Raw genomic sequence first — 132316 nt, forward strand, 5'->3', positions numbered from 1 at the left:
GAATATTGTTTTGTAGGAGGGAGTGCTGCAGTAAGACACGCTGTGTGACAGCATGCAAGATGCGGAAAGAACGGTAACGTAATGGCAGCTGACTGCTCAGACTGATTCCAATCACAATCACTAATGTGCCGACTTGCTTGATATGTGTGGTACGAGTGATATTCAAAGTAACTGCCACCCAGACGTTAAATCCACTGTCACCATCTCTGTCACATACTCAGCTTTTGCCAGCACGCAGATAACAGTAGCACAGCTGGTGTAACAGTGTGCTAAGACTTCAGCCCTCGCAGGCCTTACATCTCTTACGGCTTTGGAAAAGAGTCACCCATAAAATATGTGAGAGCTCTAAGAACTCAGCACAAGTGAACCAATTACAACAAAACAAGAACCAAGGAAAATGTTTAAATTTCAAACGCCACTTGGAAGGCAGTATTTTATTTTTGCCCATACATCACATAATCAAATGGTTGGGGCTTAATAAATACATAAAAATTTACCAGAGGAAACAAAGTTGGTGATGAATATCCCCTACTCAAAGCTTGCACCGCTCCAGATTTTAACTTCTCCCAGATTATTCATGTACCACTCTTGTTTGCTTCTGCACCTTAATTGTTTCTGGTGCTGCAACCCCTCCAAAAAAGGCAGTTCTAACCCTACTGAAATAGATAATCCCGGAAATGCTGCTAGAGACTTTCAGTTCCTGGGATTGCCACCACTCCATAGTTGGTAGGATTTAAACCCACAGAGGAAGACCCACAGTGGGTTTCCAGTTCCATTCTTTAACCACCCTGCTTCAGCCACACATGCTTAGGGGTTGGTCTCTCTTAACAGCCAGATCCTTTTGGACACGTTCATTGTTCCTTCAATTAATCCCACTGGGATTAGAGACTAAAACTAGTTCTGACTCCATTTTTATTATTAAAGATCTGTGTAAGCCTGTGTATTCTAAACAGGATGAAAAAGGAATATAAACAAAAATATGACACGGGCCAATTCAAGCTGTAAACATTTGTTTTTTAACCATGCAAGTATGGATCATTTGGTCACTTTTTTTACTCAGTAATCTGAAGCAATTTACATGAAGTCTTTGAAATGAAGAAATAATTTAATTTTTTTTTCCTAGCAGTAACTACAACATTATATACGGCCATTACATTCCTGCAATCTTACACGCTTCTGCTCAAGTTATTGCCTCTAAAGGAGTGCTACCACTGAATTCAAAGGGACCACATATGAAAGTTAAGTTACATACACAAATATTTGTGGGAATCGAAGCTTTACCATGCCCTGCAGGGCATTAGTCTACATCAAGAACTACTGAAATACTAAACTTGGTCATGGACTTTTGAAAATAGAAAGCATTATCGGCTAATTGCTGATGCGTGGCCAGTGTGTCTGGACTGTGCAAGAGACTGTATTTTTTCCAGACAATGGCTACAATATAGTTTTCAATAAATCTCATTCAATTTATAAAAAAAAAAACCACCACCACACCAAAGCTTATGGAGGGCCACAGAATAAGGCTTCTTTTCTCACGTCCAACTGCAGTAATTTATGCATCCCTTTGGAATTAAAAGGACATAAATCAAGATGGAAAACACCCTACCAATACTTTACATGGGTCACCACACCATGAAAACGCCTGTATTTTATACTTAATCAAACCTTACAGAGCCCAATTTCTCACTGAAACGCTCAATGAAATCTTAAACCAAAGGCACTCACGCACCAACTGGGGCGAGCAGGTACTAACACCCCCTCGGCTGCTCCTCAGTTCTGGGCCCGGCCAGCGGGCACACCACGGCCACGGCCACCAGAGCCGCGCTTGGGGGTGATCCCCGGTTCCCTACGTGAGGCTTCGGGCCCCGGGCCCAGCCTCCTCCCGAGGGCTGCGGTGGGCCCTGGACTGTTACTAGCCCACCGCCCGGGAGCCGGGGGAAGCTGTAACGGCTGCTGGGGCTCCGGGGCACGGCACAACACCGCTCCGCGACCCCCGTTACCCTCTCGCCCGCCTCCAACAGTGGGCGGCGACCCCGCCTGGCCCAGCCCGGGCAGGGCAGGGGAGGGCAGGACAGGGCGAGCCTCGCCACAGCCCCATCCCTGCACCCAATAGGGACCTGCCTTACTGTTGCCATGCGAACGGCGGCGGCGCTGCCCAATCAGATGCGAGGGCCGTTGTTACTACGGCAACAGCGTCCCGGCAACAGGAGGCCCTCGAAGCGGCGCCGAACGGTGCCGGCACCGGCGGGCCCCGCGGCCCCCGCCCCGGGCCGCAGGTAACGACCCGGGGCTGGGGAACCCGGATACCGCCGCAGCTCAGTGCGGGGACGTGGCCGGGAGCAGCGGGGGCCATCCGGGACGCGACGGCTGCGTTGCACCGCCGAGCGGGGCCTGGCACAGAGGCAGGAAGGCCCCGTGTCGGGGCTCTATTCGTGAGGGGGACGAGCCTTTGGGCTCGTTTGGGGGAGTTTGGGCTCCCCTTTGGGGGAATTTCTGCCTTTGGGACACAAAATTACGCAGTCCCTGAGCTTATAATATACAAAATCCTCTTTGCAAAATAAAATGTACATCCTGTAGGTTATCTCAGTCTTTTGCATTACTCATCAGAATCAAATCTTGGAGCGGAAATTTCTATATTTGCTGAAAAGTCATCATCTGCTGTAGCAAGAAGGTTATTACCACAGATTAGAGTGGTGCCAGGTCCCTGCCTGATCTATTGGAGGTATGTTTCCGGCTGTACCACCTTGTTTGATAAACACAGGAACAAGTGAACATGCTCAGCCACTTGAATAACACTAGACCTTTTAAGGGGCAGGGCCCTTGGAGGTGGTTTGTCCACGTGAAAGACACACGTGCCGGAACCCAGAAAGCTCTGTCTTAAAGTGTCATACAGGGACAGCTTACGTGCATGAGAGGATACGGTATCTAAGTGATTGTTCATTCTTTCTAGAGAGAGATTTCATGTTCATTTCCTTCTGTTTTGCATTTCCTATAAAGCAAGTGCTACTACTGTTTTCCCTGGATTGTGTGAAGTGAGGAGAAAACTTCTTTGGTCATCCTCTGAGTAGGGCAAAACCTGGCTCCAAGTAGTTGGTATTTCTGGAAGTAGCCTTTTGCCCTCAAGCCATGGAAAGAGAATAGGGAGAAGTAGCAACTGCAGACTGAGAATATGTCAATCAAGAATTTCATAATTGGAGTTAGGGAGGTAAGAAAAGGAAGGCAATGAGAAGACACCATCTTTACAGTGGATAGTCTGTGATTTGCACACCAGAATTTTTCCTATGGCTAATAAACACTGGCGAAGATGCTGCATGCCTCAGAGACAGAGAGCTCCAGGAAGAGTTGTGAGGTGGGAGGTAACAATAACTTTCCAGGAAACCCCTGCTTCACCCATCATTTGGATTTCAGAGTGACTTGCCCTGTGTATTGGATGTAAGTGCCAAGATGTTGGCAGCGGGGGGCTGCAGGGGCAGCCTCTGTGAGGAGAGGGCAGGAGCTGCCAGATACAGCTGCTTCCAGCTGGCTCCAACAGACCCACTGCAGGGCACAGGTGAGCCCATCGGCTGTGGTGCATCTGTGAAAGCATGTTTAAGAAAGGGTAAAAAAAAAAAAAAAAAGGCGCAGCACAGCTGTGTTGAGAGAGACAGGAGTGAGGGAAAGAAAGAAAGAAGTGTGAGAAACTGTCCTGCAGATACCAAAGTCAGAGAAGAAGGAGGTGAGGAACAGGTGCTCCAAGCACCAGCGCAGAGATTCCCCTGCAGCCCCTGCAGGAGACATGATGAAGCAGGTATTTCACTGCAGCTCATGGAGAAGACCGTGCTGGAGGAGATATCCACACTGCACCCCACATAGGACCCCACATCAGAGCAGGTGAGCATGTCCTGAAGGAAGCTGCAGCCTGTGGAGAGCCTATGCTGGAGCAGGCTCCCAGCAGGAGCTGTGGCCTGTGGAGAGGAGCCCACGCAGGAGCATTTTGAGAAGGACTGTAGCCAGTGGGAAGGACCTGCACTGGAGCAGGGGAAAAGTGTGAGGAGGAAGAAGTGGCAGAGAGGAACTGTTATGGACTGCAACCCCCTTTCCCTATCCCCCTGCACTGCTCCGGGGAAGGAGTAGAAGAGTTGGGAATGAAGGAGTGAAGTTGAGCCTGGGAAGAATGGGGAGGTGGTGGGAAGGAGTTTTAGGTTTTTTGTCTTTGTTTCTCACCATCCTATTCTATTTTTAATTGGCAATAAATTAAATTAATTTTCCCCAGATCGAGTCTGTCTTGCCTGTGGTGGTAATTGGTGAGTGATTTTTCTTGTCTTTATCTCAACCCATGAGCTTTTCCATCTTATTTTCTCTCCTTTGAGAAGAGGGAGTGAGAGAGCAGCTGTGTGGGCATCTGGCAGCCAGTCCAGGTCAACCCACCACACCATGGAAGCCTCTGGTAGCCCATTTCAGATCACACAGGAGCTTATACTCTGATGTGGCTCTGCTGCCAGTTATTTGCTATAATCCCACCATAAGAACAACACATTGTGCTAGAGCCACAAACTGTTCACCCTTGAGCTGCATGGGGGAATTCATAGCCTTAATTGCTCTCTGACAATTGCAGAGACTGGCACTCTTTCAAGGGGAATAAAACAAAATAAAGGACAAGGTTACAGCGATCCTTTTACTTTAGGTTACATAAAATAAAATGTGTTAGGCTTTAAAAAAAAAAAAGGAGCTAAGAGAAAATGAAGGTGAGACTTGCTATCTGTCTTGCCAAACACAATACAAAATAGTGAAGCTTTCAGAAACAAATAGAAAAAGCATTCTATTCTAAAGCTTCATTTATTCTTCCAAAAGAAAAGGACGTGGTCCCATGGTTCTGACTGAAACACTGTAACAGATCCTCATTATTCTGTTAGTTAGAAACTGCCTTCTACATTTCTATCTAAACCAGCCAGAAATAAGTTTATACCATTTGCAAGATCCATCCGTCTTGTAACTATAGTGAAACATGCCTCAGATGCAGGAACTTGGTATATAGACACTTCGGAAACTCTTATCAATTAAATTATTGAAATGAGAAGAAGTGAGGGCCAAATCCGTAGTGGCTATAAATGCTGTAATTCTTCTGAAGATAGGAAAGCAAGCAGAGCTATTCTGATTTATGGTAAAGGAGGATCTTGCCCTCGTACTAGTAGGAGTGTACTTAAAAATATAAACAATGGATCTGATTTATGACTTTTTATGCACCAGTGGGAATTCCAAGTAACATATATATTGGGAGCTATTCAGTTGCAGGTAAGTTATTCTTGATTCATGCACTGGTATTTTGCAGGTGTAAAGGCAGTGTAAGTGAGAAGAGAACCAGGCTCAGTATCTGATGAAGCTTTAAATTTGGTTGCTCTGTACCAGTAATTTTTGACTTGTGGTATATGGACTTCTTATGGACCGTGGACTATTTCTGAAGGGTCTGTGAAAGACAGCTAAGAAAGACAAGCTAACTTTTAGTAGACCAGACAGATACATACTTCCACCAGAAAATGTCTAGAGTCCAGAAAAATACCAGTTGCACTTGTTTTTTACAAGAGTACTTTAGAGCTCCATGCTGATTTTCTGAAGTCAAAGAAAGCTTTGCTAATGACTTCAGCAGCAGCAGGATGTGCTTCTACTTACCATATTCTTGTTGTAGCCTGCTTACTGAGCCACATACCTGTTGCTGCCTTAGCTGTTTGAACGATCCTTTTGCTAACAAATTGATTTAAATATGTCTGCTGAACCTGTAAAAAGGGCAGAGTAGTATTAAAAGGTCCATGAATTTCCTTCTGGCTTGGGCATAGTACAAATAGCTGGCACAGCCTCTTTAGGATCAACCCCCCAGTACCTGAGATAGAGCTTGCTGGTGCCTGAGGAGGCAATGGCAGAATTGGCTTGTGTGTGCTTGTTTCAAATACACTTATTGTCTGCCCATATTTATGATGGGTAGATCTTGCTGCCAGAACCCGTTCATTAGAGCTCTTGGCCTCTGAGAAATGGACCCTCCCTGTTTACGGTTTCTAGGAAGCCAAACTTGCACGAGTGCCACTGCAAGTGTATCAGCCAAGTGACTGTAGTAACGATGACACTGAGCCATGTATCAGATGAAGAAGAAAAGGTTGTTTTCCACCTGAATGGTGGAGAAAGAATGCTTGGAGGCTAATTTCTTTAATGGATGGCTACAGAGCTAGGACATCTGCCAGGGGTTACTGCTGTAGATGGGCTATGCTAGTAAATTAAGTGTGCTTGTGACTGTTTCTTGGCACTGAAGCAAACTGGCATGGAATAGCCCATGTCCAGACTGTTAAACATTTCTCACCCTTTGAAACAGGATGGCTGCACACAAACTGCCTATTGGGAATGGTTCCTGACCAAGCTAACTCCTGAAATGTGCCCAAGAAGCTGCTTGACCCAAGGTTGGGTCAAAACCCAGTCAGAGATTATTCTAACAATTTGAGCGTACAGAGGATGAAGATGCAGTGCCTAGTGACAGTACCCAGCAACTGCTTAATTTGCTGCATGTTAAGCAGTGGGGATGGTCTATTCAGATCTACTTAATTGCTGTTTGATAACGTGAAGATAAGATTGCTTAAGTTGTCAAAAAGGTGGTGTTTTCTCTTCCTTTCCTATCCTTTCCTTCCCCTTCCCCCCCCCCCCCAGTAGTCCAAAGCACTAAGCTAGGTAATGAAAACTTGAAGTGTTTGAACTGTGGTGGTTTTGTTTGTTTGTTTATTTTCGATTTGGGGGGGGGGGGAGCAGGCAGAAGGGCTTTTCTACCTGTGTAAAATGCTGCATAGTGCTGCATTCTTGCCAGAGGACTAGTAAGTCTTGCTCTTGTCCCGCTGTTTTTCACTTGGCTGCGCAATGTCTGCTTTATTTTTACTTCTCATCTCCCTTTACAGAGAATTGACTGAGCCTCCTTATACGGCTTTTGTCATTTGTACATAGCATGCTGGATTTTCAGAAGGCTACAGAACTCATAGAATTCCCTGTGCTAGCATTTGCTTTCTATACAGTGGTAATTGAATGGCAGGAGCAAGGTGCAATTGATTGGTGCATATCAGAGAGAGGAGGAAATATATTATACTCCCTGACTGCTGCTCAGTTTGAGGAGAAACCAGATTTCTAATTTTGAATTATGTTTGTAATACAAGAAACAGGGCCTTTTAAAATATTTCCTTTGAAGTGTCTGATTGGGTTAACTACATAAGTATCAATAGAATTACCCTGTGATCCAGTGCATAAGACTGCCAATATTTGAAAGTATTTTTGTGACTAATGACCGTAAAACGGTATGGCAAAGATTGGGTGATAGCACCATCACCTGGCTCACCCTTATTTTATTAGCACTCAAAACGTGTTCCACATGGGCAAAGACAAATGCCTCATCGTACCTGAGTAAGCGCCAGAGCGGCATCTCCCAAAGTTTTGAGCGGTAGGGCATCGTCGGCTCTCAGCATTCCTGCCGGGAGCTCGCGTAATGGCGTTTGCAATTGCAGGCGCTGTTCAAGCCGTATGGCTGCACGGAGCAGATGCAGACCGTTTAACGTTGCCTAGCGGGTCACCAGTGAGCCACACTGACGGAACTGTTGCGTATGCCGTGCGGTACTATCTCTGTCTGATTGTTATTTTCCCAGTTAGCTCTTCTGTTTATACTTACAGTATAGTTTGCCTCAGATTCCTGGTGCGGAAAATTAATAATAGCTCTTCATAAAAGAGTAATTAGTGTAATGAGCTGGTGTCTGGTACATGCATTTTTCTCTTGCAAAAGCCTAAAAGTCTAAATAAACATCTAAGCAACTGTACTGCTTAATAAAATAGCAGGCTTTCTTAACTAAAAGGTTGTGTTTTTAAAGATTTTTAGAGTACTTTAATGTGCATAGCCTTCAAGATAATGGCCAAAAATACTTCCAGAGACAATTCTGTGTTATTTAGTAAAGGAGTTAATCTACCACTCTGATCTCCTACTCTAAACTGCATATCTGAAAGTGCTGACATAGGACATAGCATCCAGCACAACCACAGAAATGGTGAACTTCTCTCCTCTGGTCACTGCTAGTCAGCAAGAGCTATCTCAGTCAATATTTTTATCAGCAAATTAGATCTTGTATCAAGAAATCAGTTTTTGTCTTGCTTGTTGCTGTTGCCAGCCACAGTGCTTCTTTTCGTGTCCTGTATTCTGGTGTATTCTCATAATCCTGTTTTAAACCCAGGGGAGACCACGGCTAGAGTGACAACTGCAGAAGACCTCAGTGCTTTGCACCCCTCCTCTCAAGGTATCACATTTACCCCAGGACACAAAACAGAGCATCGTTGTGTGGCAGCAGGCAGCGCTCAATTAAATCAGCTGCAGATTTGTACTGAAGTCTAAGTGTTCACAGTCTTGGGACTTTAAATCAAAACCCTTCTATTGCTCAGAGGACAAGCACTGTGTAACTTGCAGGTGGCATCATCCTCTCAGTCCTTACTGTCCTGTTGTTTGCTTGGGGTTCAGTGGTGCCTTTCAATGTAGTAAGTTGCAGTGGCCAAGGAGCCCTTGTGCTATTCAGGGTTTGGGGCACATTTCCCTCACTAGGTTGAGAGAAGTCGTCTGTCACAGATACACCATGTTTGCTGGATCCTGTGGACATGAACAAAATCAATCTAGTTCCACTGATGGAGAGAGGCTGGAAGAGGGAGCCATGGCCCTTCTCACCCAACTTTTCTTCTTCCTGCTTGTATGTGAGGAAACAGGGTCTTTGTTTTCTTCCCTTCTCTGGAGTCCATTGGAACTTGAGAGAGAGGCCTTCTTTGGACCACTGTTTCACTTTTGTTCTGAAGTCACTACAAGATCACTGTTTCCAATTATAACACATTACCAGATTTGATATACATCTTATCCTTTGGGAACTCATTTGAAATGACTATACACTTACCACAGAAAGCTCATTTTCTGGAGCAGTAAGATTTATAGTTTGTTCCAATCAAGTATGAATTTGCTGTTAATCCCAATGTGGACATTCCTCTTGCAAGTAATTTTTAATTATTATCATGCAAGGCTTCCTCCATCATGGTTTGTGTCACTTCTCCTCCTCTCTCTGCCATGTAGTTTTAGATTTAGGGTCAGATTCATTGTAGGAGTAAGCTGTGACAGCTCTATTGATTTCACCGAAGCTGTATCCAGCTGTGAATTTGAATGCTTTCTTTTGTCAAAATGGCTTGGAGTTGAAATGAAATGTGCAAGGCGTCCATGATTGTATATTTTCATTGTAAGGAAGGGATGAGCGTAAGAAAAAAATTGACTCTCATAAAACTGCAGCAAAGCTGTAAATAACAAAAAGCTGTGTTTTGCCATCTTGCTTTTTGTAAACAAAGCTTCTTCTGAAGGCAGTTACACTTTGTTTAAGAGCAGATCCTAGATTAACGTTTGGAAAAAACATAAATGCCTATGAACTAGCCCTAGTGTTCAGATTTGTGTACAAAACCTCCTTTGATTCAAGTAGAAGGTAATTAAATGCTTATAGCTGTGGCTGAATTTGTCTTGTTATGAATCCAAAAGAAACATCAGGCCAAATCTTTTGGTCCTTGTTCAGTTCTTAGTCAAGTCTAATGAGAGCCAGAGGTGTCTTAAGTAATATAAGGCATCCCTGTACACTGTATTGCATTATCAGGTACTTCCACTCTCCTTTGCTGGTTGTGTTTTTAGTGGGAAAGGGGCTGGCATGCACTGAAATACTCACCAGCCATAGACTCCATATGCGGACAATGAATGTTGACCCCACTACTACGTGATCTCTCTACCCAAAGCTCAATAACTGAATAAAGTCTCTAAATTTTACAGGGCAAAGAGATCCTCTCTGTAGTTTGAAGTGGGAGGGCTGCTGTCATGGAACACATTTATGCACTGTAACATTATTTATTGTTTTTTAACTTTTAAAACTTAAGTGTATATTCCAACTCACTGTTTTGGCTGTAGTAGCAGAAAGAGAAACCCTGGAATCTTTTATTTAAATACTTACAATTGTGTTTGGTTATTTACTGCTTTCAAATCAGTGGACAAACAATGACTGATTTACTTATATATTTCTAGAAATGAACTGATTTGTATTGAAAATATGTGATTTTGCCAGACTTAGGAGTATCTGATTACTGCCTAATGTATTTTACAGCTATGCCTGTGGGCTCTGTCCCAGATCCCACATTATTCTCCTGGGACATTGGGCAGATCTTACTTCAAAAGACAGCTGAAAAAGAAGATGGACTGAAAAAAGCATTTCAGATGCTTGATGTTGGTCAGACCCTGACAGTCACAAAGGGTGAATTCAGGAGAGTGATTGAAACCTTTCTCTTCCATCTAACAGAAGCTGAATTTGATGCTGTGCTGGCAGAGGTATGCTACGTCATTGCTGTTTATCATCATTTAGAGGCTGTTCCTCTTTATGTCAAGAGCAAAATTTCAATGGGAGCACATTCCAGACCAATATTATCAAAAAGATGCTAGACATGGTCAAAACCTTCTGTTCAAGTGAAACTTGCAAAAGTAATGTAAGCTAAATTTGACAATTAGTATGTTTATATGAAGATTTTGTCTGTGTAGTGTGTCTCACCATTTGAAAGAGTTGTAATTTACTAGCAGATTTTTTGATTAAAAAAAATCTCACAGCTTAAATTCATATACATGCAGTGTTATGAATATGCATAGATTAGGTTGTGAACTCTGAGTCAGAGACCAGCTGTTTTTTGTCTGCACGGGGAGTTTCTCGGCTCAGTTTGGTATTTGCTACCTTATAAACCATTGTCAGATTGGACTTGAAGGAACACTGGGTGTTTATATGATATCATGACTGACGCTTATCAAAAATAGGAGTGGATTCTGATGCACAGCCTGCACCAGCATTATTGTACACTGAAATTTCTGTCCTGAAAGTGTAGGTGACTAAGTTTTATATATTTTTCTAAGGCACTTGACTCTTGTCTGTTTGTTTAATTTGGGTGAACTGATCTATTACATTTGCATTTTAAACTAATCAGTCTGTAACATGTTAAGCCCATTTCAGCTAAGAAGGATTTTAAATTCTTTGCTAATACTAGATTGTCAGTAGGGGGACATATACACACCTGAAGTAGAAAAGGCCTTGACTCTGTGTAAGCCCTGCTCAGCAATAAGGAGAACATTCCCTGTATTATCAACACTGTTTTTAGCACAAATCCAAAACATAGCCCCATACTAGCTACTATGAAGAAAATTAACTCTATCCCAGCCAAAACCAGCACAACACATTAAATACTCTTTTGGAACAAGAGAAGGATGCATCAGTGAGGCTGATGAGAATGAATATATTTTCATATATACATGTGAAAGATCATAGAGCTAGAGAGTTGAGAAATCTTTATCTTACATGATGGAAAGACTTGTAGGTTGTAACTTTTGGGGGAGAGATTTACCAGATATTAAATTAATGGTCTGCTTAATTCTAGACAAGTTGCTGAGAAGTAGTAATGCATAATACGCAAAACAAAAAGAGAACTGTAGGATAAATGTATTTTTGCTATTTCAGAAAAGAATGAGTAATTCAAATGAAGTATTTAAAAAATCTGATATCACTGTAGGACTTATCCATGTATATTGAAATACAGATCCCAAATATTGGCAAAGTTACTGTGCCATATCTTGACTTCCTGTCAAAGGTCACTAAAATTGCCAGAAGTACCAGCATGCTTAAAAGGCAAGTAAATGTTCCATATTATGCAATCAAATTGCTCCTAAATTGTAGTCATGAATCAATTGTGAGTTGTCTAGCTCTCAAGGCAGAATCTAGCTGCTAATGTGAGCTTCTAGTGACATAGAGATACGATACACTTTTTTCTAAAATCGCTTTTTCTCTATGTGTAATTGATGTAGTTGCTATAGAAATGTTACCTGATTGCCAAAGGGAAGGGAATGGTCTGCTAAGCCACTGAGCTGCTACTGGAAAAATATGAACCTTTAAGACTAATCAGTCTGTTCTCTAAATTAACAGTGAAAGTTGTTGTGTATGAAAGAAATGATAACTGATTCAGTTTAATAGGGATTTGAAAACATGCCACTCAGCTTGACATGTCTTTAAGTGAAACACAGAAGCTAAGCCAAAGGACCCAGTAAAGGGAAAGTTATGTTTCAGGATTCAATCCTTTAGGAGTAAATAACTCGCATTCATCTTTGTTTCCAGTGCAAGTAATTTTTCAATAATAAAGTTGAGAAGACACCAGCTGTGTGTGAACTGGGATTAAGTTTGGATTCTTACCTTCAATGAAGTAAAATGGAAAGTAGAGCCATACTCTACATTAAAAAAAAAAAAATAAAAAAAGAAAACCAAATCTGTGCTCTCACAGCAGCTTGCTTTCTTAGTGGAGCACTAAATATTTTTCACCTCCCCCCAGTGAAATATAAAGGATGAAATTCTGCAAGGGGATCTGCAGGGAAATTCCTTTTCCTTCAGTTTGTCTTGTGGGTTTGTATGATCTGGCCTTCAATAAAGAGTTGCCTCAAAAAATATTCTGTAAATTCCAGTCCAACTTTGTTCCCAGCAAGTGCAAAGCTAAGAAAACTCTCAGACAAAGAGAGAATGAGGGAGTGTAATACTGAGGATACAAAAATGGGATTAGGACTTTGAAAGGAAGCAGGAGGAAGAAGAGGAGCAGCAAAAGAAAAGAAGAAAAAGGGAGGGACCTAAGCCACTTTCTCCCAGAGAGACAGGGGAGCTTAAAAAATTCTAATTAATTAGTGAAAACTAATTAAATAACAAATGAGGGATCTTTCCTGGAATGAAAGGTTAATCTTTTCTTTATTACATGCAATATAATAAAATGGTAAAGCTTTTTGTACGCTTGGGGTTGGATTTTCTTCCAGTGTTCAAGGAGAATATATAAGATGTTACTCTTGATTTCCTTTTAAACTCAGTAAAATACGGAAAGTAAGGGACATGCTTAGACGATCTTGTCTTTTGGCCAGCTAGTTTGTTAGAGAACTGCTCTGAGACTGTCTGCAATGTATGGAAGCAAAAAATAATGGTAGGTTTGTTAGAGCTACCAGGCACAGATGGATGTAATTTCACCACCGGAGGGCAGTACAGGTGCTGTTTTCCAGGAGTTGTGCTAGGAGGCAGCATCAGAGCTTCTTTCTCTCCCTTTCTAACACTCAAGCAATTCCACTAAATTCAGAGGCTGAAATGATGGCAGAGCTTGGCTTCTAGGACTTCATCCCACAAATACGGATAAGAATAAAATTGCACAAGGCTTTTCAGAAGCAGTTAGTTAAGGCTGAAACCAGAGAAGGACGTGCAGAGAGTGGAATTTGGCACCTGCAGAGCCCATTAGTGAAAGTAAACTTGGCTGGTAGTTGACTCTGAAAATGACCTGCTCTGGTGCTTGATGCAAGTCAATAGGATGAGGAAACAAAAGCAAAAGCAAGGTGATGTATTTTTAATTTTTACAAGAATTTAAAAAGTTACTGGTGACAAATGGCTCTCAGATTTGTGCTGGGGCAGAAGAGGAGGAGGAGACATGCTCGTTGTGCTCTGAAGAACACGTGATGAGAGGAGAGGGGAGAACTGGCACTATAACTTTCTTGACCTTGGGACTCCAGAGTACTCTGTCATCCCAAGGGCCAGATCAAGATGCTAATAGCCCTTTGTGTCCCTTGTGACAGCCAAAAAAAAATCCTTCAAGAAAAAGTATTTCACACTAACAGTCATCATGCTTGGGGTAGGGGAGCAGCTGCCACATCTCTGTTCTGCTCAGAGATCCAGATTTGTGGTGATTTTCTCCAAGAGCAGTGCAGAGCTGTGAATAACAGCCACAACGAAGGCAGGATCAAGCCACTTTCTTGCATTTGTAGTTGTTCGCATGCTAAAACAAAACTCTCCCATTGATGTCCCTACAGTGGTCTTCAATGGTACTGTGATGCACTTGTGGTTTATGTTTATTGATGCACTTGTGGTTTATGTTCATCTAATCTTTTTTATTATATTTATTTCCAGGTTAAACAGCCACAGTCGCCAAACAATGACGTTAAGTCAGCTGGAATCCCTGCTCAAGGAGAAAGTATGTTGACCAGGGTAATAACACAAACCACATGCTGGGGTAGTAATTCATTTCAGATACGTAGATGTTGCTCTTGATGTACAGATATCAGTTTAGTAACATGTTTAAAAGGTTGTTGCCCTGTTGTTGTATCGTGAAGATCTGGTCATACTTATATGCTTAGGGTTTTTTTGTTGTTGTTTTGGGTTTTTTTATTATGCTAAAGTACTAAGTAGTATTTTAAAAGCCTCTCTAATCCACACTGTGAATCCCTTTTTAGCATCAAAACCCTAAGCACTCTTCTCTTTCAAGCAGTCTTGCAACAAATCTCTAGAGTAGGACTGGCATAGTCCCACTGTGATTTTATTTCTTAGTTACTAGATGCTTGTGGCTTGAGTAACAACACTTGACTTTAGGAAACTAGATTCTCCGTGGCAGTACAATTTCTGTAATTGTTTAGCCCTTTGCAAGACTGGTGTAAAACATTCTGTCACATCAGAAGAACGGTATTTTAGGCATTTTGTACTGTTTACTTAGAAGTATCCAGCCACCTGAGAGCTCAGTCTACTTAAGTCTCAACACAAATTTGAACAGCACAAAACCACTTTTTTAAATCGAGGAGGAAGTGGTGCTGTGACTATGGGAAAGCTACATTTTTATTATTTTATTTTTGAATAAACTGAGCCATGAAAATCTGTTTATCAGCATCATGATATTTTATTATATTTGGGCATTTGCAAGTTAACCTAATGTCACATATCACGCCTAATAATAGTTATTGTTTACAAGGACACAGAAGAGTATTCAATGCCTTCTAGAGCACTGTGTGACAGTCTGTTGGCTTTACCCTAAGACTGTTCATAGAAGAAGAAATACATTAAACATAACCTGATGTAAATTCCAAGGAAAATCCAACCTCCTGCTGTGCTTGGCATGGGCTTGGTCTGTAATTTGGGAGGGGGAAATAAAATCTTTCTGATTTCACAGCTGTTATTGCACCTCAGGGCTGCAGTAGTATTTGCAACCCATTTGCTTCCCTTCCACTGAGTAGGACATCTGAATATATCCTCACTCTAGTCTGAATAAAATATTAACATATCGCAAGACTGTTAGGACAGATTGTATCCAAGACAATCTTTTCTCGCTGTAGAAAAGCCTATCAATCATAACTTGGTATAGTTGTTATTAATGTCATAGCTTTTATTCATTTGGCTATATGCAGCTAAGTGAGGAGTAACATTTACGTTTTCATGTTAAGCATTTCCTATCACAAAAGAAACTGCTGAAATATCTTCTTATTATAGAATTTATGAATTGAAAATATCCTCCAAAGTCCTAATTAGAGGTATATTTAATTTACAAGGTTCTATGGGTTTTTTTAACAGCATTGTGAAATAGAGCTGCTACATATATTTTAGTACATTAACAGAAAACATCATTAACTTAAGGCAAGGTTACTGCTACGTATATATCCCAGGAACAATTCAATTAAAAAAGTACTGCAAGATATGTAAATGCATGATGTACACAGATAATTACTCAGATACACTTAAGAGTTCATATACTCTTTTAAATATTTATCTGTAACATATCACAGTGGTTATTCCCAAGCCAAACCTTATTCTGCTTCTGTTTGGATGCACATCATCAGTCAAGGATACATTTATATTCGTAACGCTGATTGGGTTTTGAATTTGTATGTGCATGTTAAAAAAAAAAAAAAAAACCAAACCCAAATGTAACCCAAAAGAAAAAGTTCCTAATGTCCTCAGAAAAATACAGAATAGTAATTTTCTCCTTGTATAGGCAGAAAGCCACATTTGGACTGCCTACCACATGTACCTGTATTTAGCATCATAACTAGCGTAATGGCCAAGGTCAAGAAAAGCAGCAGGTGGTTCAGAGCATCTTCTAGTCAGTGAAAAAACATAGGGGAACCAAGACCTGACAGGTGGCCTTGGATTTCTCATCACTGTCCTGCACTTAGAAACTCTAGCCATGCTGATAGTTCACTTAATCAAATGATCCAGGGCTGACCTTGCCTATTTTTATTACATGGAAGTTATTTGTTGTATTTGTTGGAAGCGGGCCTTACTGCCTTTGTAGTCATTCTTACTTGCTCAGTAAAGCATAGATAAGCTAGGAAAAGATTTTGAGTATTTCAAATGCCAGTGCAAAACTAAGTTTAGTTTTGACTATAGGAGTCCTTCCATCATTTCTAGTCAAATGTAACAAAATGTTACTCCTGAAGGTCACTGTCTTGGGAAAAGCAGGTTTAAAGAAAAGGGAAAAAAAACCCCAACCAAATGATCAAGAAAGAAAAGTAACAGCAAATTGTAGGAAAATAGCCACAATGCTGCCTCCTAAGAAAAGAACAGCCTGGGAAGGAGGGCCAAATGCTGAACAGATGTGTGCCTGGGAATATAAATGATGGTGCATGAAAGAACTCTTTTCTACTGACTCAGTGAGTGTTCAAGGTAGTAAGGCAGCAATGTAGTTGGGATACTTATGCACTTCTTTATGTGCTGTGTGTAACAAGAACCAGAACTTTCATACCTTACCATACCAGAAGCCCAGACTCTTCTTTTCCATACCCCTGCCCAGCTGATGCCCTGGCTGCATGGTACTGCCCTGGTGCAGTAGAGACCTGTTCAATAAAGGGCAGCTTGTCTTCTAAGCACCCAAATCTGCCTTCTTTTTCTTTATAGAGTGCAATTTCACTGACTTGGCTGCTAGGACTCCAAAAATAGGGACAGATTTGTTCCCCAGTAATACTTGCAAAAGGACATGGCACCGTAGAAAGGAGACTCGACTTCAATGACACAGTGTTCCTGAATGTTAAAAAATAAAACTTTGTTCAAGAAGAGCTTGCAACCGGAAACAGGTTTTTTTAATGACAGTAAAAGGACTCTCCTGAAGTGAGTCAGCCCCTCCAAATAATAGTCTCCTTAAGAAAGGAATCCAGCAAGTATGAAAAAGAAATAACTAAAACTCAGTTTGTCGGAGTGCAAAGATGGCTCTGTACTGCATGTGCACGTCCATTTTATATGGAAGTCTTTCACTCATAGCTGGCTGGTGGGAGTAGGAATATTACATTAGCTAAGTTCAGACCCCAACTGTTTCTCTTTAAAGATTACTGAAGTACTGGGATTGATTCGCATTTACAATAAGGCTGTTCTTGTAAAGCAGAATGTGAAGAGGACTGAAAATTGATTTATTTTGTGTACTCATTGCACAAATTTCAAGGTCTCTAAAAATTGCTAATGGGTTGTAAAGGGCTATCAATATGAACAAGCATCAGGCCCATATATTTTCCTCTCTCCCCCTACTCTTATCCCCCCTCCCCCATTAATTTTTGATTTTATGTTTATGAGGATCTGAAAATAGTCTAATTCTTTTCTATCTGGTTTGGGCCTATCTTTACCAGCTGGTAAATAGGAAATGTTCACTGTAGGAAGCCAATACTCTGCAGAGTGTAAACAGATGGAATCAATATAAAGTGACAAGTTAGACTGTGCTACTGAGAATACAGAGCCAAAACTAAGAGCATAACAGTCACGATACTTATTTTGTTCCAATTCATTTGGTACTGAATAGCACTTCATATATGCACAGCTGTGTCCTTCCGTTTTTTACTTTCTTTCTTCTGGTTTGATGATGACAATTTCAAAGAAAAACTTTAATTAAAGATTTTACACAAAATGGCCCGAAGTAGAATATAGGGAAAATGAGCACTGATGTGTTTATAGCAAGAGAAGAATATTTTTCAGGCATTTATTTTCTTTCTTTCTTTTTTAACAAAGCAAACAAAATCTGATGTGTGTATCTCTCTGCGTGTAATATGCTAGATTGATACATCTTTGCAGATTGAAATCTTCCATTTTGCAATAAGGTATATAACCGTACCTCTAAAAGCTTCCCCATCATCCCCTTTCTTCCCCTGGTGCCTGTTACAGCAGGGTGCCGTGAAGGGCAGGAAATCTAAGCGTACATCTCTGCATGGATGTGCTGGCCAAAGGGAAGAGGACAGTCAGACAGAGAGACTGCTACAGACTGCTGTCAGGCTGTCCTGAGATGGACGGGAAGCAGAGTGACTGAGGTTCTCCCTTTTCCTGCCCTGGCCAGCTTGCCTCACGTGCACCTCCTCCACTCTCGAGAAGGGTGTTTTGCAAAGTGTGGACCTGATGCACGGTCCCTTTAGGGACAGTTAGCGGGATGGTAAGCTTCCAGGCTGTCCTGTGTTGCAGGGTTTGCCTTGAAAGCACGTCTGAGCTCTAGTCCTTTTGCCAGGGAGAGTGCCAGGTGTTATAGTATGGGTTTTTCTTTACTAATTTATGCATTTTTGACACATTTTCACAAAAATGGAAGAAGGCAGCATGTTTCGCCACTCTGTCCCCAACTTATTCCTTGCAGCATATTTCTTAATGCTGCCATTAAAATTTTGCTATTTTTGCTTTCTTGGCAAATAATAGCCCCAGATTTCCCATATGTTGTTTATTAGGGTGATTGTATGGCTCTAATGAGGGGCAGCAACCACAAGTTTGAACACAGATTTTGCTTCTGATCCTCATGTCAAGGGCAAGCAGCTTTTGCTTCCTGCAGAAGAAATACTGGGTCTGTCCCAGTCTCCTCCATGCATATCCCCCTAGATAGGCAAGCCATCATAGCGCATCTGCGCAGAACTTCTCTGCCTCCCCATCCAGCCAGCTGCCCTCTCTGCAAAGCACAATTCTTCTCCTAACTATAATGCTAGGGACCTGTTTGTCTCAGGGATTCACTAGAACCTCTTTCAGACTCATTCAACATCGGAAAGAAGGTATATGTTATTGTAGGCACAATTCAGGAGTTTGGGGTAATGGGAATGCATGAAAGCCCCTTTCCACATCTCCTTCCCACCCTTACCAAATACCCTGAGCCACCAAGGAAGTTTCATAAAGGCTGGGAGAGGGAAGCAACGCATGACGCAGGTGGCACCTTACAAGCCCGGATCCATGGGACACGCAGTTGCTGAGGAAAATGCCTTGATACACAGTGATTGGCAATACTTGTGTGGGTAGCAAATTGAACTTCAGTGATTTGTGGCAGGAAATCGTCTCACAGTAAGCTGCAGTCTGTGTAAGGGAGTGTCTGGAAGTTCCTCCTGTTGTGATGCCTGTAGAGGATGTGTTTTCAATGGATATCCTTTGTGCTTCTGAAGTATAAGAAAATATTTAAAATAGCCTTTGTCTTCCTTCTTCCCGAGGGATCCCCAAGTGCTTTACATGCATAAATGCTGCTGAAATGCAGTCACTGCTGGGGTGGGGAGCAGCAGCCAGCTGGCATGTGTCAGTGACAACAGAGCGCGTTATGCCAAAGACGCTATGGCAAGGCCCTGTGGTTGTTAAAAGTGCTGTGATATCACTAATACTCTGGAGAACAAACAGGAACATTGCTTCTAGTGTCTCTGCTGAAAGATTCCGGTAGCATAAACTGGTTGGTACATAGCTTATCTAACCTGTAAGGACAAATGGTCTTATCAAGCTGGCAGAAAAATGTACCACCGGTGCCAGGCACCACAGTATCCAAACCTGTGCTTCACTCATTAAATAATACATTTCAGTTAAATCTGATTACAGGGAGAAATGAATGAAGACTGCTGCGTGTGTTTCTCCATGAAAAGCTTGGAGTTTTGGTGGAAATGTTTTGCTAGTCATGGCAAGGAAGAGAAATCCTAGCCTACTCTGGTGAAGTCTAATCCTTTCTTTGAATTTGAATTTCCTTTGTTGTTTTATATCTATCACTATAGGAAAAGACTTTTTTTTAATGAATAAAAACTGGTTTTCCATCTTCATGTCTTTAGCCAGATAAAAAGCTTTATCCTCTTCCACCCTTTTTTTGCCATGCAGAGTTGCCAAATTTGCCTGATTCGTAGCTGCTTACTTTGGGCAACCTTTGCTTACATCAGTGGCTGGTTGTAGCCACAAATAGGCCTACTCACTCTGCATAAATGCTCTGCAGTGGGAGTACTGGTCTTGGAATCTCGACTCTTTTGGTGAAAACAAACAAGATATGAAACCTTGGCTCCATTGAAGTTCTGACTTTACTATGATCAGGTTTCCCTCCAAGGGCTTTCCTCCTTACTCCTGGTAGCACTGCAGAGCATATGCAACTGAGCTGGATTTAATTCTGTCTCAGGCAGCCGCATTCGAATGAGTAAGTAAGGAGCAGTGGCAGAATCTTTATTATTGCTACTATTATGTGAGCCAGAAAGAACACAGCCTGACTCAATTCCCCAGCTGCATTTTCAGAAGTAGCAGTTAAAAAGAGTGATATTTTTAAACAAGGCTTTATTCTTGTAAGCTGAACAATTCAACACAGAATAAAGTAAGCATGGAAGCCTTCAAGACTACTTTTATTGTCAGTTTTCAGTTTGTAAGCTTACTTTAAGGTCCAGGTTGCTGAGATTTTTAACACATTTGGAGAAGACAGTTGCAATTGCTAGAATGTTAATGTATTTGTCAGTTTGTCCCATGTATACATTTCCTTTCAACCCTTAAATCTTCTTGATTTTGGCAATTTTTGCAGTGAAAAAAAAGAATACTTTTGGTATATGTAGAACAAATAATTCACTGATATTCTGGAGTTCACTGACACTTATGAAATGTATACCTGCCTTGATCTTTGATATTTGGTTTCCAGCAAATCTCTAGGTTTCGGTCATTGAAGGAAGATCATCCTCTACCTACTGTTTAATATAAATGAAACGTATCTGAAATTCATTGCTTTGCCTAAAAGAGTTTTGAAGTTTACTACTGCCATTTGAAGAGGAAATTGCCTTAGACATTGAGTAAACGCAAAATATTCATTTCTCATGGAGTGTTATTGCAACATTTTCTACTGTGCCAGGGAAGGTTGTCCTGTGTAATCGAAATAGGTATAAAATGGCGTTTTGTATTATATGTTAGCAAAGCTTTCCAGTGCTTGCATTTATGTCAGTTGTGTCAGTATTGGTTTCTTGTTCATTGAAATCACCTGTAATTTGTAGATTGCAAAGAATGTGAAAAACATTATCAGGTGCTGCAGACTTTTTGACTACAGCTGTGCAGGATGGATACAGAGGCACACACTAAGGCAAATTCTTGAGATCACCTGTTTTAGGATGAAGGACTCAGAATTTGAAAAGTAAGTAAACAAACAGCTGTGATTTTTCTGAGAGAGTAATAATAACAATAAATGATGGGGCCTTTGTGATCTTCTGAATGACAGTGGCTGGGGGCTGCTTGCAGCAGGCTAATTTGCCAGTTTATCTTCTGTATGCAAGTTGCAGCCTTCAGCCTTTCTCTGACTAAATGGATGCAATAGCATGTAAGGATAAATATGTTGGTAATTCATTCCAAAGGCTTCAGTCCTGCATCAGAATTCATCCCAATCAGCTTGATTTTCAGGATGGAGGTTAAGATACTAGAGGGACAATGTGGGACTCCCCTTGCCTGCAGTCTCAGAGTGACATTGGGGGTGGATGTTCTTGGCCTCAGACCAGGGCAGGGTTGAAGAGTCTGAATGGAGACTGGTGCCTACTCCGCTCTGAAAGCTGAATAGAAGAGATAGTGAGAACCCCAGAGGCTCTTCCAGAGGAAGAAGTAGTGAAGAGAGGAAAGGATTTTCTTACTCTGCTTATAAGAGGTGTTAGGACAGCCTTTTGCTTGACCCCTTCAGTTTCTTTGGCTGACGTATGATATACGTAAGACATTTTTGAAATACTATTTAGCAGAACCAAAGTATCAAGAGGACAAAGTGTGTGTGCAGAACTTACCTACAGGAGTCAGGAATCCCTCTCTTTCACAGCTGGTTTGAAATTGCTGGCTTCTGAATGAGAAAGCGTCTTCCCACTCCTGCTGAGATCAGTGAGTGGAGAAAGCCAAGAGCCATTGCCTCTCACTGGAAAAAAGATCCTGATAACCAGGTGACTAGCGAAATCTTGCCGTTGAAAAAGGCAACAGCTCTGATCAGCTGTTTTGTGCTTCTGCTGAATTCCTGCAGGTAGTTTGAATATGACTGTTTTTTTGACCACGGGGCAGAAGAACACTGTTGTTTGAAATAAAATGGTACCATGGCACATCTTCACATCCTGTGCAGCCTGAGGTGGTGAACAGGGAAATGCTGTATCATGGGTACTATGATCTGCTTCCTCTTCCCTTAGCATAGTTTTCTTGTGAAGTGATACAGTGAAATGGAAACTCAGAGACTGCCTCCAAGTAGGGTGAAGCCAGAAAACAGGGAGTATCTTGATTCAGTGACCCAGTTATCTAGGCCTGGCACTTGGTTCACCAGGAGCCTTGGAAGAAACAATCTTTTAGGTCTGTAGTTTGCACAGCTACATAAAGGAAAAATACTTGCTTACCTCAGAGGTATGATGTGAACCTTGATTAATGTTTGTATAGTGTTTGGAAACTAGATTGCTCTGCTCTTCAATGGCAGAGCAATGGCTAAGTATGAATACTGGGAGTCCATATGTGCTTCAGATATAATGGATGCAGTGCCCCTACTAGTTTGTACTGACAGAATCTGTAGCAGAGCCTGCTCTCTCAGAGCAGGGATGTGGGGATGGGAAGTAGCCAGAGCTTTGACTGCAGCAGGACTTGCAGGAAGAAGGATGGCCCAAGCATGATGGGGTAGGAGAGTACATATCCAAAGAGCATGTGGAATACTTCCTAAGTATCTTTGCCAATGGGTTGCTGGGAAATTGTGCTTGTAAAGCGCTATGATGGAAATGTTGAAAGAGATCAGGTGATGACAATGCCTGTGAATTGATGCCAATGACACGGAGGGAGATCAGCTACGAACTGCCTTAAACCAACACGAATCTGATGTTACATGCTCTATTTCCAAAGAATGTTTAGTGTCTTATGATTTTGAATGACTTTCTGTGGATTTTGGAGTCTACGAAATCCATCAGGAAATACCACTGGAGATACTATTTGCTGGATAGGGACCTAAAAGAAAATGAAGCAAATTAGGATGGTATTTTATTTTTTGTTTGGATTTTCTATTTGGATATTTTTTTAATTGTGAGCAACTTCCAAAATAATTTTTGTCAGTTCATATTGCCTGGCTACACTATGTCACTTTGTGTATTTTTTCTGGTTGGGATACTTTCCAGAACTAGATATCAACAAAACCAATTAAATAATTTGGTACAGGCAATTATAGAACAGAAGCAATACTCTTCTAAAGCAGGCAATCAAAAAACCAAAATGATGCTTTATTTGACAATAAACCTTGTGTTTGGCATTGCAATCTGAAAGGTAATAAATCTATAAAAATGTTACTACATCTCATAAGTGCTGAATAATAAAAAAGAACACAAATTTTCGTTTTGGGGGTTTAAAGCTCTAAAAGATGAAGTTTTATCAGAAAAGCTTCTGAAGCTTAACAAATAAAAATAATGGTACCAAGTCACCTCTGTATGAAATAACAGAATATCAGAAATAACACAGAGATAAAATGTAACATTTATTTTCTTACTAATGGAATATCACAGAAACGACTTTTGAAGAAACGTATTAAATTTGAGAATGTTTAAATATACTCAAATTATACCTGAATTTCTTACTATGGATGAACCTTAAAGCAACTGAAATTGTATTCTCTTCTCAAAGTACAAGTTGCAAGATAATTACTGTTAATAATATGTTTAAGGAAGGCTATTAATGCCCTATTCAAAGGAATAAAATGTTTTTCTTCTGAAAGTGTGGTTAAAATCATCGGTCAAATTCACTTCTGTGCTCATAATTTTGCACTGATCCAGTTAAATCTCAAGGACAACATAAAACAGATGAGTGTACTCTGCTCCTCTGTCTGCACATTTATTAATGTACAAAAGCTATACGTCCTGTAATCATCATGCTCTAAAAAACCATTGTCCAAGCGAGTGACTGAGATCATATTGACTGGGTTTATGTTGTTTGTATCATAGGTGGTTGGGGAGGCATGGGCAACCCAAGAAATTTGAATCTAAATGTCCTCCGCTATTTCAAGTGTATCCATGTCTCCCTCTGAATTCCTGACAAATTGGGCAAGCACAATATTTTTTTATGCATGTTGGGAACCTTATTGAGTCACTTGACCGCTCCAAAAATCTGCACTGCTGACAGTAGTGATAATGGCTGAGAAACTGGAAAAATCCAAAGGGAACAGCAAAAAATTTAACCAAAATGGGTCTCCGATGGAATATTTACGTTCTCCAAATCACCATCCATGAAATTCCTTGACAAAAATCAATAATCCCTAGACTTCTTAGGTGTCTTTTTAGCCTGTCAAGGTCAGATAGGCAGGCAAAGTAAATGCTAACAGTCTTTTTAGACTGTTTAGATGTATCTCTCCCCCTTTCTTTCCACTCAGCTCCCCTCCTTGGGCAAAAGATTGTTGTATTCCAAACCCAGCAGCCTAAAATGTTGGTTTCATCAGAAAGAAATATTCTTCTATTTTTTAAGTTCCCAGTGAGGTTTCTGTATATCTAAAGAGCCTCTGCTTCAAAGCTGTGGCTCCAGGGACATTCTACGGCATTGGATGCTCAGCTAGCTGCTAGGCCATGTTTCTTTGATATGACCGTCTATCACATTTCTCTGGACAGTATATCTTTCGTAGCATGGACCTGTGGCTGTGACTTTTAGAGAAAATGCAGCTTATTTGATAGGGCCTGGGCTCCTGCTGTCCTTCAGGTTTCTAGTTTTGAGTTACAGTATAATATAATCCACTTAAAATGCTTCTTTCTGCATTGATCTAGAAAAAAACCCCCACAATATTGTTCTTTGGATCAAGTTCTGCCGCCACTTTTCTTCCTGCTGTCCCTTCACAGTGTGGTCTCCTGAATTGATTTCTGCTTTTGGACTCTGCAGCTGTTTCTGATTCAAGCCAGAGCCTGCTGAATATTTGCCTTGGATTGATTAACAAATATTTTTTCCCATAATCCTGTTATGGTTGTTCTGGGACAGTGTTGAGTCTCTCAATTAACTTTAATGGACTTTGGACCAGTCCTGTAATTATTAAGAGGGCTTTTTCTGTCAAGATCCTGACAGAAGGCACTGCCCATACATATCTTTTGGGCTGGGGACACTTACTATGTAGTCAGGGGAAAATATTCATTTTCAGAGATGTGTTTTGGATCCACAAACTCTGCCAGAGAGCCCTGTTTGCGCTTACAGCATTTCTTTCAGATAGGCCAGTGCAACTCCAGAGAGACAGAGCAATTGTATTACCTCACCAAAAGGATATTAAAAATTTTCTAAAAAGACCCAGAAATCTAACAGTTCTGAAACCCAGTCTCTGCTAGGAAGAAGTAAACCCTTTTTGGATGGATCTCCCATCTAAAGATTTACTTAATTGTGTGAAATATATAACTCTCCTTAAGACCAGATGCCAGGACTTTGGCTTTTAGGCTTTCACAGTTCGGCAGTCTTGATCATCTAGTCCTAATGGTCAGGAAAGCTATTTAGGTTTCATACCAGGGCTACATTCTCCAGTTTTGTGGGAAAAACCACCCATGAAATATATATGTACCTATTTCCTTAACATCCCAATGATATCCTGAATTCATTGCAGCCAGGCAATACAAACCTTCACTGTTAGATAAATGACTGAAAACATAGAAACAAAAGCCATCTGACTTCTTCCTATATGCAATAACTGGATTTAATTTAAAAATCAGAGAAAGAAAAGGGATATGGCAGCAATTTTTAAATATTGAACTTAAAAGCTTTTTCTTAAAAGTCACATGCTCAAGACGAAGCTGTCCCTAGGCACCTTTAATGTACTCATGTGGCAGTTATAGAGCAAATAACTCAAGGTTATTTTCTTTGGCAGCAATTTCAGAGCAAATCTTTGTGTAAAGAATGATTTCTTTTCCTTGAACAATGGGCTGGATTCATAAAAAGTATAATGGGTACATTTGTTTGTTTTTCAATTTTAACAATTAGGAGGTATTCGTATGTGTGTAAAAATAGAAAGTAGGAAAATAATGAATAGTTGTACTTATAATTAGCATATTTTGATACTTAGGAAACCAGAAGCCATTTCTATGCTTATTAAATGTGCATTGTCAGCTTTTTGAAAATTACTGACTAAAAAAATAATTTCAGATGAAGTGTTGCTTAAGGAATATATACTGAAGTTAAAAGTAAACCCAGACTTTAAAATGTATAGAACAATACTTAGCTTTCTTGTGCTTAGAATTATAGAATGGTTTGGGTTGGAAGCGGCCTTTAAAGGTCATCTAGTCCAACACCCCCTGCAATGAGCAGGGACATCTTCAACTAGATCAGGTTGCTCAGAGTCCCGTCCAACCTGACCCTGAATATTTCCAGGGATGGGGCATCTACCACCTCTCTGGGCAACCTGTTCCAGTGTTTCACCAGTCTCATCATAAAAAATGTCTTCCTTATATCTAGTCTGAATCTGCACTCTTTTAGTTTAAAACCATTACTGCTTGTCCTATCGCTACAGGCCCTATTAAAAAGTCTGTCCCCATCTTATAAGCTTCTTTGTGCAACAGTCTTATCAGCACTGAGATATATGCTAGCCTTCTAGCTTTTAAGCAAAACTTGTGCAAAGATCTTCCACTGTGGATCTGGGTAGTCCAGCTATAGTCACGGCACGAATTCAAGAATATTATGGCTGCACAGGACTGGATGCTTCAGCCTATCAGAGCCAAAACTAGCAGTAAAGTTAATGTAGTTGGGATCCGTGTGCTCTGAAAGACTGTGTGTTTGCAAGAACAGGGCTTTAGAGAGGGTCTGATCCAGTGCCCCTTGAATGTTTTTGTTGTTTTCAACTGGTTTCAATCCAGTCCATCCATCTTGGGTGTAGAGAGGAAACAGTGATCAAATTTAAGCAGGTGTAGAACATAAGCAGGTACTAGAATATTTTTTTCAGATGATAATCTATGAATAGGTTTAGGTTATATTAATATGGAATTCATAGAAATAAATAGGGAAATCATTTAATGACAGGAAGGGCAAGGCAATCCAAAGGCTAACTTAAAATACCTGAGGCTTGTTGCCCTTTCCAGGGAGTCAAAAGATATTAGCATATCCAGAGAGCAAGCAGATGAGGACTGTAATTTAGGATTTCTGAATCGCCCTGTGATAGTACTCGTTTTCCTCCCTTCCTCTATAGAGAAGGGTGGAAGAGACTGCTGTCAGTGTTTAAAGCTAGTCTTTGTGAATACATTCCTTGGTCAATAAATTTATGAAAGCAAACTAATCATTGTGATGATTAGGACCAATAATTTGGTTTTTAAGGCATATTAACATAGATCAATCAAGAATGATGCTACATAATTTGTGTTCTCTTCATACGCCCAGATGAGGGCAATAGCAAGTCTCCTAATGATTTTTATCATGAAAACACGCTCTGGCCCAATTTTAATGGCTGCCACAAAGACCAACTCAATCTCCATTCGTTACATGTCCAGATTGTATCCTGCCCCTTCTGCAAGGATGTGGTTAACGGTGTGCAGAGCATGATAGTGACCCTTGCCTATTCATGGCGATCCTGTGTAAGAAACTGGAGTGTAAAGAACAGCGGGCAAAAGTGCAATTTTGAACCAGTAATTAGTTCTGTATTTCTGTTTGTTTATTAAATGAGATTGACTTTCCAGCCTTCATAGATGCAGATCCATAATAAGCCATTTTGTTCAAAACAGCAGAAATTGCCTGACAGTAACAGTAGAAAGTTCCTGGGGGAAGGAACACAACTGTTTTCATGCGACAGAAAACAGAGTACCCAATGGGTTGCTGAAAACTGTCATTAATGTAGGATAATGATGGAAGAGTGTTCCCGTTCTGTAGTAAGGTGTCCTGGTTTTGGCTAGGATAGAGTTAATTTTCTTCCTGATAGCTGGTATAGTGCAGTGTTTTGGATTTAGTATGAGAATAATGTTGATAACACACTGATGTTTTTAGTTGTTGCTAAGTAGTGTTTATACTAAGTCAAGGATTTTTCAGCTTCTCATGCCCAGCCAGCAAGAAGGCTGGAGGGGCACAAGAAACTGGGAGGGGACACAGCCAGGACAGCTGACCCAAACTGGCCAAAGGGATATTCCATACCATATGATGTCACGCCCAGTATATAAACTGGGGGCAGTTGGCCGGGAGGGGCAGATCACTGCTCGGGAACTAACTGGGCATCGGTCGGCAAGTGGTGAGCAGTTGCATTGTGCATCACTTGTTTTGTATATTCTAATTATTTTAGTATTACTATTGTATTATTATTATTATTATTGTTATTATTTTTTTCCTTCCTTTCTGTCCTATTAAACTGTCTTTATCTCAATCCACGAGGGTTTTTTTTTTTTTCAATTGTCTCCCCCATCCCACTGGGTGGGGGGAGTGAGCGAGTGGCTGCATGGTGCTTAGTTGCTGGCTGGAGTTAAACCACGACATAAGGCCATGGTAATTTGTGTATGTATCTGTTTTTTTGTTATAGGTTGGGGTTTTTTGGTAGATCAAAAACTGAGCTGTAAACAAGAGAGAATTTCAGACACTCCTAAAATGTGCCAAAGTATCGTTCCTGATGCTGAGATTTACTATTAACCTGATCTTTCTCATGGCATTTTTGTAAAATAGAACTGTCAATCCCCAAATAATCCAATCACACAAATGTTTTTGACGTATTCCTTTTATTTTGAATGTATGCATGAAAAGTTTGTTCAAAGTGGAACCGAATCTATCCATTTTATTACGTATGTTTCTACTGCACTTCACATATGTCAGAATACTGTCTGTATATTCATTCTGTATTTCCATATGTACAACTCACAGCTAACGTAATCTTAATCCCTTTAAAATTTCCTTGAAAATAAATTCACAGATAATCCTTGCCCTCTAGTAAGACACAAAGAGAAGGCTCGAGGGGAAATAGTATGTGGGAGAATTGCTGGGGAAAAGAAGTGAAGTCCTCCATGAATTATGCATATACCCATGGCTGACATGCATCAAAACCAGGTGTGTGGTTTATTGTGATAACCAGGATAGCCCCATGGGTTGGGCAGGATTATAATTCAATTTTTACAAATGGGAAACTGAGGCAAGAGGCAAGTCAATGACTTCCCAAGTTTATTAAGTAAATTTAATATTGTGATTGGGAATTGCTATTTTTCACTACACCACAAAAGTGATGGAATTATAATGATCTTAGCAGCTAATCATTCCTTCATACTTTGCCATACAATCCAAAGAATAGAGAGGAAAACAGGGTAAGTTACAGTGCATCTCTCTTTTCTTGTTCCAAATGGAATTTGCCAAATGGCTAACTAAGTTCTCTTCTCTTTATCACCTAAATGGTCCCATAAATTGCAAATGGAATTTGCCCCTCCCTCACCCCCCATGTTGATGGAAGTGATGGGTTATAAATGGGTGGTATTTGTCTTTTTTTTCATAAGAACTTGGCTTCTACTATGAGGCTCTCCGACAGGGTTAATGTCCCAAAGACGTCTGGAAAAAGTACTGAGCAGAAATAGGACTTTTATTTTCATATATTGTCAAAGTCAAAACCAGAACACAGCTTCACCTCAGGTGCTCTCATTCCCAGGATGTTGGAAAATTGTGCAAAAAAACCCAACAACCCACCATCATGATTCAAGGGATGGTGTGGATGCTTTGGAGCTTAATGTTAGCAGACAATCTGTTTAGCCTTTGAAAAAGGAGTTTAAGAGGTGACTACATTATATGGTGTAGTATCTTCACTAGATGATAGACAAATTAAAATGAAAAAATAAGGAAATCAATTCTTCTCTAATTAGTCCTTGGAACAAATTCATCAGGACTAACTAGATGCATTTTTGTCAGACATGCTTTAATCAAACACAAGTTTTGTTGTATTTAGAGACTAATTATGGGGCTAAATGCAAAGGAAGTTGAGAAAAACTTAGTTGCCTCTGATACACAAAATGTTCTAATGGTACCATTTTAGCTTTAGACTTTATGGATACTCTTTATGCAACAGAATTTTAATTTTCATTTTAAAAACTACATCTAGGTTTCATGATTAGGAAGATAAAACATGAGCATGAGTCACAGTAGTGTTTTCTGAAGGGGATTGGAGATAAATCCCACAGTAACTTGTGATAAACTGGTCCTGGATTCTCTAACAAACTGTCATTCTGAAAGGTGAAAACTGCTCATTTTTTCCAAGCATTTGCATACAATCTGAGGATGGCAAGTGTATACAGTATTAACAATTTCACTGCCGATCAGGGGAAATATCTAGAAAATAAATGCTTGCAATCAAAGATTAATTTCCAAACTGTAGAAGGTAATACCATGTGGAAATGAGTTCTAATTGCAAAGTGAGGTTCCCACTTAATCCAGATGAAGCTGCTGCAAATTTTCCAGCCTGGTATAAAATCCAGACAACTTGCTACAGAGTTTGGGTATGACTTACCATAAGTTACACTGGAATTTGTTTAAGAATATCATAATATTCTCATATTATTAGAAGAGAAATGTCCTTGTGCAGATATATTAAAATTCATGTTCATGTAGATGGCCAAGAAAATGGCACTGTATGTAGGATTTGAATGATATTATGCAGACAACTCATATACTATATACAATCTTGGGCAGAGGAAAGAGACCAGAGAAAAATGTAGTTGAAGGCAGAAATAAGTAATTCACTGCTTATTTGTTTTTCACAATCTTTTACATACTGTGTTTCTAAAGATTTCATAAATTTCCTATTTCTTCAATTCACTACAAGTATGATCTGTTCTCTAAAAAATGGCTCTCTTTCTCTAGGCTGTGGAACTGTTACTGTGTTAGAGACTTTAATGTGATGGATTATAAAGAATTTCTGAAGAATTTTGGTGTAAGTACAGACACAATTAAAGAAAAAAGCATAGAAAATGAAGTTCCAGGTATGTGCTCAGAAAAGGAGTGGAAACTTGGGTACTTTTCCTCTTTCCAATTATATCAACAGAAGTATTTCTGTTGGCCTTGATGGATCTGGTTTGCAATTTTGTGGAACATCGATAGCCTCTGATTCTCAGCAGATACAACTAGGACAGGGAAGAAAAGAAAGCCAGTTTCCTTTGGCCTGGGAAATTCTACTAACTCTGCGTGAGAACTGCCTTTGAAATCAAAAGGTGACACGTTACATGGGCCAAAAAATAAAATCACCATTACCGGCTCATAAACCCCAGATAAAGAATTTACTACAACTTGGAATCTTGTAGCACTTGGGAACATCAGTTTTCACCCAGTATTCAATCACACTGAACCTCACAGGTAATCTTTGTAACAAAGAACTTATACTCTAAGAGTGACAAAATGGTGAACTTGGACAGGCTGGGGAAGTCAAGCTGACAGTAAGACATTTTTTGGCAGCATGACAGGAGTAGTTTCAACACAGCAGCAACCTAACTTACTGGAGTGTTGGGAATGTCTTTGTAGGCATCAACTCAAAGAAGGATGTTTGAGAAGGACTGATGGTCAGTAATTAAGTCAGTTTGTGAATGTGTATGGGCAGGTCCTCTCAAATATAAGGGTCAGCATAAGAGTAGATACAAAATTTATTTGTTTGAAATTGCAAGAACCAGACAGTCCACGGTGGCACGAGGGGTCGTTCCTGAGTGAAAGGTGATTGGCATGGAGGACATGGGCCATGGAGACCCTTAAAATGAAGGCATTAGCTTACGTTTGTTGTCTAGGGAAGGAAGAGTCATTGATAAGAGCAGGATACGGTTGTTTTCCTCAAAGACAGAAAAAATGTGCTTCAGTAATTCAGTTGTTGGATGAATGGAGGCAGTGAAGAGATTTAGCCCTGTACATGGATGAAAAAGGTTGTGTTTGAGAGGTTACACAGCAAAAATCTGCCAGATTTACCTGTAATGTGAATGTGAGAATTTATGGAGATGTGAGTTTAAGAAGGTGCTCAAGTTAAGGTAGTGAGAAAGGCCCTTCCAGTACATTTTAAAATAACATAAATCTGCTTGCATATCTTGAAATCTAATTTAGTGTATTTAACAAGGTATTTTCGCCATCACACATGTACATATATGATATTTTGGCAGTAGGATTTTTCAAGAGTGTGAGGCTAACTGCTAATTATTTTTTCATTTATTTTTATTTAAAAAGAAGCATTTAAACCTACCTTTGCTGAAGAAAGCAGGTAAAGACTTACCTGTACTTTGCAGGCTAAAGAGTGTTAGCTTCAAACATTGTCTCTTTCATTTCTACTACTCAAAATTTAGCACTTCATGAAGAGAATTATAGAAGAATAAAAAAAATCTATCCTGGTCTAGAAAAGAGAAACCAGCAGTCCAGAAGTCTGAATTATGATTATCCTCTTCCTGACAAAAAGTCTTCCCTTGGGTGGTAGGAATTATTTTTGAACCAATTTTGAATAGATGGCCTGATGTTCAAAGGCCCTGGGTACCAACAGTTCACATTGGCTTCAGTAGGATCAGAAGAAGCCGAACTCTTTTGAAATCATGAAGTCAGAATATCTAGTATTTTAATAACACTTTTTCTTCTCACCATTTTACACAACCATGGTGTGTCTGTATAGAGGTTTGTAAGTTTGTGCAGTACTATCAAAGATTGTTTTGAAACCATTACTAGAAGTAAATATAACTACCAAAAAAGGAGGGTTTTTTCCCCCGTGTGGGGTACTGAAATTGTAGAGAAATAATCTTATTAATTAAGGCGCCTCCTCCTTCCTAGTACATGCTGTACCTAGCATTGTGCATGATTAACCCTCGTAATTAACCCACCTAGTTAACAGGGCCTGGGACACAGCCTCCCCACTCATTCCAACATAGGATGCCTCAGACATTTAGAGACCTTGCTTGTGGGGTGTTCCTGCAGCCCTACTGTACTGACAGTGTCTTGAATTCACCTCTTGCCCTCTGATTCCCAGTTTCATCTCTTTCACCCACCCACTTTGAGAATTGGAGCCTTGTCCATGTAAAGTAGTTATAAAAAAGATACCAATCAACATTGGTCTAAAAATAGATTTTAAAATCATCCAGATAAATTAGTGGTAACCTCTCTGGTGCATTTTTGAGGTGCAAAACTGAGTGATATTTGTTTAATAAATATTAGTACCCAACCAAAACTAAATTGAAATAGGGCAGTTCTAAATGGAATTGAGCATTCACACAAATAATTTTCAAAAGTTTAAGTAATAAAAAGTATAGCTTTATTTAAACAGGAAGGCAAATCCATGTTCAGCAGGCCACTGAGCGGGCAGAGGGAACAGTGGGGAACATGCCCTGAGCACAGAGTAGTCACACTTTGATATCCTTTTCCATACCGAACAGTATTGTGTTTCCTATGTAGCCCCACCGGAATAATCTTTGAAAGAGTTTGGTGCACATACTCTTTGTGCATAAGGTTCTCAAAATGCCTGTGTCTTGTCTGTCACAGTGGTTGCTGCTATGCTCTGAATCAAATATAACACATCCATAGCAGAATCGCTATCTCAACGAGTGTACATCTGTGGTGGGTTGACCCTGGCTGGATGCCAGGTGCCCACCAAAGCCGCTCTATCACTCCCCCTCCTCAGCTGGACAGGGGAAAGAAAATATAACAAAAGGCTCATGGGTTGAGATAAGGACAGGGAGATCACTCAGCAATTACCGTCGCGGACAAAACAGACTTGACGTGGGGAAAAAAATTAATTTAATTTATTACCAGTCAAATCAGAGTAGGATAATGAGAAATAAAACCAAACCTTAAAAACACCTTCCCCCCACCCCTCCCTTCTTCCCGGGCTTAACTTTACTCCTGAATTCTCTACCTCTTCCCCCTGAGCAGCACAGGGGGACGAGGAATGGGGGTTGCGGTCAGTTCATCACACGTCGTTTCTGCTGCTCCTTCCTCCTCAGGGCGAGGACTCCTGACACTCTTCCCCTGCTGCAGCGTGGGGTCCCTCCCAAGAGAGACAGTCCTCCATGAACTTCTCCAACGTGAGTCCTTCCCACAGGCTGCAATTCTTCACGAACTGCTCCAGTGTGGGTCCCTTCCACAGCGTCACAGGTCCTGCCAGCAAACCTGCTCCAGCACGGGCTTCCCACGCGGTCACAGCCTCCCTCAGGCATCCACCTGCTCCGAAGTGGGGTCCTCCACGGGCTGCAGGTGGATATCTGCTCCACCGTGGACCTCCATGGGCTGCAGGGGGACAGCCTGCCTCACCATGGTCTTCACCACGGGCTGTAGGGGAATCTCTGCTCTGGTGCCTGGAGCACCTCCTCCCCCTCCTTCTTCACTGACCTTGGTGTCTGCAGGGTTGTTTCTCTCACATATTCTCACTCCTCTCTCCATCTGCAATTGCTGCTGTGCAGTAACTTTTTTCTCCCTTCTTAAATATGTTATCACAGAGGCACTACCACCATTGCTGACGGGCTCGGCCTTGACCAGCGGTGGGTCTGTCTTGGAGCCGGCTGGCATTGGCTCTATCAGACACAGGGGAAGCTTCTAGCAGCTTCTCACAGAAGCCACCCCTGTAGCCCCCCCGCTACCAAAACTTTGCCACGCAAACCCAATACAACATGCCAACAGTGCGTTAAGTAGAGCAGTATACAACAAACCACCATCACAAAATGAGCTGCTCAGCCCAGCTGAAATAAATATTCCACAGAATTGGTTTGGTTTTGATGTTTGGGTTTTTTTGATGGGGAATCATTGAGGAGGGCTGTTCGACTTACAGTAACTGGAAGCTCTTCGAAGGACTGTGGGAGCTAAGATAGGACAGTGAGATGGGAGTATGTGAAGGAAATGGAAAAGAGCCTTTTCAAGGTCAATAGGCATGTTTGTTATCAAAGGCCTATAAGGACACTGTCTTCCATTTCCTGGAAAAATATTTTTGGTAGTGGATCATTCTGGAAACATATTGACAAAGAGAGGGAGTTAGTTTCTAGTAGTACCTTCTGATATTAAATGTAATAAAGTTACCTGTTAAGATTGTAAGTTATGTGAATTATGTTTTAAAAGAAATAGGAAATTAAAAACTACTACAACAAATGCACAGATTAATTAGCATAATTTTAAACTACTGATCAAGTTTGAAATGCAAGGAAATACAAGAAAGTTCTATTTCAGGTTTGGTTTAGTCTTTTTATACATAAAGATTTATCCAAACAGCCTTTAAGAGTTTTTGATGGCTTTATTTCTTTGAAGCTGACAAAGCTGTGGACTTTGCTAAATCAGTTTTTTTAACAGCGCTAATCTGCCAGAAAATAAAAGAGAAGGAACAGAAGCAGAAAAAACTTTTTCTACAGTCCTCACCAGCTGAGCGTGCTGTGACAGAATGCAGTCTGGATAGCACTGGGAGGGCATTTAGAGAAAAGGTATGGGAGTGCCATTAATACTTCAGAATACTTCGACAGGTGGAGAAGCTGAGCCAGGCATCACAGGAAAAGAAAATTGCCAAGTTTTGAGGCCAGTTAATTATACCAACCTCTTTTATGAACAAATTCCATGCACAGGGTTTCTTGTTTGCTTTTAAAGCCAGATAGCAGAAGGGGCAGTTCTGTTTTATTTTGTGTGTTCCAGTCTTGCTTATTAGATTCACAGCATTAAAAACGTATGTATCAGAACTACAAATTCCTTAGGCTAAAACAAAATGAGAGTGTATTGAAGCTTGATGGCTAAGGTGTTTCCTAATGTGAATTGCTAGATCGCTCTGTGTCGTGGTTTAACCCCAGCCGGCAGCTAAGCACCACGCAGCCGCTCGCTCACTCCCCCCCCACCCCTGGGATGGGGGAGAGAATCAGGAAAAAAACCTCGTGAGTTGAGATAAAGACAGTTTCAGAGGACAGAAAGGAATGAAAAACAATGATAATGATAATAATAATATGACAATAGTAATACTAAAAGAATTAAACTATACAAAGCAAGTGGTGCACAATGCAATTGCTCACCACTTGCCGACCGATGCCCAGTTACTTCCCGAGCCGCGATCCACCCCTCCCAGCCAGCCCCCCCCGTCATCATGGGCATGACGTCATATGGTATGGAATAGCTCTTAGGCCAGTTTGGGTCAGCTGTCCTGGCTGTGTCCCCTCCCAGCTTCTTGTGCCCCCTCCAGCCTTCTTGCTGGCTGGGCATGAGAAGCTGAAAAATCCTTGACTTAGTATAAACATTACTTAGCTACAACTAAAAACATCAGTGTGTTATCAACATTATTTTCCTACTAAATCCAAAACACAGCACTATACCAGCTACTAGGAAGACAATTAACTCTGCCCTAGCTGAAACCAGGACACTCTGTCAGATCAAAGTAAGTAATGACTTACACTGAGTAATGACTAGTTATCATTGCCTGACAATTATTTTCTGACCTGCATGAAATAAATTATTAGTGGATAGGTGCTACTGCAGAAACACTTTTTTTTTAACATGCGGTGGCAAGCTTAGACTAGAGAGTGGAGCTGGAATAGACATGGCAAATGACGTCTCCTTGTGCCCTTAGATGTGATCTTAACTGAAGAGGGTTCGGGAGTGTGATGGTGGAACGTAACTGTGTTCCACCTGCTCTATGGGAAGGTGAAAAGAACGAAAATGTTCCAACACTCACTCTTGTGCCTTCATGTCATGAAAATCCTGACTCTCTAAGAAAAGGGAGGCTGATACTGTGCATCAAAACTGCATATTCTACCACAAACTCAATTATGCAGACCTGTAACTGTGCTTTCTCAGCCTTGAAAAGACAGTGGAGGAGGGACAAACAAGGCTACAGAGACATTCAACATCTTGACCCTTTTTCATCTTGTATATCTTTGATATGGAGGTCAAGGCCTGGATTGGAAGTACAGTACATCTCACCTTACAAGCCTTCCCAGTCCTTGATGTTTATTTTGGGCTTTCTAAAGTCTCTCTATACATTATCTTTACACTGTGATTTCGGCAGTTTTGAATGAACAATAATCAGCTTAGAAGCAGATGGGGTACTTGTCAAAAAATGGTGGGGGGAGAAAAGCCTCAGGGATGCTTGCAGTATTCAACAACCCAGTGTGAGCTAACATTTCAGAAAAACAAACCAGTCTTCCTATTGTTTCATGAGCCTTATCAAAATATGCAGTAAGTCAACTTTCTGGCATTTTACAAGTCCCATAAGCAAAAACACATCCACATAGCTCCTTTGCAACAGCCCATGAATTAAAAAAATAACCAAAGAAATGTGTGATATGTTTATACAACAGCTATGTTAACTATCCCACTTATGTGGGATAGTCTTCTAACTATTTTGTTTTAGACTAACTGTCTTCTAACATTTTCCAGTATTCATTATGCTAACGACCCATTTTAATAAAGGGAACCTTGATACTAGGTTATGCAATGGATGGTTTTAAAGTTACGTTAAGACAGGTGTTATCAAGCAGGCTGATCCACCAAGTATTTTTAGCTCTGAATTTTGAGGCAGAGTTATTATTTGAGAAACTTGTCTGACTTGTCATTTGAGAGTGTGTGATTGGGAATACTGTTTTGTAGTGAGCTTATTAATTAAACATCTGAAGGTCAGAGTATGCCAGGGTAACCTATTTGATCAGTTCACAGAGAAGAACATTTGAAATGGTCCTGTAAAAAATGCATTATTGTATTAAAAGCTTCATGAACTTGATTTTTCTGAACAAAACACTATAAATTGTATTCATTACAGCTGTGTTCAGCCTATCAGGACATTGAAAAAGCCTTCAGAGCAATTGATGTCAGTCAGAGTGGATTTGTATCTTTGGATTACTTGAAGTCAGTCATAAATGGCTTTATATTTCCTTTTGCCAAATGAAACTTTTCAAGAGCTAATGAATAGGTAAGAATCATATTATTTTCTTAGGGGACATTTTTTAGCGCTGCTGCCTTATAACTTTATTATTGCTTTTTGTGACTACCATCATTAATTCATCTTACTTGTGCCTCTGTTGCAGTATGTATGGCACAGTATGTAAAAGCTGATGTAGCTGGGTATAAAACCAAGTTTTTTGCAGTAAGGTACATAAGTTTAATGGAGTAGACGCTTTAAGTTACTGCTTTCTTACTTCTATTTGCTCACAAATTTCTATTTAATTTCCTAAAGGGAGCATTACTGTCTTGCATTCAAATGACTAGTGATGTGGGATGGTGTGAATTTGCTGGAAGAGCAGCTTCACAACTGTTAGCACCATATTCGCATGGTGACAGTGTGACTCTACAAGCCTCTCTTTTTTAAATATGCTGGTGTGGCAAGGAAAAGAAAGGAAGAAGCAAAACTAAAGTCAATGAATCAACTAATGCTGAAAGCTTTCACTCTGCGCTGCTCATTGTCAGTCACTGAAAAAGATAATTGAAGGGACACTTCTGTGCTGCATAGTAAAGCAATTTCATACCTGGAAATTTGAATTTAATTTAATTTGGATTCAAATTAATGTACTATTTTACTTTGACCAGGCATCTTTGTAGTATTACGACCAAAACTCAAATCATCTTGTGGGCAGTATAGTGTACTGAACATAAATGGATAGAAAACATTTTCCAGCCCAGCTTCAATGATCTCAGCAGAGTTTAGGCCACAGGACTTTTTCCAAAATATGATTTCCTGGACATGATCATTTCAGCTTATGCTAACTAGCTTCCTAAACTCATATTTCCTTTTTAAAGCCAAAATATCATGGGAATGGATGTTTTTGTGGGTTTTGGTTAAATCTAGACCAGAATCTCTCATGATTAATCTTTTGTACTCAGAAACCAAAAACTGTGAGAAGAAAACTGCCAGAATATACTTTATACTTGTTGGCAACAGTGCCAAGGGCATATGGCCAGTCAAAGAGAAAGGAAGAACAACTTAACTCTTACACAGCATTTTTACTCCAAAATATTGCTTAAGCCTACAACAACAGGACAAGGCACCCAAATCATAGCGCGTGAGGAGGTCAGTAGCCAGATCATGCTTCACTGCTTAATGATTCTGCAATTTATCTGTTTAAATTGTTGGAAGAATAGAATCATCCATGTAAACAATCGTTGAGTTATTTTTTTCTTTATATGCACTAGTTAGCTGTAAAGAGCTCAGTGCAGATATATGTTTTACAGCAGCAGGTGCTGTATGAGAGTCATCTGCAGTAACCATATTGCTTTGTGCATTCAGCAGATAAATCTGATTTGCTTCTAGTCATTCACAGTGTGATATAACAATGATCAACTATTACTTTGTCAAAAAACTGCTATTATAGTTTTTTTTCTATTCATGTCACTTGCTAGTTTAAACCTTAAAGTAAATCTTGCTCTTAAGAGCAGTTGCATAATGGAAAGATTTCTGCATGTATTCTTCCACTGGAGCTTTCTCTAGCATTTGAAAAATATAGTGACATTTTAATGATGCTGTAAACAGAAATGTTCAAGCCTATGTATGCCATATCTCTTAGGTGATATTTCTCAGATAATGTAATTCAAAAGATCCACGAGGTGAATGGAACAACAGCAAAAGTTCCTCAGAGTCATCTAATTCTAATAATGAAGTAACTTCATTGTAGCTGATAATAAATGTAATAGTAATTGATGGGCAAGGGACATGATTTCAAGGTTTTTAAGATTCTATTTAAACAATATGACATGAGATGTGCCAGGGAGCTGTTTATAAGAAATAATACATGACAGCATTTTATGGTTGTTTGAGGTATTTACATCTCATAGGCTCCTGATATAAAATTCAGGGCCCATTGAAGTTAATGTAATTTTGCCTTAGACTTCAGCTAGGATTTAATCCTTGACTGGTTTAGGACCAGATTACCCATGCACTTATCTCTCAGTATATGTCCCCACTGCAGCAAGATCTAATACATCAGAGACAGACCATTGAGGTGTACTTCATTCAAAGGACATCACTCATCTGAGTCCTGAATTCCCTGAATTCCATCACTTCTACTCTTGAAAATTCTTTTGCTCAGAAGTAAAACATCGTGAACTTGAGATTATATAAAGAGTTGCATAAACTGAAGGAATTAATTTCACAGTATTTCAGCATTCCCATGTGAGAAATATTTTGGTTGTGTTTTGGAGCTTTGCTGTGGATTGTGTTCCTTCACAGATCAAGGGCTGTGAGTGAAGGGTATTCTTCTTGACAGCTGGGAGCAAATCATACATGACCAGTATGAAGGCTTTGCCAATGGAGAGCCTAACTTCCAAGACTCTTTTCTGGTGGCTGCCAGGATTTCTAATCGGTGACTTTTATTTGTGATATGAGGTAAATCATTGTGCTCAGTTGGTGAGGACTTTGGTAAACATAATATCAATTAAAAACACAAGGACGCTTTTCAGCAGCAGAGATAGTTTTAAACTTTTTGTGTTACCCTCATGCTTCCTTTCCTTAATTTATGATTTGTATAAACGTATCAGATGCTAAGGCACTGATGGTTAAAAATTTCTCAATGGGTAGTATTTTGTAAAGGATCACTGTGAGATGATATATCACATGGTATTACCAGGTATCCATGTTGTTACAGCTCTAATCAGTCAATTCTTCTGGAAGTATACTCTTTTGTACTTGGACGTAACCATAAGCATACTTCCAAAAAGCCATGCAGAATTTATTTTTATTACTTTAATAAGTTAACTGGCCTACTATAGTAGATAAAATGCTGGATTGCCACTCACAAAAGGCACGCGTTTTTTCTGGCCCTACAGTGGAACGATCTTCCTGTGCCTCAGTTATTCCACCTATGGCATGTAAATGCTGTACTTATCACCCTACTAGCACAGCTTGAAACCTGAGGGCCAGTATTATAACTATAAAGAGGGATTGTTTTTAAATAAAAAAAAATATGCCGAAGTCCTTCCTCAGTTTTTATTCCCACTGACTTAGCTTTGTCTAAATAGGGCTTTCTTCAACTTGATCCATGAAACTTAATGCTGGGGAGTTCCTCCTCCCCCGCTGCAAGGGCCTGATTCATCCCTTTCCATGATAAAACCTGCAAGAGAAAAGTGCTGTGTTGGCCAGCCACAGGCAGAACTGGAAGAGCTCCACAATCCATTACCCATCTGCAGAAGGGGGGAAAACCACTGCACCTTGTGGACTGATCAGTGGCACCACAAATCATAGCTAGTAGTGCCAGACCTTCACACATCCACATTAGTATTTCTTCTTAAGTTCCCTTCAGCTCCCAGGATTTTGGCAATTGTCACTGCCGAAGTCTGAGAGGCGACTGTAGGGCTTCTGAGCAAGGAGGTAGAAGTGGAGAGGTCTGTTGCACTGATTGACGCAGCTTTGGCTGGTTGCTCATTTTCAGTGCAGAATTGCTCTCTACAGCGCGATTTGAGTGATTTAGTAGTCCATAGACATTTGAGTGTGAAGGGATCTCAGTTGGGGGCTCAAAATAACAGTTATCTTGGCCTTAATTTTAAAGATCATCTGTTATTTCATACTGTTTGTTTCATATTCATTTATCCAAGACAATAATCAGATATGAAATATCTCTCCTTCCCACAGCTTTTTTTAATAACCCATCCCTCAATAGTATTGTTGGCAAAGCCCCTCTCTGCAGGGAATGAAATGGCTCCCCTGGTGAAATCCGAATGCCAGCACTGCCTCTGTCTTCACTTACCTTGAGTCTTTGGTGCTTGGTCCTTCCCAGTGCTTCTTCTGGGCTCTGGTGCAATTGTGCTGCTTGTGCAGTGGGAGATGCTCAGCCCTTGAGCCACTGAGCCGTGGTGCGTGCATGCTACTCACAGGCAGGACTACTGTAAAAATTCAGGTTCCCTCCCCTCCCATTAAATACCCCGTGCTGTCAGGTTGCAGTCGCCCAAAGCCTGAATGCTGTGATTCTTGTAACTTTTGGGTTTAGCTTTGTTGGCTGAGCTTGAGAAACTTCCAGGTAGTCCAAAAACTGGAGTTTTTTTGTGAAAGATCCAGGAAGTTTTGCATACCTCTGACTGCATTTGGTAATTTTTTAGCTTTGTCCTATGCATCCTGGATTAGCAAATGCTCTAAACACCATCTGCCACCATTTTAAGGAGCATTAGGAGTTTTACAAGCTTTTCTGAGATGACTAGAATAGCAAGTCAGCACATTTCTGATAATATGTGAGGGATGTAATTGCCTACAAAGCACCATCTGAAGTAGGAGTGCGTTTAGCCATGCTCATTGGAGCTTTCTGCAGTACCATTGAAACTGAATAGGAGATATGCCAATAATTTGGGGGGTCATGGGATCAGGTTCTTATTGATTTTAAAGTAATTATTCATGCAATATGATACTAGTTAACTTCCCAGGATTTTTAACATAGTTTTAACACTTCCAGTACTTTTGAAGTTTTCAAATTTGGATACAGTGAACATCATAACATTTTAAAAAAACAACTTACTATTCCCCTTAGTTTCTCTACTGTTACGTGTAAATAATGAGAAGGGATGCATTAAATACTATCTCACTCTAGACATCTGTAATGTGAATGTCTACGCCTGAACTGCTCCTCCTAGACTCCATTTTGTAGTCGCTGGAGAGAAACAACGGGAAGGATTCATCTAACCAGTTTTAGATGTCTGCTTTAGGATGAGATTAATCCTGTCCTGAAAGTGCCTGTTTCTCCCCAATGACTATAAAGGGAACTTAAAGTGACTTGCTCAGGTGCAGGCATGTACATTTGGTTAGATGAATTCTCACTTGGGGTCTAGTTCTTCCGCAGCTAGACATTTGCAACTGAGAAAATAAGTTGGCTCAGTTTACATATTTAGTAACAAACAAAAGCTATGCAAGCTTACTCTAATTATGAATGTTGCACACATTGATATTATAATGATGTGATTTTCTAATTCAAGATTCTTCTTGGAATGCGGAATGTTTTTATAATAAAATCTTTTAAAACTGTTTTCTTTTTTAAAAATCAGATTTGGACCGAAAGCCACAGGTAAAATTGCTTGGCAATGTTTTTTAGAAAAATTCTGGGGTCCTGGGAACACCTTTGAAAACAGGCAGAAAATTTCTATGAGAAAAAAAGATAAGTAAGTAGGAAGTTCCTTTTTTATGTGAGTAACCTGTGGTATACAGATTTATTGAAAATGAGAAGTGTATCCACTCGATGGTCATCCTTGATTAAACTCAGTTAAAAAATCTTTTGGCAATCCTTTCTCTAAGTGTACTCTTATTTTGAATCCTATCAAACCCTGAGTCTTAGTGAGGGGTTTACTTTTCCTGCTCTGAGAAGAACATAGTGAGCAAAAGAGAGTGAGACATGAGAGCATTGCAAAGACTATCTTTTTCCCTCTTGCAGAGTAAATCCAGCTAGAGGAGATGAAGCTTTCTCCAGTGACACTGTTCTTCAGAAGCTACACAGATACATCCAAGATGCTTATCCCTCTTTAAAGCAGGCATTCCTTACACTTGATGAAGTAAGAGCAATTATTTTTAGGTGTTGCCTCGGTTAATTACTCTTACAGCTAAACATTTGTGTCTCATATCTGCTTCAAAGTAATCTGGTGGTTGCCAGTCTTTGTTTTCTGTTACAGCAGCACGCAGTCTGTTTTTCAAGTTTCTTTAGCATAGATATGTGCAACTGGGGACTAAATAATCTGTAACAACCTCTCTGATAAACAAAAATTATTGACCGCCTACAATTTCACTGGAAGTCATGTTGGCCAGTTCTTTAATCATCCCTGTGGCTGCCTTTGAACCGCTGCTAGTTTTTCTGTATATTTCATGAAATGTTATGACAGAAATGAGAATTGGTGCTTTCATAGACGTTGCACTGGTACCAGAAAAATAAATAATATAACTTCTCAGATACTGCTAAGTGTTCCCCTGTTTCTATATCCGAGGATTGCCTGAGTCCCTTGTGCCTAACATCATACTGGCAATTTATTTATGCTTTGATTACATATTATGACCTGCAAATCTTTAAGAGTAACAGCTCCTTATAATTAAGATCCCTCTTCTATTCTGGCATATTTTCTCCATTTCTCATTGTAGGACTTTATTATAAAGCTTATTCTTTGCTTGTGCTTAATTCTTCCCAGTCATGCTGTGTCAGTGGTTTGTTCTCTTCATCATTTTACCATTCCATTTGTCTTTCAGTTATCTATGGTCATCTGATGTTTTAAAGTTTGGGTTTTTTTCTTCTGGTTATTTGTACACATGTGCATGTATATATATATATATAAAGAGAGAGAGAGAGAGAGAGAGAGCTGTGCTTACTCTGTTTATACACACTCATACACACAGAGACACATGTGTATGTACATGTATGCTTCAAAAGGATGTATAGCCCAGGGCTAAAAATCAGCCCCTGCAAGACCTCATTAGAAACAAACCTGGTTGAGAATGGGTTATTATCTACAATTCCATTTGAAGGTTTCTGTTATCTGGTTCTGTTATCTATCACACTTGTTTGATATCTGCCATTTGCATCCGTAGTGTTCTCATTTCTTAGTCAAAACGGCATGCCACTGGGCATAAGTAAGGTATACCATTGCCTCGGGCAGCAGACTGCCCCAGGACAGCAGTGCAGGCAGGGCCCCAACGCCTATTTTGCCTCTGCCAGAGTCCTGGGCAGCCTTTTAGCTGCTACTTCCAAGAAAGGGATCCAGATGTGTTAAGTTGCAGCTGTTGACATCTCTATGTTGACTGGTACCATTGGTTATCTCAGTGTTGGGCATTATATCCTGGTTATGCAGGGTTCATCTCCAAACCTGTCTCTGCGTTCCTTCTCCCCACTCTGCCTCTGGCTCAGGGCTGTCTCTGGGCCCAAGTGGATCGCCTCCTCTCGTTGCCACAGTCTGTTGTCAAGTGTGGTAGCTCCCAGAAAAGCTGATTTCCTTATTGATAAAATGAAACGCGATGTCTACTGGCTTTGACACTTAATGAAGAAGGAATGCTATGAAAAATGTTCAGTCTTATGTGATCAACACAAGAAAAGTCTTCTTGGATGTCATATTTCCTTTTCACACTAAGATCTGCATAGTAACATTTAGCAAATACTATTCTCCTGCTCAGCTGCTGTATGCGATGTTCAGCAGAGCAGTGATCTCACCAGTGAACTCATTATTAATGTCTAAACATGTGTGAATTTGTAACATTCCTAAATATTTATGTAACTGTGTGAGTGGGTTTTCAGCTGTTATGAAAAACCCATGTAAACCAAGTAAAGACATTTCCTCATGTCTTAGAGTTAACAAAAGTAAGTTTCTTACTCTTTTTTTTCCAGGAGATAGAAATAGATTTGAACTTGAATGTCTTCTGTTCCAGGATTTAAATACATTCATGTTCTTATCTAAAAGTTTTTAATAGGTTCATGCAGCATGCTTCTGATTCTTCCTCACATCACTGCCCAGCCCACAAGCAACTGCCTGCTCCCTTTTCTTCCAACTGATTTTTTTTCTGAATTGTTCTTGATGTGTTCGAGTCTAAAATGCTACTGGTCCCTACCTGTTAATCCATATTCTGAAAACAAAATCCCAACCTAGTAGCAGTGCTTTCTAATGTGTAAGCTAGAAATATAATATGTTCCCTGTAACTACCCTACAAATTTGACTTTAAAATGTTGAATCAAATTGATGTTTTATAAAAGGATGAGTGAAGCACCCTTTGATGTTCTTTTGTGAGTCTTGCAATATTTTGTGATTTACTTTAAAACTCAGATCCTAGAAAAAAATAGCGATACAAGTGTTTCCACACTGAAGAATTAATAATAAAACAACTTCTCTAGCCTCCTAGAATGTTTTCAGAAAGTTTCTCCATATATTCTGAAACACAGAAACAAAAAGGCATTAAAAATTATTTAAGTGGGCAATATTCAGTATAAATTACTTGAGCTTTTTCTTTTAAATTAAATTATTATTATTACTATATATCCTTAATTTTTATACATTCCATTATGTGGAGTGCATTGTTTGATAGTTCTTGTTCTTGATCACGTGTGGTGTCCCAGTCACTTAAAGCACTGGCATTTGTCATATGAAGTTGTGACATCATAGTTCTTCCAGAGTTATATTGTTGCATCTCCTGCAAATTTAGAAATTTAGAATTGCAGTATCAAGTTGTAATTTTTAACCTGCATTATTTCATTGTTTTTATTCTAGTCTCTTTTAAAAAGAGATTGTTCATCTCAGGGCAAGGAGTTCAAGTAGTATTGGAAAGTCTCCTAACTCAAGTTCTTACTTAAATACATCAGATTCATAAGAGAAACTAAAATGTTTTCTGTCCTGTGCTGAAACCTGGCTTTGGGTAAACTTCAGAGTGTTCCCAGCCTTGTAAAAGGTTTAAAAGAACATAGTTAATGGTTTTAATGTTATATCTTAATACTACAGAACATGCATACCTATTTAACGTTACATGCTGAAGGAGACTAATTGGTTGTGATTGACATTTAAGTTAAAGATAGGCATTAATATGTGCAGAATAAGGCTACACCTTAATCTGAGATACAGCATTTTGGAAAAGAAGGGAGGTGTCATAAGCGTGTACGTCCAAATACACTGCTTAGCAATGAATATAAATCCCCATGGTCCCTGTGCATACAGGAGAAATTACAGACAAGGCAAATCTCTTTTGATGAAGGGATAAAATCAGTATGATAGGTAAAGTTAATGAGAATCGAACTCTGCAGTAATTATTATAAGCTCATATTATATAATATAAACAGAGAGTGCTATCATGTATTTGTAAAAGGTTTATGTTTGCAGTTTGTCATCTGACAGGTAGGCTGTAACTTATGTGTGACACTGACAATGTTGAGCCTACTGTTGCATAGTTCACTCCAGTTTCAAAAGTAACTTAATCTGACTTTTTCTAGACTTTGGACTACCTTTTCATGTTTGGTTCTGGAATATGAGCTTTTGATAAAGAACTGTCTATCCTTACCAGCTCCGTGGCTCTCACGATGTACAGAACTATGCTAAAATGCCTTTCTGTCAGTTTTGATGGAATGTCATGATATGTATGTCCCATGCACCGGATTGCCTGATCAACCCTTTAGTGGACAAGCTGGATTTTTTTTTATTACTTTGATTTGCTACATATTACACTTAAATTGTAGACTCTGTATTTCTGAATTGAATGAGCAAATAATAGACTGAAAAAATTAAAGCTCTCAGTCTGGTTGACACAAGCAAAAGGAGCACTGGGCATATCTTCAGAAGTAGTATTGGCATTTTTTTATTAGATGGTTTTATATAGATGATATATCACAATTCCTTTCTAATATAATTACATAAAAACTGTTCCTTTTAGCTCTGCAGTATTTCATCTATATACATATATATATGACCACAAAAAGAAAGAATTCACCTAGCAATTTATAGGAAAAGAAATCAGTTTTATACATTGCAGTAGATAATAATAACGCCTGCAGCATTCAGGCCATGATTCAGTAAGGCACTTTACTACATTATTTTAATTCATTTACTGAACTGGAGCATTACTGAATGAAATTGTTAACAAAGGCAGAGGTATTCGAGATGGCGGAAAGACAGGCTGAAGAAAGAACTATTTAATCCTCAGCATCTAGAGGCTCTCACAGTGAAAGAAATACATGTAAGAATGGTTTATATTTATACATCACATCATGAATTTTTTGTTGAAATAGACCGGTACATCCCCAGTAACATCACTGATGCTGGACTGACTTAGATAATAATCTGGGCAATAAAATTAAATCCTTTTGAATAAACAAAATTAAACTTGCAAGGTGGCCAAATAAGCAAATGTGATCTGCTTAATAAATCCTGATGTAGTATATCTTAACTTTCCCATATTATCTAAGGTTTGAACAAAATGTAATTTATTTTTATCGTAACAGATATTTCATCTTCATGGGTAAGACCTAGTAATTCTGGACAATTGTTTCTTGTGAAGTACAAGCTATCTTTGTAGCTTCAGTACCAGATTCCCTAACTGATTTACTGAGGGAGGTAGGTATATTATCAGGTTTTGCTTCCATATGATTTAATGCAGTGACAACAGTCTCTAAAGAAAATTCAAATACCAGATAGTAGTTTCGCAAGACCATTATCTTTTGATTGCAAAACTTTAAAGTATTTCCCAGACCAACTGATGAAGTAAATAATTGCTCATCCTCTATATTATTACTGCCACCCTGGATCTCTGTGGGGGACTAAAGGGAAACAGAATTTTCTTAGGGTGAATTTTATGAACAGAAAGATATTTGTCTAGTGCTTAGCCAGGAAAACTGAATCACTGAAGGAACTATTTACTCCTAATTTTTCTGTTATTGTTCCAAAGCCTTTATTCCACTCTTTCTTCTTGTTTCCCCCCATTATCTTTCCTCAGGTTTCTTCAGAGAAAATAAAGAAACAATTAAAAAAAAAGTAAAAGTTCAGGAACAAATTTAAAATTATAAAATGTAATAGACAGTCATAGAAAAGAGTTGGTATAAACCCATATTTAAAACTCTCCTACATAAATTATGGATATTACTTCCCATGGGAACTGAGAGAAAAACTGTGCCTTAAGTGTAGCAAAATAAAAATATCCTGATTTTGTTGCATGAACACATCCATTGCCTATTACCTTACAGTTCAAATGAGTATCCATTGGCATGACAATGTGACAGGACATCAGGCTCCAGATAAAGATTCTCCCTGAGAGATGATTCACCCTCATTAGCCAGGTCAAGAAAGCCAACAGACCCAGCCTAGCAGCATAGCTGATTTAAAGGATGCGTACTAGGATGCAAAGGAAGCATGAGAAAAGAAAGAGGAAGTCCAAGGACAGTAGGTCTCAAATGTTTTGGATTAACACACCACTGTCAACAGGCAGACTTTCTCAAGGCTTACCATGTACTTATAATTGCATCTTTAACTGAAATCTCTGTAATGACCCAAGTGTTTGTACAGCATTTATTCTAGCCTTAGGGACCGTCATGGCCATGGACCACATCTGAAAACTGCAGCCCTAGAAAAAGCTGTGCTCAAACATAAAATGTTTAGTTGAGTTTTTGCTTGTTGTTCTGAAGCTAATCATGAAGAAAATCCTGCCACAGATGAGTGAGCACTGATAAATGTAGGCTCATGTGCTGTCTATGAATATGCTGAGAGCTGTATTAGGATCTAACAAGAGACATCACTTGATGGACTTTTGATGGACTTAAGGCAATGGTTGGGGTACATGATAACAGCAACTTAGACTCAACTTGACTCAACTGAGTCAAGTTCACTCAGATCCAGCAACTATTCAGTCAGACACAACTTTGTGTGAACATTGATTCCAGACCAGGTAAGGAATGAAATGCAGCTGATAAACTGACCTAAATGTGAGCTGGCGTGTGCAAAGCAAGCGTACATATCCATTCACTTGTGGCACAGTTTACCAGCAAACTAAATAATCTATCCCAAGGTAATGGAAAGGTCATTGTAGTTTCATTCCCATAGCTTTAGTCTTCCATCCAGTAAATATTGCAGTTGTATGTTCACTGGGAACTGGAGTAAAAGTACTAGATTTAGTGTACACTATTGACTATTGAAACAGCTACAAAGCTCTCAGTTATTGTAGGTCAGGATGATCTAGCAGTTTAGAATGGCATGTTGGAATCAGCATTGCTTTAGTAAATGTTCCTTCTTTTTTACATGTGCTTTCTTTTTTTTGTCTTAGAAACGACATGGAAAGATCACAAGAAGTGACCTTCGTCATGTTTTATGTAACTTGGTATTTCAAATGAAAGATAAAGACTTCCAGGAGTTAATTGAGATAATTGATCCAGAACAGACTGGATACCTTGACTACCACGAATTTTTAGACTTGTTTGAAGAAAAAGAATCAGTAGTAAGTGTTTACTTCTAATTCTCTAATCATAACCTCTTTTATAATGGCTGTGGCAAAATGCTGGATTGTGTTTTGGTAAAATATTATGCTCGGCATGTAGTTTTTATCTAAGTTAGTACGTTCACATTCATTCCAGCAATGGAATAATCATAATCAGCACTTCTAGACTCTTTTTTTCTGAAGCATCAATTGGAAAGCAATCTCATGGTTACTGGAGGTTTTTGAAAACTGCAGCAGAATCACTAGCTCATGCATGTGTGTACAGCAGAGGAGGAACAGTGGTAGTACTTCTTAGCTTTCGGTTGTCAGATCTGTTTTGCTGATATTTTGCTGTTTCCTGTTTTATCTGTTATTCTTTACAATATACATTGGTTCAAAATATATGCTATATACTACACAGACGTTGCATATTTTCCTGGATACAGCTTTGACACCTTCTGAATTTGCAGTCGTCTTACAGTGTTTTCCTTTAGAACCATTCACCAAAGGTACAGAGAGGTTATATGCTGAAACCCACAGTCAATACTTCTGTCCAGTATGTCCGTTTCCTTTGACAGAAATAAGTCAATACTTTTTTGCTTACCGAATTATTCTAAGAAATAATCTAAGCTGCAGTTTGCAAATCTACTTCCTAATGTTAAGAAGCTGTTTACAATTTTCAATATCAACTCTCTTTTAGGTTTGCGTTAGTATGTCAACTGACTAACTCCATATTTAGCTTTGTCTTAGGTAGTCTGGATAGTGTTTTTGAGAGATATCAAAGGAGCACAGTAGTGTCAAGAGAGATACTAGATGAACAAAAAGAAGGTCCCATTGAACAGCCCTGAATGGTGTGCATTGCTTTGAAATGCTTTGATGTTAGGAGCTGAAACAGGCTGCTTTCCACTCTGATGGCTCCAACAATAGCAACATTTGATGCAGCAGCTCAAGTCCCTTCCAGCTGGTTTTGAGTAGAATAATGGTCTGGCTGAAATTCTGGGGCAAACTTTAGTAGCTGTAAAATTAGCATGCTGGGGAAAATGCAAATGCTGACAGTGCCTACAAGCGCAACTGATGTGCACACTAAGTGGGATTTACAAATTAGGCTGGTTAGACTCAAATTAGAGGTGTACACAGATAACTAGCTATTTTCGTCATTTAAAATAAGCATCCCAAATGAAGTTAATGCTAGCATGAGGGAAGGCAGGTAAAGGAAATGTTAAACGTCACAGACCATTGTCACCTTGGGATGAAATACCACCAGGGATGACACAGTAGCCACACATGACCCTCGCGGCTGTGGTTTCACACTTTGACAGTGATTCTACCCTGAGGAGTAGGTCTGTTCTGGACTCTGTGGCTGGGTTTGTACCCAGATCTTGATGAAAAGCAGCTGCAAGGAAGCCTGAGTGTCTGGGAATCCTTTAGTTTTGTCCTGAGTGGTGATGCCAGCTCCACCAGTGTGGCTCATCCTGTAGAAAAGACAGATTACAGGTTGTACAAATGAAAAAGGACGACTTTTTCAAGAAATCTCTTCATTTTTATCATTTCTTAGAAATTATTTGGTCAGAGGAATCTTAAAAGCAGCAATGGGCAGAACCAGGACCTGGAGCCAATCTAGGCCCTCAGCCAGCTAAGACAACCCAAGGGGCATGTCCGCCTCCTTCCTTTCACCTGAAATTTTGCATAGTACAGTGCTTGGTCAGATCTGCAATTATGCTGAGATTTTCTGTCAAAATGTGATCTTGTGTTTGTTTCTTCTCAGAACCTTCTGGTTTTAATGTACTCAATTTACAAGTGAAAAACACTTCTATTCTAACTGCCAGTGCTACAAACAGATCCTAAAACAGGTTCAGTAAGCCAGATTTTGTCATTATTTTCCCCTGTGCAAGCCCATTGTCTTCAAATTATGCCCTGAGTAAGTTGAGTGCCACTTGCAATTCATTCAGTCCTAGTGGATTTTGTTTTACAAGACAGAGGGGAGAAACAACAGTAAAAGCTCTGCGTTGTTATCAGTCAGCAGACCTGCCTCTTCAGTCACTTAAAGAAGCAGATCTATAAAGTGAGGTATACATTTTCTTGCAGTCACTTTTCAGTCAGTTTTCAGAACAAATATTTTCAAGGGTAAATTTTGGGCCTAATGTTGCATCATGCTTTGAAATTAGTACAGTAAAATTGTTTTAGTTGAACATAGCTTTGTTTTAAATGGATGGTTCACGAATAGCTTAATGGAAAAAAACAAATAAAGAAGCCTGCTCTCCTTGTTCTAGCTTGTAATACTGTAAGTGATAGCATGGTTCATTTTCAGTAAGTGTTGGTCTTCCACCATTAGATTTGTCATTGTAGTACATTTTTCATGTGGTAACGCTATCATAGTTTAACCTCAGGGGTGCTTTTTTTTTCTTTCCTGCATTATTAATTCATTCAATTGTTAGGTGGAGGAGATCCTTTCAGATAAATTTACAGAAAATTGGAAAGATTTTCGTAAGGCTTTGCAGTCCTATGATCCTAAGTGTACTGGCACTGTTAACAGAAGTCATCTAAGAGAAGTCCTACAGCTATGTTGTCCCTCTTTGTCATATCAACAACTTATGAAGTAAGTTGATGATGTGTGAGTTGTAACAGATTTAATGTAATTTCTTTTCTTACCATATCTTTCTTCCTGTCTTTTAATATGACAGCTATAGCTGGAGGCACTAAGTATTTTGGTTTGCCTTAAGCATATAGAAAAGAAAAGGTTGGTGGAAGAGATGCCCCATTCCTCATGTGATGCGCTTGTAAATCCCTTGTTTATTTTCTTAACAATTCCATGTTGGAAACTTCTGTGACTTTGACATTATTTCAGCATTTCAAAGGTGACACAAGCCTTTTCTACAAAGGAGCAACCGATGTGCTGGAGATCCAAGATGTTATCAAACATTATTTAGTATTTCCAAACACAATGTAATACAAAATTAATTAAATTAATGTTATGTCTTTCCTCAGTAGACTATTGTTGCAAAGAACAAGGAATTGACATTTAATATTGTCAACAAGAAATCTCATTTTCAATACGAGCAGGATCCCCAAAGTGGGTGTCAAAAGAGCTACAAGCATGGGGAGCATGGGGTCAAAATATCTATGTCCAAAGAAGAGGGAATTGTATTAGGCATTTTATTGCAATAACATTTCAGTCAGGTTATAATCGGCTCTAATCTACTCTCTCAGGAGCTCTAGTTTTCTCTGCTTACAGCCAGTGACTTTCAGAAAGATGTGGAATTCTTTCCTACCTTTGAAAACATAATAGAAAAATCAAAGAAATCAGTTCCAGTCTGACCCTTACAACCCAGTGTCCTGCTGATCATTGTGTGTGAGGAGCAAACACAACAGCATCAATAGGAAATGGCTTTTGGAAAATAATCTTTGATCCTGAAATATGAATGAGCATGAGCATGATCAGTAAAACCAATTCTACTGTATGCATTTTCCTTTCTATAAATGTCTTATAGAAAACTTTGGGTGCTGTGCATTGGGTTCATAAAAGTCATGTTCCCAGCACAGTGTGTTATAACTATATGCTTTCTTCATCTGTCAGTTTTATAGCTCTGTGTTTTGTGGTATATAATCAGTGGTCATTGATCATGAACAAGTAATTATCCTTTGAATTACCTGGGACTCAGGAGTTATACAATTTTCTAAATAATGTTTCTACCATTATTTGTGTCAATGAGAGATCTGTACTATAAGAAAAGTCAGGAATTACAGCCACTTTGAATTGGAAAGTGGTCTTTACTTGAAATTCTAAACATTCCCTATAAGAAAATAATATAGAGTAAAGCAATGAGAGGCAAACTGTTAAAGTTTAATTCATTCATCATTGTGGTCAATGGCTGTTTTGCTTTTGTTTTAAAAGGATGCAAGATAAGCCTTGTGAGATCAGTCTAGCGAAATGCTGAATGCTGAGGTTGTGTTCTAGCAAAGCACAGGAAGAAGTGGGTATAATACTCTTAGGATTTCTCTTACGGTGAACATTGAGCACATTTGTGTATTTGCATTATTGAACTGTGGCATTGTTGAAAAGTGCAGGTATCTGTGTTTAGCAAAGCGAGATGTACAACACCACAGATGGGATGAGTTTGGAATCTTTTTATAGTAATAGCATCTAAAATATACGTCTAAAAGATAAGGTTTGGATTCCATTATCAAAGACGTTCAGGGACATATAGTCTTGCATTGGCCATGTTCAGTCCATGAAAACAGGGTCTAATTCACACCATATTATTAATTCTTCTGTAGTAAACATTTCTAAAGGCACTTGTTCTTAGCAGTATCATTCATCAGGGTCATGTTCTGGAGAGCTGATGACCACACTGGAGAAGAAATGTAATTCTTATAATAAGATGAAGAGAGAATTTATACTCAACAATGCAATAGACGGCCTCCTTGTTGGAGAAGTATTTGGTTTTAGGATAAATGAGTAACAATATAGCTAATTAAGTTAGAATGGCTTATCCACAGGTGAGGAGATATTCTGAAAAATCTCCTTTGTTGTAATCTACTTTTAGAGTTGTCATTCTATGATTTAGCCTGACTCCTTAAAAATATGTTTTGACTCGCATCTTTTTACCAATCTGTATTTCTTTGTTTCAAATGTGGCATTAATTTTTATGTTAAATCTTATTTAAGACTATCGTAGGAAAATGTTGTGGATTATGCAGAGAAACAGTGGATGGCACTGTTCATTCGCTGCTCTAAAGTGGTAAGAAATGCCAGCTTTAAAAAGGCTGTATTTTAAAATAATAAGCAAAAAAAAAAAGTAATTGACTCCTCTAAATGCAAACACACTGGGCTTAAGACTGTCACATCTGTGCTGGGAATGTCATAACCAGATTGAGGATTTAGCATGGGCGCTTTAAGGGATGCAGGGTTTTTGAGTAAAAGGTGATGAAGTGACTGAATTACATTCTGAATTCCAGTGGTTCAGCTACATCAGTCTTATTTATTTGAAATGATACTTCTGCTTTGGGGGGCTTCTACTATAATTGGACTTTTGCATTGATGTGACTCATCCTGAGGCACTTGAGGACAATACTGCTATCGCTGCAGCAGAATAGCTGGCATGCTTGTCCCAGATGGCTTCCTGTGAGATGACATTCAGACTGGGAAAAAGAGGGAACAATTTTTAAGGGCATTTGGAAGCCTTTTATGGATTACACTCACAAAGCAGATGTTGCTCTGTAGTGTTCACAGCCATTTTCTGTGTGAAGGCTACACTTGTTTTAGCTGAGCAGGGCTTCACAAATACTAGAAAATGGAGACTCTTTCCCCTCCCTCTCACCCCCCTGACACTTTCTCTCCTGCAGTGTATATGGTGTGCATTAGATTTCTCAAAAGGAATGAAAGCTTTGATTTCTTTTTTCTTTTTTTTTCAGAAGGAAGGCATTGAGGCACTTGATATGTTAAGTTACAAGTGTTTTTTACCACAGGTATTTTTTTAGTGTCATTCTAAATAGAACGGGCACTTGGGATAAGTGGAGTGCAGAGAGTGCCATGCGTCCCAGCACAAGGACAGGAGCCTTCTGCTTTCACCCAGGAATGCCCCAAAGCTTTATGAACATGAATGAAATCCTGGAAGGTTGAACAGCTCAGTGAAGCAGCAACACAGTGATGACAAGGGCTCTGATTCATGAGCTCTGCTAATTTATATGGCAGTGATTTAAGAGGGTAGTTTAACAGGCCCAGGGAACTACCAACTCGACCTCTTCACTGGAAGTTACCCTCAGAATAACAGAGGGGCTGAACAAACAGTGTGTCTGCTCCTGGGCTGCTAAGGTTCACATTCAGGAGTATTAACTTAGGCTGCCAGTGATTTCATTTTATATTCATATGCCAGGCAGCAAGTTAAGGTAAACAAGGGCTTTCCTTCATGATTTCTGACAGATTTAGTTGTGCAGTGGCTGTGATCTTAGCTCCCTCTTCCACCAATGCAGCTGAATTTGACAGGTCAGTGTCGGGTGAGCCAAGTTTCTTCCAAGTGTCCACCATATAATTCAATCGTTAAGTACGCAGGGTACTCATGAAGGGTAACTGTAGATAGGGGAGGCTTGCATCCTCAGGCTCCTTCTAGAGTCAATGGAGCTCTTCCAGGTAATGATACAGTGTTTAAGTTAGGTTCCTGCTTTCTCTGTAGGCTACAGAAGGAGCCTGGGAAGGCTAGTTTCCAGTCCCTAAGGATAGCCTTCTGAATAATGCCCTTAACTGTACATGGAAAGGAAATGTGTTACTTTGATCATCTTTGCCTTAAGACATTTGTATTATGCATTGTTCTCAACCTCCCAAATTATTTTAAATTCTTATTTTATCCAGGTTATGCTATATATACAAGGATAACTCTTCTGATGGAATCTTTTACAAGATGCTTTTGGATAACTTAAAAGTTGCTGTTCTTTCTGGTGTCTTAAATGGTATCAGCTCACATATATCAAAGGAAAAACAACAAAGAGAAGAAAAAGGCAAACAGCTTTCAAAAAGGTACTGTTATTACGGACAATTTTCTATTTAATGTAAAGAAAAAATATGTATAGAAAGGAGACTTTCAGATACACTGAGGATACATGCTGTTTTTCTAATGGTAAGTACTGTCCTGGGTTGATCTCTCATTTCGCAGAGATATATTCAAAATTGTACAACTCTCAAAGCATTGCATCAGGATAGCAAACACACATGGATCATTCATCAAAGAGTCTAGGATTCAGGTAAAAATGGTTGAGCTCACTTTACAAGGTCCACAAGGATTATATCTCACTGCATCATTCAAAAATTGGGGTTTTGCCCTCTAGATAACGTCTGAAGAGTAAGCTTGTGATCCTCTGTAGAATCAGTGTGGCTCATTATTCAGGAATTGGATTTGAACATTCTCAGAGGATCAGGAACTCTGGCACATCTGATGTCTGTGACTACTGCAGGCCATAGCTACAGCCTCCAATTGAACCAGCATCATTGATATTGGCATCCGGGTTACAAAGATGTGTGACCTATTGATTCTCCTCACTTTTAACTTTTGAATATACGTAAATGCCTGCATAACCTGGGGAAGAAACAACAAACTTTCCCTTGTAATGGGATGAGCTTCTCTTAAAAATATTTTTTTTTCTTATATTTGCATGATAATCTACGTGTATGGACAGACCCGGGACAAATGTATTTCCTTTCACTTGAACCCAGATAATGCTTTACTCTAATATGTCTATGGAGCCATGCTCACTGCCCGTCTTCTCTCATTTTTAGGCTGGTATTCCATAAAACAGAATGCCCTATGCAAAGCTCACATTTCTGTCAACAGCTCTCAAGACAGCAGTATGCCCTGTCTTGCCCCAGATTCTCCTCAGACTTCTTTGTTTCCTCTTCAACCATCTGACCTTTTCGTGTTTCTTAAGTCCCCATCTGAATCCCCTTCAGAGCAGCCCTAGGGATTGCCTTGTCTGTGCATTCCCACATCAGAACTGGCAGCTTATTCCTATGGCTCAAAAAGCCCATTTCTGTTGTTTCTGTCCTGTTGTCTCAGAGCCTTGCCACAGGATCTCCACACGCTTTTCAAAGGAGGCCAAATGTTGCAGGGACACCAAACATAGGTATAAACAATGGCCTCTGAGCTCTGACCCTGAATACCAATTTCAGCGCCACTCTTCGTGCAACCTTCAGCAATGCTCTCACAAAATGTTTTGTAGGCCCACCAGGACCTTCATGTTTCTGTCATGAACATAGAGAAATCAGCAGTGGATATTTGGCATTTGAATCGGCAATACAAGGATTCAAATGCCTGCTGAAGGACCCTGCCGAAGGACAGCTTGCACTCACCAGAATTCACTTACCACTCTTTGCCAAGCTCTGCTGTAGAAAGGCAAAGCAGAGGAGGAGCATGCTATCCGTCTTCTGAAGGCCTCTCAGGCACTGGGACATCCTTCTGTCTCTCCTAATGAGGTCTTGGGATGATACAAGCCTTCTGGGATATTTTTAAAAAGACCACAATCTCCTTTAGCTTCTTGCCAAGGTGACTGCTGGCTATGAGGCCTTTGAATTGCTTTATACAGTGCGGTCAGTCACTAGCTATTGGGCGCATGTCAACTGTTTGGAAGTGTTACCTGACTACCTGCCAGCCGCTCATGTGAGACAAGTTCTCAGGCACATGGCTTGAGTCATTTTACTATGTCAGGCCAGCACAGGAGTGAGTCAATCCCTTGCACAGAAAGCTGGGACCATGCAGCAAACATACCAAGTCTGACCTTTTATTTATGACGTTGACCAGAACTGTTGGTTTAGGCATTCTGACAAGTTTAAAACAGAACCTTTGGATGTTCAGTTCCTGAATTGGTCAGTGTCTTGGAGCTATGTCAGATGAGTTGCTCCGTCTGTAAGTATAAGCAGTCGTTTACATCTTCCCTTCAGTTCCTCTTGCCCCAGTGATGTACGGTGGTGGCCAAGTCAATTCTGGTACCAACAGCTTCTAAGACTCCTAGCCTGGAGTTCAAGGCTTCTGTCCCTCCTCCTGAAACTGCTAAAATGAAATTTCAGTATCCTTATGAATCTTAACGTTACTTCTTTCCTTGTTATATAATGGGTGCTGTGTGGCTCTCATTTGCCAAACTATGTCTGCTGCTCTCTTTAGCGGGAATTTGTGACCAGTAATGGAAAAGAAATATTACCTGAAGTCTCTAGGAACGCAAGCCTGGCCTCTTTCTTACCGAAGTGGTGATTTTGAACCAATGGTCTGCAACGGGTGGAATCTTGATATTTCCACATCTTTCTGCCTGTAAGGTCTGTAACAGGTTGGGATGGTTAAGGTGTCCCTACCTGTGAAAGATCCTGTTCCACAATGGCCTTTATCTTAATCCTCAGGACTTTTAGCAGACTGCCTCTGTCTCTGAAATTTTTTCCAAATTTGCTTTTATGAGACACTGGGAAACATCTAAGACCTTATGGTTAGCTCCTTCTATGTAATGTTTTTTGGGAACAGAGTGTTCCTACAGATGCATTCCAAGATTGTCCCCAAAGCAGAATATGAGGTGTACTTCAATCAAGATATCAACCTGTTTGTTTTCTGCAAGCTGAGTTTGTCCCTGCTGTTCTTGAGGTCAAAAGAGCTTTCTTTTTGTATTGATAAGAACAGATCTTTCAGAGATTCCCCAAGGTTATTTTTACTGAGGTCCAATGCCATTTCTACCGATAGACTGTCAAAGCAGACAGCTGGCAAGATAAAAAAAGTGCAGATGACTCACCAACATGGAATACAGTTCTGTCGATAGGACACAGTACGCTAAACTCAAGATAAATCAGTGGCCTCACTAATAAATATCTCTGTCCCTAACTTCTGCTGAGCCACCATCTGGAGCTTTATCCATACGTTCAGCAAGCATTCTGGCACCCAGAACTGACGTGTTAGAGTAGACGGTTAGGTTAGGTTTGTCACGCCTGAATGAAGAACTTTGAGACCCAGCCCCAGTGATGTGCAGGGAGTAGGGTTTGGTGTCTCACACAGTTGGTAAATGTACTTGTGGCTTATACTTGAAGGTAGAAAAAGGACATACTTCTCACTGAGTACTTCAAGCTGGCAGCTGGGCAAGAGACAGCACGTGGCTAGCCCTGAGAAGCACATATGCTGATTGCTTGGCTAGCTGCTAACAAATGAAAAAGATAATGCCCCTGCCTTCCCAACTAGGAGAATGAAGAGTCTCTCTCCTTTTCATGACTGCCAATTTCACAAAACTTGTAACCACTGTATCTGAAGACCCCTACCCCTCTCAAGTTTGACTGAAAATGGTAGATGGAGTCCAAATTTGGGGGAAAGGCTGACAGATGTGAATGAAAAGGCTGATTGCATTGTTCTTATTTCCCTAGGAAACCAAGGTAAAAGTGGTGCTGGTTGGAGGGGAGTATAATTTAAAATATAAGCTTGCCTGAAATCAGGGTAGATCTCAAGGATCCCTAGTGGCTCTTGTGTCTCTTAACAGGCTTTGAACTCTTTGTGACTCTGTAATTACTGCCTGAAAGCAGGAATAGATTTCTTAGAAATATGTCAGTAACTCTCCAGTTCTTCTCTTTCCATCTTTTTAAAGCTAGGTAGTGTGTTTGCTTTTCTGCATAAATTTGGGAGACAATTTTAGCCAGTTCTTTAAGAACCAATATGAATATATAACAATGTTCTTTCGTTATTTGTTACTAGTATTCATTGTTCAAGCAGCTTGCTTATATTTGACTCTTTATCGAAGACCGATACAAAAAGAGGCTTTAAGTGCTTCATCCACTTAATGCAATCTGTTGGTAGTTTTCTTTCGCTGTTGCATAGAAAGCCAAATATTTTCTTGATCCCTCTTATATTACTGAAGCATTTATAGAGTGACTTCTCATTACTCTTGATATTTTTGATATTGAATCTCACATTGTGTTGTGGCCTTTCAGATTTTGGTCATGTATATTCATGCTTCTCTCTGATACTGTGATGGCATGTTTCACTGATCCACTGCCAGCTCTCCTTAAGTTATTTTCCCTTTAGACCCATTTCCCCTGAGAATTTAGTTCCTTGAGAAGGTAGAAATCTACTTTTTTTCACTATTCTCCTGCCTTCCTTTTACAAGTGTCATAAACTCTGTCATTCCATCATCATTCCTGCCTAAGCTGTATTTCACCTTTTCAAGCAGTTTCTCTGTGTTAATTAGGATAAAATTTAGAAAGACTTTCCCTTCACTAGATTTTGCAGCATCAACAGGATGTCACTGACACATTCTGATGATCTGCTGGACAACCTGTGTTCCGCTGTAATCATTACCCAACCAATTGCAACCAGCTCTTTTACCCTGGATGATTTTGCCTCTTTTATTTTTCTCAGAAAAAAATCTCCAAATCTGCAAGAGCTTCAAATCCAAATTCTGTTTTCCCTGTTGGTGATGTATAGTAGGCATCCTACCATTGAAGCATTCATATTCTCATAGGTTTTTATCCGTAGAACTCTAAATTAGGTTTAATTTCCTGAACTGTAAGATTCCAGGATCTTCCAAGAACCATAAGGTTTTCCAGGTCCCCTTCTTTATACCACGCTTCTTATATTCATGTACTGACAACCAGCATGCTTGATCCATTCTATCTGGTTTTGTCTCTTCTATGACCCTGTAATGTATAACCCTATACCAAGTAGTTTTAGGTCCTCATCTAAGTGGCTGTGGTTAATACTTTCCTGTGAGCTTTTATGTCAGCTCCTTTCTTCAATCTAGTCTAAGGCTTCCCTACTAGGTTATAAAGCTAGCAGATAAAGAGAGCTTTTGGTGAATAAGCCCCTGACAGGGAAGCTGGTCTTTTAGATAACATCCTGCAAGTAACCATTCATTTATTTCCAGGACACATCCAGCCTTTGCCTCAGTCTTGAACTTCAATAAGGAGGAAGGGTATAAAGAACATTTGAGTTTACCTTCATCACCTGTCCTGTAATTACTTTTTCATTTTCTCAGGGTCATTCATGGCAAGGTCTATGTTGATAGGCAGAAGAATATAATAGTCAGTGGGATGGGGCAGGTAAAGTTGGTAATGTTTTGGCAACCTCTTGCATTCAGGCAAGATGATAGCAGATATCTCAGAAGACCAGGTGCCTTCAGCAGATGAGTCCATCTGAGATCCTCAGGGGGGAGTCACCAGTCACTGTCATCTTTTGATCCCTTTTGGGAGGCTTAGAGTTAATCTTCTGTGTGCTGCTCAGATCAAAGTAAAACTCTTTTCATTAGCATATTTTTAGAATAAGAGTTAAAATGTTAAGATTATCTTCAGGTTTAGGGAATACTATAAAACACACTTCATAAATCTATAAAATAAGACTGCTGAATATTTCTACATTTTGCTTATATGGAAATACATGCTCTAAAATTTAACAAAAATAATTGTTCTAACTTTCCTTTTCATGGGTTATAGTAAATCCATAACGAATGTAAAATAGGTACAAGTGGGACACATTACATACCCTTTAATTTCTTTTCTGTCTTTAAAAGTTATTAAATATTTAATTGTTATTTATTTTAATGGCTTATTGATGAAGGTTGTGGTATTTCAGCAAGAAGAGTATATAGTCCGTATCTATGGACTTTCTTATAAGACCCGAGAAAGAAAGGTATTCTGGCCATTCCTCCAAAGGGAAAAAGCGTGGAAGTGATTTACTTAGGATCCAGGAAGAGAGAAAATATCATAAGAGATATTTTTTCCTTTTAAAATCAATGGAAAGACTTTCATTAACTTCTTTCATATTAGCTTAGCCATCTCATGTTACTGAGGAGGTATTAAAGGATAAAGGTGGCTCCTTAGCTGATGTAGAAACTTGGGCTCATTAGAAACTAAGCCTGTGATTTGGAAGTCTAGGATCTCCATTTGCAAAAGAAATACTTCAGAGCAGTATCAGTCAATTTTTGTTTGGGTTTTGGTTTTTTTTTTCTTTTCTGTAAAGCAAGCTATACAGAAGAAATGTTTGCACAATACAGGCCTTGGAATCAACGTGTGCTCTAACTTGATCAACCTGTCATTTTGTTTTGCATCAAAGAAGCTTCTTCCATGTCTATGTCTTGTTTGTCATTAAAGCAGTCTTGTTCATTATTGCTGAATCAAATGTTTGAAACTACAAAAAAGAAGCAACTTATCTTCATGCACAATCTTTCAATTTTAGAATCAAGCAGATTGAAGATCAAGCTAACAAATAGGCCCAGAATAGAACTGTTGATGAAGTAATTAAAAGACTGAAGGACAGAGTGATACAAGAGGCAGCAACTATTAAGCTGTCTAGCTTTTTTGCCTACAACAAGCAATCACATGGGAAAATTAACACAGCTAGCTTGCGGAAGGTAGGAGAAATGTTAGCTATTTTTCTCTCTCCTGTACTTTTCCCAGAAAGTTACTTACTGTCTTAGCAGTGTGCCAGCTCACACAGCTAGAGTGAAATCCTCCAGGACTGTTTCAGTTACTGATGAGCTAAACAGGTCTCATGCAGGTTATTGTATGAGAAAGAATCTCAACTTGTCTTTAAAGACATAAAATTGTCATCCTGTAGCAGCATTACACCTTGAAAGCTTCAACTGCTCCCAGTTGTCAAAAGGAACATGTATGAATTGGGACTGGCAAGACACAGTTGGGACTCGGAGGTCTAATGTCAACCAACAACACACCTCTTATGCAAAGTGAGTGGGCATACCTTAAAGAATCACCTAAGACTTAAATCAGAGTCCTTAAGCCCTCTTTGCAACTCCACAGTGGTAGCTGGTAGGAACTGGATATAGGTAGGTGAAGAATAAGATTCTTAACAGATACAGCATGACACTTCAGGGAGAATGACCTAAGCTAATTTTATACCATCTTTCAGATTTCTGAGCCTCAGCTTCCTCTGCACCACTCTTGGACTGCAGTGTGGCTTGTAATTACGCTAGGACTAGGGGGCACCCCCTGGGGTCCCCAGCTGTCTTCCTTGCTCATGCTTGCTCTACTTTCAAAGGAGCCTGCAGTGATTGTGTCAGGGAAATCTCTGGACATCTAGTAGCATTTCAGGGCATAGACTGGTCCCCAACAGGAGACGAGAACCTTTCTGTAGCTCTTATTTGAATTCAGTGGATTTGATCATGTTGTAAATTTCCAATGGAATTATTTGATGTTGGGTGGCTTTTAATACTGGGTTAGCTGATTCGGGTACAGCATCTCAGTGCTGAGAGGATCCACAATGATACGAATGTATTGAAATTGTATAGTTTTGACTTGCCAAGACTTCCAATTGAATTTTGTAGGTGTCTTTTTTGAGGTAGGGTGTTCTGTGGTGTTCCCAGGGCCCATCACAGCCTTGATGGCTTATCTGACTGCATGTTGTGCTTTGGACAGACTTCTGAGGTCATGGATTTGGGATTGTAGTTGTGATGCTGATGGCACCCAGCTGTACATTTCTTTCTTTCCACATTTCAAAGCAAAATGCTTTGCTGAAAGTTGAGACTGGGCAGGAAAAGAGACATGATGGCAGTAATATTTCCCTAGTCTACCTAGGTTTAAGCAAGAGCTGCTGCCGAATAGTGTTATGACAGTAATGCGTGCTCTGCCCTTTGTCCGGGCACTGAAGTAAGGTAAGAGTCAGCAAGGGCCAAACCAGAACTGTACCTTTGAAAATGGCCTGCATAGTCCCTTGAGAAAGTTTGTCCCAATCTGATTTTACTCTGGTTCAGTAATAAGCATCATCTTCCCATCCGTGTACCATGGACTATACATGTTTTCACCAGCTACTGTTGCAGGGCCAAATGTACTGACTGTGAGGTGGTGACAAGCTGTTGCTTTTCTTTCTCTCCTTCTCAACACAGACTCATGAGGTATGTGCTCCACATCATATGACAGGATGAAGGCTATTACTATAGAGCCTTCCCTCGCAAACACTGTAGCTGCATTCAGCTGCACATCTTCTTACCCTCAGGTGGATATCTTTCTGCAATTGCGTGCAGGAAGTGAAATTGCTTTGAAATGAAGGGGAGGGAAAGAGGGAGGACAAAATACACAAAAAATTTTCCATTTTTCTTAATATTTTCTTGTTAATAATACACTTATTAAAAATGTGTTAAGCTGCAACCCTTCCTCCCATACAGATCTGACATCTGTGGCACATACCTTTGGGACATTGGCTTTGGTTGCTGCGATTTACACTACAATGTGATACCGAAGAGGCTTATATGTTGCCTGCAGCTAATGCAGTAACGTGCATTTTGTCAGTTTGGCAGAACAAACTCATTCTACCTGCTGCTTTTTCTTCTGCATTGGCTGTCTATGTACAACTCACATTTAAGATATTTGTATAGCACCAGAAGCTATTGAATGGTTAGTCTTTGTGATTTCATTGTTCTTTTATTACACTATGGATGATGCATTTCTCAAGTTTTGGCAATGCACAAAGGATAAAGAATCATCATATACCTGCAGTCAGGTATATGCATCACTGCACTGTGATGTTCTTGGACCCTGCAAGCTCACTGATTTGTTACTCCAGGCCAAGCCATAGAAGTGGGCAAAAGCTATCTTCCCAACTGGGAAGCGGATAAGCTCTGTTTATTTGTATAACATTATGTTACAGTGGCATTAAGGGAGTGAGCAGAATGCACCCTTACATTCCTCTGAAGGGTAATTGATCTTGGTATGCCTGAATAACCCAAAAATGCAGACATAGAATCACCAGTTAACCTTTGCAGGGTTATATCAACACTGTCAGTTCTCTGTGTTTTTCTTTACAGCTTACAGCACAAGGACATCTTTTAGCTGCTTGCCTGTGGAGTACCAAAGGCAAGGTGTGAGGTGGGTTAGTGAAGGGGGATGCCGAACTCCACCTCCTTTACCAAAGAGTAATGTAGAACCTCGGGCTTCACTGGCCTGGCTGTCCTAGGAACTGGCCAAGTAGGCACAGACCCTGCCTTTCCACCTTTGGACTTGTCTAATTTTTAATAGAGTTCAAAATCAGGAAGATGGTAACTGAAGCTCTGTCAGGGGTCCTGGGGTAACATCCACCATTTGTATGTGTGCCTTCACTTTTGTGAAGGATTACAATATCTCCTCCCTGTAAGGTTGTCATCAATCCTCTTCCTTTAAATCAGACTTAGAAACTATGCCTTTTGTGGGCCATTCAGCACAGGACAATGACCTAGTTGTACAATTTAATATGACTTAATCTTGTATGCAGTTTTGGCAGAGTTTTATCACTTTTTTTCCTCTAGATGAAAGTGCTAATAGTTGAGACTGTAGTCACCAACATTACTATTGTGACTGATTCTCTCCAGCTTTGATTGGATTTGTGCGGCCAGATTTCCTTATCGCTACTGTTAAGCATTTGATCTGATGGTAAATACTTGTTCAACTGAACATAAAATGTGGCTTCTTATCCAGAAGCTTTACATTCGTAGAAAGGAATGATAATTTGCTAATTATTCTCATTTTTTAACACTCCTTACGCTGTTCAGCTATTTAATGATTTTTTTTCTTTTATCTGTACAATTAACTAAACTATAATGACAAGAGTAATCACTGTAGGAACACTTGGAAAGTCAGGACAGAGCTGTGCAGGATAGTTACAAAGAAATACACCCAAATTGGGAGTTACAAAGCAGCTGAAGGAAATGAAAAGTTTTGGAGAAAGCCCTCAGCAGCAGCAGGGGCTGCCACTACAACTCTTCAGGGAAACAGGAGGTGGGAAAAGTAGAAGAAAACCAGGGACCCCTCCACAGTCAACTGCCAGGTAACATTAAGAGGGGCGCAATGGGAGACTGACGCCACTCCAGACTGCCACACCTCTTATATGCAGAGAGGTAGAGGGTCTGCAAAAAAAAAGAGAAGGGGACATGGGAGTGTGTTGGGTTTGTGTGGCAGGGTTTTGGTAGTGGGGGAAGGGCTACAGGGGAGGCTCCTGTGAGAAGCTGCCTGAAGCTTCCCCGGCTCCAAGTCGGACCCGCTGCTGGCCAAGGCCAAGCCAGTCAGCGACGGTGGTAGTGCCTCTGGGATAGCATATTTAAGAAGGGGAAAAAGACTGCTGAAAAACCTGTAGCGGAGAGAGGAGAGGGATGTGAGAGAAACAACCATGCAGACACCGAGGTCAGTGAAGGAGAGGGAGGAGGTGCGCCAGAGCAGAGGTGTGCCAGAGCAGAGGTTCGCCTGCAGGCTGTCCCCGTGCAGCCCATGGAGGTTAACAGTGGAGCAGAGATTCCCCTGCAGCCCGCGGAGGACCCCATGCCGGAGCAGGTGGCTGGGCCCGGAGAAGGCCGTGACTCCGTGGGAAAGCCCATGCTGGAGCAGTTCATGGAGGACTGCAGCCCGTGGAAAGGACTCACGTTGGAGAAGCTTGTGGAGGGCTGACACCAGTGGGAGGGACCCCGCACTGGAGCAGGGGAAGAGTGTGAGGAGTCCTGCCCGCGAGGAGGAAGGAGCAGCAGAAACAACGTGTTATGAACTGACCGCAACCCCCATTCCTGCCTCCCTGTGTTGCTGAAGGGGAGGAGGTAGAGGAATCAGGAGCAAAGCTGAGCCCAGGAAGAAGGGAGGGGTGGGGGGAAGGTGAGGTTTTAAGATATGGTTCTACTTCTCATTATCCTACTCTGATTTGATTGTAACAAATTAAATTGATTGCTTTTTCCCCAAGTCGAGTCTGTTTTGCCTGTGACCATAATTGGCGAGTGATGTCTCCCTGTCCTTGTCTCGACTCAGGAGCCTTTCGTTGTATTTTCCCCTCCCCGTCCTACCGGGGGGGGGAGGAGTGAGTGAGTGGCCGTGTGGTGCTGTGTTGCCGGTTGGGCCTAAACCATGACAGGGAGGAATGTAGGAAGATCAGAAAGTTCCTTGCAAAAATTGATTACCTAAAATGGATCCCCAAATCTGCTTTGAAGAGCAGCAATGCAGAAGGAATCGTGCCTTCCACCTCGCTGCAGCTGTATGTGGTTCAGGGGCCTGAATCCATTCTGCAGCATTTCTTGTCCAGGAGGTAGTTGAGGCAGGCTTGTGGGGAAAAGTGGTAGCAGCAAATTCTACAAATGACAGTTTTCCTCCAGTCTGCTAAATGAGTTAACGTCTTTTCTTCTGGCACTTTTTACTTTCCAGGTGAAGTTTAATCTTAGCCTGTCACTCGATGCTTTTGCTTAAAATGTCAGTCTCAAAAATATAGTCAAATTTTACTCTCTGTCTCTTTCTGTATAGAATTGAAGTTGTACAGAATAGATCTATATTTAAATGGCTTACTGTAAATGTAAGGAAAAGAGATCAATTTTCAGAGTAATTTCAAGTTGAGCCATAGGATAAAACACCCAGATATTTAGTATTCAAAATGGCATATTAAGCAAGAAAATAGGCCATTATATAACTTATTTTATTTCTCTTCTAACAGGTGTTGGAAGATCATGGCATGCCAATGGATGACAGTCAATTTAATCTAACAGAAAAGCTAGGGTTACCGGATGGGAGGGTTGAGTTATCTGGATTTTGTTGCAATACTGGAAGGTAAAGGAATTTTAACAGCAATAAAGAAAAACAAACCTTTCCTGGAAGATCCAGAACTTTTCTCTTTCGAGGAAAGACTATTGATGAAATTAGGAAGAGATCAGTCATATGATTTTTAGCACACCAATGATCTTCCTGTCTGTAGTTCTTTGGCGCCTGATCCAGCTAAGCTGCTGAGTATCTAACTCAGGACAAGAGGGAAGCTGGAACATGCGGGATGTGAACTAAATAAAGGTCCACAGATAGGTGCCATGGAGTTGTCACTAACAGATTGCAAAAAGTAACTGACTGATTGCTCTGCCTTGAGTAGAACCTTGTCCTCAGCATTTCTAACTCTTATTCACAGTCTTGGAATTATGTTGTATCCTAAATTACAGTGGATGATTTTATAGTAGTGATGTCCGGCAACTTTTTCTATTCAGTGTAAAAAGCCAGAAGACAGTAACTAGTCCTTTCAGGAAAGAAAGATCTATTAGTAAGCCATTAGTGATGAGTTTTAGTGGCAGTATATACAACTGGAGCTCTGTGGTGTGATCTGGTTACTTATTGGTTTAAGTCCTGCTTTTGAATGTTAAAGCTGTTAAGGGACGTTGCTACTAGAGAATGCTGAAATGTGGTTATCTATAAAGTAACTGGTAGTTTTATTAGAGTATCAAGAATCCCAATGAGAGTGCAAGGTCTACTGTTTGTGTAGATATAGAAGTTTTGTCCACCCATATAATGAGGATGTGGTCTTCATTGATTTACTGTTGCTGAGGAATGAATACCAGAGAAATGTGTTCGTAATTTGGGAGCACATTTATTCACCTCAGCTACTTGCCTTACCCCATCAGTAATTTCACTGATTTCAAGGCACTGTAAGTAAGGGTTTTGATTTTCAGCTCTTAAAAATGAAGCTGATGGAATCTGAAATGATTTCTTAGGGTGGAACACTGAGTACAGACTAAAGCTAGTAAGTAATTATTCATTTCTCATTTCTTTTATACTTATGCTTTAAGTCTACATTTTGTGGGTAAAATTCTGATGCCACTGATGTCAATGGCAGTTTTGCCATTGGCTTTAAGGCCTGTTTTAACTTCCATATTATGCCTCTGTTATTTTTTTCAGAGGTGTGCATTTACTTTTTTCACACTGTTACTATTATTTTCTGCCGTCATTATTTCTCTTTTAGAACTAAGACAAGAGGGAGAGCTGACTTGTGGCTGACATAATATTCAGGTTTTTCTTTATTCAGGCCTCGAAGTTTAGAAGTTTGTGAATATATATACAGCTAATCATCTGTCCACCAAAATATGTGTGCCTTCATCCAGTAGCCTAATAAAAGATGTTTGAAACAGGTTAACCTCGGGGAAAATGAGTGTGCCAGCTCTTTGATTTAAATCAAGAATCAACAGTGTTTTGTCTGTATTCAAAGTTTTTGCTTTTGCCAATTATGAGAATCATGGCTTTTCTTTCCATACGTTAGTATATCTCATAGTTGTAAAAGGAAGTGTGACCCACATTTAAGATAAAGTAAGTGTCAGAAACCAGAAGACAAAGAAAAAACCCTCCTAACTTTTATTTTTCAATGATTTGTGATTCACTGGGGTGGAGGGTGCTCTGTAGTTACAGAAAAAGAGACTTGATTTTCTTCTTCTAAGCTTTAGTGGGAAGATAACATGAGTACAAATTTTCTTGACTAGATTTCAATAGAAACTGGAATTGAAAAAAGGGAAGGATAGTGCATGTCTGTAGGGGGGAGTAGGATTTAAAGGGTAAAATCAGGAGAAGTTAAAATGATGCAGTGAATACTATTTAGTGATTCTTTGGAGTAGTTGTACAGGCTCTTGTGTGTTGGTGTATGTAAATCTTTTGAAAAGAAAAGAAACATTCCTTTAGAACAGACCATTAACTTAGCATTTTTCTTAACAATCAGGAGTAGGGTGTAGTGAAATGTCAGTGTGTACATTTTTCTTTGCAAGTTTTTCCCATTTTAAAATCTGACGTGAATTACTTTACTCCTCTATATGGCTCACATGTTGCAGAAAAATTCTAAAATGCTCAAGAGGCTGCAAAAGATGCTTAGTCTCTTTTTCCCCAGAAGCAAGGCAAAATAGGTTCCTAGAGTATCACTGCACAATGAGCAGAAGGAATCAGATCTGGAACGGTGACCAAAATAGGTTTTCTATGGCCTAAAAGTACTTTAGCCCTTCAGGACTGGAAGTACATGGGTGCCCTACTGGGCAGCTGGCTGTCGCCCTTTCCTGATCCTGCTGGGCTGTGGTATAATAAACTTGTGACAATATGGAGCTGCTGTTTGTGCAGGACTGAGTCTTGCGAGAACAGAACATCAGGCGAAATAGTTTCAGGGGTGATGCTGTGTTAAGTAAGTCAGGAGTGTTTTGATGGCAGATCTCCTGAAATAGCTCACATCATTGGTTCAAACCAGACGAGGGCTTAGCCACGACAGAATTGCTCCAGGGCAGATGGTCTAGCATGCAGCAGTTGTCCTACACAGTCAAAGATGTAACAAATTACTTTCTCTGACACTGTCTGCAGCTCCTGTGTTCCGTCACTGAGACAGACGGGTGGTATGACAGCAAGTCACGGCTTTCACGGTGCTCTTTTTCTCCTCCTCCAGTCTGATACCTCCCTTCCTCAAAACAACCAGGCACCAGACAAGGCTAAAGCAAAAGAAAAAGACCTTGTCTAAGCTGTGCTTTTTTCAGTTGAGATTATCTTCTTCACCTTGTGGTGGGAAAACTGTAGCAGCTGAGGCCATTACTGTAAATTGGGAGGACACCACTAATACTGCTTACAGCTATTGGACTTTGTCATGTTTAGGCTGTAAAGAATGTGGTTGCAGGGTTTCTTGTTTTGTTTATGTTATATTACTGTGCTATTTATCAGATATGTTTAATACCATCTTTTCAATGTTTGCTACACTTTGATTTCATTATTGCAGATGCCAGATTGAATGGGCCAGGAGCTACATTATGTAACAGCCCAAACCACAGAGTAAATGATGCTAAATGTCACTACATGACTGCTGAAGAATGTCTCAATCTACTTAATGATAAGCTGATGGAAGTCTATGGGGTAAATACATCGAGCCATGGTTTGCTTTTGGCAGTGAAGCTTGTTATTTTGATACAAACATTTGTTTTAAAAGTTGGTTTGGAGGAGCTGTCAGGAAAGTGACTCTAAAAATTATATTGGATTTCATGTCTTCTGTGTTCTCAGAAACTTCCAGTTCAAATACATTCAGTTTTCAAGACAAAAACTTTTTCTTTTTGCTAATTGTCTTCTCTGCAGCCTCTGCCAGGAAAATAAGATCTGAGTTATTTTTTCCCATCCTTTTGTGAGTATAGCTATTAAAGATTCTGCAATTGTAAAAGAATAACTCTGTACTACTCATTCATGGAACAGTCCATCTATTCATGAGAATGATCTTTCAAGAAGATGTTCTTGAAAACTCTTGTTTGCAACAGAGTGATCTTAATCAAGAGTTGTTTTCCAGCTTTTTTGCATTTATTGTTTTCTGTAATTACCATTAGAATGTACTCCTTGAATTCCCACCATGGATATGCACAGAGTAAGAGAGATCACATTTTACAAAGGAGAGAAGCCACAGTCGTTACGCTTTTGCTCAGTTCATCCCATCCCATCCCATCCCATCCCATCCCTGTTCCCTGGAAAAAGTGGAAAGATCAGCATTCAGGAAAGGGATCCTCTTTTCAAACCAGCTTGGACACCCCTAGCAAAGCCAATCATATCGATCAGCATTACTTCAGATTTCTGCTAGAAATGAGAGAAGGGTAGAAATGAGGTGCCTCTCAGTATAGTACTGATGGAAAGTGGAGGTTTATTTGTAAATTTACTTGGGGGTAGCTTTTTGATGCTCCCTACTTTTGCTCAGTTCTATACATGCTTGAGATGAAAGCAGCAAGACTGCAGTTTGCTGCAGACTATCCCAAGTGTTTAGTAAGGCAGTACTATAAATTCTTTGTATTCTCAAACTGCGTTAAAATATTTGCCTGTTGTCAAAACAAGTCTAGAGCAAACATTTGTTATTTATGTTTAAAAATATGTAGTTGACATGTTAAATATATTTAGTTAAATATTCCTTGTTAGGACACCTATTCTGCCTTCCGTGAAACAGACAGTAACCATGACGGTATCATCAACACGCTTGACTTTCGGCAATTCTTGGACAGCTTTCTGCTTCGCCTTGGAGATGAGGAATTCCTGCTCCTACTTGGTTTGTTGGGAATGAACCTGACCTCCACGTTAAATTACCAAGAATTGTCAACTGTTCCACACCCAAGAAACTAAAGAGGTACGTTCTCGGCTCATGCTATCTCACAACTAAGGAAGAAAAAGTTGTGTAGTACCTACAGTAATCTGATGTGTTTACAGAAATGAATATGCTGTGTGAAAATTTGTATCAGGTATAACTGAAAAAAGATAGTATTAAAATATGTCTTTATCAAGATGAAGTTGGGTAGCTTTACCAAGTTCCCGGTGATTTATGACTCCATTAAATCACATATTGAACCCACCGCTAGGTTAAAATGCCAGAACTACCCCTGGGGACTGCTTAAATCTGTAAGGTCAAACACAGATACTGGTGCCTGAGTTGGAGCCTTAGAGCTGAGGTGGCCTCCAAACTGAACAACTTTACTGCATCTTCCAAGCATGCAGAATTGGGGACATGGTTTGGGAATCAGATGTCATTTTGGATTGAGGAGCAGCCAGAGTATTACCTCTCTGGCACAGGGTCTATCGGTTCTGGGACTAATATGGTTGTCAGTGTACATTACAGTAGCCCAAAGCCTCATGCTCCAGACCTTTATGCCGCCAGGGCACTGAGTAGACAAGATCAGGTGAGGTGCACAGAAGCACTGAGGCACTGTGGAGTGGGTGGAGGATAGTGCTGCAGCTTCCCTTCCTGCAAGAAGTGATGCTGCTTGAAACATCTGGAATTCTAAAGTTTAAGCTTAACTTTAATAATAAATAGTATTTAGGCACTAAAAATTCATTCTAAAAACTCAGTGTGAAACTCTGTTTAACTATGCAAGCAGAGATATATTTATAAAAATAATGACAAGATACAGCAGGACTGAAAAAGCTCCTGATCAGCAACTCATCTCCACTGTGGCAGTGAAGATGTGATATATACACATAGGCTTATTTCCCAGTTTTTATTTGTCTCTTACAGCATTACTGTTGGCTCTGATGTTAGTAATATTTATCTGCTTGGTTTGTTTTTCTTTTTTCCTGAATTGGACAACTGAGTGAATCAAGGACATCAGTCTAAAACAAGAAAGGAAACTGATGATGATTGTGTCTTGCTAACAGTTGGAGTCTGAGACCAATTACTGTCGTGCTTTCATTTCTGTTTCAGTTTGGACTTAGCTAGAAATTGAAACGTTTTGAATTTAGCTCCAGAATTTCCTTGTTTCAAAGACTATTACTCTTTCAGAAGTCCAGCAAAGAAAATACAGTGATTGAAAGCCTTAAGAGCACTTGCATTTTCCTAGCTAAGTTTTTAGACTATTTTTGTTGGTTGATTGTTTAGGCTTATGGAATCTTCTCTCAAGCAGTGGGAGTGGGGAAAACTCAGAAGGATCCCAGGCACCTAAAATAGTTTAATGTGGCATTCATGCTTCTAAATCCAAACGGAGCCCTCAGCAAAGGCTGTCAAGGCCCAGAGCCCCAGGAGCTCAGAAGTGGCTGAGTTTGCAGTTCTCGAGGACCTAAGTTCTGGTCTGCACACGCCATGAGTGGTATCGGAAGTCAGTGGGTAGGTCAGATGTAGTTACTACATCTCGCCTGGTCTGCAGACCCAATATTCCTCTGCCTCTCGTCTGAGAATCTTGGTCCAGGGAGCGTGTTCCTGGAGCATGGCTGAACCAGGCTCTGAAGCCATATGTCTGCAGCATTTGCTTACAAAGCAATAGCTGGAGGAGAAACGGGTGCTAGGACATAGCATGAGGTGGGCAGCTGTGTGTTAAGAGAAATTACCAGCCTTTCCTCAGTTTTCTAACGAGAAGTGCTTAGAAAAGCTAAAGAGAATTGGGCACCAAAAGAAGGGCTGCTCTTCTCAGGTGAAGGAAGGTACACTATTTCAAAGAATGGTGAGATGTAAGGTCCCCTCGATTCTCAGGTAGGTGTGTCCTTGTGTAGCACATGGATTTAGTCAGCTTTCTGTGTACTGCAACAGCTATGCTGGATCCTAATCTGAGGCACCCATATTCTTCTGCATGCTTGGATTCAAGCCTTCATGCCTTCATTCAGAAGCACCAAGCCCCCAAAAGTTAGACACTTGTAATGGTGGCTGAATTTGCAGACATGGGTCTTACTCCCCAGACTTACTAGCCATGCCTTGGTGACTCACAAAGATAGTTTTGATCTATGTTATTGATGTAAATCAAGGATAATCTTCCTGGAGTCACTCCAGGATATAATTGTTTCTGAGATAATTAACATTTCCTTCTATGCGTATAAATGATCCATGCTGGCTCTTGAGTTTGAGGGAGAATAGAACAACATTGATTTGAAAATAAATAGGGAATTACAAAATTTAAAACATCTTCGCTAACCTGCAGCTAGGGAAATAAGGCAGTATTTAAAGAATTAAGTTTACACAGATGTGGAGTAACAGTCTTTAATGGGTATCTTAGAAACTAGGAAACAAAACCACAACTACCGTGATGAACAACAAAAGGGAAGGAAACTGGTGGAGATTAAAGATCCCACTAAAGTAAAACAGTTAGTTGTTATTTTATTTTTTTTCTTTTCTGAGAAAAAAACAGATGATAACGGATGCAGAGCTAGCTTGTGATCACGCTCATTACTACCTTGTTATCAAAGCAAGAACCAGATGGCATGACCTAGCAAGGGTAAGAAGAATGTTTTCTTTAAATAAGTAAGCAGCACTAATAGATTTTAGAATATTATGCAATGTTGATCTTCAGATTCTATAAATATTCAGAGACCCTTGCAAAATAGCTCATTAATGATAAAAGCTTACTATATGTGATTAAAAAAAAATCAACATCTTGAATAATATTTAATTTTTTAATGTTGATTATGTAGTAGATGCTATTACAGTTATTTCTAAAACTTTCTTCATATTTTACTATTCTTGGTTTTATTTAATGTTTCTGTGGTAAGAGTAGTAATGGGCTTCATCTGAGGCCTGTTTGACTACATGCTGTACACAAACACACACCTACTCCTATGCTGACACCCAGTGTTGCCCAGCACAGTGAAGCATTGACTGTGATGCTTACACCATCCAAAGAGACTCTCACAAAACTGTCCTATAAAAATTATTTCCACTTTTTTATCTCTTTTAACTTGTTGAATAGTTGCAATGTTTGGACAACAGAGTAGCACAAGGAAAAATGAATATAATTTTTTCATTAAATGTTTGTGTAAATCAGACAATAGTACTGGTAGTCTCAGTTTGCAAGATGGATGGTAAAAAACCCAACAAACCCAACCAACCAACCAAAACCCAAAGCAAAATCTAATTCATATTAGGTATAGAACAAGTTGGGGAGAAAATCTGCAGGTCTGCCATTTTCCAGTGCCTTCATCTTCCACTGGTATGCTCCAGCAGTGGGCATACCCACAGCTGCATGCACGCTTCTCACATCCCCTGTGTTTGCCATCAGTAAGAAACTTTCCACACAGAATACATCACCTAAACACCTGTGATGTCAATCCCGATTCAGGCTTTTGAGAGTTGCACATCCATAGCGGAAAGTAGGAAACAGTAAAAATCAAATGAAAAAACATTAAAAGATGAAATTCAGACATGCATGATTTTCTGTTTCTTTCTCAATTCCCATTATTCATTAAGCTTATAGAGAGATCAAACGTTTTGTCAAACTTGTTGGTTCTTGTTAGTGATAATTTCTTTTACATTCCAGAATTTTCAGAAATTTGACAGTGAAGGAAATGGCATTATACAGCCAAGGGACTTGAAGAAAGTCTTGTTCGGATTTGGCATTCCAATCACCCTGGAAGATTTTAAGCAGCTTTGGGCAAGGTATGACAACTCTAAATGATTAGCTCTTGCAATAATGCATCTTTTATAGGATTACGGAGCCTTTGGTAGTGCAGTGAATGACAATAGATTACACTGCACAAGAAATCTTTTATTTTGTTATGATTGTGACCTCAGATCATGACACTGTGTTACAGGAGGCTACGTCTTATCATACTAAGCTCAAGAATACAATTAGATCCATCAGTTACCAGAGAATTCAAAGATAGGACTTTCTCTTGGGTTCAGTGTTACTGATCCCTTTAATTTAACATGCATTTTCTTCTTGGACAGCACCTCAGGTCACTGGTTAAATTAACTTGTTTTTCATCAGTTTTGTTTATACACACAAACGCCTAGCTCAGTTTGTGATGGGTGAAAGTCAGTTCCAGGTGTCTCAGGTCAGGTGGGAACTGCAGACAAAGCTTCCATCGAGGAGGTCTGTGGACAGTCCACATTGCATACCTGTCTGAAGGCAGTGCTACCAGCCTCTCCTTTTCAGAGCACTAAATTTACTTACAATATTTGCTACCTAAATAAAAGTGATTCAGTCAAAAGAAAAATGCTACACACCAAATACATAACAAAAGAAAGTAAGGTAATTTCATGCTGTGTAAAGATGGCAAGTAATATCATGAAATGTTTTTGTAGACAAGTAATTTGTTGTGAAATGGGGGAAAATACTTGTCTGCCTTCAACAAAGAGGAGCTGTGCTATAAACTGTGTTTGAAATGGCATAGATGTCAGCTGTATGTGACATTATATAAAAAGCTACCTTCATTACAGGTCTATTTAAAAAAATAATCACTCTTTCTAATATATAGAACCTGAGTGTATTGCATTTTGGTTTCAAACTGCATTAACTATGTAGATTTTTCTTAGCACTGATTCATCTCTGAATTATTTTCTACTCCATTAGATTTTACTTTCCATTCTTATTCCTTATGGATGCCATGGCACATTGAAGAGTATCCTTTTCATGCAGTTATCTGCTGCACAACTTCACTCCCATCAGCCACTCCTTTTATAGAATAGCTAAAATCTCTTACGTGCCTGATATGTCTATAACTTGAATAAAGGAATTAGAGTGAAGCTGAGGCTAAATTAGGCATTACCATGCATCGGAGCACTAGCGGGGGGGAAAAAGCCTATGGAAGGGTTTATACCTAAGAAAATATGAAAAGTGTTTATGAAGCTAAACCTGTGTTTCTGAAGGATGATTACAATTCTGAGCATCTCAGACTTGTGTGACCAGTTTGAGACACTTGAGACTGGATTTTTAGGAGCCCAGTTCTCTGCATCTCAAGCCAGACACCGAAAGGCAGCAGTACGGAGAGCTGGAGAATACCCCTGACAATTTGGTCCTCAGGGTAGTATTTTCAGAATCGACTCTGTGATTACAATGCATAAGCTCTCTCTTTCGAGTCTCATATAAAGTCACTCACTCATTCTCAGTGTGGTATGGTACCTCTATAAGGAAGGGAAGTCAGTGAGATTTAAGCTGTTAAGTCACTTAAGGACATTTGTAATGCCTTTCTATGAGGACCACATGAATATTTTAAAAGAGCATTTCTTTTTCAAGGTATGATACAGATGCAAAAGGATATCTTACTCACCAAGAATTTTTACAGAAACTGGGAATGGAGTTTGCACCCACTGACACAGAGCTCAGCAGACACATCACGGAAGACAGCTATGCACGTTTACGAGCACATTATGATAATCACCAAAAAGCATTCAAAGCTGGAAGAGCAGCAGCAACAGCAAACTAAAACTCTGCATGTAAGAGAAATTAAAAAGCAGATCAAGTAAGTTATTTATGAGCGTAGCATATAACTTTCTATGTTTGTGTTTAGTTTGTTAAGATGACACTGTGTACAATACAAATGTAATTTTACAAAAAAAAGACTCTGAAAAGGAGTGTCAGAAGGTGCTGGACCAAGCTTATCCATAGTGTTATTCCCTTGATTTGCTGGAGACAAGCCTAGCTCAGTGTGCACTGTAAGACTTTTTTTTTATAGATATTCTTCATGGCTTATATTACTTATTTTACAGACTGTATGGCAGCATCTATACTGACAAATCAGAATGTCCAGAGACATTCCCAGACTCAGTCATCTATGCTGCTAAACTGCCAAAACAGTCCTCGTCATGCTTCGCCCTCTGTCAGCTAATGTTTTCCTTGATCATTCCCAGCACCGTTTGGGAGCAAGAATGCTTCAAGGACCTTCTTAATAGGCCGTCTTGCAAGCAGCTGCTCCCTTTTGGTGGCTAAGAAGGTTCACTAGCAGAGATGTGCCAGCTGGCCTCTGTGCCTTGAGCACTCCCTGGCCTGTTTATTGATATCGTCTCAGCTTGTGGTTCCAGTCCTAACACTGCTATCAGCTCAGATTGAGGGAGAAGAGCAAGTGCAGTTTTGTCACCCTGCAGGTCTCTTCTTCTCAGACTGCTTCAGGTAACGTAGACTTAGACCTACCTGATTACGCTCAACAGGGGCTTTTCTTGCAGCTGGACTGGGTGGGCATGTAGGACACTGTGGTCCCATATCCTACCTACCCTGTCCCTTGGATGAGGGCCAAGTAGCAATCACAGTTAGTTTCACATCCCTCTAGCAGCTAGTTAAATTGTTAGTAAATGGCTTTGTAGATGCAGCAAAAAACAGCCTTGACAAGGATGGACCCTGGCTTTATATGACAGAAATAAGCATCTTGTCTCCAAGCAAGAGGAGTCTCTGCCTCACACAAAATCAACACTCACAGAGTTAATAGGTCATTGCTCCTGAGAAGAGCATTTGACAAACAAATGACAAAATGATATCCTACTCAGAGTGGAGTCTAATGATCCATGCTTGCCCTAGTGAGTCAGCAGTGATTAGCCTGCTGCTGCTATAAGATTCCTGCACCTGCCAGCAGATTGAGGCAGCAGGAGAATCCTCTGCCGCAGTACAGTGCTGTTAAAACTTTATATTTCCAGGTTGTGGATAGACACCGCCTGGATGCTTATCATGTTTTCTGCTTGTGCTTTCACTATTCTCCTGAACTGTTTGGTTGTTGTTTTTTTTAAATTTATTTAGGAGTATAAACCCTCAGGAGCAAAAAAACATGTAAAAATATACCCCCAAGAGCACAGATTTGCTTTCTTTTGTGCTTGGAAAGTGTCTGGAAGTTGTAGGAACTAATAAATTATTATTGATAGGAATGGTAATTCCCCATGACATTGTTGGTAAAGGTGATACACTCACAAACAAAGAAGAGCAGCCTTGTCTTCCAGATAAAGATGCAGCTTGGGGAATCATAAGACAAAAAAAAAAACCACAAAACACAGAGAGAAGCCTGTAAGCTAAGGCTTTTGCCTTTTTACCCTGCTTTTTTAAATTCTGTTTTTCAGTATCCCAAATAGGCTGAAGGAATCAAGGGCAAAACTGTCCTTTCTTTTCAGCATCACAACTTTCCCACCTGCATTGCAGCTCTCTGGCATAAGCTGCACTTATGACACCCACAGGTATCAACAAGCGTTCCACCTGTAAAAAATTGCATAATATACAACAGAGATGGTTAGGCAGCTGCTGTGTTGTAGGCATTGCTTATGACTGTATTTGTAACTGTCTGATGTGAAACTTGGGCCCTAACTGTCTCATACTGGGCTCTTCCACTCCATTTGTCGTACCAGCCAGTTGTCTCTAGTCTTACACTTGGATGAAGAGCTCTTTTGGTCAGGAACCTTCTATGTCTTTCCTGTTAGTGCAATGCCAAGTGCAAGGCGGCTCTGCCATCAACGCTATAAATAAGAAGGAGCTCTGCAAGTAGGGAAGATGCTGTGCTGCAAGCAGAAATTATGCAGTGTGGCTCAAAGATGCAAATACTCATCCTGAAGCAGCTGGAGAGTAATTAAATCAATGGGGAAGACATGCCGGGTAAAAATAAAACAGTCATGATGTGACATGCTGGCAGGTCCACATCATTTAGAATTATTTACTTTTGAGAACCTAGCATAACAACAACTATGTGTAGAGCTATGCATATGGCAACTATACACACAAATACATACCTACGAGTGCATAGCAATTGCTTAACTGTAATTTGGAGGAAAACAGAAATTGGCAGATTGGGTCAAGTGTAACTGGATTCAGTTACCTGCTAGCAACCGGAGCCAGATGTTTCTGGTTGAGGTGGAGCAGCCTTCTAATAGATGGACGTGGAATATTCTGCCCCCTGCACTGGGGCTGTCTCATCCTGGGCAATGACAGAGTTTGGTTTAAGCATGCAGATGGGACTTTTATATCCCTTTCAAAAATTATGTCCTAATTATTTGTTAGATTCTGGCTTTTCTTGATTTATATATATAGGACATCCAGTTCTGTTCTTAATCTTTTGAAATTTCTGGCATCTGCAGCTTCATCTGGGAATGAGTTCACAGCTTAATCGTTCATGGTCTGCAAAAGTATGTCTTGTTATCGATTATTGCCACCTTTCCGTTCTGCTGAATGTTCTCTTTTTGTCTCCCCCACTTCCTCACCCACCTCCTGGCTGGTGGCAGCAGTCCTGTGGTAGCAGTTCCCATCTGGTTTTCTCTCTTGGAAAGCTGGAAGTGCAAGAGGAGCTGAATCCAGGCCTCTGAACTCCTCAGATTTCATGTGAGGCCCTGGAAAGCCACAAATGACTCTTAAGCCGTCATTGTCTGAAATCCATCCGCGTGGTGGCTGTGAAGGCAGCAATCCAGCCGAGTGTCAGCCTTCCGCTCCAGGACCGCATAAGACAGCTCAGATATGGGAAGCACAAGTGGGCACTATACCCTCCTACTGTAAAGGTCAGTGTAAGGAGATCTGCTCTTGGTCAGGAAAACAGATGCAGTGGCTGCAAAACCTAACCATGGTGATCCACGTGGGTCTCAGCCCCCGCTTCATTCTCAATCATCAGTTGGAAAACTGATTTCTTTCACCTGTCAGATTTGGACTGGGAGGAGGTATTTGCCTGAGGTGTGAATTTGCTGGTTATAGGACCCACTTCAGCAGCACTGGGAGCAGCACCCACTCCTCCTTCTGTGATCTTGCTTAAGCCCTCTCATTTCTACTTGCACAGTGGCGGCATTCAGTTTGTGTCCCTTCTTCTGGCTTTCTGAAAGGGCTGTGAACCTCACCCTAACAGCTTTGGAGCAGTTTCAGTGCCCTGTGATTACACACTGTGAAGCAGACAAAAGCTCTGGACATCTTACAATTCAAAACATACTGCTGTGCACTTTTTTTTTTCCTTTTGCTTTTGTTGTAACTCACAGGAACAAATCTCCCAAATTAGAAACAGACATGGAACAGTGACTCTCCAGCTCTTCAAGAAAAATACAAAACATTTGCAAGAAAATATTATTTTTTGCCATTGTAGCTTGATCTATGGTTTTAATCCTCATTTTCTCCACGCACATATTTACTGCTGTGAGTGGAATAATTACTGCTTGGAAATCTTTTATTAGTCCAAAAATGTTGAATGTCTTAATTTTCCAAAAATATGAATCTCAAAAACTGTTTCGATTTTACTTCAGCCTTTACTTTCATTGGGAAGATTTAAGTGGAAGATGATAGTGGTGATGAAGAGTGGCACTGAAAGTAACATACAGTTGAAAAGGGTTCCAGAATCTTTCTGCAATGAGGGTACAACATGGACCGTATCAAACCTTCAAAGCCCACCCTTGCAAGATGGAAGGAGCAGTGCTAAATAGTCTTCCGGGGCTGGAGGAGATCAATCTTTCACTGAAATCACAAACTGGTCTTAGGGTGGTCAGCTGGTTTTGCCTTTTAGGCTGCTGTATCCTGCTCCCTAGGTGTGACTCTCTTGGTCTCTTGCTAGGCCTCAGCACCCATCCTCCTCCACCATTGCACCTTTGCAATCGCTGTAAAGCCATGGGTTTTAAGCTGTGGCACATTACAGTAACTCAAAGAAAGCAAACCCTCTGTCAGGAGATTTTCGATTTGTGTCTCTGCTGGAAAGTCTGTAGGCTTCTGCACATAATAAAAGTTAAAACTCAGAGAAGTAATTAGCAGATGTTGGATCTCTAGGGTCTCATATCTAAGAGGAGGTTGAATGAGTCTAAGCTGGTTAGTCAGTAATTAGTTACATGGAGATTCAAGACAGTAAAGCCAGCTTGAGTGCAATGCAATGCACTCTGACTGATGTGCACCGTCTGCAGCATACTTCCATGCTCTTTCCAATACAAGTCTTGCTTTGAGTGTAAACCAAGTACCACATGGTAGCAGGAGCAGAATGTGAAAAAGAGGAAGGAATTAACTAGAAAAAAGAGATTTGAAAGTGAGAGAAAAGGTGATAGCTCTTTAGGGGCTTTTAGAGACTCTAAACCACACTGGCAATATTGCAGTTTCCTTGAAAAGATTCATGTGATGCTTTCAAACCTATGTACAGTGGCTAGATTAATCATAAGGAAGCTTACAACTATTTTCTGGAATATTACAGGAGTAGGAGCTATCAAAGTTTTTAATGGCATGAAACCAAGCCAGGGTGACAGTGCAATCCATGCAGCTACAGAAAGTAACTTGAAGGAATATTGCAATCCCAAGGAAACCTGAACTTTTGAAAGACACAGGTTTCATATGAGAATGCAGAAGGAGGAATCCTTTGAAGAATTTTTAGCTGATCTTAAAATAATGGATCAGTCAAGTAGCTATGACGTTTTCAGAGATTCCATTTTAAGGAATCAGATAGTGATTGGCATCAAAGATCCAAAGATACAGAAAAGATCCCAGGAAGGTAGGATCTAAAAAAAAAAAGGAAAGGTAGAAAAAGCTAGGACATTCATAAGGGACAGTATGGAAATATCTGAAGGTAAGCAGGACATGCCGTCTGTCAGGAAAGGAAGCTAGGAGAGTTTTGAAGAGACTCTTCAGAGCTATCTGCAAGAAGTAGCCAAAGTGAAATATATGAAAATTCACAGGTTCACATTATGTCCAGGAGTTTAGAAATTCTGCAGCAGCTATAAGAAATACAGTTATTTTGTGAGACCTTGCAACTGGAAAAGCAGAAGCAAAAGAGAATACCCTCCAAATCCCCAGATCTATGTGATGGTGCACAAACCAACAATACAACAAAATACCACATAGAGATTCTGTGCAAAAGCTGCACAAAGGGGCTGCAGACTAAGAGTAAACATCTCTAAATTCAAAACTGGTGCTCAGTCAATGTTACCTCCAAGCACACTGTAAAAAATCTGGCTCAGGTATCTCTACATATGAAGAAAGACTATTGAAACTGAGGGTGTCTACTGAGAATCTAATTCCTACTAAAGGATTGTATGAACTTAAATTGAAAAGTGAAGACAAACACAGTAGTTTAAGTTTATAGGCAGAAAGAGCTAATATTTGGTCTAAAATATGCCTAGCCCTGGGCTTGGTTAAAGCAGTGAGTCTGATGAAGGAACCATAAACACAGGAGATCAGTACCCAGAAATCTTTAGTGTCAGAGATAAAGTAGACACAGAATATAGAGCTGTATTTTCACAGCAATGTGTGCTGCTAGGAACATTCCTCTGCTTGTGAGAGAGAAGCTCGTAAAGGAGCTAGATTATGTAGGAGTAATGGTGGGAAGTTTAAAAATGGAAGAGCCAATTAGCAACAGCAGGATCAAAAGACAAGTCACTGCGATAGATTGTTCTTACATCCAGTGGGACTAAGTATATGTTTCAGGACAGACACTGTCCTATAAAGGATATTTTCAGGTAAAAGGACTGCATATGTTTTTACAAATATTAATAATTTTTTACAAAAATTACAAATTCAGATTCTTCTGCTGGGTCCAAGCAAACTTCCTTGCATGACGAGTTTAACACTATGCATTTTTAGACCACTGTACAGGAGATTCTGCTTTCAAAGACTTCCTTTAGGCTTGAAGTCCATTCTTGAGTTTTCACAGGAAAGTGTAGGACAAGCCATTCACTTGAAGCAACTGTGGCTGCTTAAATAGACACTGAAGATGTCAAACAGAGAAAAAACCAGTAGGGAATCTGAAAAAAATATCCAAGAGGGCCTGAGAAGTAGAATTAGACAGAAATGCAAATGTAAGGGCAGAGAAATAACATAAAAGATTAACTGTCAACAAGATAAAACAGAGTCATTACAAATATGCCATCCACAAAGATAACAATGGTATCCAGAGGCCTGTTAGCATGTGAATGTTACATGAGAGTTCATATCACATGGGCAAAAGTAGCTTTTGAGTTACTACACAAAATGGACATACTGGGCTGTAAATCTGGGAAAAGAATTCCGAAATTAAAGGCATTAATAAAGACAACTCCTGGCTTTACGTATATTGGCACTAGAAGACAGACAAAGTCTTCAAAAGATGGCTTACAGGCAGTATTATTTAAAAAATAATAAATGGAAATGTGTGGCCTGTGTTTCTAGGGCACTTGTCAACACCACGATTCAAGGCACAGACCGAGAGAGCAGAGCTCTGGCTGTGCTCTCTGATTGTAAGAAATGTCACATATTTGTTTATCGATCTGTTATGGTCAGAGCTGAGGCAAGACACTTTGCAGGCAAAAGAAAGACCAGCTTCCAGAATATAAAAATAGTTTGACTTTTAGTATTGGTTTGTTTTTTTTTTTTTTTAGGTAAAACCATTCAATCTGACAATAAAGTTTAAGTTGGAGAAATAATTACTGATCAAAGACATACTTTCTAGAGCATTCGAGGAGTCTGCTCTTAAAAACAACACAGAGAATGACGTAACACCTGGAAATACAATTAAAAAAAAGTATTATCCTATTTCAGAAGAAAGTGGGCTAGGTTTGGTGAGGCTGTACAGAAGATGCCACAATGCAGAAACTCATGAAGGTTACCACCTGTTGGGTAGCGAGGGCATTGCATACCAAGCCCATATGACCAATTAGATCAGAGTTGTCTGTGTTTAGTAGCACACACTTCAGAGGTAACAGCATAGTGGTGTCAATGTGTTATGACCTGATGTGCCTCACAGAGTACAGGACACTCACAAGGCTGCTGAAAAATGTGAAAGAAAAGACCATATGTTGATACGTCTGAACCTGTTGTAAGTATCTGACTCGGACGTTAGCCTGAAATTGCATTTGGATTGAATTTAACATCAGAACGTGTTATGGCATATATTAATACTCTATTTGTTTGAGTATGGAGTTCCAGAAATTTTGTCTAGCAATGGTGCCCTGTTCAGCAGCTCAGACCTGAAATGATTTGTAAGGAACAAAGGATATCCAGATATCCTGAATACAATGGTGAGCGGAGTTAAAACTGTTAAAAGACAGTTTGAGCAAGCTGTGAAGCTGAGAAGTGATCCATACTTTCACTGAACTTGAGAGAAATATTGAAAAATGGTTTCTTGCCAGCTGAAACCTGGTTAAGCAGAGTCCCGGTACTTCCAACGTAGTCCATATAACAGTGAAGGTACAATGGGTCTGAAGCATATAATAAATTGCTAACAACCCACCTAAGTCATATCATAATTCAGATTTTTTAAGGTAGGTGATGCTGTTCGCACACACAATGGTGTTTCCTGGACCCTGAGGGCTGTGGGGGAATTGCTCTTTGTTCATATGAAGTGCAAACTCCAAAAGGACGGATTCTTAGGAGAAGCAATTGGCAAGGAAAATGTATTGTTCATGTAAAGACTGTACTGAGCTTACAGCTTCTTGAAAACAAATGAAAAACCAAGGATTCTGCGATGCTGTGAGAGGAAAGACAGCACCAGTAACTGAAGCTGAGACCAGATGCCTCTGAGGAGATCTGTGAGAGTTTGTAGAGCTCTGAAAAGACTTACTGAGTACTGCTAAAAAGCACATGAAATTTAGCATGTCCCGTGTTAGCCTTATAATAACTGATTGCACGGTATTCATATGAAGGAGAAAATGTAAGGCTCGGGTGCTGGCTGATTGATGGTGGCTTAACAAGGAGCAGAGTGAACTGGTCTGAGCTGTTAGATCCACAGACGGGTTTGGTGAGAGGCTGAGGCAATGAATCATGCCTGATTATGTGGGTTACACTGTTGAACTCTGCTATCACTCTAATAAGCCCTTTATACTACAAATCCTGACTCTCTAAAGAACCCAGCCTCCACGCTCTGCACCCTAGGGCTGTCAGAAAGAGCAATCCCAAAGCAAATGGAGTGCAGCTGTAGGTATTATCCCAGACCCAAACTTGTTGGTTTTGCCATAAGGGTAGCATCTTGTAAGTGCTGAATGTATGTAGATAATTTATGTATACTTGGTAATCTACATCAAGACATAATTCACAACTATTTTAACTTACATTAACCTCAAGCCACTTTGCTAGTTGAAGACATGCAGTAGTGAGAGATGTTTGTGCCTGCCTTGTCCTCTTGAGCCAAAATGTGGAGAGGCTTTGGTTGAATCAAGAGGCAGAGAGGCATATTGCTTGGGTTTCCAAAGTTTGATCAAGAGGACCCTGATGTCAGTGAAATATAAGTGACAAAATAAAGTGGGAGGAAGAGTCAAGATTTTGAGGCCTGAATTCAATCGTGTGTAAGAAAAGATAAATATCTCAGAGACGTTTTAAGGTGCTGATCCAAAGTCCACATGAGTCAGCAGAAGCTCTGCACTTCTTCCCTTAGGCATGGATCAGGCCCTGCGCTACTCCAGGTTTTGGTCAGGTCTATCTGTTTTTGTTGAAATAGTTGTTCTTACTATGTCAAACTTTCAGGAGCCTTAAATTGCAGAAAGTATGCTGCCAAACTTTATCATTTTAATGGCTGTATTAAACATTTTGTAACTGATCAGGACAGACTTTAAAAGAGAGAACTACGTTTTGTATCTGCAGTTCTGAACGGGGAGAGTAGCCGGTTAATCACCCAAGTAGCATTTCTTTACAATGGGAGGCTTGAGCCATGCAATTCCATGTGCAAATTAAATGGGGGGGGATGTTGGTTTTGAGGTTTATTTGTGAAAAATTTGGCAGTCTTTGAATAAATTAAATGAACTTACCACACACAAATAAGCTCAAAAACTTTCTCTGCCCCTCCATCCCTATTTTGTATATTTGTTTGTATCCTTTTTATCTGATTTAACAAAGGAGCTAAAATAAACATCTGCTCTCTTTCAGGGATAAATTTAGGGATTACTTCCAAGATTTCAACAGGGCCTTTCATAAAGTGGATAAAAATAGAGATGGCTATGTAACAGTATGTGACCTGCACAGGATACTACAAGAATTCAACTATTACCTTGATCATGATCAGTTCAGCAGTATTCTAAACAGGTTTGTGTGATTATCTCCTAAGGACATCTTTGGTCATGCCCAGCAAAGCCTATAAGTTTCTACTTAGCGTTAGGCATATAAGAAGCTCTGTTAAAACTAACAGAGATACCCACATGCTTAAAACTGCATATGCGTGAAAAATCTTTTTAGGTAATGTATTGATTCTGCAGGTAATGAGAGTGAAATGGCCTCTTACATAAAAAAGTATGCTTTGAGTATGTGTATTTGTTTGCTAGTTTGTTTTAGTTATTTAATTTCAATTTAACGGAGCAAGTGTGTGAAACAGATCCTGTTCAAAACAGAAACAGAATTAAATCAGGTTATAAAATAGCAATTATTTTCAAATGATCCAATGCTGCTGCCATGCAAAACTATGCTTTTAATTCTCTCTGTTAATATGAGTAAGAAGAAATATCTCTTTTGTAGAGGCTGAAGAACACAAAGGACCTGCTCCGATATTAGGTACTGCGGTTCTCTGCACCAAACAGTCGCCTAAAGGTCATATGCCTGGCAGCACTGGGTTTTGTTCTCTAGAGCCTGCCAGACCAGACTCTTTTTTGAAATAAAATTAACAAAGTCTTTTCACAGTTCACCTTTAATTGGGTGATCAACTTTTTATGAATTGAAACCTTAATAGGAATCTGCTGCTTGTTTCTTTCTCAAAGACCTCTTGATGATAAACACCTCCATTCATTGTAATTTTGTGCAGATTATTCCTTTCTTGATCCAAAATAGTCTTTTCTAAATAATACAGAGTAGATTAGCATATGCATTTAGTTTTATTACTAAAATTTTAATGCCCACTTGGCAATTTATTTCTCCGCTGAAATGGTGTTGATTATTTCCTTTTCCACACACTGTCTCCAATATTGGAGCCAGCTTGACACGGGTAGTATGTGGGAGTGCTGTGCAGCTGCAAGATGCAAAATCAGGGCTCTTGAATATTTTTTTTCTTACTAGCAGATATGGGGTCTATAGTTAATTTCTTTTCCAGCCTGTTTTATAAAGCTTCCTCTTTGTTTTACTGGCTCTCCCCATTAATTAGACATTCTTGTAACTGGATATTCTGGTGATTGGTAGCTGAGGCATTGGTCCCCAGTGATTTACTGTGGAAACAGATGATAAAAGTACGTTACAGTAACTCAGTTTTAAACAAGAAAATCAGGGTTGTGTAGTGGGGCCATCTCCTCTGTCAAGTCTTGGCTCTCTAGGACTTGCCTTGACCATAATTCTGACAAAAAAGCTGAATGCAAGACTAAAAAAAGTCCAGCCTTTCCCCTGCAGCATAGGAATTGTCTGCCTAATACATATGTGTAAAGAATCTGTAGTTCTGATAATTGGCTATAAAATTATTAAAGTCTATTAAAAACCTCTCCATAGATGGTAACTCTAAGGTCAATCTGGAATAATTCCATGGGAGCCAATAGATCTGTATCAAAAACACCTAATGTATATTGTAGTCTGGAGACTCTCCGATTGTCTTTCAATGGTAGGAAATTCCACAAACTGACTACGCTGGCTTTATACTGGGAGAGCAGAGCAAGTCCCTGCTATTGTATCCCTTGTGGTGATGAACTCTACAGGCTCATTAAACAGGTTTGAAGTCCTTGTTTAAAATATACCAGGTATCTTTTCATTAAGTGGTCACAAGTCACATGACATTGGAGGAAAGTAGCTCTTCATGTAATGGTTAGTGCTATTCATCTTGTCTTAATCTTTCATGCTGTATAACTTTTATATTCACATATTTTCTGCATACGTGAAGCCTGCCTTAATTCCAGTCTTTTTATGGTAAAACATCTTTGAATAAAAATTAATTTAGTTTGGTAACAAAGTCCTCCGCAAAAAAAAATTCCCAAATCATATGCAAGAGCTCATCTTTCCCCATGCTGATATTTGATGCAAAAATATATTCACTGTTGTTACCTGGAGCTATCTGTAGTCAGCTCTGTAACCCACTGAATTTCCGATGTGACAGAACATGAAATTCCCCAGTGTCTGTGATCCAGCAGATGTTTCAGCTGACAGACAGAAATTCGGCAAGTTGTGAGTGCAGCCTGCAGAGCCCATGGGCTGGGCTCCCAGGTACATCCTGAGCACAAGCGATCAGAAGAGAAAACCCTCACTGGACACGGCGCCCCACGAGTCAACGGCAGTGGCTGCTGGGCCAAATGTACCAGCCCTCTGTGCAGCTCAGCGGACACACCAAAGGAGGGGGGGGGCAGTGCGTGAGACAGTGAGGCTGAGACCTGCCAAGAGTGTGTAAAATAATTCTCTAGTGGCCTGACACGCTGTGCGAAGCGAAGTGCAGGTTGAGAGGGAAGGTAAGCCCTTCTATCACAAACATAAGAAGCAGCATTGTATGGAACCTGGTTTGGTTTCCTCCCATATGGTAGAGAAATCATGAGTGAGTATAGACCTGTGCTGGTACATGCATGAAACGTATCACAGAGTGGTATTGGATGTCCTAGCTTGTGTCTGGTAACAGCTTACCAGGCTGTACGTGGTTCTGCTTCTTTCTCTCAGAATTGTAATGATCACGACATATTGGGAGGCTTAAGCAGCACTTCAGCATCTGTGAGTCAAAGGTATTTTTGTAAAGCAGAAAGTCAAGGGAAAGTACCAGCACTTAACACAATGAACATCTACTCCTCAACAGAGTCTATTAGACTGTGTTTACACTGTGATGTGAAAAGGAGATTCAAGGACAAGGCTGGGAGCCTACGTGTCCTCTGGCCACATTGGGGATGGTAAGCTCAGCAGTAGATTGTAATCAAAATACTGTGCTGTGTTTAAAAAGCACAAAGTTAATGCTGATGGACCAGAAGGTTGTGCACTTGGGCCCAGGCTAAAGCAGGTCTCCTCTTGAGCATCTGGAGATTGACCTGGATCTGCATCTGAGAGTGTGGTTGCATTTAAATAACAGGATTGGTGGCTTAGACCTGAGAAAGAGCTTGGGCTGGAACTAACAGGATTTATACACTGACAGCACAAGCATATCCTGAAGTGCTGCTGCAGTACAAATAATATATCATCATAATTAATCAGTACAGACAACAGTGAGATAATTATTTAAAATCATTGATATCTCATTCTGTGTTTTTCCCTTAGCTTAGGAATCAGCATTCATGACAGCAAGCTCTCTCATTTTGATTTCCTGAGAGCAATTGATGATGGCAGAGCATCTAAATACCAACAGAGACAAAAGCAGGCTGTACCACCTGCAAGCTTTGCAGCGCTCAGCTTAGAACAGACCCTAATTAAGACAAAAGAAATAGTTGCATCATCTTATGGTTTTTTGTACAAGGTAAGTTTCATGTGGTCACCGCATATTATTTAATGTCTATTTTTTTCTGCCTGGCTGGGGACTAACCCAAAGGCTTTGAAACTTTTCTGCTATTAATTGAGTGCTACCAACAACTTTGGCCTATGTAGAAATAGCACCTTCTGACAACTACAGACTTCTTCATTGATTGTATTCTTGTAACTCCACAAAACAAGCATATCAAATCAAGCCTAGAGGTTTTTGAAGGTAAGGATTGGAAAGGAAAAAGCAAATAGCAAATTATCAGGACCTTCCTCTCTTCCCAAACCCCTTTTCCTCCTCCAGTTGTCTGTAAATTGTGTCCGAAGCATGTAAATATCACGTCTTTCAAATAGCTCTGTTGAGTTTCCTAAGCTGAGACTTACTATAAGTAGATATAATGTGCTACTGCAGGCAGACATTATGGTTTTATCAGATGAAAGGATCACGTAGCAACTGAGGATAAAGACATATGATCAGATGTGAGCACATCATAGTGGCTGCAGAAGTTAGCACCTGTCAGCTGGGGCTCTGCAAGTATCTGCATTTACGCTCTTGGCCACTTCTGACTCTGACACAGACAGATAAGGTGCATTAGCTGTCGAGCAGCAAGTTTCCTGGTTTTCCCACCTGTAAAATGAGAACAATAAAAATAACCACTTCTTTCTAGAATTTTGAAAGCTGTGAATGAAAGAATGCTGTATATTAAGTAGTCTTAGACTGTTGTGTCGGAGTCTACTGAAATGCAGCAGCCTCTAGAGTAAATAATTCTTGATGCCACGGTAAGATTGTTTTCAAGCATGGGAAAGAATAATCAAAAGACCTTGAAGGAGACATTGCTTTCGCAAAGACTGTAGAGCCATCTCAGCTGTACCTGCAGTTTCAGGTACAGTTTAAGCTCATGGCTTTAGAGGCAGGCTTATGCCTGCAAAGATGGTCTCACTACCCCTGTGTCCCCAGCAATGTGGTCCTCCCGCCTGCCTTGTATCAAAACCAGTACTTGTCTTCCTGCCCAATGACCCGGATCAGGGAACTTCAACCTGACAAAAGCCTGATCAGTTGTGCGTGGCCATGGGAGAGCTGCTGCCCGCACAAGGGAGGGGAAGGGAACAGTGACTGGGAAGACGATGGGGGTAGAAAATCCCTGTCATCAATGGCTGCATTTCTGAAATTGCAATCTGTGGACGCTGTCCTGCAGTTAAAAATAACACAGGCTTCCAACAAAGTCATCACTAGTGATGTCACTGCTACAAGCAGCCAAAAAAAAGTAGTACCATGGGAGATGCTGTTTCTTTACAGAAATCTCTTTTCACGCTATTTGGAGACTCCTGTGACGTTTGTAAACTTACTGGGGCCACGTTGCCATTTTTGGCCAGATAGACTAACTATTGAACAAGATATCGAAGTATTTATATAATCACTTTACATTTTTCATTGTAAGGGAAAAAAAAATCCTTCCTGTGCTCTGCATTATTGAAATACTAAACAGATAAATTCAATAGCGCAGGTTAGTGTTCGTTAAATTTTAATAGATGACAATATCTGTCCTCTCATCCCTGGGTGTCTTGGAAATGGAGAAGGTCACAGTTTTGTCTGCTGAGGGTATGATTTGAAAATTACTTTTGGCATGAACAAATTGTCCATTTAGTCTTTTAGGATACCATTTGGTGGTTAATATAACTTCAGAGACCAAGGGATTTTCTCCATGGAGAGCCAGACTTTGTCCACCATGCTATGGAAAAGCAGAACTTTTTCTAATTTGCCTTACATGAGAAAAAAGGAAGTTCTCAATTTTCTTTTGAGCCTTTTTTTGAGTAATAGTTGCTGCCACCTATGTGATGGGGGACTCTAACGACATAAGCTTATAACAAAATATTTTGTTAGAAAGAGGCAGATCTGAAAGCACAGTTCCTAGAGTCCAGCTAGTTGAAAAAAAAAAAACCCTATCACGTCCCATCCATGACATTTCTACAACAGAATACAGACCTTTGAAGTTTCAGAACAAATAGTTTAAGAGTTCAGGTGGGTCTTCTCTGTCAGTATAATCGTTTCCCATGCATTTTCATCATACTCGGTACCATGCATACTATATACTCAATGCTTTGTTTTTACCGTAAGACTTTCAGTATTTAAGCAAAGATCAAACTTTCATATTAAGCAGTTACAGAATCCTCTTTAGTGTTCAAAGGATTCCTTTCCAATGTCCTTTGGATATGGTAGCCTTTGTTTTGCCAGTAGACATTGTTCATGTACATTAAATACACATTTTTAAGCCCATTATTTTGAACAGTTCTAATGGTAAAACAAAATTGCTGTATTACACCAATATGCTATAGTGTTAGCAGAGTAATAGGACTTTAACATGAAGTTTTGAAAGGTGTAATATTCATTTACATTTATGGAATCAGTGATTTATATGTGCAGCATCATAAATAAGGGGCAGAATAAAACAAGTGGGCATGATAAGTTAGTAGCAGCCAGGCAGAATGACAGTGGATATGACCCACAACTTTTCTAGACCTTGGTATTTCTGCCACTCATTTGAACTACTCTCTTGCATGCCTCCTGCTACAACTGTGCTAAACCTAATCTGTTTCCCTGGGAAACCTTTGGAAATTTCCCCCAAAGAATAGGCTGGGCATTTTGTGCAAGGGAGGACGAGAAGAGAGCAAGTAAGCCTTCAAGATGAGCTGAAGGACTCATGAGGATGAAGGACTATCAAGTCCTTTACAGAGTAGAAAACAAACTTGCCCTGCCAGGGACAATGATTTGGGGGCAGAACAAAAGGCAAATTCAATAAGCTCAGGTGAGTTCAATTAAAAATATTTTAATTTAAATTATTTAAGGCAGCCCTCAAATATTTTTGTTTGTTTCCTCTCTTGTCTTAACCACTACCTTTTCTGGAATGTTTGGATACTTGATATAATGCCTTTTTGCTTTTACTGCAGATTGTTGTTTATTTCCATATTTGTATTTACATGTGGCACAGAAATACAGGTTATTTTTGGCTTGTTTCAACAATTGCATCTCATTTTTAAAAGAAAGGAAAGCTTCAAACTAAGTAAGGTTCTGAGAAATGTGTTTTGTTTCTTCATGCATAAAATGCCTGCAAGTAAAAGGCATATGGGTCTCAGGTATTTCCATGTGAACTGCTAAATGGTTGCTAAAAAAGACTCCTCTTTTGGAATGTCTAGGTTTGCTTAAATAATTTGAATTCTTGCTTCTCAGGCATTTTCTCTATTTGATAAAGAAGACACTAGAGTAATTAAAGCACTGGAATTTCAGCAAGTACTTGACCATTTCTGCTTTAAATTATCAGACAAGCAGCTCAGGCACCTTCTCAAGAACCTTAACCTTTGTGAGGACTTCACAGTAGAGTGGAAAGTTTTCCTGAAAAGCTTAAACCACCTCACAGAGGTAAGAGGAGCTACCAAGCTATAATATATTTCTTTAAAAGATACGATCTGATGTGTTAGAAGTGACTAACTAAGCATGCAAAATTCACATATATTTCTGTTGATTTCTGTTGAACTCCATGAACCCCTTATCTCCTTACAAACTGCTCTAAGAAGTTAAGTGGGATTGAGTGCACCCTCAGCAAGTTTGCCCATGACACTGAGCTCTGTGGTGCGATCAACACACTGGAGGGAAGGGATGCCATCCAGAGGGACCTTGACAGGCTTGAGAGGTGGGCCCGTGTGAACCTCATGAAGTTCAACAAGGCCAAGTGCAAGGTCCTGCACATGGGTCGGGGCAATCCCAAGCACCAATACAGGCTGGGTGATGAGTGGATTGAGAGCAGCCCTGCGGTGAAGGACTTGGGGATGTTGGTTGACAAGAATCTCAACATGATCCAGCAATGTGCATTTGCAGCCCAGAAAGCCAACCGTATCCTGGGCTGCATCAAAAGAAGCATGACCAGCAGGTTGAGGGAGGTGATTCTCCCCTCTACTCTGCTCTTGTGAGACCCCACCTGGAGTACTGCGTTCAGCTCTGGGGCCCCAACATAAGAAGGACATGGACCTGTTGGAGTGAGTCCAGAGAGGGCCACAAAGATGATCAGAGGGCTGGAGCACCACTCCTATGAAGACAGGCTGAGAGAGTTGGGGTTGTTCAGCCTGGAGAGGAGAAGGCTCCGGGAAGACCTTACAGCAGCCTTCCAGTACCTAACGGGGGTCTACAAGAAAGCCAGAGAGGGACTTTTTACACGGGCATGTAGTTGATAGGACAAGGGGTAATGGCTTTAAACTGAAAGAAGGTAGATTTAGATTGGACATAAGGAAGAAGTTCTTCACTGTGAGGGTGGTGAGGCACTGGAACAGGTTGCCCGGTGAGGTTGTGGATGCCCCCTCCCTGGAAGTGTTCAAGGCCAGGCTGGATGGGGCTTTGAGCAACCTGATCTAGTGGAAGGTGTTCCTGCCCATGGCAGGGGGGTTGGAACTAGATGATCTTTAAGGTCCCTTCCAACCCAAACCATTCTATGATAAGTCTTACACTCATGTAGACTGAGGTCTGTACATGTGGCAAGCTGAAAGCATGACCACAGATGCAGCCAGATTGCCCCAACTGGGCAACGTAGGACGTGGGATATCCAAATATGCTCAGTGATCCCTGACCTGTCTAGATGGACTGGCAGGGGCTGGACAGAAAAGTGAGTGGAACAGGAAGCCCACCAGGTTCTTGGCGCCAAACAATAATAGCAATGTAGATGTAGCAGGAAGGTCAAACACAGAGATTAGTCAAGTACAGAGAAAATCTTGACTGTAGTCATGGACAGAGTCTTCTGATGCTCTGAATGCGCATGTTGCAACAACTCAAATTAAACTAGAGTTGCTCTTTCTCTGTGGCAGAAGTTTGTGTCCACAGTGCCTCATTTGGAGCCGTTCACTTGGTGCAGACTCCAGGAACAGATCCTTCAGTTCATAATCACATCCTTTTATCAGTGCAGCAATCCTTATTGTGTTTGTAAATAACAGGAGCATTATCAAAAGGTGTAAGTAAAAGAAGTCTCTGTCCTATTTTAATTTCACAGTCCCTCCTTTTCCTCTAGCTTCTCCCCTCTTGGTCTGCCTTACCCAGAGGGAAGCAGGTGTAAGTCGATCTGAGGGTGCAGGAGTCCAAATGACATTACCTTACAGCTCATTTCTGAACTTGGCTAAGGATGGGAAAGCTGGCTACTAGCTGGATAAAAAGCAGTTCTAAAAAAAAAAAAAAAAGTAAGTATTAACTTGCATCTTTATGTTCTAAGAAGTAACTATGTTTCATTTTCAAAAGTATGTGCTCGAAGCACAAATAAAGTGAGAAAAATAATAATCATCACCCAATGGAAAACCATATAAAAAGCCTACCACTTTATTGCCATGGCGATAATAGAATGTTGTGCTAAACAAATCCGTATAGAGCTATACGGTGATTAAATCTTGTGTCATAAAGCAGAAGCTGGAAAACCAGTGAGATCTGTCTCAGCCTCTTCATGCCCCGAGTCAAAGTCTGTCAGGCTTCAAATAATCGCAGGGCTTGAGTGATTCACGAGAGGAGGAGGAGGAGGCACCACAGGTTTCAAATGAAGGAGGACCCATAAACAGCTCCGAACGCTTGTAATGTGTTATAGGTTTTTGTAGCAGGTTAGAGACTTTATCTATGCATGTCAGTTACCAATAGGCATAGCTTTACCAAAGTGCTTATTATAAGTGTAGCTTTATTCAAAATTTTATAAGGTTGCTTAAATGTATTTTATTCTCTGTAAATTTAGCATTAATATTTATAGTAGTGCAACTGTTACTTTGTCCTTAGTGGCAGGACTACATTTAATTATAGTTATTTAAAAAATAGTTGGGGATTTTAAAATATTTATATTTTCAGGTTATTAAAATGCAATCTTAACAGATAGATTACATGCTTCTCAAGTATAAAACAGTGGAATACTTTGTATAGGTTAGAAAATGCCGCATTTCCCCCTTTCCTGCTTTTATGCTGATATAAATTCAGTAAGTTTCAACTGAGTCATACCAGCACAAAGACCCATTGTATGAAATATAACATATCTGTATAATTATTTTAAGAATGTATTTGTGTGCTGTAATATTGACCGCCAGCAAGCTTTCGTGTTAACTTTAGAATAGGTAGCTGCTTTTGTTAGGGAAGGTTTTGCTGTAATGTCTTCTCATCCTCAAAGTAGGTGCTAAGCCTCCTTAACAACTTGACAAGCTGCACAATTCCTGGGATCAAACTCTGCAAGTGTGTACATTTTAACATGAAGTCTCTCTTAGTCCTCCAAAACCCCAAATACTTTCCACCTCACCTTAGCAAAAAAGTAAGCTACCTCCACATCTTTCAGGAGGTACTCGGTCCATGACAGGACTGGAGCCTGTACTGCTTTTTTCAATATTGAGCGTTCACCTTGAACAGTTTTCTGTGCTTTGTTAGGAGTAGAAGGGATAAATCCATCATTAAAATCTCAAATTAATCCACAAGGGAACATTTTTCAAAAGACAAAACAAATACGAGCCAGGTTCACAGTGTTGGTTCAGAGACCATCAGCTTCCAGATGCTCTCAAATCTCATGTTTTCATTTTCAGTTCAACCCAAAATTTCCCACGCCTTTGCAATTTCATCCCACCCTGGGTTCACACGTATTCCTGGGCTCCTGTGCAGGTTCTGAGGGAAGGCTGGTTGTTAAATTATTCACTTCATCCAAACACGCTACAATTTTGGCCTGTAAAGTATGTATCTAAATTAATGAGGTATGCAACTCATTCAGGCATGTTAGGAAAACTGATCATTACGCTATACAATTTGATCACTGAAGTATATTAAAAAGTAACAAGTAAAGTATGCAGCTTGATCATTAAAGTATGGAAAATTTACTGAACTAGTAAAGTATGAGCCTGGGATGACTTTTGTCTCAAATGGCACCTCATAAATAAAACCCACAACCACAAAGGCAAACATTCACAAACCCAAAAGCCATACAGGTTTAAGTTGTATTTTTTCCTAGAAAACAGCTGAATAAGGGGAGATGAAAAAAAGTCTTGTGGAAATTATTTCTAAATGTTTTATGCATCACGTAGATCTTTGGATGGCTTTGACATATGTTGATGAGCTTTACATTCTGATTAACTCTCTAGAATACACACTACAGCATCTGTATATGAGCAGGATGCCCACTGAAATACAGCTATGTAGAGCTGTAGTGCTATACTATACAAAAATAGAATTAAGAAATGTAAAGTATTTTAAGCAATATGATTGCAGCACAATATTCAGATAAGAGCGAGCCATGGTTATGGCACTTAGCTTGGATGTTGCTAACCAACTGCAGAAGAGCTGAGGAAGGAGACAGAGAGGACATTGTCTTAGGTGGAATGCTATTAACCACCAGTGGACTCTTTGACGATACCCTGGAGCTAGGGGTATGCATCATGAACTTTTCTTGGCTGGCCTGCCAGTCTTGTGATTAATAAGGCCCGAGTGGAGCTCTTCTGCATTAAAGTAAGTGGCTAATGCAGTCTGGACTAATGAAAGCTGCAGCTGGGAATCAGACTCCCCCAAAACAAAATGTACTCACATGTCCTTCCCCACTGTGAGCTATTTCAGATGTGGAAGGGGAAAAAGTAAAGAACGTGTTAAAAGCGATAGTTCAGGGCATGCTGGTCAGGTCTAGAACAGCACAGTGTTCATCAGCACAGCTGCCTATAGGGGGGAATATACGGGGAAAGGAGGGATTATGATCATGGCCAAATAATTTGCTGTTTAGCCTTCCTGGAGCTGAGACTGCTAAGTGATTTACTGCAAGCTTAGTAAACCTTCACCTGTCAAGTCCAGCAGCGAGGAGAAAGAGGGCAGGGCAGATTGAGGAGATGACAGAGAGAAGGGACAGATCACCGTTTGTGCCCATTCAAGGGCAGGAACTGAACTAACTAGAGGTTTGCTGACACATGTGCCTTTCAGCTGACAAAGGGAATTACTGGAATGAGTAAAAACATATTCAGGAAAGCTTGTCTTTTTAAAAAGTGATTTAATCTAAAATGATGTAATTTGGAAATAAGATTGAATTCCAGGACTTCTTTGAGGAAAAATTTGCAGAACATTTCAATATCAAATCAGGCATTTGATTTAGCTTTGTCCTGAACTTTCTGTTTCCACACTAAATTCTCCATTTTTGTTTGCGTTTAGCTTCCTGTTCTGAGTTTCTCTGCAGTCTGTCTCATGCTGCAAAGTGCCTTCTTCACCAGCTGAGTGCATTTTGTTTTCAGCCAGTTCCATCTAATCAACCTGCCTGCAAAACTGTAGGCTTGTTCATCCTGGATACTCCTCCTGACAGAGAGAGCATCCTGCTTCTCCTTAGACCTGTACCCATCAGAGGATTCCCCCCAGTACAGCAAGTTCAAATCTCTTCTTGAAGCCTGGCACTGTGAGAACTGTACCTCCAGATCACAGGACTGAGGTCCAGCTAGTTTCTGCTATTAGCTAGTGAAAAGCATGGGTACATCGTCACTGTCACCATCTTTGTTGGGCATGTTGCTAGTGGAGAGTCTACAGAGCTAAAGCCACTTGCTCTTGCATCACATTGCTCTCAGCAGTGGCTGCTACAACCCCTTCCTCTAAAATGCAAACAAAACAGCTTCCTTGTGATCTTGGAAACTATTCTTAAATCGACAGAGGGGACAGCACTGACACAGCTTACCAGCTCCACAAATGGAGAGTGGCTGTGCTGTGACTCCCCTAACACCGATTAGCCTGCAAGAGATGAAATGCACAGAGTGCAACTCTACAGTGTGTCTGTTGTAACCATATAGTTTCGGAGCTCAAAAAACCCATGCAACAGAGAATTGACATCCTCAGTCTTTCCACAACCTTGCTTCCTAAATTCAGCAGTGTTACTAACCCAGCCCTTGTGCACTGTGTTCAGGTGTGGGGAGCTGAAGTTCATTTTGCTGCCATGATCTACCTGTGAAATTGCAGCAGGAATACGTAAGGACCTGCCCTACAGAGGTGGTGCTTTTCCCTGTCTTGGGGGTGGGAGTTTTACAGGTTTATTCATTACTCACTGTCCTCAGCTGTTGAACTTCTGGGCCCTCCTGTTCTGGGCCACTGATATGATCAGACAACTGACTGTCATCAGTCATGATCCATTGCACCAGCAGCAGAGATTAGCAGCCTGCTGATTATGTCCCTACCCTCAGTCAGCAGCACCACAAACTTTGTCCTCATGTAGAGCAGCTGTGCTCTAGGGAAATACTCCTTCTGGGACACCTGCATGTTTGCATCTGTTTTCCAGTATTACATCTGCTTTCCAGGCTGAGAAACGTTAAAGCTTTCCTTACGCCATGATCTAACTCCATGTTTTGCTTTATCCATAGCAAAACTGGGTTGAAAATTCCCCTTCCTTGCCCCTGCTTTCCTGTGCAGTGCCCTCCCCATGACTACAATGTGCTGTCCCTCATTGTGCCAGGATATCTGTTTTGGGATCTTTCCCCATTGACAAGTCTGCCAAAGCCATACCTCCCTTTCCTTCTCTGTTCTGAGTAATGAAGAAAAGGGTCTAACGGAATTTTAAAATGGCAAATTGTTCCTTTGGATGGAAGCCTTTCACTCTGTATTTACTAAGAGTAGAGGAAAAGGAGAAACTAGGGATAATGGAAAGTAGGGAACATAGTATTAGACCATCAGGCATACTGCTGATGGGCTAGACACTGCTGGGGAGACAGAGGAGCAGGGAAGCCTTACTGTGGCTGCTGCTTCTTTACTCGGTTCTACCTAGGCTTAGTATTTCATAGTTATTTAATACAATAGTTACTTTAATTACATTTAGAGGAATGTGGCTTTTTTTCTAGACAAGACAGAGATTGGTGTGTGGGCCACCGTTGACTCATTGTGTCAAATCATTTTGCCAAACCGTTGTATACCATTACATATTCTAAACACTACCAAGAGTATTTTATCCTGCAAATGTGACCTCAAAACTTGAATCTGTCTGTTGCAAACTGTTAGTCAAAAGGAAAATGGTACATTACAGAATGACCCTCAATGGAGTTTTCATCTTTTATTTATAATTGGGTTTATTATTGCAAGCTCCTGTTGCACACCAGCTATCAAATCCTCAGCAGGTGTAAATCTGCACTCAGGTTAATGAAGCTCTACTAAGGATACAGCTCTACTTGTAACCCAGGGATAAAGTACAAGCTTCTCTATAGTGCTGAGACTCTGAGAGCTAGAACAGGCTGGCTGGTGAATTACTGGTTATCTGAACATGAGAAGAAAATGCATTTCCACCCCAATCCGCGCTGAGGCAACTAACTCTGCTGCTTCCACACATCTTTAGGGAAGAGCATTTATGGAAAACAACTTGAAGATACGTGTTGTTAGGGTAAAGGAGGGCCCATGCGCTAAGCCTCTAAAGAAGCCTCTAAAACTGTGTAAACTGTCAAAAGGACGATTACTTCTGGCAAAGGTCATTCTCATGTACAAAGAGGAAAATGCATCCTTTTTCAGGGGAAGATACGAGGACCTTCTTGTGTAAGCTGTTTCCCAAGACCTTTGGTTTCTGAGCCTCCCCAGAAAGGGAGGGAGGTCAGACTTGTGACAGGGCAGAGAACAGGACCAGAGAAATTGTAATTTATCTTGATGTACTGATTTACTTTCTAATTAAGGATTCCTCTTAATAGAAAAATCTTCCAGAAACAGGAAGGAGCTGCAGGAATGGAGCTTCACTAAGCAGGTGTGGGTGGTGGAGCCTTCTTTTATTACTAATCAGCATAGTTATGCCATTTATAGAAAAGGACATGAGGCTGTGCAAGGAACTTTCTAAAGAAGAAAAATACAGCTCTGCTTTGAACAGCAAGCGAGCTACATAGGGTGGCCCATAAGAAAAGCCTTGTAATAATGCCCCCCCTCTCTTGGTGAAAGCAGGAGGTGAAAGTGGATTTACATGGTCCTCCCAAGGTGCTCTAAAATTCTGTTACGAAGCCTGTGGAGAGCTGAGCAGGACAGTCAGGTACTCTGGGCTTCGGAGCCTGCGGCGGCAGCTGGCATTTGGCCATGGTGTGGGGCAGGTACTGCTCAGAGGCCATGCAGTAGTCTGAGAAGCTACGAAGCAGGGGCAGGCTGCAGAGTCCTGGCTCCTGAATTCTGAAGTGATATATGTACAGAGCTTGATGGGATGAGTGGAGCACATGGCAGCAAATATCAGGAAATCACTAAAAGAGAAGTAACCCCTTTTCTATCCAACAGAAACTCTTCTATAAATGATCTGTAAGCACTGCTAGGGTATACGCTGCACAGCTCTGAGGCAGCTTCGTTCCTGTTGCTCCCTTTCACTCATGAGGTTAAAGTCAGACACAGCAATGCTAACAAACGTATCCACACTGTATATAAGGTTAGTTTCAAATGCAGAAATGGCACTTTAATGTGCAGATGCCCAGCCCAGAGTCTGAGATTTCAGGCTCCAGCTCCATTATTTCAGCTAAAGGTGATTATTTTAGCTGCGGATGATAGAGTCATAGATACACACTGAATGTACTGACTGCATGTGGTAGATGAATGTAATGCAATAACTGAATATAAAAGGTTTTCTAATTTTCAATCTGTGGTTTGCAAGAAGAAGAAGTGATTTATTTTTTTATTGGCTCTCTAACCATTTTAAGATCAAAGTGCATTAGGTCTTATGAAATAAACAAAAAGCTCTTGAAATTAAATAAATTAGGAAAGTTTGCACTTACAAGATATGTTTCTTTAAAAGGTTGCAGGGCAGCAACACTTTCCCTAAGTCTTTGGCTTCATTAGAATAATTAAAAGCAGCGGTACAGTGCTTTTTAGTTGCAGTAATGTCAGGCAGGCAGAAGGTGCGCCCTGTGCTGGACTGTGCCTGGCAATCTTCATTTCCTGACTACAGGACAGACCAGCTTCTGCGTCTGCATGCACGATTCCACTTCTCATATTTCTTCTCTTAATAATAATGCAGCCGTAATTCCTGTCCCACATGTATGTTTTATGTAAGCATGGTTAATATTGAAAAGTGTTATTTGCATCTGAAGATACTGGAGCCTTTTCTGATTAGGAGGCAGGTTTCTTGCAGTTCTGTAAGAAACATATTTTCTTTTCCATCCAGTTATAATGATCATGTGAGACGTGACAAGGAAACAGGAGCGCAGGACCAAAAGCCATCTGTTTCTTTTTTGGTATTTCATATTGCACAGAGCAAGAAGGTGGCAAAGCTTATATGCTTAAACATAGGGATATAAAATATGATAGTAACATTTAACATGCTGTAAAGAAATGTCTTGAACCAAAAACAGATTTTTTTTTTTGTTTTTACCAGGACCGCTTACCACAGCTGTAGTAAAACTGGCTGCCACTTGTGTTTGTGAAAACTTTGCTTTCAAGATATTTTACATATTTAGTTTAGTTAGTGCAGTGGGTGGAAAGTTGGCTTCCATTCCTGAAAATAAGTAGTTTTTTCTTCAAAATTCTGATACTGCTTTTTTTTATTATTCCACATTGTGCCATTCCTGAGACTAATTTTATAAGTAAAACTTGGTTTCATTTTAAAAACTGAAGTTTACTGCTAATTCTGGAGGTAGAATGTAAATGGTGAATAGATTTCATTGATATTTAACTTTATGAAATATAGCCTTTTGCATGCACAGTTAGACGTTTGGCATTCTCAGGTATGTCCATACCAAAGCCTAGCAGTGCTTTACTCTGCAGTTCATTCCAGCCAACCGTATTTTGTCCTTTTTATTTCTGCTTGCCATATGACCTTCTACTGTATTTACCCAAAGTGTGGATTTCCACCCTGCAGAATGCATAATGAGAGTTTAGTCAGTAATAAGCTCCAGTGGTAGATTTTAAAAGCCGTACACCGGTGTTAGATTTGAAAGCAACACACTGAAAAAAGGGGCTTGTGCACATCTTATGCTAGCATTAACACACTTGTATCCAACCCCTTCTCTGCTTTCCCCTCACACATTCTGTACCTTTGCAGCCTTCAACTGCATCGTTTAGCTGCAGTATCCCAACTGTGGATGACCAGATTAAAAAGTACCGCCATAAATATACCTGGAACTTAGAAAGGAAAGGGACATAATTGCCCTCTCTTTCATCTCGGGACTGAAGTGCCTTTTCAATCAAAGAGATTTCCACTGCTTGCTAAAGACTATTCAGATGAGAAGAATACGTTTGGGTTATTTGGGCTAGTTAACACTCACTTCCCTTTTTTCTGCATTAACAGAATAGGCCTCTTTGTAAGATCACCCAATTTTTCAGACCTTTGTAAAAGTTTAGGTTAGTCTTGGAATCCTGTGCTTTTGTTGGCCTGTCACCAGTTGGATCACGTTTATAGAGAGTCTATTTTTTCCCTTAACTACTTGCATAGCCCCTTCTCTCTTTTGTGGTGCAAGCCAGAATTCCTGGAAGCAGGTTTTACTGCCTGCGGGATCTCAAAGGCCGCCTTCTCCACGGACGTTTCCCTCTTCGACTGGCTGAATGCCACACTGCGATTTATAATTTATTCAGTGGATCCATTACTGATTCTCTGTGTATGTTTTTTGTCTAGACTGAGGAAGGGCAAAAAGTCATTCTGCCTAAATCTGCTTGGGAGCTGTCAGAGAGAGGCATCCTCTCACAGATACAAGAAGTAGTGGCTGCTGGCTTTAACACAATTGCACGAGAGTTTAAAGATATTGACTATTCAAAAGATAATACAGTATCAAAAGAGGAGTTCTGGGATATGTGTAACTGACATTTTCAGCAGCTGACTGAAGAACAAGTAAGAAAACTATATTATTTTGTCTTGTTAATTGAAGTGTACAACTGGGTAAACTGGCTATGGCTAGAGACGTGTTTGCATACTGCTGTGTACAGGCAAGTAGTTTAAAAATTTGGATAAAATGAAAATGTTTTAAGACTATCATTCCATGAACATTTGTTGCTACATTTGTGGGAGATGATAATTTTTTTCCTTATCTCTGAGTATGGTTATGAACTATAATAATCGCAAGCTTTCTAAAGCAAAGTCACAGAGATGCTATTGCTAATAGCGAAGGTGTGAATTTAAAGCACAGTAGTTCTCTTTCACTAGCTCTTTATCTGTATATTTGCTATTTTAAAAGTTTCTTTTTTCAATTTTAAATTAATCCACTTCCACTTGATGGGGAAAAAAGCCTTCTCAGCATGGAATAAAAAGTACTTCCATGGGGAGCTAATGCAAATCCCTTTTTCTCAGCAGCTATTTTGTCCTGCCCTGTCCTTGGACAAAGAAAGGGGCAAGCATTTGACATTTCCCGGCCACCTCTTGGCTACTTTTCTGGGTTAAAGATTCCACCAGATTAGTGTTAGCAGAGTTTATGTAACCTTGAATTTAGCTTGAGTGACTGAAGTCATGGCATGAATCTGGCAGTACAAACCATCTGATTAGCCCAGTGCTAATCTCAGGGGAACCTGAGATGCCAGTCTTTCATAAGATTCTGCTTCTGCTGAACTTAAAGTGAAAAGAGCCATTTTTTTTATCTTTGCTAATGCTGGTTCAATGTGATTTTTCCTAGTCCAAAGACTAGGTGACTAATAAAACAGAGGGAACCTTGACTAAAAGATTTCAGATTTTACGTAACAGCACTCTAACCTTCATGCTCACAATTGCATCAATGCCATTTGGCAGCAAACTGAAAGACAAGACACAGAGCCTCCAAACTCGTACGCATGTCCACACTACAGAAAATTGTTTTGGTACTTTGCTCATTACAGATGTACCCTCTGAGTTCCTGGCCCAGCATTTTTGACTATCAGTTGCAGACAGGAGCAGGGTCTGCTTGTAATTACAGCAAAGAGACTGCACAGTCTGCCATGTTATCAGGCGCTGCTACGCATGTGTAAAGTTGCAGATGAAAGCACTGAAAAAAAAAAAATCATTTTCCACTTCCCCCTCGAAAATAGCAGAAAAAAACAAGATGGCCTGTGTGCTCTATTCCTAGTAGCCACACTTCTGGTGCGGTACCAAGTGCAAGTGCCAGATCTGAACCTGGAGCCTCAACACCACGTGAAAGCAAAAGTGAAAATGTGGTGATGCTCTTTCCTCATCCCTGTGAACCACTGAGTGGAAGTGCCAGGGCGAGCTCGCGGCTGAGCCCTGGCCGAGGCAGGGGAACGCACGCCTTCCTGAGCTGTGAAAAATCTCTTGCTGTTTTTCTTTTTTGGAAGCAGTAAGGCAGGCATCTCCAGCTGAAGAGTCCTCCAGACTAGATCCTGTCTACTTTACACTCGAGAAGAAGCAAAGGGACACAGGAGCTATTTTATACTTAAAAGAACCTCAGACAAGTGAAGAAAAAAAATCTTGATAGAAACTGTCATCCATAATAGCAACGAGAAGCAGGCCTGAGGAGCCTCATTTATATAAGCAGCAGCCTCTGTGTGAGTGAGACTCAAGCCCTGTATCTCCAGAGATATTTTGATTTTGACAGGCCTCTCAAAGATATGCCTACGTATATCTATATGAAGATGCCCCAGGAGAGCCTTCCAATCTGGGTACAGGGTTTGCCACTGCTAATCCAAACTCCTGCCGTTCTGGCTGTTGTCACTGCTCAGAGTTGTTACAGCAGTGTTACTAATAGTCATAGTCTGGATGACTTCACAGAAAATGTCTTCTTTTATCCTTTTCTGGATGATGGCCACTTACTGTTTGCTATTAGCAAGGCTCAGCTGGAGTCTGTATCGTGTAGTGGATGAAGAATTTCTTCCCGAAGCTTGGCTTCTTGGTCTTCTGAATTTCAGATACTGTGACCTTTTTCATAAAAGGCTAAGGATGGTAAACACGCTGCAAGCAAGGTGTTGATTAATATCTTGCCAACTGACATCGCCTTTTTTATCACAGGCACTTTTCTCCTCTCTGCTTGAACTCCCCTGACTTGCTTGAACTATCTGCAATACCCCAAATGGCTAAACTTCATTGGGTGTTGAAATAGTTTCTAACTATAGCTAACCCAGCTCATCAGGGTATTGTTCTATTTAATTGAAGTTTGTAATACACTTTGAGATCCTCGTATGAAGTGTGAAGTATAATCACAAGTGCAAAATAGAATTGTTTATAATTCATAATGTGGTAGCAGCCAGGCCAATGGGGGAAAGTTGAAAGGAAATTCAAAATGTATCCTTTGCCCTTTGAAGTTTGACTGCAACTTGGCACATGCATCAAAGAGGTGACTAGTTTCCTTTAGGGTTTAAGTCTCTGCCGAAAAAGATCAAATCAAAAGCAATCTGAGGTTCCCAATTAGATTTATATTAAAAATCAATAATGAAGACCCTAAAAAGGCATACTGATGCCTTTTGAAACACTCACAAAATGAGTGCAGCTCATTTAAGGGCAGGCTGTGATAATCCTTGCTTTGATTAGTAGCTTATATCGTGAGTAGTCCCATTTAATTCAGTGCAGCTACTTACTTAATAAAGTGCTGTTCAGCAGGAAATCAGCCCAGCCTCATCCTTACGATTCCATATGTAGCCCAGGGGGTGGGCTACCTGCCCTGTGTCAGGCCAAGCAGCCACATGGACCTCCACAGGCAGCAGAAGCAAGGGTATCAGCAGCTTCCCCCAGGTCTTCTGGAGGCTGGCTGGACTGTAGAGGTACGGTTCCTGGCCATACGTCGTAACTATATGTGATTCTAAAGGCTATAAAGATTTCCTGCTATGTGCTTTCATGCTGATTCATTTTTGCCCTCAGGGTGAAATAATTTGTTGATGCAAATACAATAACTGAGGAACCTTAATGGCCTCCTGAGATGGTGGTATAACTTAGGTGCACCTGATGATAGCATGAGAAATTCGCCTCAATGGTACTTAGCCAGGATACAGGTGCGCCATGTATTTGATTTACATCTCATGTTAAAGTGTTATTCTTCTATACTGCAGCTCAATCACTGTGTCTAATCACAGGGTTTAGTAGTTTAAACAGCACACTAAGGGCCCAATTCAATTAAAAAATGTCCTGCAGAAATCCTTTTTTCATTGTTTTCCCAGCCTTGTGCAGGCTTCTGCAGAGAAGCTGTGATATTTTTTTTTAATAAGAAGATGGGCCCTAGGATTCCTTCTATTCCAAGGCATCCTCTCCCTCTTTTTGATATGTTTTGTCATATCCTTAGTACATAAGCGGATTCTGTTGTTGTAAAACTAGCATTTACAGAAGTCATCTTTTGCTTCTTCATTAGTTTGAAAATCTTTGGAACACAGTGGATGTCAGCACTGGTGGACGGTTGAAGTATCAGGACTTTTTGAAGAAGTTCAGCTCAGAACTTGTAACGATGCCACCAAGCACTCCTAGTGCAACTAGTTCTGCAACTTCTACCAAGCCAGCTACCCATGCCGTGCAGGACCCACGCGTGTCTTCTCAGCCTGAACGTCCAAGACATCATCTTCTCTAGCAGGGCAAAAGAGCGTAAGTGTGGTTGTTTTATGAATTTTCTGGTTTTTCATTTCTGTGCATAGGCTGAAAATAATACCTGTGGAACTCAGTGAAGGTATTCCTATTGATTGCCCATGAAATCAGGCACAACCACCTGTCAATAAGCAAATGAGGTAATTTGCAAAACTGTGTTACAGTGACAAAAATTGGGCCAGGTAGTAACTCCACTAAAGTCAAAGGATACATGTCAATTTATACCAATAGCATTCCCTGCTGTTACCGTACACATATCCATCAGAGGTGTATGGCAAATAAAATTTCTGTGTTTAAGCACAATCAGATTTCTGAGAACAAAGAAAACAGCCCAAATTACAAAGGCCCAATAGCTGCATAAGCAGCATAAAAAAATATAGACGGCTTATCTGTCATCATCTGACAAAGCTCGGCAGGATTGGCAGTTGTAGTTTTCCAATACGTGTTTGCTGGCCTGTCCTAAAACATTCTGGTGGTCTTGCCTGCTTTTTGGTGGATGCCAAATTACAGCTGTTAATGCCTGATAGTCTAACTGATAGACTTGCTGTGAAGACCAGTGATCTGAGAGAGGTAAAAGAAGTGGATTAGGAACGCAGTAGTTTTGCTTCATTTTTGCATCCATACCTATATTTCATGTCAATAATGCACTTTGGTCCTCTCCACTGCCATGCTGGCATCTTACCCTAGTGCTAGAATTCACAGAAAGGTGGGGAAATCATTACAGGCAGAAAAATAAAATATCCCCCTTGTGGAGCTGCACCTACCTATTCCATGTTCTTTAGCTACAACCAAACCTACAACAGACAAATAAAATATTTAGAATTATTCAGTGCCTGGAACATGCTTGGATTTTCTGACTACTTCTACATGGACATGTTTAGCTACTGAAAAAGAAATAACAGATTGAGCAAATTAAAGATGCAAACAACTTGTCAGGGCTGGTAAATCTAAATATTGGCCCATTGCTAGCTCAATTATTGCATTAACTATAGGTTCTTTCTTGAAAAGCCCAGACAATTAGCTACATGCATCCTTCGTGCTTTGATCCAGTTCCCAGAGAAAGCAACGGAAAATTCCTTGTCACTGTCTGTGAATGCTAGATTGGGCAGTATAAGACAATAGGAAGGGAACTTGAGTCTCCCTAAACTTACGGCTGTAGGAAAGACCCCAGTCAGCCTGAACACTGATCAGGATGAATGTTCCTGCAGCATTCATTGCATGGAAATGTGTGTGAGGCCTCAGCAAGTCTGCACCAGTGAGACTCTCAAGGGAGCCCTGGGAAGTCTCACTAAATATGAGATTATACGTTGGATCTAGAAGCATAAATACTGCTTGTGCACATATCGTACAGTAGTAGGCTGAAGCTTTGATTCCAGCTCACCCACAGTACTGCTGAGGCAGCAATCAAAAAGACACTGAGCACCGGGATCCTCTCACGTTACTCCTTCTGTGGCTCTGTGTAGGACCACTGCAGAACTGAGTCCTCCCAGTAACAAATCAATACAATGTTATTTCGTAATTCAGTGACTTTGCACGAGTTTGTGTTTGGTCTAAGATGGTACTACATAGCTTTTTTTGAACACAGTATCTATTGTTTAATAAGAAACAGTTTGGAGAAACTATAAATGATTTACAGATTAAGCCAAATTAAGAAAAAATGGTCAAGGCCCATTAAATGAATAGTGTTGTTTTGACACTAACAGTGTTCTCACATTTTTACCTACAGTTTTGCAGACCAAATTCAAATTAGACTTAGAAGTGGCTCAAATGGTACATTAATCTCAAGTCTGGAAGACCAGAAACTGGATTTGTCATCTGCTGGTTTGTCTACGCAACCAGTAAAACTCAATAGAAAAAAAATACCATTATCTCTTGCTTTTAGATACCAGCATCCAGTCGTCCTCAGACAACAACAACTTGTTCTGCACCTGTCCTTAACTGCAAAACAACAGACAATAAGATAAGAAAGAGCATCCAGCATTCCTGGAGAGGCATACTGAAAGTGTACAAAGAGAAGGATGTCAGCAATCTAGGAGAAATCCCAGTGTCAGACTTCCTAGGTTTGTTACCATCTGAAAAGTGCTTTATTCATTCTCAGATGCATTCTGTTTTCTTTCTGGTGTCCCAGCCATAGGAACATCTGGCCTCTAGTAAGTGGCATCCACTGCATGATTGCTCCAGGTATGACCCTGCTATTGCAGAGCAGAATAGCCTTGGGTGCAACACATTCACATTCCTATTCAGCATTAGCTACTCCTTGAAAAAGGAGTGCATGGCTTTGCTTGTGAGTACTTATGGCATGCGTACAAGTTTCTCATCACCTTCCCAATACGCTACCCTTTCTGTGCCTGGGGATATTTCAGTAAATAAATAGATTTACCAGTCTTTTGCTTGTGAGCTTTTGTGTGCTTCTGGTTGCCCTGGTCTCGATGGCTGAACGCCTGCTGATTTGAAAGGACCCTGGATTTCGCTCTGAGAAGAGCTGGGCTACGCTGCTCTTCTGTTGCGTACTCTTCTAGAGAGAGGATTTTTTGTGCCTTTGTTAGGACATTTGCATGTGTGATAAGACAGTGCGCACCTGCATAATTAAATGTAAAGTCCTGGCTGTAAGAACGTGTTAGCTTATCAGATCTTTTATCTCAGTTAATGTCAAGGAGTACTTCTTGTGCATTTAAAATCAAAATGACACGTTATCAGTCCCCTGAAACCCTCTAAAATGTGAACTGCCACCCCATAAGTATAGGCATATGCATATACCTGCATATAGCAAGATCTGCATAACACACTTACGCAGCAGTCACTGCAACTGATGACCTGTCAGCATATCCCTGGTAAAACTTGTGAACACAGGCCAACAGTTGGCTATTTTTAAGAATGACAAAATGAATATTCTTTCTTTGCATTTCAGATATAGCAGAGAAGTCCAATTTGGATTTAAGTGAAGGGGAAATTAATCAAATAACAACAAAATATGATTTCAAGAAAAATGGAAGATTTGCATACTATGACTTCCTTCAGAGTTGTATCTTGTTGTTAAAACCACAGGAAAGCTCACTGCTAAGGAGGGTGATTATACAGAAGCCACAAAAGCTGGTAGGTACAAATCTTATAAAAATCAAAATGACAAATTTTTTTCAGTTTCTGCCATACTGACAGGCTATTTCATGGCCTGTTTCTATAGTCACTTTATGCAGGGACTTTCCTTTCTCTTATTCAATCCCATGATACTAATTGCCTAGTATTCATTTGGTATCTCCTTCAGTTGGAGGACTTAACTCCTTGGAATCATGCTCTGTGTATCCAGGTTATACGGTAAATTGGCCAAATTTGCTAAAATTTGGATAATAATTCCAAATAGAAAACACGGGAGCCGATGGTTTAAGAGCTTTTGTTGAACTAAATAAAAATCAAGCTAGAAATAAAAAGTGTATGGGATGTGTCTTAGGATGGCCCCAACTTGTCAGCAAGCTGTGCCTCTGCTCCACACCCAGCACTGTAAGAAAAGCCCAGAGGAAGCTCCCACTTGCACTGTTGTTAATGGTCACTAAAAACATCTAGTAGCCAGGACCGGTCAGCACATATTGTGCCCTTGCAGCTCTCCCTGCCACACATACCAGCTCCCCAAGCTGCAAAGAGGAGGCAAAAGAGTCCCAGCAAAACAGCTACACGCAGGCTGTTCTCCTCTGCCCACAGTACCACTCCAGGGCAGAAAAGATCAGAAGAGACACAGAAATCTGGCTCTCGTGGCCCAGAAAGGAAGGCATTGGTAATAGCATCCCAATCAAGTTATGTAGTAGGAACAGTGCCAAATTCCAAATCTGCTCATTCAGCGAGCCTGCTACATTTTTAGGCTGTTTCTGACTGTGGCTAATTAGTTTAGATATGGTTAGTAGCAGCATTTTATAGAGAAATTACATTACCAAACTGTTTTCAGATGTGGAACGAACAGATTGCTACCAAGGTATGATGAGAGTATCATTAGGAATTATCAAGTATTCACCACCAGTAGGGAGAGTAAGGTAAAACTATTAAGTTTTGCATCAAAGAACTTCATTATCTTACATAAGGTTTCCTTTATACACAAATTTGATGCTGTAAAATTCCATCCCAGTATTCTGGAGTGGATAAAGCAGTAATTTCTAAGTCCCTGTGTAGTTGTCTCGAATAGTTTTTATTTATTCTATTCAGAAAAAAATAATGAAGGTCTCAGTCCATGTTCTGAGCATCTTTATATAATGTAATATTCAGAATGAAATTTCCTCATAGGGTGCTCAGTCCATTCCACCTAATAAGTGTACAGATACACATCAAAAGGGATCATAAAACAAACAAATAAAATTTTTTTTTTTTTTTTTTGGTGGCAGGCACAATTCCTTCTCTTTCTCAAAAGCCTGAGAGAATCAATGGCCTAGGATTTCATGGAAGCATCCAGGCTCTGAGCTATGAAAATAACCCAAGTTGCAGTCATAAAGCGTCCTTCCCCTCCCTTCAGCCCACAAGGGTACTCAGTACTTTGGGTTGGAAACTACATTATTCATGTACCGACTCATTCCTCAGCTACATAGTCTGAAGGAGGAATACCCCTAGAGCACAGAAAGAAGGTGCAGCTGCCCCCCAGGCTTCTTAGAACTCACGTAGGTGCAGCACAGCCTGTGTGTCCACGCAGCAGATGTATAAAGCCAACTGTGCATTTCCTTCACAAGGAGATGCTTGCGGAGACTCCAGTGACATGTGCAACTGGCACAAATGGGGCACTATCAACTTACCCAATTACAATAATAAATACCAGGAGAGTGTAGGGGAAAGCTGAGATGGAGCTGTATTTTAAGAAAATAGTAGAGCAGATCCAGAGCCTGCAGGTGGATTGGGGCTTGCTGATTTTCCCAAAGTCCCTTACTCATCACTCCAGTGTTAAAGCTTTGTACAAGTGGAACTAATTTTGCCTTAATGAATAGTTCCGCAGTTCACATGTGTTCAGGGTACATCAATGTAACAAGTTTAGCCACGCTAGAACAACAGGCCACAACAAGTCCCAAGGAAAATTAACCCTATGGTCCAGCTGTGGAACTGCAGAAAGGTTCAAAAGCTGGTTACAAGGTATTGTAGGTACTGAGGAGAGTGTACAGTAGGGTTTTGTTTTTTCTTAAATATTGTACTGCTCCCACCGCCAACCGCTCCCAGTTGGTTTATGCATTCAGTCACTTTTAAGCAAAAATTTCACTCTGAAAAATGAACACTGCAGAGAATTAAAAATGACTGAAAGAGGGTGTTGAAACAAGGACAAGCATAATACATGTGAAAACACTGAGATCTGAGCAGAAGTAACACTGACTTCAGAATCAAACAATAAAAAGTTAGGGCTTTGACAGTGATTAAGTAAATATACCATCTGCACTTCCCAAGAATATCAAAATGTTATAGGTTAAAATAATCTTGTGTAAACAGTATCTTGCAATAATTTGTAAACAAGTATTCAGCAGACAGTCGCAAATTAAGGCAGTATTACAGTCCAACATCTTTTCATTCTGCACTATAGTTCTACCCGTTGTGTTCATGATGCTGTTAGTAAATGTGAGTCTCCCTCATCCAACTTTATTAGCTGAGTCCTGGACCACAAACGATGTCGTTCTTCAGTGCAATGCTGAGAATTCAACCCCAGATCCTGCACTGCTGGAGACCAATGAAGCGAACTTTTAAATCTTATGACAAAAGTCGTACTGGACAGTTAAATATTGCAAATTTCAGACAAGTAAGTTGTGTTTAGCAAATAATAGTCAGAAAATTACAGCTGTCTAATCTAAGCTTTCTGTCTGAAAATTTTCTGAAAAAATGGTACTGAATTAGAGCATATAAACTCGTCCTGGCTCCTCTCTGTGACTTTAGCTCTGACTATTACTCACGGTAATTTTTCTCCACATGTGATTACACTTCCTTGAGGTCTGAGGTCTTGGTGGGGTCCTGAATAAATAAAACAGAGAAAAACCTTAGTCCCTACACAAAGTTTATATGCATATCTTTCACAAACACATGGGAAGGGAACAGAAGCATACTTTCTGATAGGTCTCCCTACAGGCACTGCTACAGCTGCAGGATCCTGCAATCCTCCAACTGGTGTGGTCCCTTCTAAATGTGGAACGGGCTCAAGTAATGCTCATTTGAAAGCCTGTTTCTGGTTTCTCTCTTTGCTCTTCTGTGTGCAGCATAATTTTGTACTAGGCAAGGGATCCGTATCCTCTGCAAATGTTTAGGTATCTTGTATCTCCTCAAACAGCAAATACACACCTGTGTATTCTGGATATCAGCGATTCTTCATCTAGGTCCATGGGGAGTTTGATTCTTGCTTAGCTTTATTGATTTAAAAATCTTTTACATTGTTTTAACTAGAAGTAATAATCACTATCTGTTCTGGAGTAATTCTGAATATTCACTATTCGATTGCAAGAAGAAAAAATAGAGCGGGGCCCTGAACCCATTTAATGCTGTGTGCATTAGGACACCCCTTGGTATCGCTACTAATTCAAAAAAACTGATCAACTAGCAGACGGGATGCTCAATCACAGTAAGCAAATGCTTGGCTGCAATAAGCAACGCTAAGGTGTGTTTCTGACGCTCCCCTTACCCTGGAGCTGCAGGAAGACGGCTTGTTGCCTGGTAGATACAAACCTGTTCAATTATACCAGTCACAGAAGCGCTCTTTTAAATCTTTACTTATTTAGGACTGGTGGGAACGTGATATGTTCTGGCACTGCCACATAGCTGAAACCCGAGTCCCTGCCTGCCTCTCTACCAAGGCTGAGGAGCAAGATATATCAATGAGGCCGTATCAGCTTCATGCCTGAGGCTCCTTGTCTGTCACTGCAGCTTTCTGACTGCTTGGGCACTGCCTCAGCAGACCAGGCTCAGGGGAGAAGTGGTGAAGATCAGGCTCCTTTGCATTTGATTTTAATTTGTCATGTTCCTCTAGGACATGTGGTGATTACCATTTATAGTTAAAGCTATGTCAACAACTTTCTAATCAACCTTCCTAATGCAATATAAGCTAAGCAAAAGAAAACCCAACAAACCCACAACCATAAAACTAACTCTTTGTGGATCTAGATCAAGAAGCAATGCCTGATTCCAAAGTCCTACTACAAAGGTGTTAATCTGCTGTTTGACAAGATATCAAGTGATTTGTGGAGGTACAGATCCCTTTATCTCCTAGGTAACTTAATTTACTGAAACGGGGAAATTAGCTCTCTGCTAACTTCAGTAACGGTGCTATTTATGGCTGTACTATCTGCAAGGGGTCATTAGCGATTTCTGATGCTGAGCTGTTAAGAGGGAAAGGGGCAAACTAATCTGAGTTTGCCAGAAAACTAATGACAACTGGCATAGCACACGAGGACACACCGTGTTGCTGGTCGCTTTCAGGGTTTAAATTCCCAAGTGCATAACACCAGAACTAATCCTCAGAAATTAATGCATTATTTTCTTTCATGTCAGGGCACTGAGAACGTTTAAAACTGTTGAAGTGCTGAAAAATGCACTGGGTGAAGTATTTGAAAGATGCAGGTATCTAACCTGGCTTTTAGCATCAGGTGAACCAAGATGCATCCTGTTCAAGTTGGGGTCTCACTGAAGTGTTAGGAAGGCGTGCTTACAGGTTGAGCGTTTGTCCCATGGAAATTAAAAGCACTGAGTGCATCATGGGCATTATTATACACATAGGGGTTTGCACAGTCTGAGCGACTGGATTATTCCTTCTGTTTCTCCTGATGCAAAGGCTGCAGATCACCCAAGAAGGATAGAAAGGAAGATATTCCACCTCTTCATCTCATCTCCAGATAGTAGTGAAAGCCTTTTAAACATGCACTTTTTGTAAATTGGCTTCTATGCACATGGGTGCTACCCATTTCCCAGTGCTCCCTCAGGCAAGTGCTCGTTGGGCTAGTGGACAAAACCCCTGCGTATGCAGGTTTTCAGATATGCATCCCAGGGAGCCAGTATTGGCATGGGAAGAGTGAGAGATAATAAAAGAAGTTTTCATTTTCTAATATTCTGAGAAACCTAAGAGAGTGGAGCTGCATCATCAAGTTATTTTGTAAAGAAGTTTTAGCAATATTTTCACTTCTTGCTCACCCAAAGCACTGGAATAAATTTTAAAGTTGTCTCTGTCTTTTGTAGGTTCTTCATGAGTACAGCATCGACCTAACTGAAGAGGAGTTATTCAACATTTTGGAATACTATGATAAAACTTTGTCTTCAAAAATATCCTATAATGATTTTCTCCAGGCATTCGTACAGTAGGATTTGGTCAAATGCAGGGAACTGTAGATAAAGACAGTGACTGATTTATAATTTCAAACTAATAAAATTAATTGAGTATGGCTTTTTTTGTATCTATTCATTAGAAAACTCAAAATACTTTAAAATTCTGATAGTGGTCCTGTGTTGTGGATTAAATCTACATAGTGAGGGAATTAATTTTGCATAATCCATTTATCAAAAAAGAAGACGACAACAATTAACATTGTCAAAATAATGCTTCCTAAGACATCTCCAAAAGCAGTTCATTTAAGGAAGTTCTTTTTTTAATTTTACGCATTTTATTAATGACATACTCTTAACTTCAGTGAAAAGGTTTACAAGACATACTATTGAATTTCCTCAATTGTCATTTTCCAAATGTATTACTTCTAATACGTTAGCCTTCATTAGTCAAAAAAATCATGCTGTTTCTCAGTGCATCTTTTTCCTCTACTTGCAGTGCCCTATGTGCATTGTCAAAGACACGCTAGTATGGACCGGCCATTGAAATATGAGCAGAGGCCAACTGTGTTGGACTCCACACCTTCCTCTGTTAAAACTGTTCTTCTACACCCTTCAGCACAGTTTAGAAAAGAAGCTACTTTACCAATAAGCATTGGCTTCTTAACGGCAGAGAAATATTCCCAGTGTTAGCCGTGAGGTTTTTTTTTTTTTAAGGATACTGTATATATATTTATACAATAAACAGTAAATTGCAAGTAAAACCTCTGGTTAGATTTCCCAGTTCTAGACAAATTCTGTTTGAGTATCTTGTGAGGTACTTAGATCTTGGCGAGGAAATTAAAAGATAGTTGTTTGACTGTTGAACTCTTGTGATAATTAAGGGATAATATGATCATCAGAGCCTGCTTCCTGGGATTACATCAACAATTAAACACTTACCTGCTCTGAAGAATTGCTAGATAAATATTTTACTGTCTGGTTCCTGAATTAGTTTTCATCGGTACACCGAAGAGCCCTGTCCTCATCACCTGAACTGATTTGGTATCTTTCTTTCTCCCAAGTAACATATAAAGACAAGTCAACAAAAATTAATACACAAAAAAAGAGAGCAAGTTATGGGTGTACAAACACATGCACACGCACGCGCACACACACACATACATATATCAAGGGAAGTCTTTGGAATGGGAAAGGGCAGAGGAACCTAATCTTGTTTTTCTTATTATTTCTAGTAAATGCGCAAACCATTGGGATGAATCTGAAAGATTCCCAGTGCAGAACACTTTAATGCATGTTTTTTCTGAGAAAATGTTTCTTTGCATTTGGAGCTTTTCAGGAGACGTTTTGAAGATTGAGTAAAAAGCATTGGGGAGGTTTCAGGTTGGATGTTCTGTATTGTTTCTCTTTTAGTTTCTAAGATTTGTGTAATTTGTACTCTACTATAAAATAAATACACTTGGAATTGGACATATTTGAAATAGTAACATAAAAAATGTTTGCTAGGCTTTTTTCCAAAACTGATGGCTATCTGTAAGTCCCTGAAATTGCTGCTTAGATATTTGATTAACAGAGGAGACTGAAACTACTGTTATTTAAGGAGGTTCTCCCATACGAAATCAACACAAAAATTCCTCGTTCCATTAACAGAAAGCAGTAGGTTTTAAGAACACAGGTACATATGTCAGCGAGGGACTAAAAAGGGCTGGTCCTGGTTCAGTTGCCTGAGCACAGGCGCGAGTTCGCTATTCCCACCTGGCCGCCCCCCATAGCTCCTGTGTTAACACCGGCCAGCCCCACAGGGACGTCTCCGGTGTCAGAGGGCATCTCAAACCCCAGCAGGCAACTGTGCTTCAGCAACGGAGCTGAGGCCAAGGGGCCTTCAGTTTAGCCCCGCTTAAGATCCAATTAGCCTATTTTCCTTTAATTTTATCCTTGTAAGTGGTGTGAAGCCTCAAACAGCTCTCTTCCTTAACGGCAACTTCTTTCCTCCTCCCCAGTCAGGTGCAACATGCCTGATTTAATTTCTGTTCTTATTTCATACAGTTTATGTACTGAATTAATCATTCATACTCATTAAAGAATTAATTGCTATTTCAGAATACCTAAGATTATAACACAAATATTACATTAATTATTTTTAAAATAGTGGATTTCACTGTACTGATCTAGCTGAGGAGAAAAAAAATAAACTACTTAAGTGATTATTGCATAATGTTGTTTGGGTTTGGGGCTTTTTTTCAGAATCTTCTATACATCCTGTTTGATAATTGGGTCCAATTTTATATTAAATACAATAAGACTTCCATCCCTGCGCTGCTTTCTGGCACGAAGCGTGGCTACTGTGTTTCATGAAGGGATGCAGGAGTTGTGTCCCTTGCTGCGCCATTTTCAAGACACCCACCGTCTTCAGGAGAGGCGAGAGGGAGGATGTCTCTGGGTTTCCTGACACTTCCTGCCAGAGGATTTTTCATTAGTTCGGCCGGCAGGAGTATCAAATCCAACAACTCCGAAGGGATTAAAGAACAATCTTTTTGCTGTACAAACAAATCAAATCCTGCTGGTTTTTTTAGTGAGTTCTTAAAGGCAGGGATGGCACTTACCAACTGTTTATCCAACCTCAAAAAAAACCCCAAACTGAATTTCAACTGCCAGGGTTTTGAAATAACTGAGGTTATTTTTCATATTAAAAATCGCAAACTGCACGATAGATAAACTTTGTAATAGAAGAGGGCTTTTGTTTTTTTGCAGCCGCTCCCCCTAACCAAGGGTCACCCACCCAGCCAGGAGGGGCTGGCAGAGATCTCCTGTGTTTCCACTGTGAGGCAGATAATGTCAGTGGGATTGAGCATTATCCCACAGTAACGGTCTCCCGCTGCTGTATGTAAACACTGCGGCAAAGCTGAGGCAGTTATGAAAATAAAAACATCAATGCAAATCTCAGAAGTTTCGTTTTCAAGTGGAGGACAGCGATCCCGTGTCTGCTCCGACAGGATCGCCGCTTGCTCTGTCATCCCCGGAGGCAGCAGCACAGGCACACGGGCCGCCGCTTTGGGTGGGAGGCGAGGAGCACAACGCCTCAGAGGGATTTTGGCAGCACAGGTCCGTGCCAGCACTCCCTGCGAGGCAGCATCTGCTGCCACCGAAACGCAGCAGCAGCAGGTGACGGCCTCCTCCCTGCCCCTTGCCAGCCATCAAGCTGGAGGGAGCCATCGCTGGCGGTTCCCTTCAGACGTACCTCTTCTGGGCTCAGTAGAGAAAAGACCTTAAGCAAGGTCTCTCGCCTCCCTCGCCGAGGGTCCTGCCGCGGGCGTTGGGAAGGGAGGCATTGGCCCTCACACACAGGAGCTGGGGCATGGCCGCCTGGCTGCAGCCCAGCCCTCACACTTGGCTTTGCGGTGGGCAGCCGTCGAGCATCTGACTGGGCTAATCACAATTAACACTGCCAGGCGTCCTGCGGGGCGTGAAGGGAGGCCAAGCACACCCCGTAATCAGGGGAGACGTCCGCCTTCAGCAGCCTCTCCAGCAAAGCCTGGAGAACAGCAGACATGGATCCCCAGGGGTTAACTCAGCTGTGGACAACAACCTGCTCCCTGCGAGAGCATTGCCAGGCCCCTCCACCCAGCCTCAGCCTTTCCCTGCTGCTCTGTCCCCAAAACCAGCAGTCCCTGTGACTGCTTATGTGCCTCTCCTGAGCTGGAGACAAAAGTTTGCTAAGGCTAAAGGAAAATGGGTCCTTCAGCAGTGTTTTAATGTTGTTAGAAGTTTCATTTCCTTCACTCCAGAACAGAATAAGCTAATTGAAGGAGACTGAAGTCACTAACAAATGTGCTGCTGCACAGGAGCCTCACGTCACCGCCACGTCACTCACCCACCAGACCCCTCTTGTTTCCCACCTGCACGTCCAAGTTTTGCTCATTGCTACATCCCTCAGCAAAGCAGCCGCTAGTGCACGGCACCTCTAACAGAGGGCTGGTGAGCAGGCGGCTCCAGCTCACTACTGCCAAATTACATACTCTGTTCAGAAAACCCTTTTACAGTAAGAAAACATCACAAAGAAATACTGGCCACCAGCATGGGGAGAAGCCCCCCAGAGCCACAGCCTGCCCAGAAGGACCAGGTCACCACTAGCACCAGCCATTATGACCCTGCACTGCAAGAAAGCTCACACCAGCCAAGCATCATAGGGCTTCTAGGCAATTAAAATACAATATAAACATCCCTCACCACACAGAAAGTGAATTTCACATAGAAGCAGACTACAGAGGACAAGACCATGTCTGTCCCTGGATTTTCTTCCTTCCCCCATCTTTTCTCTCAGGTTTTTCTCACTTTGAAGCCCCTGTAAATATGGATGCTCACCAGTAACATGTGCTGCTCATTAGCACATCCTCAAGCCCACCTGAGCTGCTTGGCCTCTTCAAATCCTCTGCCCTGAGGCCAGCCTGCTGCTACTGCTAGGAAGCAGGGACTGGTTTAGGGGAGGGGGCAGCTCCAGGAGAGCCCCTTTTGGAGCAGGACAGAAAGGCACCGTACCAAAAGCTGTTTGCTAGAAGAATAAGGAAGCAGGACAAGGGAAATGAAAGGTGGGACTCAGCGGAGGGGAGGAAGAAGAGGTTTGTAGACTCTATACCAGCTATTTCTGTCCTAGGGCTTGGCGTGGAGCCTGCGAGAGCAGAAATAGAGTCTCTCTGTGCTCAAAGGATGAAGAAGTAGGGAAGGGCAGAGGGAGGGCTGAGGCTAGGCAAAGGGACAGAAGAGAAAGGAAAGAAGGAAGAGATTCTTATGGGCTGTCTTCTGCACTGGCAACTAGCATAAAGCTTGCAAGGCTAGAAATAGTGTGCTTCAGAAAAAAAGAATCAAACTTCTTCAGAATGCAGTCATTTGTTTGATTAAGGCATTACTGTGTGAAGTGCCTATATCTCCATGCAATTACTGTTTTTATCTGGATGATATGCAGCAGGTCATGAGCAGTAAGGCATGCTCCAAACATGGGAAAATGAAAACCAGATTAAAAAAAAATCCATTTTCTAAAAAATAATTTTCTTCTGTTTTTGAATTTTTCTATGCTAAAGACTGTCATGCAATGGAAAGAGCATTATTATGCTGTGAAAAGAGTCATAAAAAGAATTTGGTATTATATCAATTCTTAAAATATGCAAATATGATATCTTCACAACGCCCCAGAATTATGCTTGGCATGAATTCTTAGCAACAATACAAATATCATCATCTTCAAATAAGCAGGTATAACACGCTGCTCAAATAGCTGTAAAAACAACCTCATCACAGCTCTGGGAGCATCCAGATTTCATCTTTGATGTAGGTAGATTTTAAGTAGGAAAGAGAAGAAAGTTGTCTTAAACATGAGGGTGTATTGGGATGAGCCTTAGTGGAGCAACTGCATATTTAACGTGGAAAGGAGACCTGCCGGCATGCATTTACAGAGCTGTTGTCGTTATAAAAACCCGTTTCTGGTACTGTGCGGGCTCAGCTACGGGGGCTGAGTGCTGCGGCACAGCCTCCTCCTCCCCTCCCAAATCCCCATTGAAAGAAGGTTATCCCCAGGCTGCCGTCCAGCACGTTTGAGCCTTACATTACCTAGTGTCTGTCTTTTTATCACTACACGTAAATTGGCTGTGATTTTAAAAAAAGGGGGGAGGGAAATAGTAAAAATAGTATAACACAGACATTTCATTGTGAGGTGGATACTCTTTCGCACCTTCTTTCGGTGTAAGTATTTTTACAGGGCTTGATTCTGATCTCGTTAAATCAACAATGTACCACGACTCCCCTGGCTTTGGTGGATTTATCCCAGCATTTGAGATCAGGATCAGACCTCAGCGCTTTATTTTCTTTTTTTTTTTCTTTTGCTGCACTCAGGTTTTCAAAAAAGTAACAGCTATTTCGGCTCACTCCAGAGCAAGAGTGGCGGGAGGGTTTTGCCCGAGGAACAATGCATCTTTCTCCATACACTGTACAGAATTCCCATCTTGTGCATTAGAATAGATGTTGAAACAGTTCTAATTAACATTTTTAATTTGCATTTTAATTGCCTGCCAGGGTGTGAAATGACATGTCTGGGTAAAGGAGCGTTTTTCTTAGTGCCAGTGGTTTGCACAGTCCCAGCGAGGCAATGGGGGCGGAAGCACCCTGGCCACTGGTCATCTTGCAGAATGACCCATAATTAAGGCAGGGCCTGATCCAAAGCCCAATAGGTTAAGCTGAAAGGGTTCACATGGGGGTGTGTGTGTTTGTTTGTTTGTTTTTAATGAATGGGACTCCTATAATTAATTTTTGTCTGAAGATACACATCATAGCTTGATTTTAAAATTGCCAGTTGCAAAGAATCAGCGCAATCATTCGAAGGTTGTTTTAGTGGCTAATTGCTCTCTTTGTAAAGAAAACATCATATACATACATATGAATACATATATATGTATTTTTAAGATGATGTCATTTCAGATATGAAGTTGCCTCTGTGCAGTTTCCAGCTTGTGCACCCTGCAGTTACATGAAGGTCACGGTGAAATCATCCTGAACCTCTTCTTTTTTCAGCAAGACAGAGTGAGCTCCCCAGATTTTCACCTCTTAGGGCAAATTTTCCAGTCTTTTTCCCATTTCCACAGGTCCTCCTGGTGTCAATTCCAACTTCTCAAAATCATGCTAGAGTCGGAGATGTCTGAACTGGGACGTTTTCAAATCTCAGCCGTAGGGACGCCAAATGCAGAGGACGTGCAACCTCCTTCTGCCAGCTTTGCCCACTCAACTGCTGCATTTGCTCTTCTGGCCGCGGCACCGACTGGGCACGCCAGGCGCTTTCTGCCAGCCAGACCCATATCCAAGTCCCTTTTTTTAGAGCTCTTCTCCCTGAGGCAAAGTCACTCTGGCCCATGTCCTTGTGTTTAGGGATACAACTTCATACGTGGCCATACTGAAATGTAGACCAATTTGCTGTACCTCATTTTCTTAAAAAAAGTCTAGATCGGAGTGTACCTGCGAGCCGTCCTATTCAGTATTTCCTTCAGTCCAACACTTGGTTCATCTAGAAAAAGTTTCAGTAACACTTTTTTTGGGGGGGGAGGCAGGTTTCCCGGTCAAGATCTAGCAGTTAAATCATGTCAGGACAGGAACCACTACCTGGAGGACCCTACAAAACATATAGCCTCTTAAAGATGATTCCTCATTTAATTACATCGGTTAGGTGGTTTTTAATTCATTTAACGTGTGCCATGTCAAAATTATATCATTCCCGTTTCCTCCTCAAAATACTAGGCAATGGTGCCAAGTCATGTGCCTTACAGAAGTTTATTACCTCAACACTATTTCATTTGTCATCCAAACTTGTAATCTCATAAAAAGATATCAAATTAGTTTGAGAAGATCCATTTTACTTAAACCCACCTTGATTAGCATTTAATTTTATTAGCCCCTTTTAATTCTTTATTACTCAAGCCTTGCACAATCAATCCCATCACTGCTTTTTTCCGGGGATCAAAGTCAGGCTAATGCTCTCTCGCTTTGGCCATCCTCTTTCTCTTTTTAAAATATTGGCACAATTTCAGCTTTCTCCGGACTGCTGAGACTTCTCTCATGTCCTAACATGTCTGAAAATTCATTATTAGCAGTTTAAAAAGCTCCTCAGCCGACTTCTCAGATACAAAGTTCCCGATTCAAAACATTTGGTAATTGCTGTATAACATACTGTTTAAGGACTGCTGGGCTGGAAAGTACTTGGTCACCAGCACTGTGTAATGTCCCACTACCACCTGGCCTTTTCGTCTGCACACAGCACAGATATTTATTTAAAAATTCCACCTTTTTAATAATACTGTTGATGAATCTCCCATTCCCATTTGCTTTTGTATTCTTATCATTACCATTTCAAGCCATTGATACTCCCTGTGCACGTTTGGTTTCCTCGTCATTTTTTAACACAAATTTCTTCCTTCATCAGTTTGGTATACATCTTTTTTTTTTTTTCCCAGTCTGTTTTTATTTACCCTGAAAAACAGGGTGTTGTGCTTTTTTTTAAACCAGTTTGGGTCTTCCTGAATTCTGGGACTGTTCTTCGGCAAACTTTCTTAAACCGTTTGCAAATACCATCTATGTTTTCCTGTTTAAATGTTTTTTCTCCCAACTGATTTGTTACTTTTTGGCTTTGTGAAATTCCCCTTTTTGAAAGACAAAGAGTTTATCATCTGACTTGTTCTATCTCCTTATTTTATGTTCACACAGTGGATGTGATCAAAGTCAAGGCTGCTGATACCTCAGGCTGCTTCAGCATCCTCATTCCGTGAACCAGTTCTCCTCATCCATCAAGATGAGAGGTGATGTAGATGTTGCTCCTGCTGGAGACAGATAGCCTTTTTGTCAGCAAACTGTCATCCGGGGACTTTAGAAATTCTGGAAGACTGAAATCTCCAATGTATACCATTCAGAACGAACTGCCTTGCGACGATGAGTGTGGGGTATGTTGCAAACATTATTAATACGTGTTTAAGTAGTATTACTTAATACTTAATCCCCATCCTCTGTGGGGATGACTCATAAAGCTCTATTGAATTTAACAGTGTCAAGTGATTATCACCTGGAGGACACCACAAGCTTTACTTCTTAGGTCCAGTGGAGGAATAAATATTCTGGTTGACTGACTTCATAGTTGCCAGCATCACCATTTTATACTGTGAGCCAGTTTTGTTTCCCTTTTTCCGAGTTGATCTTTTCTAAAGAGATTATAAACAACTTAATCAACATTCCTGTCATGTGTCATCCTATTAGGGTTCATTAATATCAGCTAGTTCAAATGCATGTTTCTAAATAAGCAATTTCTATTCCTTGCATTTATTACCTGGGCTTCTAATCTTGATACATAATCAATTTATGAATTTCTGCACAGCATAGTCTTTGTCTCTGTTATACGTTGTCAACACAAAGATTTTGTACAGTCTGAGGGTTTGGTGGTCCCTTCTTTTCACACATCTCTGTTAATTGAAACCACTCCTTGCAGCTCCAGACAGCCCAGTCTTCTGCAGAAGAGGAGCTCTTCCAAACTGTGCAGTTTTTCTGGTGTCCTAAAAGCTCAAATTCTTTAACTTATACCTCCTAGTTAGGCAGCATTTTCACTGTCAGGTCCTTGCATCTTTTGATTTCCTTCATTTTCCTCCAAGAGGATACCTCGGACATCCCTCTCCCTCAGCTCCTTTTGGAGTGTAATTTTTACTAAGCTGGATCATGAATCAGTGCAGCAGTGTCTTCTGATTGCATGAAGTGTTGTCCTTTGTGCTGTGACTCTCTGTGTCAGTTCATCACTCTGGCACCAGCCTGTCCCTCGGAGAATGTTTCTTCCTCCTCTTCTCCATGCAACGGGAGTCGATCTGCCTCCCTGGTTTTGTCTTTTTCTGCTTCTTCCAGGTACCCAGTGAGGGGATGCTCTCTGCATTTCACTGTTCCAGCACACAAAATTTCTTAGACTTGTCTTGTGGAAATAGTAAAGGCTGTGCACCGTATTTGATAAGTGTGCTGAGGAGTTGTTCCACTTTGAAGACACGATGAGCACAGTCTTCCATTAAAACATGATCAGAGTGTTTCCCCTGGAAAGGAGGCAGCTCTCACATGGCCAGGCAAAGTGAAGGTCCAGCACAGTGGTGACTCTCTTGACTGCTCCAGCTCAGCTAGAAAAGGGCACAGTGCAGAGATAAACATGGCTACTCTGGAAAACATGCTGAAAAATTGCATAAGCCTTAGGGTGCGGTCATATGAGGATGCTCTTAGCTCAAACTTATTTAGATGCTCGTTTTGCTGAGGTCAGTGCTCATACTTCTGCTGACTTCAATAGGACCAAGACATTTTCCAGCACACATTTCTTCAGAGTAGGTTTTCTTTCTGCTCTCCCAAAACAACCAAAGCAAATCAAGTTGTTGCACTGAAGACATGAGAGCAGCAGACAGAAAAACAGCAGGCTCCAGGGTTTTGCTGTGACTCCCCACGTACATTAAGTTTTGGAGTGGCTGGGACAGCCAGATGGACGTGCCGACTGCCTGGAGGCCACATGCCAGCTCTGAGCCAGCCACCGCACAGGACGTCACCACGCAGGACGTCACTGCGTAGCCACACAGGCTGGGGGGCACTGGGGACGGGGAGCAGTGCAGGTGGCTTCCCTTGGGAACGCAGGACACGACCTTTCCCTTCTACAAGGAGGAGCATTTTACACCATGAGGGTGGTCAAACACCGGCACAGGTGCCCAGAGGGGTGATGAGCTCTCCATCTTTGGAGATAGTCAAACTGCAGCCGGAGGAGCCCTGAGCAGCCTGCCTGGCTGGACATGCTTAGAGCGGTAGGTTGGGCTGGGTACCGCCAGAGGTGCTCCAACCTGAGTGACTCAGAAACCAGACTTGGGTCATTTTGTGCCTCGCAGAGTAAGTTGGTTTCCAGATTCAACGGACCTTGGGCTTCTGACAGAGTCTTGCACGGATTCAGCTCAGCTTTGCACTCCCACTGGTATCAGCACCCTCTTCTTGTGGGAACAGCTTTGCAGTCCTCTGTAGCCGTGTACATAGGAAAGGAAAAGCCGCTGTGAAGCCACCAAGGAGTCAAGAGAAGTAACTGCCTTTTACATCTATAAGGAACTTTTAAAGAATAAAACTAGTCTTTTTTTTTCTTTATTAAAAAATAAAACCCCCCACATACCACCTTCCTATTTCAACTCTACATGTGGGCTGTGAGTTCCTGATGATTTTTAGACCAACACCACAATTGCTGAACACAACTGCTGTTAATAACGCCAGTGCGGAGACTACTGAGACAACACTGTTCTTTAAAGGACACTCTCCTTTTTTGCTCAGAAACAGAAATGAAGCCAAGAGGGAGCACAAAACGTCACCATCACTTCTGAGAGCCCCATTCAAGTCATTTGCTTTCATACATTTTGTTGCTTTCCATCTCCCAGCTTTGAGTTCCTTTTGTTGTTTCTAATAGATAACACCATCTTCAAAGTTTAGAGGAACCATTCCTCTTCTGCTGCTGTTGTCCTTTTTTCTTTTATTCCTTTAGCAAATGTTGATTTTTTTGCAAGTTAAAAGGAGCTGCTTTAACAAAGCCTGCCCAGGATCCAGGAGAGCCGGGTGTCTCGTGCTGCGGCGTCCTGAGCTCACGGAGCGGGGGAAGGACCCTTACCTGACCAGCAAAGTCAGCTGCACCCTTTGCCCCTCTGGTCTACCCAACCTTGGGGGCTCGGCAAAGAAGGTCCCACACTTTAGATTAAAATCTGTGCACAAAATGTTCCTATGCCTTTACTTTAAGGGACGACGCATTTGGTAGCAGGTGAATTAAAAGCAATTAAGAAATCCTCTACTTCTAACTTAGAAGAGAGCACGGTATTTCCAAGTTTACCACAGTGTTAGTGAGCGCTCACTGGTTACAGCTCTCACGCAACCAGCTCAGCCAGTGTCGACTCTAGTGCAACACACTGACACAGAGCTAAAGGCAGCTGATGAAGTGTCTTCATCATAGTTTGCTGAGTGCCTTGTCTATATTTTCATGATTTATTACTTCCCTGACTTTCTTAGGTGTTGGGAGGAACAATGAATCAATCCAAGCATTTTCAGAGCAGGGACTGCTAATTGCGTGAGCTCTGTTTACCGCTCGAGAGCTCCAGTTTTGACAAGTCTCTTGACCGCGTGTTAATACGTATGATTAATTGTTGTTACGGGCATCCACAGAAACGAACCGGATGGGTAACACTTCAGAGCTATTCTTTCCTTCTGAACAAGCAATAAAGATAATTATGTACACACTGTGTTACAAGCATAACAGGCAGGGAAAGAAGGTGCTTTTGAAGGTGTGTGGGTAAACCATCGCTCCCCAGCGATGGGTACCCAGAGAGCACAGGCTGAAACGATGGATTGGCAGGTTTGAAGCTGTTACTTCTCTTCACTCCTTGGTGGCTTCACAGCAGCTTTTCCTTTCCTGTGTATGTGGCTACAGAGGACTGCAAACAAGGGCAGAGGTGCTGCATCACCTGGCGCGTGAATGAGGGGTGGAAATCCCGGTCAGAGCGCTGCGGGCAGGCCACGAGGTTATCGAGGTGCCAAACCTTTGGACCATTTCACAAACAGAAGAGACAAACGCCGATGCTGGGAGGCTGGGGGACCCTGCTGGGCACTTGTCTCTGGAGGCTTGCCCTGCTCTGCCATGCTTCGCCTTGGCCGCCCTGGTGAAGAGCTGCTTTTGCTCTGGCTGGTGTTGGCATTTGTTCCCCCCAGAGCAGGGCTCTTCCCTCCCCATGGAGGGAACCTATCCCATATGCGGGTACCCACTCACCTGGAGAGGCTCGGGGTGATGCCGGGAGATGTCCCCAGGCTCACCCCAAGCAGAAGGACCTGCCCCCTTGTCCTACACCACTCTCGGCTTGTTGCAGGTCCTTGGAGCTGCTGGGGAAGGCGGCGGGCTTTGTCTGTGGGCTCAAAAGCAAGACCAGGATGGGTTAAGGCTTGCACATCATCCCTGGGGAGACCACAGAGGTATCCAGAGTGGGGGTGCCCATGATGAGAAGCTGCTCGGGGAGCCTCACCATGAGTGGCATGAAGTGGCGGGTACCGACAGGACCGACTGTGGGAAGCAGAGGAGTCGGTGACAAAGGAAAGGTAATCGGCAGCTGACATGTCCACGTGAAGCAGCTCTCCGTTCATTTTAAAATATCAGGTAAAACAGATGCAATCAGAATGGCTGAGCCATTCAACAGCCTTATAAAACAGCAGAAGAAATAAAAATATGGGTTTAATTGCCCACTCCACTTAAATTGCTTTATCCTGCGTAACTTCATTATTTCTAGAAAATTTGGCCCAGGCCATTATGGTGGGAGGAAAAGTTTGCAGGAGGCTATGAGATTTCCCACTGCAGCAGCAGCAGCCTGCCAGGGTGGGTTACGAGCAACGCAGATGAGAGTATTTCTGCCTGCACAAAGCCCTCCGTCAGCACGTTGGAGGTGAGGTGCAGTGCCGTGCAGCTGGGAACCCGACCATCGCTTCTTCACGTCCCTTGTGTATCAGTGGAGGGGCAGCACCACCGGTCTGAAATGGAAACCTGAAAGGACAGGAGCAAGCCTCTCTCCGAAAGCCACAGCACACAAGACCGGGGCTGCCTGGCTCTGTGCCATGCAGAGGTGCGGACAGAGTCACCTACCCCACGCCATCGGCTTTGGCCCCACGCACCCGCAAGCAGGGTGCCTGCCAGGGCTAACACTGCGGTGTCCCCAGCTGTTCCCCCACGAACAAGGGGGCTCTTGGGGGAAGGCACCCCAGGACCCTCTGTGACCCCTTCCCACCGCTCCGGTGGCCTCTGTGGAAAGGTTCGTACCACCAACCTCAATATCCTCTAATATTCCCAGTTTGCGCTTATCAGGGAGCTGGGCCCGCCCCGGCCCCTGTGGCCAGGCTCTAACTGCAGTGGGGAAGGGGCAGTTGGGGCTGGGCTGGTGCGAGGGTGCTTCAACCCAGCCTTTGCTGGGTATTGGGTACCCAACTGGTACCCAGCTGCTGGGTGCTTGGGTACCCCAGCTGGTGGGGCAGAGCATTTTCCTTACCCTGATTTTGCAGTTTTAACACTACCATAAGCCATTGCAGCATGTTTATGGCACCCAGCATTTTCCCATCTGGCCCTCCCCAAGCTGCTAATCCCGTCCAGAAAGGAGAAAGCATTAAAAGAAAAATGCAATGAGAGTAAGCACAATGGCAAACCAGTCTGGGTCGTTGTTTCCTATGGCTGTTCCCCTCTCCCTGAGGTTCGCTGCGAGCCGGCAGCACAACGTCACCGTGCAGTGGTGGTCCCGAGGCAAAACCAGGGAAGAAGCAGCCGCGCTACCGGGTTCGCTCTGAGCGAGCGAACGGCCTCTTCTGTGGTGGTGGGAAGCGATTTGTCCACTAACCGGGCCCGGATTGCACTGAATCGGAGCAAACGGCACGAGTGCGAGTGCATGTTGTGTGCTGGCCTGGTGGCAGGTAGTGAGGTTAATTACTCTGCTCGGTTTTAGCCCATCATGCTCTAGAGGGGGAATACACTTCACTGGGGGGGGAGGGAAAACAAAGCTGACTGGTTTGTGGAAAAGAAAAGCCTGTTCCTTTAATCTGTTTGAAAGCTTTTGGTACATCAAAGTCCTGGTAAGAAGAGATATCTCTGATATAATTGGTATGGACACTTGCAAAGGTTGTGATAAAGACCTTTGTGAAAGAGCTATTCGTGGGAGGCAAAGAAGGGTCACGGATTAGGCACTAACCAAGAAACAAAAACCCAAAAAGCAGGATGAGGACCAGGCAAACGTCACACAGCTCCGTACCCCACCCAGCAGCACCCCCAGCCCCAGGGCTGCTCACTACACACGGCGGACGAGGTGCCCTCGACAGCAATGCCCAGCCGGGGATGACGAGGGTTGCCAAGGGGCACCACCAAAGCCACAGGAACAGGCCAGAGTGGGGGAAAAGGATCCCCCCATGGACACAGCCTGGGTAGGGCTCCCTGGGAGGAAGGGGGTGACGGTTGTGAAAACCAGGTAAGTCCAGATCAGCTGTCACCTCTCAAAGAGAAAACCCAGCTAGGACCATGGGCAGCTCACCACAGTCCTCCACTGGGGGTTGCGACTATATACTATTATTACCCCAAAAACATCCTAAACAAATGAAGAACAGAATTGGATAAAGATCGGGAGAGAAAGTAGCAGGGAGCTGTGTTCAAATGCTCGGATGGATAGGAAGGAAGAGGAGGTCCTCTTCTGGCATTGCTGCCTCTCACCAACTCCCGAAGGACACATCAAAAAGAGATGAGGGGAGCATTTCTGAGATGGGAAAGTAAGAGGGTTAGAAATAGAGTCTAGCTAGAATCGAAACTATTTTAATTTCTAGACAAAGTGAGTAAAAAGCAACATAATGGCAGTATACAAAATAACGAATGGCACAAAGAAGGTACATATAAGTACTCCTATTTACACTTTTCACATAAAAAGAGAACAAAGGGACAGTCAATAAAGCCGAACGGCAGCACACGTACAAGGATAAGCGAAATACTGTTGTTCTAATGCACTGTGCATAATCACCCGGGGAGCTCACTGTTCCAAAATATCGCTGAAATTGCAGATGCAGACAGACTTGCAAGAAAGGGACAGGAACGTACCTGAAAGAAAAGAACATTTGCAGTTTTATTTGCTATATGTGAGTTACATTAGCAGTGAGCAGTAATACGGGTTTTTAAGAGAGAAATACTCATACAAACAAGAATAAATGGGAGGGGGGCAAAGATCCCCGTGGGCAGATTATTCCAAAAATTGCCTTCTAAGGAATGTCTTGTTCCTCCTTCCTCTGAAGCATTTACATTGGCTATTGGCAGCAATCAGTCACTGGCGAAGACGAACTACTTCTTATCCCCTCTGGCTCCCTCCTGCAGCAAGGCCAGAGCGCCTTCCCACCCGCTCTGCCCCCGTGCATCGCCCAGAGAGGGGGGTTTTCACGTTCCCTCCCCGCACCCACCTCGCCGGTGGAGTACCCAGCAGGGCCAGCCCGGCGTGCTGCTGCCACCAGCCTCACTCCCTGCAGCGACCTCCTTGAAGACCATCGTAGTTTTGGAGTCTCTGGCTTCAGGGGCTACCAAATAGCACCATCTGAAAGCCTAAACCCAGTTCCCCAGGCTGGGGTGCAGCTGTGGGGTGGAGGGGGGTGGTGGTGGGGGAGCTGCCTGGGAAAAGGCAGCTGCTCAGGCGGGTGCCGAGTCCCAGCTTGCTCGTTCCTTGTAGCCAAGGAACATTTCACATCCTCAGCCATATGTGCCTGAGGGAGGTAAAAATAATCTTTTTTTTCATTGACATGCAGTGATATCTCCCCTATTCATCGTCGAAATGAACTGGAATTAATCTCGGTAACAATTCTGCCTGGTGATGGGAATGCACGTATTAGTGATACGCATCAGCACGCCTTCGGGAGTGATGCTACCTGGATAAGTATCAGTGAAGGTCAGCAATGGGAAGGTGGGGCGGGAAATGACTTGAGAGAGCATCCCTGAATTTAAATAGAGCCGACAATTGCAAAACTGCGTTTGTGGAAACCTTCCTTTTCATGGCCCCCTAATCTGAGGTAGACCAGATTTGAAGCAAGAAGCCCAGGCCTTGACTGTGCCCACAAAGTTAAAATAAAAATAATAGTCACCTCACCTTAACCTCCCTCCCTGTGAGGTTTGCGCCCTTACACTCGGAGCATGAGCCATCCTTCCCCCGACTGCCGCCCATTCCCAAAGGACGGCATCCCAGTTCCCGACTGCTTCACAGCTCCGTT

The 132316-nt window shown here is 41.0% G+C and overlaps 1 protein-coding gene across 1 annotated transcript; it reads left to right on the top strand.

Annotated features, from left to right (window-relative positions):
• The first annotated feature begins 7486 nt into the window (after nt 1-7486).
• On the top strand, nt 7487-116041 carry EFCAB6 (EF-hand calcium binding domain 6). The gene is given in 25 exon segments (XM_050897913.1): nt 7487-7667; nt 10155-10375; nt 14004-14081; nt 37684-37800; nt 49594-49764; nt 52179-52339; nt 61221-61284; nt 67628-67687; nt 67689-67740; nt 70685-70818; nt 71854-72026; nt 72801-72862; nt 74521-74624; nt 75663-75781; nt 77361-77541; nt 78133-78233; nt 86871-87026; nt 90138-90333; nt 93559-93747; nt 103886-104098; nt 107526-107612; nt 109635-109812; nt 110661-110845; nt 113352-113501; nt 115919-116041. Coding segments are annotated over 25 exon segments (3456 nt in total).
• The last annotated feature ends 16275 nt before the right edge of the window (nt 116042-132316 follow it).

This window comes from Gymnogyps californianus, chromosome 1 (assembly GCF_018139145.2).
Source record: "Gymnogyps californianus isolate 813 chromosome 1, ASM1813914v2, whole genome shotgun sequence".
In the NCBI taxonomy this organism is placed as follows: domain Eukaryota; kingdom Metazoa; phylum Chordata; class Aves; order Accipitriformes; family Cathartidae; genus Gymnogyps; species Gymnogyps californianus.